Source organism: Heteronotia binoei, chromosome 5 (assembly GCF_032191835.1).
Source record: "Heteronotia binoei isolate CCM8104 ecotype False Entrance Well chromosome 5, APGP_CSIRO_Hbin_v1, whole genome shotgun sequence".
NCBI classification, from domain to species: Eukaryota; Metazoa; Chordata; class Lepidosauria; order Squamata; family Gekkonidae; genus Heteronotia; species Heteronotia binoei.
The window spans coordinates 146,635,986-146,780,164 of NC_083227.1; the positions used below are offsets into that span (position 1 = coordinate 146,635,986).

General features: G+C 44.4%; 1 protein-coding gene across 1 annotated transcript; it reads left to right on the forward strand.

Annotated features, from left to right (window-relative positions):
• Positions 1 to 626: 626 nt before the first annotated feature.
• DRD1 (dopamine receptor D1) lies at positions 627 to 3,584 on the forward strand. The gene is made up of 2 exons (XM_060240565.1): positions 627 to 1,134; positions 1,228 to 3,584. The coding sequence occupies exon 2, from the start codon at positions 1,868 to 1,870 to the stop codon at positions 3,224 to 3,226; it is 1,359 nt and encodes a 452-aa protein (XP_060096548.1). The 5' UTR covers positions 627 to 1,134; positions 1,228 to 1,867; the 3' UTR covers positions 3,227 to 3,584.
• Positions 3,585 to 144,179: the final 140,595 nt, after the last annotated feature.

The following is a 144,179-nucleotide window of genomic DNA, read 5'->3' on the forward strand; positions in this document are numbered from 1 at the left end:
CATCAAGGCCAATAAAATCGTAGGTAGTTCCAGTTAATAAGGCATGCTCAAAATCGGAATGCTTGAATAGTCTCCCAGCCTCTCCTTTGTATGTGCTTGGGATATATGGAATACATTTTGTGTTTGTGTACTAAAGAAGAGTAAGAGAAAGATTCCCTGCTTGCAGTGCTTCTTTGATTTTAAGGCTGTTTACTTGCGTGGCTTCTGTTATTCATGTCACAACCTCATGCCTAGATTTCTCTTCTCTTTGGTGATTTAGGAAAGAGACCCAAAGCAAACAGACCTTTCCTAGCAAGGTGATGTTATCTCCTACCTTAGGAAGGAAGACGCCTGTGCCGTCAAGATCCCCAGCTCAGCAAGATGAAGAGAGAGTGCGTAGGAGCAGAGAGATAAATCCTAGGGTCCAGAGCAGGAGGCCCTGAAGAGGCTACTTACTGTACGTGGGCATTTGTAAAGGAAGAGGGATTTGATGACCTAATCCCATGAGCTATAGCTGGAATGTGGATTCCTCTCAGAGAGCCATGGAAAAGTAGCTTGACAGCAAAAGGACCTAAGCTAACTTAGCTCTGCATTCATATTTCATAGCATAGCCACCGGCGGGAAACCTACAACAGGGGCCAAAAGGGATCTGTGCTCAGGTCCTTTTCCCTACTTCTTTCTTCCAATGAAGACTAAGAGACGACCGAAGCATCTCCATGATCTTTGCCAGAGAGTTGGAAATATTGTGCCTTTGCTATGGGATGATTTCATCCTGGTGGGCCACTTCAACAGGATGTACAAAGCGTGACTTGGGGTAATGAGCTTTCCTACAGGACTGACTTGATGCACAGAGTTTGCACATGAATCGCAAAGGGATGGCTGGAAACTGAAGGCACTTGCCCCTGCACTTGGAAGACTAATTTTGCAGAAGCAATCTTGAAAAGTCAAGTCTGGCGGCTTTTGCTGAAAAATTAACACCTGCTGGTCCACGTGTCTCTCTCTACCCTTCATGGCAACAGAAAATTATACCGGAGGCGATGTAGCCTGCCTGCTGTGATTGTATCTTTATGCTGTGCTATGCAATTCAAACTCTAAATAAAGTGGAAAGAAAAATGCTCTTCCCTGGATTGGAACACAGCATCGGACATAACAAAGGTAGGATTCCGATTCCCCCTTAAAAGCAAGTGAACCTGTGGTTTCTTAGGCTTGTAATGTCTTAAAATGTAAATTTATTTTCTTTGCCTCTAGGACTGTGAATCTTAAACAGTGTGGAACAATAGGAGGAGTTGATCCCTGAGGCTACCTTTAAAGAGAGAGCACTGACGTTTTAATTTCATAGCAGAAAGGTACGAAAGCTGGAAGGGTATTTAAAAAAAAAAAATGTCCTGCCAATTAGAGGGATGGAAAATTAAATTAGAAACAAAAGTACCTCATGTGTTACGCTTCGATAGATCTGAAGGGCTAGTTAAATGGACATTGGACAAGCTGAATCAATAGCCTATTTTAGTGGGAATACGTGAATGCGGCAAAGTGATTGTGCCCCTGGTCGGCTGGGTTTATTCATACAGGATTCTCTGAGGACTTTCCCGTTGGCCTGTCCCTGTTAGAATACTCTGTTTTAGCCTGAAATTCAGAAGGGCTTGCTGAGAAAACATGACTGCAACAGTCAGTTCTAGCTACTTGCCACAGAGTGGTTGATGTTTCTTAATGAGATTCCTAAGGATGATGGGATCCCTCCCAAGGGTGAAGAGACTATAGCACAAGCCTTAGGGGTCTGCCTGGTGGTGAGTAATGAATGGACACCTGATGACTATTTTGTGAGCTCTGCAAGGACAAGAGCTGATGTCATCACAAAAACCCATGGTATGATATTGCCTCAGGAGAAAATATGACTTGGAACAACACCACTATGGATGGGGCAGGCTTGCTTGGGAAAAGGGATTCCTGCTTCCGAATCCTCACCGGCTGCTTCCTCTCTTTGCTCATTCTCTCCACGCTCCTAGGGAACACCCTGGTTTGTGCAGCCGTAATTAGGTTTCGCCATCTGAGGTCTAAGGTGACCAACTTCTTTGTGATCTCTTTGGCAGTCTCAGATCTTTTAGTAGCAGTCCTGGTCATGCCCTGGAAAGCTGTTGCAGAGATAGCTGGCTTCTGGCCTTTTGGATCCTTCTGTAACATCTGGGTAGCATTTGACATCATGTGTTCTACAGCCTCTATCTTAAATCTCTGTGTCATTAGTGTGGACAGATACTGGGCCATCTCCAGTCCATTTAGGTATGAGAGAAAAATGACCCCCAAGGCAGCGTTCATCATGATCAGTGTGGCGTGGACCTTGTCTGTGTTGATCTCCTTCATTCCGGTGCAACTGAACTGGCACAAGGCTAAGACCACAAGCTTTTTAAACTTCAATGCTAGCTTTCAAGGTGTAGCCATGGACAACTGTGACTCCAGTTTAAACAGGATGTATGCTATCTCTTCCTCTCTCATTAGCTTTTACATCCCAGTGGCTATCATGATAGTCACCTACACAAGGATATACAGGATTGCTCAGAAACAGATAAGACGCATTTCAGCCTTGGAAAGAGCAGCAGTGCATGCTAAGAACTGCCAAACTACCACTGGCAATGGAAACAGCATGGATAGTCAGCAGCCGGAAAGTTCCTTCAAAATGTCCTTCAAGAGAGAAACGAAAGTCTTAAAGACGTTGTCAGTGATAATGGGGGTATTTGTATGCTGCTGGCTACCCTTTTTCATACTAAACTGCATGGTCCCTTTCTGTGAGCCTGGTATACCATCCAGGGGAGCAGAACGTTTTTGTATTAGTTCAACCACTTTCGATGTTTTTGTTTGGTTTGGATGGGCCAATTCTTCGCTGAACCCCATCATTTATGCCTTTAATGCAGATTTCCGCAAGGCATTTTCAACCCTCTTGGGATGCTACAGACTCTGTCCTGCTTCCAGTAATGCTATAGAGACGGTTAGTATCAACAACAATGGGGGCGTAGCCTTTTCCAGTCAGCTTGAGCCCAGAGGATCCAGCCCCAAAGATTGTAATTTGGTTTATCTGATCCCTCATGCTGTCATATGCCCAGAAGATGATGACATTATGAAAAAAGAAGAGGAGGGAGAACTGTCTAAAGCTCTGGGGAAAATGTCTCCAGCCTTATCAGGTATCTTGGATTTTGAGGCTGATGTTTCTTTGGAAAAGATCAATCCTATCACGCAAAATGGTCAACATAAAACCTGAGTGGTAAAGCTATCAAGTTGTAATAGTAAATGAAAGACAGTCAAGGCGTTTTACTTGATAAAGTATGTTATTGTAAGAGTTTAAAGCCATCGCATGAAAGTCCAGAGCTCAAATTAACTGCTGTTTGATAGAACCATAAAATTTAAAACAAAGATTTCCAATTTACATAACATTGTATTCCAAAGTTGTTGTGTGTTGTTCATCCTGAATGGAAATGGATCTAAGATGTAGATACAATACAGTTGCAAAGGAAACAACTTCAGCTGGGTCAATATATGCTGAGACTGAACTGGTGGAAGCAAATAAAGTTTACTATATGGATAAAATTTATTAAGTTAAATATAAGATTTCCATTTGACTGACATAGTTGTTCGCGAATGTTTCTAGGTTGCGAGTAACGTTGGGTGAATTGGCAGAGTAGGTGATGCCTTTATAAATGATTTCTGAACGTCAACCAAGCCTTATAACAAGAGTGGGATATTTTTAATAGCAGAAAAATAAGTGTCAATACTGGCTTTATTTATTTATTATTTAAAATGGGCTATTTTTTCACATCACAACAAATCTATTTATCTTATTTTAATGTATGTTGAAATAGTGGGATAATTCTGGGGTCTCACGACAACCGCATTTTGACCAGTTTACTAGTCAGCACTTTATAAAATGAGTATTTGGAAAGACAGCTTTGCTGGGATAACTAAAAACCTGTCATTGTACCAAAGGCATAGCAAAACCGAGCATCATTTTTTTTTTGTTTTAGAAAAAATAAAACCAGTGTAACAAGAGAGATGTACCTTAAAAAATACAGGGTCAGACCTGACAACTTGTCAGTGTTGTGCCCTTATCAAAGCAAAACTAATTACAGCTATTTGTTTGGAAGTTTGGGAGTTTCATGTTATGTGGACTTTGCTTGACTGTCAGCATGTGAAACTGTATATAGTTTACCTTTTATATGAATACAACTTTAAAGATGAATTGGTCTGAGAATGCCACCTTAGTTCACCAGAGAAAAGTTTTTCCCGTTTTGTACAATAAAACCACCCCCATCTATGACTTTTCTTTTTTCAAAGCTTGGAGTTTTTTCCCCCTGGATAAAACTCCCTCCTACATGCACTGATGATAGCTAAATACAACCTCCATTTTGCCAGATGCTAGAGACAAAACAATGGGGAGGGCTACTGTCCTAATGTGTTGCTTGGGTCATCTCTTCCCAGAATGAGGAATAAGATGCTGGACTGATCCAGTGGGGTTTTCCTTATGTTCTTATAAAAACAGTATTCAAAAAATGAAAACAAATCTTACACCACCTTTTTCAGTGAAGCTATATTTCTCTCAAAGCATTTGGTTGCCTGCTACAGTCTCCCATTCAGAAGGACACCCATGAGATACTGCAGTACTGAAATTCAGTTTAGTTTTCTGTTTGCTATCCATTGCAGAATAAATAGTGCCTCATTCCTACTTTGGATTCAGACACTGAATGATACAGCAAGATCCCATCCGCATTAGAGCTTCAATTTTTTTTTTTTTTGCTAAGATTTATTTCTAGTATTCAAAAACTGAAACCCAAATTCTTTCCACCTTCCATGGTAATCTAAAATAAAATGAATAAAGTTGCTGATTCTAGAAACAGTCACCAGCATTTAATAGAAAAAGAACATTCCAAGAGAGTTATTTTGGTCAAGTGTGTGTGTGTGTGTGGGGGGGTAATGTTAGCAAAACCCAAACCTTCACAGAAACCACTGATAGAATTAATCAAGATGTGTAGTCCGGAAAAAGATGAGAGAGGTAACTTAGAAGCCTAATAAAGATATTCATCCCAAATCAGGTCTGTGTTATTCAAGTCTTGTGAATGTTTTCATAATTTTATTGCCTGTAAGCTGCTTTCATACGTATAATAAACTTATTTTGTGAACATAAGGTCAAATAAAGCAATTTCCATTGCATTTATTAAATACATTTTTTTTTTTTGCTTTGCTATATTGTTTTAACAAGAGCCATAGTGTTTTTCCGTTTCTTTTTCTTTTTGTTTTGCTTTGGAGTGTCTTGCTGCAACAACTATTATGAATTTTTTCTTAGCTCTTTGCCACTCGAGAACATATCCCAGTAAAACATCAATTTGGCTCTTCTTTAAAACTGGTTGCAGAGTGTTCTGATTGATTTCTTCCCTTGTTGAAACACTCAGGCAGAAAAATAAATTCTTTGGGTATGACCTATAGTGAGGTTTCTGGCTCAAGGTCCCACAGTTGTTGATTTTTCATGATGAGCTGTACAAAGAATAAAGGATTGAGGAAACTTTATCTTTGGTAAGTAAAGATGCTTGCATAGGTTTATGCTGAATGGGGAATTGCCATCACCCCTTTCTTAACAAGAACACTGCTTTCTCTTTTGAATCTGAAGTTTTCCTTAGTTTGTACGAATTTTGATTTTCTGTATCGCAGGGATAAAAAATAAAATAGGAAACCATCATTGTCTATAATTATATTAGCACAATCAAACTTCAGTCCTTCACCGGATCATATTTTCAACTGATGATTTTGTTCCTCATTTCCAAAATTTACAACTGAATTCTGAATAAATTATCAGTGGTATATTTTAGCTTTTCCAAAGAAATCTTGCCTCCTGTTTATAGTCTTGAATCGGGATTAAAGCAACCTAGGCTTCTGATAATAAATTTTCCTCAGAATTATTAATATTAGAATATTAATATTTTGCCTATTGGAAACATATTAAACATTGTTTGATTCTTACAGAAAGTCAACAGGCTATAGGTTGAAACCTGTTTAAAAATCATGGTGTAAATGTTAATGAGTGTGTAAAAGAGGTGATGGAGGAATGGATTATAATCAGTCTGTAATCATATATGGTACTCATTAATATGGTACAGGAGCCCCTCATTTCCCATTTGGGAGTGGAAAAAGGGAAATGTGCCTCATGGCCTGCAAATATTTGACACAGGGGTATCAAACATATGGCCAATGGGATGGAAACAGCTCAGGCAGGGCTCTTATCCAGCCTGTGAGCAGCTTTTCTTAGAAGTCCAGAGTACATTATACTTCGTTCTTCTGGAGTTCACTGGGTATTTAAAATAGTTCAGACATACCACTGATGCTTGAGAAGTCAAAGATCAATAGTTTGTATGGACTTCCTCCTATCTGTGCTCCTCATGTCTTTTCAATTTACACTCTCTGTATTCTGACCATCTTGAGCTGCAGGCTATATGCCTAATACTCGGGACCATGGAGTAAAATTTTGTCCCTAGAGTTGTGTAGAAATTTTCTGTTGTTTCAGTCCCCCTGCCTTGGACTTTATTTCTTCTCAATGGATTTTATCTGCAAATCAGTTGCACTCTCTTATTCCAACAAATGATATTCCCAAATATATGATAATCACCTTCTGGAAACTTGAAACTCTGAACTCTGGAGAGCCAGTTTGGTGTAGTGGTGAAGTGTGCGGACTCTTATCTGGGAGAACCGGGTTTGATTCCCCACTCCTCCACTTGCACCTGCTAGCATGGCCTTGGGTCAGCCATAGCTCTGGCAGAGGTTGTCCTTGAAAGGGCAGCTGCTGTGAGAGCCCTCTCCAGCCCCACCCACCTCACAGGGTGTCTGTTGTGGGGGAGGAAGGTAAAGGAGATTGTGAGCCGCTCTGAGACTCTTCAGAGTGGAGGGTGGGATATAAATCCAATATCTTCATCTACCTCACAGGGTGTCTGCTGTGGGGGAGGAAGGGAAAGGAGATTGTGAGCCTCTCTGAGACTCTTCGGAGTGGAGGGCGGAATATAAATCCAATATCTTCTTCTTCAAGTTTTCTTTAAGTGGGCCTGAATTTGAGTTGAATGAAGTGTCACCAATGTAGTTATCATCCATAGTGGGGAAATTTTGGGATTCTCTGATCTGTGAGGGCACATTTCATTCAAGCATTTCTCTCTCCCCCCCCTCACCCGCTCCCACTTCTTAACCTAGCATGTGATTTCATTTTAGCCATTAACCCAGCCTCTTTAAGCCCTTTAGGTTTCTCAATATTGCATCTACTGGCAGTTTGAAATGTCAACAAAGGAAAATAATTTTCTTATGAGCCTTGGTTTCTTTCACATGAGAGGCCACTTGTGTATCTGAAATATTATTATTGTATTGTCAAATAGAAGTGGAATTATAACTGGAGTCCAGCACTGCACTCAATATAGCCACTCAACATAGCTTGCTGGAAAACAGAATCAGAACACCTGAAGAAGAGAAAGTAGATAATATGGCCAGAGAGGGGGTTCAGGGGTAGAGAGGCTAATGCTAAGCTATATGGAAGGTTTCAGCTGTTTTCTCTGTTCTATGTAGTGTTTTATTTTTTTACAGTTCCTTTTGACTATAACTAATTCTTTATTTTACAGAGAGAAAATACGTTGGGAGGGGATGAAAAGAGGCTATTATTCATTTTATTACCATATAAATCAAGGGTGCATTGCAATCCGTGTTGACAGGGTGTGGCAGCAATCACACTCAAATGTTGTGTGGGAAGGAGAAACAATGACCAGAGCTTTTAAGAAATGGACTAGGAAAACTTAAACACAATGATGCAGTCTGGATTCTTTGTAACAGAGTGAAGGAATGGTGGCTGTTCTGGGGAATAGCGCTTATGCAGAGGTCATCTTTAAAATGAGCAGGAGTATACTCAGGGCTTTTTTTTCTGGAAAAAGAGGTGCTAGAACTCACAAGACGGAAATGAAGGAGAAACACATGGGTGCCCCTCATGAACTTTTAAACTTTTTTTTTGAGAATTTTGTTTCCACAAAGAGATTCCATGTTCTACCATGTTCTCCTGGAACATCTCTGCATATGCTACTCTGAATGGTCCATAGTCCTTATTACAGAGGTTTTGGATTTCAGAGGAGGAAGGGGAAAATTTGAAACATTTTTGGGTGGGAGTAATAGGAAAGGATAATCTCATCACACAGATGTAAACTTAGGTTTCCCACAAGGCTCCTTGACAAGGAACACTGTAATGTGAAGTCTGGATTCTTTGTAGTGTCATATGTTTGACACTCCTTGGCTCTTCTGTAACTGCTGGTAACCATTGCATGACTTGGTTGCTTTCACATGTGGTATTGTTAGAACAGGAGTGTCAAACATACGGCCTATGGGATGGAAACGGCCCATCCAGGGCATTTATCCAGACTGTGAGCATTTGATCATTACCTGTATTGCCAGATCAGAGGTTGTGCATTATATCCCTGCATACTGTCCTCGTGCTAATGTGTACTGGGCAATGAAAGTGCGAGGGTGGACATCAGAGAGATACTGTAAGGAAATACTGTAAGAGTGTTGATTTTTAATCTTGCTTGTATTTTGAGTAAAAAGTACCATTAGTGGAGTTTACCCATGTCCTTTATAGAGTTTATATCCCTGGTACCTGACATTACATTTTATGGCAAACATGACAGATAACAAATAAATTCAATCAAAACCTCTGTGTTAGAAACTCCACAGAGGAAGGCAATGACAAACCACCTCTGCTTCTCACTTGCCTTGAGATCACCTTGCTGTGGCTGCCATGAGTTGGCCAGAACTTCATGGCACTTTATACATACACACTGTCAAAGGCAGAGAACTAATAGTCATGTGCATGAGACGCCATAAACAAAAACACTAATCTTATGGGTGAAGCCGAATTGTTCTCTTATTGCCACATGGCATTTTGATATTTAACACAGATCCATACTCAGCAAAGTGGACCTATATGCTAAATGTGCTTGTGAGTGCACATTTAATGCATTTACATGTTATATTTTTTAGGAAAATAGTTAAAAACGTACCGTGTGTACTTGTCCATAGTGTGACAATCATTGAAAAGCCTACGTTACAGTAGGAAGCTGAGAACAGGGTGGATAAAAATCAATGATTTTTTTTTAAATCCAAAAAATTGGATTTTTTAAAATTTAAATTGGATTTTTAAAATTTAAATTGGATGCTTTTGATTTAAATCAGATTTTTTAAATAAAATGCTCTTTTGAGGAAAATATATTATCATCCAAAGGTTATTCCATCATGAAATAAGGATTAGTTTTTAATTTTGAAGCATAAGGCTATATATTCATGCAGTGTTTAAATTTTTTGTAATAACTTCTGTTAATCCATTCACAATGTCACACTCTTCCAGAGGTTTCTGTAAGATTACTGGGCAGTTTCTCTGTCTACAAGATATTATCACAGAACACAGATGCTTGGTTTTGCAGTTCTCAAAACTGTAATTTATGTCTGCAGAGATTACATGCCTCTTCTACACAGCAAAAATGTTATAAAATGAACAGAGTTGAGAAAAAGACCTTAATCTCATTGTTCTACAAACCTATGTACACAGAATCAACCCCTTAAGTGTTAAGTTTCAAAAAGTTCAGTGAATAGAAAAAGATTGCTTGGAGTGGAATAGATCTGCACAAGAAGAAACTTAAGTATGAGGAGGGAGGGGCAAGCAGTAAAAATGAAAGTGACTCTTTTTGAGCAGAATACTCCACAAGACTTTGGCTCTTTTGTGTGTATAACCCGAGGTTTATTACATTATTCTTTCCCTGGAGGAGAAAACCAATAATGGCAGCAGGCCGTAAAAGAGTCTTTATGTAGAAAACTATGATTTAAATCAAATCCACCCTGGCTGAGAATATACAATTGAACCAGTATTTTCCTCCAGTGTTAACTGAGTACTGGGGGGACATGAAGATAAGTGAGTGGATTGGGTGCAGTGTTTGCCCCACCCCCCTCAGGGATTATTCTCTGTGTTGCACATATTTACTTTTCCCTTCTGCTTCATCTTTGTGGGATGGGCCAAGCACTGGACATAGTATACATGGAGGTGCAATTTGGACAGAAGCTGTTTTCTAAACCTGACCAAGACATTGCTTGCTTGTTGAGTGCACAGAAATTTGCATGACCTGGCTCGATTGCTGCAACCCCTCCATTATAAATATTTTTGGAGGCATGTTGGTTTTGTTTTGAATTTTGAATGCTTTATTTTGAATTTTCATGAAGGTGCTACCAAATAATCTGTCCTTCCTTCCTTCCTTCCTTCCTTCCTTCCTTCCTTCCTTCCTTCCTTCCTTCCTTCCTTCCTTCCTTCCTTCCTTCCTTCCTTCCTTTTTCTGGATTGGGATAGGGTAATGGATTACAGTGTGGCTCATGGCCCCAGGACTTCCACTGGAGTGAACAGAGTTAGCTTCCTTTTCCTTCTTCCTGGATCAGCCATTAAGCATAGCTGAGCTGGCCAGGCTTTCTTTCTCTCTTTCTTTCTCTCTCTCTCTCTCTTTCTCTCTCTCTCTTTCTTTCTCTCTCTCTCTCTCTCTCTCTCTCTCTCTCTCTCTCTCTTTCTTTCTTTCTTTCTTTCTTTCTTTCCTTCCTTCCTTCCTTCCTTCCTTCCTTCCTTCCTTCCTTCCTTCCTTCCTTCCTTCCTTCCTTCCTTCCTTCCTTCCTTCCTCCCTGTTTTGGCAAGGCTGTATGTTTCGTCAGGGCTAGTGGCTTTCGATTATATCCCCACTTAGAGAAGTGTACACATCCCTTGGCCATTTCAGTGGGGTTGCAGACTGCTGCTGCTGTCAAAACCAAACAAGCCATAGTGCATGTCCCCACCCTCCCTGTGCTTGTGTACCTATGAACATTTTGTAAGGGAGAAATAGACTCCTTTGATGTGGAATGAAGAAATTATCAAAAGAAGGAAAATACTGAATCACCCCTTCAGTTCTTTCTTGTGCATTGGTTAGCAGTCCTTTACAATCTTCTTGTGTATGTATTCCATTTTTGTGCAGAAAAATAGCTTCATATTAAATTGTTATTGGATATCCTTATTGGGCCTAATGAGAATATAGGAATGCACAAATCCCAGGCAGGAGCAGGTGTTAAGACCCATTTTGCAAGTTAGGTTTATATAGGCCATCCTGGAATATTTATCTGACTAATAGCAGGTGTTGCCAGGGTTTTAGTCTACTTAGTTAAGAAAACAATGAAATATATGATATTACAAGGGCTGTAATTATGAAAATAACATACGTATTTTGTTAATTTTATGACTGGTAACAATGAACCAAAAAAGCAGAACAAATGTTTCTAGGCTACGACATGTTGGCTTTACGGTCTGCAGTCATAACTGTTGTTTTTACAATCCATAATACAGCTGTATTCTGCAAAGCAGCTGTTGAGTGACTGCTATTTATGCCATTAGTGACAGATGATGCTGGCCTGTGTGAAGCTGACAACATTACAAGTAGAAGTGGAAGAGCGACAACAAACCTTGGCTTCAGCCTTCAAGTACAGATATATGAAGTCAAGTGCAAAGTGTTTGTTATAGTCCTTTTGAGAAGTAGCGCTAGCCACTACATTGGAAAGATAACATGCAAAGTCAATAATACACTCTGTTATATGTAATAGCAGTGCTCTGAGGAAAAAAAAGAGAGCAGTTTAGGTTTTCTGAATTACTCCCAGGGCTTTTTTTTTTTAGCAGGAATGCACAGGAACGCAGTTCTGGATGGCTTGGTGTCATGGGGAGTGGCCAAATATGCAAATTAGTTCCTGCTGGGCTTTTTCTACATAAAAGCCATGTGTGAAACAATTGTGCCATCAGGGGGTGTGGCCTAATATGCAAATAAGTCCCTACTGGACTTTTTCTACAAAAAAGCCCTGATTACTCCCAATTTAAATTAAGCAAGGAGCAAAAAAGAGAGGCATACACTTCCCTCACTTTTTTTTTTGTATGTGTGTTTGTGTGTGTGAAGTGCCTTCAAGTTGCAGCCAACTTAACGTGACCCCTTAGGGTTTTCAAGGCAAGGAGCTTTCAGAGGTGGTTTGCTATTGCCTTCTCTTGCACAGAGACCCTGGGCTTCCTTGGTGGTCTCCTATCCCAGTACAGACTAGTGCTGACCATATTTAGCTTCTGAGATCTGATGAAATCAGGGTAGACTGTCTCTAAAAGTAAGTGCCAAACTGGAGTCCTTGTGTTAATTCCAGTGGGTTTGGAGGTAAGGCCAGCATCAGCTTTCTGCCACCTGCTTGCATGCCCTTCCCAGTCTGATTCCTTGAAGTGCTCTGCCACCTATGCTCTCAACTGCTCCGTGTCTTTGGAGAAAGGCATGTGGCACACAGAGGCAATGCTGCTGAAGGCCATGGCGGTTGCGCTCCCAACTACATGCACCAGCCGTTGCTGTTGGGGACAAGGTGTGCAGGTAGGGCAGGCAACTGAATGTGGGCAGCAGATGGGCTTATGAGTGGGAGAAGGGCCCAAAGCCAGATGGGAAGCACACAGGTAGGGGCGTGGGAAAGTATAAATGGAAAAGCATAGTGTGCAGGCAGGGCCGTTGGGCAATGTCTGCCCAGGGTTTCTCAAGATCTGGAACCCACCCTGCATAGAGGGGTGTTTAAGGGCTTAGATGAATACAACTCTGTTAGGATGGCACTGTAATAGACCTATGTTTGATCATTCCTATACAATGTGAACAAATGCCATATTTACTCAAAAGGAATATTAGCTTTCTTCTCCAAGGTGTGCTGTCAAGAAAAAGAGATTTACAACCACACATAAAAGTTTGTACAGTAATTAAAAACAAATAAAAAACATATAACGTTTTGAGGAAGGTTGTTTTACATTCAGGATCCTCTTCCATTTGGGTAAATATGGCACTGGCCGTATATCAGTCTTCTGGATTGTAAAATCAGTGTTGAATGATAGTTCCGAATTAATTCTCCATGCTTGAGATGGGATTTCTCCCTCTCCCTTTATGGAGAGATACAGCCTCCAATGAAAAAGGTTTCTTGCTCCTGGGCAAAATGCACACACAAGTACCACTGGTTATTACAATTGTGTCTTATTTCATTTTTACAGTAGTGTTGTTTCTAGTGGCTTTACAGAACTTTTACAACACTATTGCTGGGTTCAGATGGGCGGTTTAAGGTGCCCCAGGGATGGCATGCAAGTGCCCCCCCCCCAAAACGCATCCAAACATGTACATCTGCCTGCTGTCCCGCTCCCGCCCTCAACCTGTCCCCGACTTACAGGGAGCCAGCTCTGAAATCACTGGGGTGCCTCTGAGGTGCCTCCCTGGCCATCTGGACAGCTGGGAAGTGCTTGGAAAGCACCCGGGGAGCTGCAGACAGGGTGCATGAACACTCTGGACACTCCCCCAGAGTGCCCACAGCCTGTCCCTGTTCTATGGGCCATCTGGACACTCTGGGGCACTCCAGTTTCCATTGGCTCACTTCTGGGGTGGCACACTGCTGCCCTGAGCAGGTGGTCTGAACTCAGCCTATGTGTTGAAGAGAAATAGGCTATTTTGAGTTGTCACCAGTTTTACTATTTTTGTAGCCAGAACAGAGTGGCCATAAAAGTATAAATCAGATATATTACTGTTTAATTTTATTTTTCATAGTTTAAGTTTCCCCATAGATCTTATTAACAGTTTTATAAATAAATAGTCTTTGGGAAGCACAGAAATGTCTTATTTTCATTTTTGCTCAAAGGAATAATTAGAAGTGCAAACAGGTTGAATTTTCTGCATTTGATAACATCCAAAGGTGCTCTGAAACCTGGATTCTATGAAAAGTAGATTGCTTCTCCTAGAGTGTGACTTCAGTCTGTCTGTGGGGGCACCACATGTTTGAATGCCCCCCCCCCAAAAAAAAATGAGTGAAAAAAATATGCAACCACTCTGAAGACTGTGAACTCCAATGGAGACTGTGAATCCAATGATATAATGGTAAGAAAGACTATGGTAAATTCTCACTATAACTGGGCTGAAGTAGGTACCCTTCAAAGTTCTCAAAATGTCCCCCACCCCACCCCGTGCATAGTGTGGTTCTGTGGAATTTGCTTGCACGAGGTTGATGGTCATTGCCTGTGTTGTCAGTATCTATTTATCATTTGCCACTCCATGCCACCCTCAACTGAGGTGTGGGGGGGAAGGGGGCAGAGCTTTCAGGCAGCCCCATGGATAGGGAGTCAAGCATTTGTCCTGACACCGGGGTGTGGATTCACACTGGTGTTGGAGAAGTGGTAAGCTAGGGCTTTGTCCTCAATGTTCCTCTGGCTACCCCCTCACCTGTTCTGCCAAAATCTATTTAGCATTTAAATACTTGGAAGCAGGAATGAATTGCTTGCGGTGGTATATGGGTCACTGTGGGCATCAGGTATATGCTGCACAATGCTTACCCTGAGCAATGTTAGATGTTACAGTCTTAATATTTTTACCAATATTCAGACAGAGAGGACTCCTTTTGCCATTTTCAGCTATTTAGAAAAGAGTATAAACCTATCTTGCTGCACTTCCAGGAGAGAAGGTCTAGTAGTGGGGTTGCCAGCTCTGGATTGGGAAATACCTGGAGATTTTGGGGGTGGAGCCTGAGGATGGTGGGGTTTGGGGAGGGACCTCAGCAAAGTATAATGCCATAGAGTCCAAAGCAGCTATTTTCTCCAGAGGAACTGATCTTAGTCATCTGGAGATGAATTGTAATAGCAAGAGATGTCCAGGTGTCACCTGAAGGCTGACAACCCTGTCTAGTAGGCTAGTGTTAGATCAAAGTGAGTCACCTAATGTGCAGAGGTGGTTTGACTCTGGCATGTGTGTTGTTTGATTCCCCTGTCCTTCCAAATCCTTTTCTTTCATCAGCAAAATTAAGCTGCTTTCTCACCCCCATAAGAACAGTGAGAGCAAAGCCTCATAAGACTTAAAGGGGCTGTTACTCATCTCATTCTGAGGAAGACAGATGATTGAACATGGGCCTCTGAGGATGTTTTCCCATCAAGAGAACAGCTAGGCTGGGATCTTCTGGGAAACAATTGGAAATGATTTCTGACCATTCTAAGGCATGGGGCTCCTGTGAGGAGATAACAGCAGTTGGTTTCTGACCATTCTAAGGCATGGGGCTCCTGTGAGGAGATAACAGCAGTTGGTTTCTGACCATTCTAAGGCATGGGGCTCCTGTGAGGAGATAACAGCGGTTGGTTTCTGACCATTCTAAGGCATGGGGCTCCTGTGAGGAGATAACAGCAGTTGGTTTCTGACCATTCTAAGGCATGGGGCTCCTGTGAGGAGATAACAGCAGTTGGTTTCTGACCATTCTAAGGCATGGGGCTCCTGTGAGGAGATAACAGCAGTTGGTTTCTGACCATTCTAAGGCATGGGGCTCCTGTGAGGAGATAACAGCGGTTGGTTTCTGACCATTCTAAGGCATGGGGCTCCTGTGAGGAGATAACAGCAGTTGGTTGCAAACAACCTGACATAAATTCACTTTGAGGAAGTTTGATAAGCCTTTGGAGTAGGTGTGGACACGAACCGGGGGAGATGGTGGTTCATTACATTTTGTGATTCATTCGATTTCTGACCCAGTTTGTGGTTTGTTGGTTTGTTTGGTTCAGGAGGTGTTAAACTTACTGGCAGTCTTCAGCAGGCTCTCCTCCACCTGCCCTCCAAGTTTGGCGAAGACTGGATTTGGAATGTTTGAGTTAAAGCTCCCCAAAGCAGGTGCCCCCAGGAAAATTCAGCTTCAGCTATCACTGAGAACTCGTCATGCTGCAGAATGGGAGCGCCATGATCAGCTCCCAGAGCTGCCAATCAAGCTATGGACAATTGCTATGGGTATTTCTATGGCTCCTGGAAGTCCACTCCCAATGCTGCCTAACAATTGATTGAATCAGGACCAGGCTGCCTGGGGAAATGAACTGCAAAGACGAAACAAATGAAGCACCATGGAGAGAAGCGGTTCAAAATGATCCACAAATTGGCCCAATTTGTGTATGAATTGCGATTCGTGGTTCAATTCATGCCCATGCCTACTTGGAGTAAACATAAGGGCAAACCTACTCTGCTCAACTGCCTTCCAATCTGCTATTAAGCATATCTAGTGGCTTCCCTTTTCACCGGCCTTTAAACATATAACCCAGCAGAATTTATTTTATCTTTAAGCTCCTTGTTTTAATACTGCTCAGTAGAATGTCATAAAATAGATTTATTGCTTCATATATTGTTCAGATAGACACAAATTGGGGTGGCCTATAACAGATTTATACTTAGCCCATTAAACACTCCCTGTACTTCTTAAGAAAAACTAAATGACCCTATTATCACCTGGCTCTTTTCCACAACAGAAAAATGAATTGTGGCTTATAGGTTGTAGAATGGTGCATACATTTAACAGTGTTAGAATATACATTGCAATTCACAACATCTTTTAAGATGAAAACGGATCCAAGGTGCTATAATAATCAGAGAAGATACAGGCATTTGTGCTGGAGGATATTTATAGTGTGCTAAAATGCAGATCAATGAAACTCAATGAATTTTTGCAATCCCTTTTATATGGTTGGAATGCATTTTACTTATTCCTTGACTCTAGATACCAGGTAAGGCAGTGTTTTGTTTGTGTGGTAAATTCTCCTGTGCCTTTAAGGGCTATAAAAAGCCTCACAGAAGTACCTGACAACAGAATGGAATGGAAGAGGACTGTGTTAACACCACGGCAAGCAGTAGATGAATTCTAAAAAGGTTACTCATTTTGAAATATTATAACTTGCTCTTATTTTAAAAGCAAAACATTAAGGCAAGAAGAATACCCTGTTTTTTCTACCACCAAACCCAAATGACCTAGAAATTTGTATGGCTCAGTACCGGTACTTCCCAAATTTAATAAACCCACATCAATAACAAGCTTTTATGTTGGCCAGACTCAACGTATTTCCTTTGTCCATGGTCTCTGGTAGGTATAAGGGTATCCCTTATGAACAGAGATGGTCCAGATGTGGCAGAGAACCTGATTCTATATGACACAGTCTATTAGACTGCCCATTACTTACCACCCACCAATGCCACCTGTTAAAACCACTCCTCCTAACCTCCAATCTGGTAACAAACAAATGGATAGAGTTTTTGTTGGCTGGCAAATGTCCCTCAATTACTGAGCAGGTTGCGGAGTTTTTGACCCTAGTAGTGAAAGAGAAAGAAATGTAGGGTGTTTTTACATTCAGTTTGATTCAGAGTTTTAGAGTCTTCAAATCGTCTGCCACTGTTCTGCTTTAATTATTTTCCTTTTACATTCAAGCGTTTCAATTTGGGGCGGTGGGGTGTCTCTGATCAGAGGGCAGCCGGAATACCGGTGCTTAGTTAAATGTATACGATTGCTTGGAAATCGTGTCAACACTGCAAAAACAATACAAATTTAAATCACTAGATGAGGCAAGCAATTATATGTAAAAATTTCAAGTGCTGTCAGTTTTCATGCAAATTACTGCACCTTGTGGTGGCTTTTGGAGGAGTCTTTTAAAACGCAGGAAAACTTTTACAATACAAGTTTGAAACGCCAGTAGAGAAAAGACCAGACCAAAACTAGTCTCGAGAAAAACGCTTTTGTGGCGGCGTCGAAACCCATCTCACTGAAACAAATGTAAATGCCTCGGAAAGCAACGTTGTGAAACAATTAAGAGAATGTTATGTAATGTAAAAGGTGAGTTTACAATGCGGAGATAGAGAGTTGCAAACTGCCAGTGTAAAAACACCCTTAAAAAGGAGCCAGTTAGGGAATACCCTGCTCCACTTTTCTTAGTTAGATTTTGTTTGTAACCATGTATCCCAAATTATTGTGGTTTGTCTGTCCTATTTTGAAGTTTCTTTGGATCTTGTATTTCTTTTCTGTTATGCCAATAAAGGTTATGTCTATCTGTCTGCCTAGAAATTCTGTTGAAAGAGGGTATTTAATTCTTTAAAAAAATATTTTGACATTCTCACCCTAGGGTTGCCAATCCCCAGGTGGGGGCAGGGGATCCCCCGGTTTGGAGGCCCTCCCCCCACTTCAGGGTCCTCAGAAAGCAGGGGGAGGGGAGGGAAATGTCTGCTGGGAACTCTTTTATTCCCTATGGAGATTTATTCCCATAGTAAATCATCGAGAATTGATCCGTGGGTATCTGGGGTTCTGGGGGGGCTCTTTTTTGGGGTAGAGGCACCAAATTTTCTGTATAGCATCTAGTGCCTCTCCCCAAAATACCCTCCAAGTTTCAAAAAGATTGGACCAGGGGGTCCAATTCTATGAGCCTCAAAAGAAGGTGCCCCTATCCTTCATTTTTTCCTATGGAAGGAAGGAATTGAAAAGGTGTGCCGTCCCTTTAAATGTGAGGGCCAGAACTCCTTTTGGAGTTCAATTATGCTTGTCAGAGCCTTGATCTTGGCTCCACCCCTAATGTCTCCTGGCTCCACCCCCAAAGTCCCCAGATATTTCTTGAATTGGACTTGGCAACCCTATCTCACCCTAAATATTTCACCTGGAAGATACAGGGGACAGAGTATTGGGACCCGGTCTCAAGGTAGTGGGAGTAGAATTCCGACTCATTCTCTGATGGATCGCCTTTGTTAAAACCACTATGAGCTCCTCCACACTTTACTTTTTGCATATGGGAGCCATTGCTGCCCTGCCCTGTCCTATGCTGTGAAAGGTAATGCCAGAAAAGCACATGAAAGAGTTACTATGTGGTGGCAACCACCATAAGCTATGTGGTGGCAACCACCATATGCTAATGGCAGAAACTCATTCAATACTGCTGTAGAAAGGGGCTAAGCAACCACATGGCCTCCTCCCATGTGAGTGTTTGACATCGCCTTGAGATGATGGGAAGGAGACACATCACCACACTTCTCCAGGTACATAGGAAATGGGACAAAGGGCTCTAACAGGGGGATATAAAGTAGCAATGAGATTTGAAAATTCTTCAACTGTCTGTGTAAACATCATGGTAAAATTAATGTTTAAATGGCCAAATTGTACTATTCCAGAAGAGTACACCATATTCACCCAACAACTTTTATGTGGTGCTGCAGTAGCACAACATAGGCTTTTTTGTCTTGTCTTGTATGTGGCTTTCATGCACTTTGGGAGCTGAAAGCAGGCCATTAGTATCGCCAAAATGTGTACTGTTCTCTGTTTAAAGATAGGGAAAATGCATTTTTAATGAAGTAAATGCTCTTCTCTGCCAGTGGGCTCCCCACGTGATGTGCAATTCTGGTCTCAGTTTACAGCAATACACTTCCCTTCGTGGTAGGCAAGGAGAACAAACTACAAGTTGTCATTAAGAAGAAAAACAGAGCCGTATACAGGAATCAGACATTGCTCTCTGCTTCAAAGGTTTCTTTCAGGGATACAGGTTTATTCTCTGTGCTAGCTGAAACCTTGTGATGGTCTAGCGATTGACCTAAAATATGGCATAATTACTAGAGATTGTGATCAGGTCCATTCTTCTGTCTTAAACTGAATCAAAACTTGCAGTGAGGAAGAGAATGGATAGATAAATAAATTGGTATGTGATAATTTAGTTTAAGCTATACTTCAGCTGCTAGATAGAAAGGAAGACGCATGGTTGCTCAAAACCAAAACTCTTCTTTGGCTCCTACCAGTGAATTACAAGCATGAATTCCAAATGTTGGGAAGTGGCGGCAGGTATCTCCCCACATCCATGATGTTCTTTGCTGTCCATTTTTAGAATTCCTAATGAACTCCTGTTCTTTTCAATACCTACAGATTTCATGTGCATTTTCAATGAACCTACCATTTCTGTATCCTTGGGATCGCAATGCATACCCTGCGGCCACTATCTTCTCTGTCCAATATTTGTCTACTTCACTAAATCCAAAGGCACTCTTATTACAGTTATTCCCAAAATTCATTCATGTCCCACTGCATCTGTTGTCTTTCTCTCAAAGTCTGAAAACATAGGCACGATGGCCTGGTTTATGCCAGTTCGCCACAAATGAAATAATGCGCAAGCAAGAAAGGAAAAAGAAGCCCAAACGTGCAAAAGCCTAAAACTAATTCAAACAGTGTCCAGAACCTTTCTCTGGAGAAACTGTAATGACTCATTGACTGGCTGCTACCTTGCTTCTCTATAAGAGTGCTTCTCATCTTGGATTTTGATAGGGGAGAACAGTGCAATCCTAAACAAAGTTTTACCCTTCTAAGCCTGTTGGGTTTACAACAGTACTGCCAGCTTCAAATCTCACCTCACTCATGCAGTCCATAGTTTGTCTTGTTGCAAATTAATTGAGATAGGAGTGAACTGCCCTACTGCCCTATGTATCTGCTTTCCTAAAGTAGATAGTATCCTGGCTTTGGGTGCAAGGGGGACAGAATCTAGGGAACATTTGCAAGTCATCAAATGCATTTTACACTGTGGCTGCTCATCTGATGTCTTTTTCTGTACATCAACCTGGAAAGCAAAACAAAAGTCACACTTTCCTTTCTTCTAAAGATCAGTGCTAATGGATTATATGTTTGGGAAGTTCTATCTGCTACTAGCAATGCCTTCCTGAACAGGCATGTAGGGTTTAACACAGACTTGTGAAGCAATTCCAGAGCTCCCTCTTAAACAGTCCTCATGAGAAGGAATATTGTGTTATACGGAGAACAGAAGAGGCAACAAGATGCACTTACCGTGAAGAAGCCTTTTAAGCACTTACAACTTGTTTTGACACAATTGTTTTAAAAAGGCTCTTGTCTCATGTGGCTTCCACTTTCCTTACCTGAAATCTTTTAGAAAAAAACCCCCCATCTTTGACTGTCTGTTACATGGCAGAGTTGAACTTCTGGGTCTGCTGCTCCCTAGATTTCACTAACAGGCACGTCTGATCACTACATGAACAAGATTTCCCCCAGCAGTGACTAGCCAGGCAAAAAAGGTAGGAAAATAGTTTCTTTTGTTTTTATTTAAAATAGTTATAACCCACCCTTCTGTAGAGTTCAAGGTGGCTATCAAGATAACTATGAAGCGAGAGCCAGTTTGGTGTAGTGGTTAAGTGTGTGGATTCTTATCTGGGAGAACCGGGTTTGATTCCCCACTCCTCCACTTGCACCTGCTGGAATGGCCTTGGGTCAGCCATAGCTCTGGCAGAGGTTGTCCTGGAAAGGGCAGCTGCTGTGAGAGCCCTCTCCAGCCCCACCCACTTCACAGGGTGTCTGTTGTAGGGGAGGAAGATAAAGGAGATTGTGAGCCGCTCTGAGAGTCTTCAGAGTGGAGGGCGGGATATAAATCCAATATCTTCATCTACCTCACAGGGTGTCTGTTGTGGGGGAGGAAGGTAAAGGAGATTGTGAGCCGCTCTGAGACTCTTCGGAGTGGAGGGCGGGATATAAATCCAATATCTTCTTCATCTTCTTCTTCATTATAAACAAGCCATCACAGTATGCCATTAGTTTTGTTATTAAGAATTCTAGTACAACCAGGAGTAAAAATGCCCAGTCTCATCAGAACTTGGAATAATCAGGGTCAGCCCTGGTTAGTACTTGAATGAGCGAGCACCAAGGAAGTCTGTAGTCACTATGCAGATGCAGGCAACCTCTGTTGGCTCTTACCTTGAAAACCCTACAGGGTTGCCATAAGTTAGCTATGAATTGAAGGCCCTTTCCACCACCACCAACGAGTAATAACAATCCCTAACCACCACAATGAGGACAAAACTGAACCATACCAACCTTTGTAACCAAGTCTGCAGTAAGTACGGCCTTGCACATCTTCAGACAGGTTGTTTGTGGGTTTGAGGAAATGGGGGGGGGGAGGTGCTAATGGAAAGATCACACACACCACATCTATTTCGGAGTAAACATGGCTACAGCTTGCTTACTTATTTATTTTCTACAGTATAAGAAGCAGCGGCTTAGCGTAGGGATGGGTCCAATATTGGGCAACCCGCCTGCTAGCTGATGCTCCCTGTTTCCCAGCAAGCTTGCAGAGGGGCTTATTCATGGAGTAGCATATGTGGGTGCTGGCCTCTGCATGGTTCCCCTGCTACCTGGGGCAGAAGCTAGCAACCAGCCCCCTGCCTGGCCTGCAGCTGTTCCACACTCCAGGGCCCCTTATGGGGACCCCCAAAATGGGAGGGCATGTGGGTCTGTCCCAATAGCCCAGACCATCAAGAAACCTGTCCCAGTGCCCCAAACAACCAAGTTATAACCTGCCCTGAGCCTGTTCTATGGGAAGGGGTGCCTGTAAATCGAATAAAATAAAATAAATAAAAATAAATAAAAAGGAACAAGGAACTACATAAAATGCTAACACTAACTACTGCAACTGATAGCAAAATACAAAGGGAAGGAGGGTGGGCAAGCCATCACCGAACACAAAGGAGTCTGAAGGGGGAAGGTCTAAAAATCCTCTCCTTGGGCTCTGGCCCCACCCTGGACCACATTGTGTGGTTCAATTGGTGAGCCTCTCTCAACCTCCAACCCTCACTCCTCCCATCTCCAGGGGCCATGTCCTCCCCTCCTTCCCCTACCTCCTGATAGGCAATTAATGGTGGAGGTAAGCCTCAGCTGCATTTACCAGGACTGGACAGCAACACAGATGTTTTAAGTAAGCTACAAATGTACTTGCTGGTGGAAAGGGTCCATGATCAACAGTTGCTGTGAGAAATGCAGATCGCACATGATTCTGACATAGTTCAGAAGAACAAATCAAACCAAGCCTAGTCTTTCCATAGTCAATATTCTCCCTTATCTCCATGACTTTGCAAATAAAATTTCAACAACCTGCTAATATTGGTTCTATCCCTCTTATCCCCATGTGCTTCATAGTTTGCAAGTGCCACACTCTCTGTGGGCAGCCCATCCATGGCTGTGGCTCTCTGCTACACAGACCCATGACCAATGTAAGAGAAGTAGAAAACATATGCAATTATAACAACAGCATTTTGTTTTATTTTACAAAATTTTGTCTCACCTTTCTGCCTACCAAAATGGCTAACAAATTTAAGCATATATAATAAAGTCACATCTTTAAAAACGTTAAAACCAACACAAGCACACCATCAAAACAATTAAAAACAAATCTAAAAAAACACACAAACCCCCCATAAAACAACCACTAAAACATTGGGCAACAAGGAGGGATCATTGAGGAAATGCCAAATGAAACAGAAAAGGCCTCGTTTTGAGCAGGAGCTCACAGGAGTTGAGCTTTGGAATGTTTAAAATTTATTGTGCTCTTTTTTTCCTCCTCCCCAAAAAGACACTTGCTTGGCTCCATTGTTCAAACCCTCTGTGAGAATTTTTCTGAACTCTAAAATTTGACAAACTTTCTTACAATTCCCCTCACAGAAAATGGGAAAATAACCAAAACGTAATAAGAACATAAGAGAAGCCATGTTGGATCAGGCCAACGGCCCATCCAGTCCAACACTCTGTGTCACACAGTGGCACATTTTTTTTATATATATACAAACACACTGTGGCTAATAGCCACTGATGGACCTCTGCTCCATATTTTTATCTAAACGCCTCTTGAAGGTGGCTATACTTGTGGCCGCCACCACCTCCTGTGGCAGTGAATTCCACATGTTAATCACCCTTTGGGTAATCTTCATCATGCCACTGTGGTTACATAGGAGAAAGCAATTTAAAAAGTATGATGGGAGTAAGGTTTTATTATGACAATTCTAATTCAAGAAGCATTTTATGGTAGATGCTATGCTGATATAATTTAGTACACCTTCCAGTGATATCAGGGGTGTGTAGCATATGCAAATGAGTTGTGATAATAAGCTCTGGCACCTCTTTTTCCACAAAATGACCCCTGACCCTTCCCATCATGCCATCCAGCTGAGCAGCAGGAACTTGGCATCCCTAACAGGGCTTCAGGTATGAAAAAAGGTTCTCACCCTATCATTTCTTTTTCTCTCCTTGTGAAGATAACTGGCATTACTCTCTCACTGGCCTACAGTCAGTCTGCCTCTTTATGAGGGATGGCACAGTGAACTGCACATGCCCAGCTGGATCTCCAGATTACTCATGAGAAGATAAAATCTACAGAATGCCAGAAGTGAACCCAGCCAATCGGCAGCTTTTCTCCACCCCATATCCTCTCCCCCAACTTTGAACGGGCAGCAGCAGGGTTGTATAGGGCCCAAACTGTGACATACTCATTGGGTAAGTGTGCCATATTTCTACACTGGTCAGTGATAAAGTGAGTCTGGAGCAGGGCCTGGCCCCAGGGAAGGCCCTGATAATAGGCATAAAAATTTATTTTTGTTTTAGGTGAGGCCTGACTGGACTGCCCAAGCAACCCAAGCAATCATATGAGGTAGCGATATTCTCAGTGGCACAGCTCACAACTCAAACAGTGCGTTCAATGCTCTCTGGATAATGTGGTACACTTTTAAAATTGCAAGGAAATTATATGACTTTTTATCTGAGTTTCATCAGCAACATTGGAGGGGGCCTGAGTCTGAGAAGCACTGCTACTTCTCTGTGTCAGCGTAGTGTTCATTGAGATTCCAGAACAAAAGAACTCTTCCTTCAGAAATAAGTTTCTTTATTGGATATACAATGTTTCTACTGGAGAAGACCTTTGAAAGTGATAACATACATTGAATGGGTGCTGGCATATATTGAGGTACATCAAAGGCAGGCCCCTTTAAATCATTCCTAAAACAAAAGTTACTTTCTCTCTCAGAGGTGTTTGATTCACACGCCTGTTATCTGTCTTTCCTGAGCCATCCACACTCCCCCTTTCGCCTGGCGGCCTTGCGGGGCCTGGGAAACGGCGCGGTGTCTCTCTCTGTTCTGCCAGCCGTTTATTGCCCCTGGTGCCCAAGGCTCCCCTCCCTTCCCCTGCCTCCCTCTGACATACCTTGCATTCTACTAAGGGGGAAGGAGGTTAGTCCTGAACAAATAAACAGTATAGGCAATATGGTTAGTATCGATAGGAAGCAATTGAACACAAGCTGACACTCTGATTGTCAGAAGTACTGCTTTTAATAGAATGTTTCTTTCGAGATGTTGATTCACTTGATAATAATCTGTGGCAGAACAGATAGACTCCAGATGGTTAGAATGATAGCTCATAAAATGATAATAAAATAATAACAGCCTCTTGGATGATTTAGGAAGCAATATTTCAATTACCACTATGGCACTATCGATCAGCTGAGGCATCGTTCTTGATTCAAGTATTTGCCACTTAATCTTAATGAGAGCAATTCCACGTACTGGACTGAAATATTTATATGCATTAGCTTGGGTTACAAAGCAGGATCTAATAATATCCTAATGTTAGTTAATCTTAGCTTTTCCCATCTAATAATAGCAAAGGAGCCGCTATGCTTTTTTTTTACCTTTGTCAGATACGTTGCTCCTTTAATGAGAAGAAATGGACTGACTTTCGAGTCACAGACTCAGGCAATGAAATAAATAATGAAGAAAAGTAAGAGTCTTCATGAAAGATTGCCAAAGGCACAGAGTCAATGGTGCATAAGGTTTAATTTTCATCACCAGCTCACTGGTGAACATCTCAGAGCTGGAGCATAAGCTAAGTTTACTGAAGTAGTGCCAGTTCACCCTATCTGAACACCTGTTTCCTGAAGGTACATCTGCACTAGTCTAGATCCACTGGTCAGTTTTACAGTGGGAGACCACTAATACTTCCTCAAGCAGTGGTTCAACTGTCCATTGGCTTTGTGCTGATTTAAAAACATGACTTTTTATCCACTTAGTGGCATTATTTCATGATTCTAGAAGGGCCCACAAAGCATATGATATATCACCAACCAGCGTCTTCATATATAGTGCCTTTACTGCTAGATTATTTTGTATCATAGTGTTCTTGATTCATATAATACTGCATTGGAGCTGCAGGATGGTGGTGAGCAATCCATAGTGTTCACATTTCCTGATGAGATCCTGAAGTCGTGGTTCCAAATGCGCCACAGTCTGTCAGCTCTAATTTCAAAGGCAGTGGCATATATTATATTTCAATATGCTGGCCTACCCTTGAATTTGACCCGGAAGCTCTAATGGGTGCAGAATGTGGCAGTGCAAGTCCTGACGGGAACGCCATGGACGGCACACATTCAATCTCTGCTGGCTTCCAGTTGAGTAATGAGTCAGATTCAAGGTTTTGGTTATAACCTTCAAGGCCTTGGGCGGTCTGGGACTGACATATCTATGGGAGTTCCTTCTCTGCTATGTCCTTGGAAGAACATTATGGTCTACTGGGCGAAACTTGCCAGTGATCTATGGCCCTAAAGAGGTCTGGCTGTACTTTTTCAGTCCTGGCCCCAACCTGGTGGAACTCTCTGACAGAGGACACCAGGGCCCTGCAAGATCTTCTACAGTTCTGCAGGGCCGGTAATGCAGAGATGTTCCACCAGGCTTTTGATTAAGAACAGTGGTGGCTGCCGAGCTGGTACCTCTTTCCTCCTCCTCTCTGGGGTCGCCGCTGATGCAGCATCTGGAAATCTGGATGAGAAGAATTTTAATAGGACACCATCGGTGTTTACAATTTGTTTTTCATTTAACTGGTTTTTATCGGTTTTAAATGTATGTATTTAATATCTATTGTTGTACATTGCCCAGAGCCTGGCACTAGCCGACATGGGGAGCTTCATTAAGTAAAATCAATCAATCAGAGAGATTTTTAATGGAAAGGGGGTGTTCTACTTTATCTTTTTTTTAAAAAATACCTTAATTTGCTTTTGTTAAAACTATGGGTGTTTTTACACTGACAGTTTGTTGCTCTCTATCTCCACATTGGAAACTCACCTTTTACACTACAGAACATGCTCACAAGTGTCTTGCATCATTACTTCTTGAAACATCTACATTTGTTTACACCAGAGGTTCTCAAACTTATTTGGCCTCATGCCCCCTTTTCAGAAAAAAAATTACTCAGCACCCCCTGGAAATCTACCTTCAAGAAGTGGGCTAAAAGATGCAGTGACATATTTGCACACAGAGTAAACAAAGATGTTGTAAAGAAGACACTTTGAAGCATGAAATTCTGAAATTATTTTATAAAATCAACTTTAGTGACATTCACATTCACAGAGAATTTTTGAAATTTCAATTCCAACTGACAGGAGGCCATCTAGTTTGACAGGAGAAGATCTAGATGCAAATTAAAGGCTCAAGCCCCCACCCACCCCTGACCCAACAGCCAGAGCAACAGCAGAGGGTGGGGCCAGCAAACAAGCTCTCCACACTCAGCAAAAGCAACACAAAAGACACACAAAAGCAATCAGAACCCTCTCCAGCAGGCATCAAGCACTCACACAATTCCCTCCCACAACAACCCTAGGTAATCCTCCCCAGCAGTTTTAGAAAAGCAAATCAAGTCTCACTCACCTTAGGGTGGCCAGACCGTCCCGGTCTCCCGGGAAAGTCCCGGTTCTGGCCCCCAATTCCCGGCTTCCGGGCTGGCTATACCGGGACCATTAGAGGTCCCGGTTTAGCCAGCCAGAGAGCCGGTGGGCCGCGTGCGCGGGCGGGGAAGGCGGCGAGTGAGGGAGAGAGCGTCTCTGCGTGTGCGCAGGGCGATTGTGGTGGGCTCTGCGCATGCGCGGGACGCTCCCTCCCTCACTCGCCGCCTTCCCTGCCCACGTGCGAGGCCCGGCGGCGGTGGCGGAGGCTGGGGAGGCGGCGGAGAGGCCGGCGCTGGTCGCTGGAGGCCCTCCAGAGACTCTGGAGGGCGACCAGCGCCGACCAGCGGAGGCCACGGAGAAGCCGGCGCTGGTCGCTGGAGGGCCTCCAGAGACTCCGGAGGGCCAACAGCGACCAGCGCCGACCAGTGGAGGCCGCGGAGAGGCCGGCGCTGGTTGCTGGAGGCCCTCCAGAGACTCGGGAGGGCCCCCAGTGACCAGCGCCGACCAGCGGAGGCCGCGGAGAGGCCGGCGCTGGTCGCTGGAGGCCCTCCAGAGACTCCGGAGGGTCTCCAGTGACCAGCGCCGACCAGCGGAGGCCAGCGCCGACCAGCCTGCCCACCCGGAGGGGAGGCCGCCACCTGCCCTGGAAGAAGGTAAGCAGGCAGGGAGGGAGGGGGCCGAAAGCGGGGGGGTGGGGGGCGGCTGGCGGGAGGGGCCTTCCTTCCTTCCTTCCTTCCTTCCTTCCTTCCTTCCTTCCTTCCTTCCTTCCTTCCTTCCTTCCTTCCTTCTTTCCTTCCTTCCTTCCTTCCTTCCTTACTTCCTTCCTTCCTTCCCTCCTTCCCTCCTCCCTTCCTTCTTTCCCTCCTTCCTTCCTTCCTCCCTCCTTCCTTCCTTTCTTCGTTCCTCCCTCCTTCCTTCCCTTCTTCCCTCCCTCCCTCCTTCCTCCCTCCCTCCCTCCTTCCTTCCTTCCTTCCCTCCTTCCCTCCCTCCCTTCCTTCCCTCCCTCCCTCCCTCCTCCCTTCCTCCCTTCCCTCCCTCCTTCCTTCCTCTCTCCCTCCTTCCTTCCTTTCTTCGTTCCTCCCTCCTTCCCTCCTTCCTTCCCTCCTTCCCTCCCTCCCTCCTTCCTCCCTCCCTCCCTCCTTCCTTCCTTCCTTCCTTCCTTCCTTCCTTCCTTCCTTCCTTCCTTCCTTCCTTCCTTCCTTCCTTCCTTCCTTCCTTCCCTCCCTCCCTCCCTCCCTCCTTCCTTCCTTCCTTCCCAATGGAGTGGGCTCCCGACTCCCTCCGCCGGCTGTTTCTGATAGCCCTGCGCCCCCTCTTTCATTTGATATGTGTCCCGTGCGGGTGCCACCCTCCTGCCGGGAGATGCCGCAAAATGAGCCCCCTTGAGGCTTATGGCGGCAGGGCTCGGGGGAAGCGAGCTAGACTGCTGTTCTTTTGAGGGGTTATAGAGTGTTTCGAGCCCGTGCCTGTGGCATCGGCCCCATCATTGTGGGACCCAGGGGGCCGGCGCAGCGGCCGGCTGAAGCAGCCTGTCGGTCACTTCTGGGTTCCTGTCCTGCATCTCGACCTGTGTTATTAGTGACAGGCTGCTTCGGCAGGCCGCTGCGCCGACCCCCTGGGTCCCACAACGATGGGACCAATACCACAGGGCCAGGCTCGAAACACTCTATAACCCCTCAAAAGAACAGCAGTCTAGCTCGCTTCCCCCGAGCCCTGCCGCCATAAGCCTCAAGGGGGCTCATTTTGTGGCATCTCCCGGCAGGAGGGTGGCACCCGCACGGGACACATATCAAATGAAAGAGGGGGCGCAGGGCTATCAGAAACAGCCGGCGGAGGGAAATGATGTCATTTGGGGGAAATGATGTCACAGGAAGTGATGTCACTTCCTGCTTCTGGCAGGTGGTGTGGGGGAAATGATGTCACAGGAAGTGATGTCACTTCCTGTTTCCGGCGGTGGCATGACGTCACTGGAAGTGACGTCACTGGAAGTGACGTCACTTCCTTTTACCGGCGGCGCGCGCGCACTCACATCATTCCCCCCTCAAGGTGTCCCTGGCTGGCCTCCAGCTATTATGGCCACCCTACCTTACCAGCAGCTCTGTTCTTAATCCAAGCACCTTCTTCTACTGCAGATCACACCCAAAGAGTGCTTGTGAATGGTTCTTCATCCTCTTAGAGAGGAGTGACAAGTGGATTGCCTCAAGGATCTGTCCTGGGACCTTTTTCGTTCAACACCTTTATAAACAATTTGGTTGAAGGAATTGAGGGAATGCTTATTAAATTTGCAGATGATACGAAATTGGGAGAGGTTGCAAACACAGAAGAAGACAGAAACAGGATACAGAATGACCTTGACAGGCTGGAAAATTGGGCTAAAATAAAAAAAAAAATGAATTTTAACAGGGATAAATGTAAAGTTCTGCATTTAGGCAGGAAAAATCCAATGCATGGTTATAGGATGGGGGAGACTTGTCTTAGCAGTAGTATGTGCAAAAAGGATCTAGGGGTCTTAGTGGATCATACGCTGAACATGTGTCAACAGTGTGATGCAGTGGCTAAAGAGGCAAATGCAATTTTGGGCTGTATCAACAGAAGTATAGTGTCCACATCACGTGATGTGATGGTATCGCTTTACTCTGCTCTGGTAAGACCTCACCTGGAGTATTGTGTTCAGTTTTGGACACCACATTTTAAGAAGGATATAGACAAGCTGGTACATGTTCAGAGGAGGGTGACAAAGATGGTGAGGGGTCAGGAGACGAAGTCCTATGAGGAAAGGTTGAAGGAGCTGGGAATGTTTAGCCTGGAGAGGAGGCGGTTGAGAGGTGATATGATCACCATCTTCAAATACTTGAAGGGCTGTCATATAGAGGATAGTGTGGAGTTGTTTTCTGTGGCCCCGGAAGGTAGGACCTGAACCAATGAGTTGAAATTAAATTAAAAGAGTTTCTGACTCAATATTAGGAAGAACTTCCTGACAGTTAGAGCAATTCCTCAGTAGAACAGGCTTCCTTGGGAGGTGGTGGGCTCTCCTTCCTTGGAGGTTTTTAAACAGAGGCTAGATGGCCATCCGACAGCAATGAAGATCCTGTGAATTTAGCGGGAGGTGTTTGTGAGTTTCGTGCATTGTGCAGGGGGTTGGACTAGATGACCCTAGAGGTCCCTTCCAACTCTATGATTCTATGATTTATTTATTTATTGATTTGATTTATATCCTGCCCTCCCTGCCAAAGCAGGCTCAGATTCTATGACTGGTTGCACAATTCTAGCACTTTGACAGCCAGTCAGGGATATGAGGATTAGTAAAATATCCAAACTCAAGAAGAGGAAAAGAAGACCAGCACCGGCGCTAGGATTCTACTACCCTAGGCAGAACCCCGTGTGCCACCCCACATGTGCTCCTAAGGGGGATATTCTTCGCATGCCGTTGATGATGTGATCACGCCAGCCAGCAGGTGAGCCCAGAGCCCTGGGTGGTGCACACAAGTGCTGCCGCAATGCTGCTTTTCTTCACAGGGCAAACACTGTCTGTGCTTGTCGGAGCCTTCAAAGAAAGCCTCTGAAGGGTGCCCAGTTTTACTGCTGTGTGCTGCTTTCAGATTGAAAGCAGCTGGGTGGGCGGCACCTTCCCATTGTGCTCGTCAGCTCCAACTAGCCTCGTCTGATGAAGTGTGCTTAAGAGCACACGAAAGCTTATATTCTGAAAAAAAATTGGTAGGTCTTAAAGGTGCAACTTAACTCCTGCTTTGTTCAGCTCCAACTAGTGCAATGGGAAGGTGTCACCACCCAGCCACTTTTCACCCGAAAGCAGCAGGTAGCAGTAAAATGGGGCGCTCTTCGGAGGCTTCCTTGGAAGCCTTCAACAAGCGCAGGTGACATTTGCTCTGCAAAGAAAAGGCAACGTTTGCCCTGCGAAGAAAATCGCCCAGGGCTCTCGGCTTGCCTGCTGGCTGGCATGATTGTGCCATATGGGAAGGGGGAGTAAGGGGGTGCCCAGCAGTGCCCCCTGGCAGGGTGGCACCCTAGATGGTTGCCTACCCTGTCTGCTCCCATACGCTGGCCCTGCAGAAGACAAAGTGTCTGGGGCACTGCAGTTGACTGAAATCAACAGAAGCAATCAACTGGTAACCAGAGGACTGTAAGAAGTTTGACACTTTGCAGAAAACTTTGTGAGGAGAAAGCCACAGGTTGGAACTCTTCAGAGAGGTTTATGCAATTGCCTCAGTGCTTCCACTGGCCTGATTTACACTGTATTGCTGAGAGAGAAACTGCAAGCAACCTTGAGAAGCTGCTAACTGTAACAAGTATTGGCTAGGATGGACTAGTAAGGTTTTTTGTTTCTTTGTTTCTTGTTTGCCTGTACACCTCTATTTTTTTTATTCTGTCTTGTAAATAAACTGCATCCTTCTTATATTTTTATTGGACAGAGTTCTGGTCCTCTTTACTAGTCTAATTGGGTGAATTTGCACAAAGTAGCAGACAAAAAGGAACCCTCTATTTTTGTCAATTGGAATTTTTCTCTAAATTAGAAATTCTGGACCCAGAAATGTGATGTTTTGACACCTCCCACCCTCTCCTCTCCTCTCCTCTCCTCTTCTTCCTTTATGCTTCCACTGCCCCCTTATTTTTATTCACCGCCCCCCAATTGCACCCAAGGCTATTACCACCCCCTGGATCCTTCCAGCACCCCCCAGGAGACAATATTGCCCACTTCGGGAAACACTGATTTAGGCGAAATGGGTGCCGACTCTGCTGTTGCCTTGTTTTTCTTGAAACTAGTTTTGATCTGGACATTTCTCAAGAGGCGTATCAAATGAATGGTTGTAGAAGTTTCCCTCTGTATTTTCAGACCCCCACTCCCTGTCCCTTTGAAAGCCACAAGGTGCCACCTGTTTGCATGAGAATTGTCAGCACTTGAAATTTTTACATCTCATTGCTTGCCTCATCTTGTTACTTACCTCAATTTACATTTGTATAGTGATGATTTCTAAGCAATTGTATGCATCCCTGTTCTTAGCAATGGTATTCTGGCTGCCTGATCACAGCTCATCTCACAAAGTTTAATTTTTGCTCACAATAATCCACATCACAGAGTAACAAGGAAACTGTGAACATTGGAAAGATCTGCAGAATGTAGCAATCAGGCTTCAGGATAAAATGTGATGTCTCAGAACCATATATCTGCAGTTCCTGAAACTGACATCAGCAGTCCGTGCATGAGCTGCAATACAGAAGCTTAGCTCTGCAAAATGAGAGCAGCAAATCCACAAATGTAAAAAGGAAATAATTACAGCGGAACAGTGTCAGGCGATTTGAATACTCAATAACCCTGGATCAAAACTGAATGTAAAAATACCCTTAGTTTTAGTTATTTAATTGTATTTTTTTGTTTCTCTGGAAAATGAATTTATGACTGTAACTCTCTTCCCCATCAGACTGAAATTCTCAGGAATTGTAGGAAAGATAGCAAAAAGCAGGCAGAGCAAAATGTTAGGAAATGCAATAGGAAAAAAAGCAGATAACCTGGCACAGTAACTTGCACTTGGAATTCAAAGAAAGCAAGTAGTATGAAATATAAAGCATAACAGAGTTGCGGGGGCAGGAGAAAATAGATATCACACATGCTGACGCCACACCCCAACATCACTTCCTGCAAGAACTCAGAAGTAATGTCATCACATTGGCATGACACTCTAGGATTCTCCAGAAGCCTATGGTATTATAAAAGAGTTACAGGGGAATTCTAGAGCATTGCAATGATGCAGCAGTATCACACCAGAAGCATCAGTGCATGGAGACACCCTCCTAAAACTTCTGCCGGCTGCCAGTATTCTGTTCCTTTGACTTCTAGGCCAGATAATAAGACTCATAAAAATGAACAGATTGGAAGGCTTCCCATTATTACTGATTGTCATTATTTCAGGTTAAATTAATTTTGATATTGGATTTATTGGATTTTAATGACTGTATTAATAAATACAGTCATTAATAATAATTTTAATGGCTATTAATAAATAGAAGGCGTTTGGCAATTGGGTTCAATTAGTCAATATGTCATTACATGTCCCGAATTTCTGATCATAGAGAAGATTTTATTTATGTTCATCTGTACCTGCCAGTTTTATGCATATGGCTATATGCTAGCACAAGAGTTTTCTTATCACATATAGAATTTATCCAAGACCATTTCCAGAGGCTCTGGGTATTTATGACTCCTACACGTGTGCAAAGTGCATCCAACTTATGGCAACCCCATAGAATTGTCTGCATAGCAACCCTGGAATTCCTTGGTGCTCTGACCCTGCTAAGCTTCTGAGATCTTAGGGTTTGTAGAATCTTTCGGGCTCAAGTGCCGTGTTCTACTGGAGAAAGATTTTCTTCCAGACGTTTCGTTCTCGGCTGCGGAGAACATCCTCAGTGGCATTGCAGCCGGAGCTTCTGAGATCTGACGTGAAGAGGCTAGCCTGAGCCATCCAGGTAAGGGCTTATGATAAAAAGGTAAAAGGACAAGCTAAATCCTAAAACAACGATAATCTTATTAATGATAAATAAATGGCACTTAAATCCATAGATCCAGGGACTGTATCAATGAAGGAGCACCCTTGGGAAAATAGATGACTGGCAGAAGGCGCTAGGCAAACCCCAGACGGCACCTTCTTTCCCAGTTTGGAGGAAGTGATGAGGAACAGGCTTCCATGAATAAAACATTCCACTGTTTGTATGTATCAGATTAAGGTTATTTATCCACTGATTCAAGTATGTGTGTGCCTGTGTGCCTTTGCAGCGACCTCATCTGTGCACACAAGTCTGACTGGACAATAGCATGCATTTTTGTAACACTGACTTTGGATGTTTCTCAAAAGACAACTCCTGTCTGCTAGTGTTTCAGGATGTTCCAGATTTCACCACAAAAGTGTTGGACAGGTGAAGTTACCGTGCTGAAGGTGACAAGAAGCAAAAAGCTATGAAGACCAGGTTTTTGCAAAACTGCACATGCAGAAGGACGCTGATGATTCAAATCAATGGACAGCCATTATCAGCGCTCCAGACTTCTTAGATGAACATCAACAAATAGGATTTTATTAAAACACAACTTTTATTTATGACTGAACTGGGTCTGTTCAAGCATCCTTGTTAGGGTTTCTAATTAGAATAACATAATATTTACAGAAAGTTCTGGATGCATTTTATAGTAATCATTTATTTGGGAAATAGATTGCTTATTATACAGTGCTACAACAATTTTAAAAAAAACAACACAGAATCATTTATATTATGATTTCATTCCAACCTGCCCCCCCCCAAGAGATTGTTCAGAAATGTGCATCAGTCTAATGATAGTGTCTAATGTTTGCAAGGGGGGGGGGAAACCCTTTATCTACAGTAAAGGCATACACAATCACCTTTAAGACCTTTTCCTCCTGTTTCCTTGCTATGATTCAAATGACCTTTGTTCTGTCTGTTCCTACTTTGCTGTTATAAATGCCAAGTGGGGTCCAAGGGTATGCTGAATGTTAACCCACTTCTTGACCGTACATCCTGATTCCATTTCATCCACATGCACTGTTCCCCTGGGTCTCCGTTTACAACTCTTTTATTTTAACACCTTCAGGCTATTATGTATTATTTAGTGCCCAAGGTGCATTCATCAGCTATTTCATTCAGGTTTATTGATTTTTTAAGGGGGAAGCTTATGCAGCTGTGCAAACTGTGGGTTTTTGATTTTCTCAAACAAAGGTGTCAAAAAATAAATACAAGTCTGTATATGTTTCTGTGTGTGCATAGCACCCTATGTTTGCAACAGTTTGGATCCTATTTATCTATTTTACTAATGGCAGAGAGTTTCTCGAGCATTAGGAGTCTTCTTCCAGTAGAACAGGTATGTTCTGCAGGAAGAAGACACTACGCATTGAATGAAGGAATGATGAACAGTATCCACCTGTTTGGAATCCAAGGCCTGTTTAATTCCAGGAGATAGTATGCAATGCAGTCATCTATTGCATGTGTGGAACAGGGACAGATGACATCAGAAATGTTCAAACAATCAGATATTCAGATAAAAGTGAGTGATACTATTGTTAACACAGGATTCCACTAACACAGAACTGCTAACATAGGGTAGTAATTAAGCATGGCAACTGGTGGCAAGTGAGACTCCCTGTCCTAGACATAACAAACAGAATTATTTACCAGATAGATTTGTTTAATGTTGTTTAACATCTATATGTACCCCCTTGCCCAGTTGGTACGGAGGTATGGGCTGGGATGTCACCAGTATGCGGATGACACCCAGCTCTATCTGTTGATGGACGACCACCTGGACTCTGCCCCAGTAAGATCTTGACCGGGCATTGGAGACTGTTGAGCTGGATGGCTCAAACAGAGTTGGTTGAAACTTAATCCATCTAAGATGGAGGTCCTGGGTTTGAGCAGGGGTAGAGTTGGTTTTGGAATTGGGCTCCCAACCCTCAATGAGGCACTATTAGTGCCAGCACCGAACGTTAGAAGCCTTGGGGGGTGATCTTGGATGCTTCGCTTTCTGTGGAGGTCCAGGTCACAACGGTTGCCAGATCTGCCTTTTATCATATTTGGCAGGTCAGGCAACTGATTCCTTTCCTCTCCACTCAGGATCTCACCACAGTGACCCATGCAATGGTCACCTCCAGATTACTGTAATTTGCTCTACGTGGGCTTGCCCTTGAAACTGATCCAGAAACTCCAGCTGGTGCAAAATGTGGTGGTGTGCCCACTGACTGTGATGTCTATACAGGCGTGTATTCAGCCGGTGCTTCACCAGTTGCACTGGCTACCAGTTGAGTACTGGGTCCATTTCAAAGTAATGGTAATGATCTTTAAGGCCCTTAATTGCCTAGGTCCAGCATATTTTAGGGACTGCCTCTTCCCATATATCCCACAGAGAGCTCTGCGCTCTGCTGAGCAACATCTTCTGGTTGTCCCTGGCCCAAAGAATGTTCACTTAGCCTCAATTAGGGCTAGGGCCTTCTCCATCCTGGCCCCTACCTGGTGGAACCAGCTCCCATTGGAGATCTGAGCTCTGTGAAGCTTGCTGCAATTCTGCAGTGCCTGTAAAACAGAGCTGTTCTGCCTGGCTTTTAGTTGAGGTGGTGGACATCATTAAATATCAGCATGGCCTCCCTGCAAGATGCAGGCCCTATTGTGAGTCTTAAGAACATAAGAGAAGCCATGTTGGATCAGGCCAATGGCCCATCCAGTCCAACACTCTGTGTCACACAGTGGCCAAAAAAAAAAAAAAAATTACACACACACACATATATATATACACACTGTGGCTAATAGCCACTGATGGACCTCTGCTCCATATTTTTATCCAGTCTTGAAGCTGGCTATGCTTGTAGCTGCCACCACCTCCTGTGGCAGTGAATTCCACATGTTAATCACCCTTTGGGTGAAGAAGTACTTCCTTTTATCTGTTTTAACCTGACTGTTCAGCAATTTCATCGAGTGCCCACGAGTTCTTGTATTGTGAGAAAGGGAGAAAAGTACTTCTTTCTCTACTTTCTCCATCCCATGCATTATCTTGTAAACCTCTATCATGTCACCCCGCAGTCGATGTTTCTCCAAGCTAAAGAGCCCCAAGCATTTTAACCTTTCTTCATAGGGAAAATGTTCCAAACTTTTAATCATTCTAGTTGCCCTTTTCTGCACTTTTTCCAATGCTATAAGATCCTTTTTGAGGTGCGGTGACCAGAATTGCACACAGTATTCCAAATGAGGCTGCACCATCGATCTGTACAGGGGCATTATGATACTGGCTGATTTGTTTTCAATTCCCTTCCTAATAATTCCCAGCATGGCGTTGGCCTTTTTTATTGCAATTGCACACTGTCTTGACATTTTCAGTGAGTTATCTACCACGACCCCAAGATCTTAGTTGAGCACTTATTGCCTTTGATCGCTGTGATTTGTCTGTGCCAGCCAAGATTTAGGTTTTTGACCATCATTGGAATTTTTGCTTCTGTAAATTTTAGATTTTAATTTTGGCTGTTTTAGTTGTTTTATCTCTATATAACTTTTGTTGACATGACCTGGCCTGAGCCTGTTTTTGGGAAGGGCATGATTAAACCCCCCTCCCACTAAAATAAATAAATAAATAAATAAATTTTCACCTTATTTTGACTTTTCATGCTCTTTCCTGCTATTATCAAGAACATGAAGCAATTAAATGGAGATTCCTAATGCAATGATGATGACTCCCAAGTTAATAATTCTGTGTTGTGTGGCTGGCATAGTAGTCTCTTTGTACTGTCAAATGATTGTTTTTACTTCCATTCATGCCAGTTTAGAATGCCAATGGTTAAGTGCACGGACTCTTATCTGGGAGAACTGGGTTTGATTCCCTACTCCTTCACATTCACCTGCTGATGTGGCCTTCAGTCAGTCAGAAGTTCTTGCAGAGCAATTCCTCTAAAGAGCAGTTTCTGTCAGAACTCTCTCAGCTCCACCTACCTCACAGGGTGCCTGTTGTGGGTAGGAGAAGGGAAAGGGGATTGTAAGCTACTCTGAGGCTCCTTCAGGTAGTGAAGAGTGGGGTATAAATCCAATCTCTTCTTCTTCATTCTTTTCACTCAGCACTACTGCTGACATGCATATATAGTGGGGGTTCTGTCGAAGATGCCTTCAGCCATGTTATTAATGTCATCATCAGTTCAGTCTTTCTGTTCTATCAAATGACTCCAAATAGGTTTTTTTTTTAAAAAAATCATATTTTATCCCATCTTTCTCCCTAAGTGGTATACCTAATATATCTCCTCCATTTTATATTCTCAGCAGTCCCATGAAGTAGGTTAGGACAAGAAAAACAACAGGCCCCAATCAAGGTCACTCAACATACTTCATGGTTAAACAGGTATTTGAACCCAGATCTCCTTGGTCCTAGTCTAGGTTCTACTGCTACTCCAGTACTGAACTTGAAGTATTTTCTTTTCACAAGACAGATAATTGGAGATCGAAAAGCTGCACTTCCTCTGGAGTCTGTTGCCCAACGCAATTTTAGGTTCAGTCTTCCTAAGATGTTATGATTTTTTTTGAATGAATGCTGAGGGATTGTGGAAGGAAAGCTGTCACACACTCATACTGCACCAAGCTTTAACATTCATTTCTTTAACTATAAATATGAGAGACAAAGAAGTCTACCAAGAGGAAAAGTTGTACATAAACACAAACTACACAGATATATTAGTTGTAAAGAGCATATTTGTGTATTTTTACAAATACATCAGATGAGTTTCTCCACTATTATAAAGTGAGTTCAACCAGTCATAAGGTAAGGAAACCATTTATTGAACACAGCAGAACTGAGAACTAAAGGGAACCAGTTGGCAATATACATACTGGGGGTTGTTAAACTTGCCCCCTGGAGTTGGTGGCAATCCACCTGATTGGACTCTCCAGGATCCTTCATTTGCATTTCCTTGAAGAAATGCCTCATGTCCCAATTGCCCGGTTTGAATGAACAGCCAATCGGAATGTAGGCATTAGGATCCTGGAGGGCAATGAAGCATGCTTTGGTATCCTACTAACTATTTACAGTGGAATAAGTCAGTAGTACTAAATAACATAACATCCACTGTGTTGGGGAATAGTTTAGGCAAGTGGCAGAAACTTCAGAAATGGAAGTAGTTCTTGCAGAATGCTTTCAAACTGTTTGGTGGCTATCTCTACCCCCACCCCCAATATGCAGTATGTCTATTACAAAAGTGGGGAGAGTTTTCCAATGGATGATGCAGTAATGACAGAGAAGGAAAGTGGTTAAACTGAGTAAAGTGTAATCCACATCAGAATTGATTTTACTCCAGGGTGTAAAGTCAGTGCTTGAAGAACATAAATTCAGTTTGAGAACAAGGAACACACTCAATAAGGCTAAAGGAATTCCATTGTGAACTAATATTCTGATCCCAACCACCAGAAGTAAGACCTATTTATTTCAGAGGACTTGGTTCTAAGTTACTCTGTTTAGGATTGAAACCTCAGTTAGAGGCATTCATATTATAATATACCGTATATTTCCAAATCATGTAATGGATCCTGACAAAAGGACTAGGTTATATGTCTTGTCTGGTCCTCCAGTTTAGTATATGTTCCCCACTTCTAAACATCTTTGTATGGCGTTTACATCTGCATTTGCATAGAAATATGTATGCAATCTGTATTCCAAATAAAATCTATGCTGGTGGTGGTGGCTTTTTGAGCAGGAGTGCACAGAGATGCAGTTTTGGCTGGTTTGACATCAGGGGGTGTGGCCTAATATGCAAATGAGTTCCTGCTGGGCCTTTTCTACAAAAGCCCTAAACACCACCATCACCCAATTCCTGCTACTTCAGGGTTCTGGGAGATGTACAAGATACAATAAAAACATCAAAATCATAAAAACAATGTATAGACAGAATTAATACAACAAGTCTAAAAAGTCAGACGGCGAATGTTATAATTATTTCTCATTCTGGACTGACTGCCGACTCCTTACAGGCAGGGGGAAAGAGGAACAAAGTAAGTTTGGAGGGTGAGGCCAGTTTGAAAGCTGTCACTGCCCTCAACCCAAAGTCTGGTGGAACATCTCTGCCTTACAGGCCCTCTGGAATTGTATAAGGACCTGCAGGGCCCTGATGGTATTCAGTAGAGAGTTTGACCAGATTGGGGCCAGGACAGCTGGATGTCTTTGGAGCCAGAGACCACCAGCAGATTGCTATCTTAATGAGGACAATGCTCTCCTGGGGACATACCAGAGGAGATGGTCCTGTAGATAAGTTGGTCCCTGACTGCTCAAGGCCTAAAAGATAACACCAGAATCTTGTACTTGACTCGGTACACTACTGGAAGCCAGTGTAGCCGGTGCAGCAGAAGCTAGATATGTGTCATTCATGACATCCTGGTCAGGACTCACACCACCGCCTTCTGGGTCAGCTGGAACTTCTGGGTCAGTCATTCGCTGTGTGAATTATATATGCATATGCATATGCCCAATTCACATGATAAACCCCCATGCTGGTTATGGAACCAGGACAAACATGAGGCATGGAGGGAAAGGTACCTATACCACCCTGTTCACAAGTAACAGCAAATGTATGTATAATACATAGACAATGATCACTCCATTTTCCTTTATACAGATGCTGAAAAATTCTCATTTTATAATCAATGCATTTACAATTTACCATGTGATTTAAACACTCTACTGGTCCTCAGTTTCATTTATAAAGTGAAGGCATACTGATTCTTTCTTACAAATAGATGTATGCTGAGAGGTTTGCAGATTATGCAAAAGGATATATGTTACTGGGTTGTTCTCGGATGTTTTTGCTCTTGTCTCGTGTCATTTTATAATCAGGTGTGCATGCACATGTCCCATTATTGGGAATCAAACTGCATGTACACTGAGTCAAGGCTGCAGTCCTTGCCAGTAATCAGATCAGGGGCTCCCTAGACCTTTCTATGATGGTTAAAAAAAACCCCAAACGGTGTAAAATACAGCTCTCAGCTAATTACTAAGTCTAAAAAAATCCCCTAAACTTCAAATTTATATTCTTCTAATCTGGAAGCGCTTGAGAACACACCGTAAGTAAATGTGTGTGTATATATGTGTTTACATTCCCAAGTCCAGGTAACTGGGAGTGTTAAAATTACAGCAGCCAAACACCATATGGAAGACAAGGTGGGTTGGATTAAAGAATAGTGTAGGTTAGGTGGATACTATTACTCACATCCAGGGGTATTTTTGTAGAAAAAGCCCAGCAGGCATTTATTTGCATATTAGGCCACACTCCCTGATGCCAAGCCAGCTGGAACTGTGTTTTTGTGCATTCCTGCTAAAAAAAAAAAAAAAAGCCCTGCTCATGTCTCTTTTAGTACATTTTATTATAGCCTATCTATTGTGGGAAGACTTTCTGAATCTGAACAGTGCACACTTCCTTATTACCGCATTTTTCGGTCCATAAGGCGCTCCAGACCATAGGACTCACCTTCCTCCTGGGGGGCGATCCGCTGCCTCCCCCTCCAATCCCGGCGCTTCCCCCGCGCCTGCCTGCCTGGCTCCAGCTTTGCTTCCAGCAAGTGCTGGGATCGCTCCACGCTGCCCCCAACGCAAACCCAGCACTTCGTGAGCTCCGGCTGCAGAGGGGGCAGCGTGCTTCCTCCGTGCCTGTCTGCCTGGCTCCAGCTCTGACGCTTACAGCAAGTGCCAGGATTGCTCCCTCCACCCTCCGATCCCGGCGCTTGCTGTAAGCATCAGAGCTGGAGCCAGACAGACAGGCACGGAGGAAGCACCCGCCCCCACCGCAAACCCAGCACTTCGTGAGCGCCGGCTGTGGAGGGGGTGGCGTGCTTCTTCCGTGCCTGTCTGCCTGGCTCCAGCTCTGATGCTTACAGCAAGCACCGGGATCGGAGGGAGCTCTTTCCTGCTCCCAGTCAGCTGGCCGGTGGGGGGAAGCCCTGCTCCCACAGCCACCATGTGCCTTTCCACCTCCGGAGGCTTCAGACTCCACTTGGAAAGGCTTCCTCTTCGGATGGTGTGTCTGTGTCTTTAAGGCTGAATAGGGGCAGGGGGGGCAGGCAGAACAACATGGCTGATCCCAGTGTCTGTGAAAGCAGCCCAGACCCTCCGTTGGTTGCACAATCTTTCCAGAGGTTGTTTGCATAAGAAAGGTAAACTTGACCCTTTGGTTGCTCTGTGTTACTCTGAAGAAGTTGGAAGTTCAGCAACTCGTGAGTAGAGATGCCAATCCCGAGGTGGGAGCAGGCCCTCCCCTGCTTCAGAGTCATCAGAAACGGGGGGCGGGGGAAGGGACATCTGCTGAGCACTTCATTATTCCCTATGGAGATCAATTCTCATAGGGTATAATGGAGAATTGATCTGGGGCTCTGGAGGAGCTGTTTTTTTGAGGTAGAGGCACCATGTTTTTAGCATAGCATTTGATGACCCTCCTCAAAATGCTCTCCAAGTTTCAAAAAGATTGGACAAGGTCTAATTCTAGGTGCCCCAAAAGAAGGTGCCCTTATCCTTCATTATTTCTAATGCAGGGAAGGCATTTAAAAGGTGTGCGGTTCCTTTAAATGTGATGGCCAGAACTCCCTTTGCAGTTCAATTGTGCTTGTCACAACTTTGCTTATGGCTCCACCCCCAATGTCTCCTGGCTGCACCCCCAAAGTCTCTTGGCTTCACCTCCAAAGTCCTCAGATATTTCTGGAATTGGACTTGGCAACCCTATGTTAACATCAGGTAGAAACAGAATATATGTATATGGGAAAACATCCTAAAAATTATGTATAGGTGGCACTTTGCACTTGAAAGGTCTGCAAAAATGCTGACAGGCACTTCCAAAGTATGCTGGAGATGTAACAAAGAAGTAGGTACTTTGTTTCATGTTTGTTGGGCTTGCCCACTAGCTCAAGATTTTTGGGCCAGCACATTTAGGGAGATTAATAACATCCTAAACTGTAAATTAACTTGCCCACCCAAGAAATGCCTGCTAATTATTTTTCCAGCAGACTTCTTAACGGGAAGAAAATACACTCTTAAAAACTTGCTGGTTGCAGCCAGACAACTGTTGGCACAGACTTGAAAATGACCATGTTTTCCCAGTGTAGAAGAATGGATTCACAAGATATGGTATGTGGCACTGGTGGATAAGATGACAATCAGTGTTCCCTCTAAGCTGAGCTAGTGTGAGCTAGCTCACAATTTTTTAGCCTCCAGCTCACACATTTTTGTCTAAGCTCAGGAAAAATGGCCCTAGAGTAAACTAATTTATCACAACCTTAATGCCAGTAACTCACAAAGAATTTTTGCTCACAAGACTCCACAGCTTAGAGGGAACACTGATGACAATATATCAAAATATATGTTTAAGGTAAAATTAACTCTCGGGAAAGGCTTGTTGAGATGTGGCTTCCATTTATAAAATGTAGATACAGAAATGCAGATCCTCTTTCATTTTTTCCCCTGCAGCATCAAGAAGGTTTTTTTGGGGGGTGGGGTGGGGTAAGGAAAGTGCAATATGTTTCAAAGAGAACACATTGTTATGTAAGTGGCCACTTTTCATGTATTAAAAGCCACAGGGAAAACAACAGTGGCCATGTGGGTGGAGGAAAGCATCAGATATGATCCACAACTCCAGTGCTCAAGGAAGAGCCATTAGGAAGAAGGGTATCTTCCTGTTCTGGAGTATTTGAAGCATTCAGTTCATTTCCCTGTTCCACTATATACAGATTCCCCATGCTATGTATGTTTTGGATCGTTACTCTTTGGCCATTTTCCCACTTACCTTACCCCGGAGCGACGTCCCTCTTCACCGCGCTGCGTCTGCGCGGATTTAGCACAAACTGCTGCGTAGCACCAGGAAGAGCCGCGTAGTCCCAGGGCTTTTGCATCACAAATGTAAACCGCCAAAAAGCAGGTTTACATTTGCGACGCAAAAGCCCCGGGACTACGCGGCTCTTCCTGGTGCTGCGCAGCAGTTTGTGCGAAATCCGCACAGACGCAGCGCGGTGAAGAGGGATGTCACTCCGGGGTAAGGTAAGTGGGAAAACGGCCTTTGTATTTGCTTTCAGATGTGTAATTCACTTCAATGCATAATGAATTACGGATTGCCAATTCTAAATTGGAAAATGACTGGAGATTTTGGAGATCGAGCACGGAGAGTGCGTGGTTCAGAGAGGGGAGGGATCTCAGCAAGATAGGATGCCATAGAGTTCACCCTCTAAAGCAGCCATTTTTTTCCAAGCGGAACTAATCTTTGTAGTCTGGAGATCAGTTGTAATTCTGGCAGCTCTCCAGGCCCCACCTGGAGTCTTGCAACCCTACTCGCCTCATGAAAGATTAGTGGTATTTTTCTAAACCTACAGTTCAGAATAGCTTTGGAAAAAATTCTACATTAGAAATAGCTTGTGTGTGTCCATGTCAATCTGCAAGACAAGGGAAGGGAGATTACATTATGGAGGACCATTATAAAATTTAAATTTGAAGACCATTCCCTCTTGAAGGCTTAAGACTGGTAATAACATTGCCATACAACATCCATTCCATTTTGTGACATACGCCAACATTATTCACTCTTTACAAGTCAAGAACCATGTTTGAAACCGGAAGATGGGATGGATGGCAAAACAAAGAGACACGTATATAGAAAATGATCCTATAGGCCTTAATGACAGCAAGCCGACCAGTGCCATCTTTTAACCTTTTCTGAAGGCCTGAGAACTTCTTCATCCGTATTTCCAGCTTGGCATGAGTGGTATAGAACTTCCCACTTCAAGCAGCACCTTTCTGAATTGGTCTTGATTGGTCTGATTCCAAAACACTGGTGAAGGCTATCTCTTCTTCCTACTGGTAAGCTCTAAACCCAGAAACAGACTGTCAGCTTGCACCATCTCCTGAATCCCACAACAGGCTCTTCACTGTAGGCTCTTCCAGGGCTTTTTTTTTTTAGAAGGAATTCCTTTGCATATTAGGCCACACCCCTGATATAGCCAATCATCCTGGAGCCTACAGTAGGCTTTGAACTAAGAGCCCTGTAAGCTTTTGGAGGATTGACTACATCAGGGGTGTGTGGCCTAATATGTAAAGGAGTTCCTGCTACCAAAAAAAGCCCTGGGTGCTTCCACAGTCTACTGAAACAGCCCCTCAGGCTGAATGGTGAGCTGCATCTGCTCAATATTGCTTCAAAGCACTGACAGGAATGTTGTGGAACTTAAAATATAGGCAACATCAAAAAGTAGGAATCTATATTGTAACCCTAAGCAGTGACACTCTTTTAAGTCCATTGATGTTAAAGCGGATATCATTTGTGCCAAAGAAGAAGAAGAAGAAGAAAAAGAAGAAGATATTGGATTTATATTACGCCCTCCACTCCAAAGAGTCTCAGAGTGGCTCACAATCTCCTTTCCCTTCCTCCCCCACAACAGACACCCTGTGAGGTAGATGAAGATATTGGATTTATATCCTGCCCTCCACTCCAAAGAGTCTCCGAGCGGCTCACAATCTCCTTTCCCTTCCTCCCCCACAACAGACACCCTGTGAGGTGGGTGGGGCTGGAGAGGGCTCTCACAGCAGCTGCCCTTTCAAGGATATCCTCTGCCAGAGCTATGGCTGACCCATGGCCATGCTAGCAGGTGCAAGTGGAGGAGTGGGGAATCAAACCCGGTTCTCCCAGATAAGAGTCTGCACACTTAACCACTACACCAAACTGGCTCTCCAAAGAATGCTGCAGTAGGAAATGTCAAACCTGGTCTACATTGGTGACCAGGGCTTTTTTTTTTTGAGCAGGAACACACTTCTGGCTGGCTTGGTGCCAGGGGGTGTGGCCTAATAGGCGAATGAGTTCCTGCTGGACTTTTTCTATTAAAAAAGCCCTGTTGGTGACGTTAGCAGCCACAGCCATTCCATTCTGAATGAAATGAGCTATCACATTGAGTATGCTCAGCTGCAGAAATGTCCAGGGATGATGACTCAGCTACACACTTTCTGCAGTGCCCTGTGGAACCAAAGCTGCTGGTGCTGGCTTTCTGGAGGCCAGCAGAGGTGCAGGAAATTTGGGAGGCCAGACAGGAGACAGATGTGATGGTGGCAGGGCAGAGTGTCAGGCATCACAGGGTCACAGGAGGCAGCAGTAGTGAAAGATAGAGGAGCTTGTTACTGTTGCATTGGTCAGTGAGACTCTGTGAGGGGCCACACGAGGCAGCTCTGGCACTGAAGGTGGAAGGGAGGTGGAGCTTAAGCTTGACAGACAAGTCCTGGGAGAGCCAGGCCAGGACTGCTGAGGACAGTGGCAGATATGGACACTGACTGGTACAATGGAGAAAGCAGGTGCTGAGGTGCGGAAGCTCCAAGCAGAAAGGTCATTGGAGGAGGTCTCCACACCCCCACAAAAGCCCACCTTAATTCAATGGGCATTAGGGTTGCCAAGTCCAATTCAAGAAATATCTGGGGACTTTGGGGGTAGAGCCAGGAGACTTTGGGGGTGGAGCCAGGAGCAAGGGTGTGACAAGCACAATTGCACTCCAAAGGGAGTTCTGGCCATCACATTTAAAGGGGCCACACACCTTTTAAAATGCCTTCCTTCCATAGGAAATAATGAAGGATAGGGGCACCTTCTTTTGAGGCTCATAGAATTGGACCCCCTTGTCCAATCTTTTTGAAACTTGGGGATTTTGAGGAGAGGCACTGGATCCTATACTGAAACCTTGGTGCCTCTACCTCAAAAGAAAGCCCCCTCCAGAGCCCCAGTTACCCGCAGATCAATTCGCCATTATTTCCTATGGGAATAAGTCTCCATAGGGAATAATAGAGTTCCCAGCAGACATTTCTCTCCCCTCTCCCTGCTTTCTGATGACCCTGAAGCGGGGGGAGGGCCTCCAAACTGGGGGATCCCCTGCCCCCACCTGGGGATTGGAAACCCTAATGGGCATCAGGGAATAGGGATGGCCTACCTCCAGAAAGACCTTTAGAGAAAACGAATACTGAATTGAAAAGAAACTTGTGTTGATCCAAATGTAAAAGTTTTCTCTGTTGCATTATGAAGCAGTTTCAGTGAGAGATCAGGCTGAAGAAGTATCAAAACTGTGAGAAGTCCTAGGAGAACAGTCCCACTTTCCCTCTTTGGATTTTTGGATTCCTTTACAGTAACTAGGAACATTAAGGTTTTAAACAGAGGCAACACAAGTCCTTTGAAATTTAGTTCATGGACTCTAAATTTTTGAACCCTTATTTGTATGAAGTTAAAGGATTCATCATTGTTTTCTGGGAATAGTTAAGTGTGAGCATGCAACACTAGGGTTGCCAATCCCCAGGTGGGGGCAGGGGATCCCCCGGTTTGGAGGCCCTTCCTCCGCTTCAGGGTCATCAGAAAGCGGGGGGAGGGGAGGGAAATGTCTGCTGGGAACTCTATTATTCCCCATGGAGATTTATTCTCATAGAAAATAATGGAGAATTGATCCGCGGGTATCTGGGGCTTTGGGGGGGGCTGTTTTTGGGGGTAGAGGCACCAAATTTTCAGTATAGCATCTAGTGCCTCTCCCCAAAATATCCCCCAAGTTTCAAAACGATTGGACCAGGGGGTCCAATTCTATGAGCCCCAAAAGAAGGTGCCCCTATCCATTATTTCCTATGGAAGGAAGGCATTGAAAAGGTGTGCCGTCCCTTTAAACGTGATGGCCAGAACTCCCTTTGGAGTTCAATTATGCTTGTCACAGCCTTGATCTTGGCCCCACCCCTAATGTCTCCTGGCTCCACCCTCAAAGTCTCCTGTCTCCACCCCCAAAGTTCCCAGATATTTCTTAAATTGGACTTGGCAACCCTACCCAACACTGTAACATTGTATAGCAATTTTATATGTTCTTTGTCTAATATATGGTTCTACACACTAGTGAGGTGTGAATATTGAAAATATTTCCGGTGCATTTTTTATTACTTCACTAATTTCAAGGAGGCAGTTGTGTGTGAGAGAACAGAAGTGTTACCAGAGATGTTATTTAATATAGAAGTGGAGATCTGTATTTTTTTTTTTTAATCCGGGCACAGAATTCTGATAGGAAGGTTTCCCGGTGACAGCCAGGTCTGTTCAACTAGAAATAACTGCATCCTCATGTGATTATGTCCTCTGAGCTCTAACAAATCATATCAGGGGTTGTGGTTTCATTATTGACATTTTCCTAATGAAAAATAGCTGACAAAAAAATAGAAAAGAGAGCTGCGGGACTTTGGTTGCTTTCATGTGAACCCAGTTGTTACATTTCAGTTCAAGAACCTCCAGGAAAATTAAACTGGAAGAATGAACACAGATGAATTTTATTTCATCTTTTCTGTTCCCCTTCTTTTTCAGTCTACCATAATTCCTTCCCCTCAGGCTTTCTCCAAGAATATATGGTGACAAAGCTCCTAAGTCTGGGTGGTGGGGGGAGCTATGGCAAGTTGAGCAAGATGCCAATTATCAGTGAATCAGAACACTCTCTGAAAGCCTCTCTATCAGCAGCATCTAAACACACAGTTGGTCCCCTGCTTCCTCAGGAACATGACAGATGACCTTCCTGAAGCTGCCTTTTGTGCTGCTCTAGCAGGCATAAACACAGGGAATAAGCCTGTGCCAAGGCTTGCTTTATTGCAAGGAAACTACAATTCCCAGGATCCCTAGAAGCACGGGAAGAGAAAGAAGGAAAAGTGATGGGTGGAGATTAACAGTGTAGTTCTAAGCAGGGTTGTTAGGATTGCATTGGAAAAGAATTATATGCAGAGCTCTGCTGGATCAGGATGAAGAAGATGTGCTGAGGTGCCCCAGGCATGGTCTGACTATGAGTGTCAGTTAGGGTTGCCAACTCTGGTTCGGAAAATACTTGGAAATGTTGTGGGCAGAGTCTGAAAAAGGTGGTGTTTGGGGAGGGGAGGAACATCAATGGGGTATAATGCTGAAGAGCACACCTTCCAAAGCAGCCATTTTCTCCATGTGAACTGATCTCTGTTGCCTGGAGGTCAGTTTTAATAGCAGATCTCCAACCACCACTTGGAGGTTGGCAACCTTAGAGTGCTGGAAAGGGATAAAAGGTGTGGGTGTAGGGTAGCGTTGCCAAGTCCAATTCAAGAAATATCTGGGGACTTTGGGGGTGGAGCCAGGAGACATCGGGGCGGAGCCAGGAACAAGGGTGTGACAAGCATCATTGAACTCCAAGGGAGTTCTGGCCATCACATTTAAAGGGACCACACACCTTTTTAAATGTCTCCCTTCCATAGGAAATAATGAAGGATAGGGGCACCTTCTTTTGGGGCTGATAGAATTCGACCCCATGGTCCAATCGTTTTGAAACTTGGGGGATACTTTGGGGAGAGTCACTAGATACTATACCGAAGATTTGGTGCCTCTACCTCAAAAAACAGCTCCCCCAGAGCCCCCAAAACCTCCAGATCAATTCCCCATTATACTTTATGAGAATCGATCTCCACACAGGGAATAATGAAGTGCTCAGCAGACTCCCCCCACCATTTCTGGCCACTCTGAAGCGAGGGATTGGCCTCTGTACTCACGAGTTGCTGCCAACTTTTTCAAAGTAACGCAGACACACCATCCCAAGAGGAAGCCTGTCAATCAGCAACTGAAGCCTCCCGAGGTAGAAACTCACATAGTCCTCTGGGGGCGGAGCTCCCCCCCCCCCCCCCCGCCGGCCAGACTCCCCAAGGAGACGCCACCTGGCAGCCAAAGAGGACGCAAGGACTACGAGTTCCAGCAAGCACCTCGTGAAGGGAGGCCGGACTGGAGCGAATAGCAGGCTGGTGGTGGGCGGGTCTTTGTGACCCGGAGGAAGGGAGAAGCCTGAAGCCTGCGAGGGAGGCAGGCAGGGAAAGAGACATGACACTGTCCCTCCCCCCCCGCTTCCAGATTTTTGGAGAGCGGGGGAGGAGGCTGCTTATTCGGGGGTCCCCCGGCAGGGCGGGGGGTTTGGAAAGCCTAGTGTAGGGTAGGACAAGCAAAGGGACAAAAGGGAGGAATCTTGCTTTGCTGGCTAGAAAGATGACCAGAAGAGACAGGAATGTGATTGGTTGGTTGACTCTAGCTTGGAAGAGGTTAGACCAGCACACCTTAATACAAAACACAATATATGTAAAAGAAGTTGTGACAGACTACTCCAGTTCCATCTCTCCATAAGAGCTAATGGACTGTTGAGAGGAGAGAGAACCATTGAGGGAGAGTTAGTCAATGGTGGTTGGAGAGCTGAGTGAGAGCTGGCAGTTCTGAGCTAGGGAGAGCCAGAAGAGTACCCTGTTAATGGTTGAGGATATATTTTCTTGTAATGAAGAGTTCTAGAAATATGAACTGAACTAGAGTTTAAGAATTGAGTTAAGAATCCATAAATATATATATTTATGGATCACTCCTCTGTTGTGTTAAACCTTCAATAAAAGTTAACGCGTTTTGTTTGTATTAACCCTGCTGACTAGATGCCTATTGTCTCAGGGAGAGAAATCCACATGCACATTTGTATGCAACTGTAAAGTCTCATTGGTCTCTCTGTGTGTGTGCGCACCCACCCACCTACCCACCCACCCACCTCAACAAGGCTTTACAGTTGTATGCAAATGTGCATGTGTGTGTGAATAAATGATGGCAGTGTAAAAAGAAAAACAGTGTTTAGCTTAGATGCTGGTATATGAAGAAGTGTGCATCCACATGAAAGCTTATACCCAGAATAAAACTTTGTTGATCTTAAAGGTGCCACTGGACTAAAATGTTATTCTAGTGTTTATTTGAATTTAGTCCCCAAGAACTCCTTTAATTGTCTGGGTGATTAATATATGGAACTGGGCTGCCCTGTCTGATAAAAGACTCTGGGAAAGAGGAGAGAGAGAGGCACTTTCTGTGTGTAAAAGGGTCAGGGCTCTCTACGTATTAAATAGAGATCACCTGATCTATCTGAAACCCTGAACTAACAGAGTTTGCAGAGTGTGGTAGGGTCTCTGAGTGCATGAGAAAGATGTCACATAAGCCAGTTTGGTGAAGTTGTTAAGTGCGCGGACTCTTATCTGGGAGAACCGGGTTTGATTCCCCACTCTTCCACTTGCATCTGCTGGAATGGCCTTGGGTCAGCCATAGCTCTCGTAGGAGTTGTCCTTGAAAGGGCAGCTGCTGTAATAGCTCTCTCAGCCCCACCTACCTCACAGGGTGTCTGTTGTGGGGTGGGGGAGGTAAAGGAGATTGTGACTGCTCTGAGACTCTGAGATTCAGAGTATAGAGTGGGATATAAATCCAATATCTTCTTTTATATTTTATTTTTAAATATAATTTTTACTGCTATTAGCAGGGGTGGGGCTGGGAGCAGTTGGCAGAGGAACAGTTGGGAAGGGCTGGGGGCAGCTGCCCCAAATGCCCTATGATTAATGAGAGGTACTTCTGAGTGAAAAAAGAGCTACAACTCTCTTCTACCTCATGTTACAAAGCGTGTCCTGTCCTAGAAACTGAACATGGGCGGCAAAAAACACCAGAAACAAAGCAATCATTTGCTAATCAGCCCAGAGAAAATCCTACCAAATAAACAGTTTGGGGAACAAAAGCCTAGATGTTTTCATGATCTTTTCCTGGATTATCCAGGGCAGAGGTGTCAAACATGTGTCCCAGGGGCCAAATCAAACCCCTGTGGGGCTTCTAGCAGGCCCCCAAGCAACTGGCTCTTGTCCACTTCCTTCTCCCTCTCTTTTGCTTCCTTCTGTATCTCAACTTGCTTTGCAAGGCTTGCTCAATTGCACAGGAGCTGCAGAACAAAACCTCAATTTTCTCCATTGGTTGAGGCTCTTCCCCCTCCTGGTCCACTGGGGAAGGAAGGAAAGAGCCAGAGCCTCCTTTGCGCAGTTCCCTGGATCCCATGGGAGAAATACAAAGAAAGCACCTTTGAGATCAACAAGTGCTAATGTTTTAAACATGTCTTATTTTAAGTTTGTTTTTTAAAAAAAGATCTTTAGTCATGTCTGTCTGTGTCCTTTAAAAAGTTTATCTCTCTGCTACCTAATCTTAAATAGGTACACACATGGCCTGGCCTGACACAGCTCAGTCTGGCCCAATAAGGTCTCATTTATATCAGATCTGGTCCTCATAGCAAATGAGTTCGACACCCCTTATCTAGGGGATGCATGAGTTACTCTGCTATAGCCAATGAGCTGCTGATAGCTCATAAACTACCTGTTGGAGACCCCTGAGCTAGACTATGGTCACCAATAAGCATTTTGGCAAAACTGAAATTGGGCGTCCCTCATCTAACCATTATACATACTGTGTCTTCTTATTTTTAAAAAAATATATTTTATTTTATTAAATCTAATCCAATACAAGGGGAACATAGGGAAAATAAATAACAAAAATATAAATCTAATATACAAGAATCCAATTTAGATCATTGGATGCATATAACAAACAATTTACAAAAACAATACATAATATGCTAGGCATTAAGAATTAAGAAAAAAGCCTACAATTCATTCTATTAGGCAAAAAGGAAATATTCCCAAAGAATTCCAAAACGGGGACCCAGAGCAAACCATAATCTATAGCTAAATCAGTATCATTTTCAAAGAAAGGATTATCCATTGTCTTACCCAGGCCTCAGATTCAGTGGGAGCTCACAGGAGCACAGCTCCTGAACCTTCTGAGAGTTCCACCTCTTTCTGAGAGTTCCACCTCCTTGTTCATTGAATAGTATGTGCAGCTGCATAACAATCCCTGGATGAGTTTCACCTCCTATTTTTTTTACAAAATTATCCCTGGTCTTACCCATTATATACTGGTCCCATAACTTATCATACCACATTTCAATCATGGGGTTATGTGGGGGTTTCCAATTTTTAGCAATTGTCATATGAGCTATCACCAACATTGTTGAGATTAAAGATTTCTGGTCTTTACTCACCAATTTATCAGGTTAGATATCAAATAAAAGCAATTTAAAATCTACTGGAATGGTTAGATCGAATATAAGTTTTATTTGCTCTACCACTTTCCCCCAAAAGTTTGACACTGTTGGACATTCCCACCATATATGTTATGGGGAGCCTTTAGTTTTACAATTCCTCCAGCAATCTGGACTTGAGACCCTAGAAATTTTACTCATCGTGACAGGGTTTAAATACCAAAGTGAATACATTTTTAAAATTGGAGATGAATACCAGTGCTTTTAGCCTTAATGGAAGGGGAGTCCCAGATCCTTTCCCAGTCTCTTTCCTCTAGCATTAAATTCCAACATTTAATATAAGAGGGTGGATATGAATGAAGAGAATCAATTAAATAATTATATATTTTAGAAAGCGAACCTTTCTTCTCAATGCCCTCCTCTTTAAGCAAGACCTCGAATGGTGTCAATTCATAACTAATGGTTTCTTTCCTCTGAAGAGAGTATACCATATTCTGAACTTTAAGGTATTGATACCAGTTGATATTGGCTTCTAATTTCTCTTCTGCTTGTTCATTAGTAATAATATCGTTCCCTTGAATCCACTCCCCAATTCTGTCCAACCCTTTAATCCCTCATGGATGGTTGGAGTTAGCCTTAGGATACAAATAAAATGTGGTGATGATGATGATGATGATGATGATGATGATGATTAATGAATTGTGGAAACCAATCTTCAAGCTTCTACCACATTTGTCCTAATCATTTTAACTGTTTGGGGAAGATTAGCTGCATAATAATAGATTCTAAATTTTAAATGTATTAATTATTTTAACTGTTTTATGCTTAAATTGTATTTATGTGAAATTTTGTGTTGTGAGCTGCCCTGAGCCACTTGTTGGGAAGGGCGGGATATAAATCATAAAATAAATAAATAAATAAATAAATAAATAAATAAATAAATAAATAAATAAATAAATAAGTGGGGTATTGAAACCCACCCCCCTTCTTGATGGGTCTACACATTGTTGACAATTTTATCCTAGGCCTAGCATTATTCCAAATAAAACGATTTAAGATTTGTTGCCATTTATTTAAATTTTTTTCTGATATTTCTATTGGAATAGCCCAGAAAAAAATATAAAAATTTAGGAAGAATAACACATTTGATACTCATGATTCTTTCATGCAAAGAAAGGTTGACTTTGTTCCATTTAACTAATAATGCTTGAACATCCTTTAGCAACTCATCATAGTTGAATTTCATTAAAGCCTTAATTTCCTTTGGGATATTTATCCCTAAATATGACCACTTCTTGGAGCCTTCCCTAAAGATGGAGGCTCAGATAGCAGCTGCTGCCAAGTCCGCATTTTTTCATCTTAGGCAGGCAAGGCAGCTGGCCCCCTTCCTGGAGTGCGACGACCTAGCAACAGTGATCCATGCTACGGTCACCTCGAGGTTGGACTACTGCAATGCCCTCTACATGGGGCTGCCCCTGTCCCGAACTCAGAAATTGCAACTGGTGCAGAATGCCGCGGCCCGGCTGTTATTGGGTCTCCCAAAGTGGGGACACATTCGGCCGGGTCTTTGGACTCTGCACTGGCTTCCAGTGATATACCGAGCCTGGTACAAGGTGCTGGTTATTACCTTTAAAGCTCTATATGGCCTGGGACCTGCCTACCTGAAGGACCGTCTCTCCCCACATGTTCCCCAGAGAGTACTGAGGTCAGAAACACAAAATCGCCTCACTATCCCTGGGCCAAAAGAAGCCCGCTTGAAATCCACCAGAGAAAGGGCTTTCTCCGTTATGGCCCCTACATGGTGGAATCAGCTGCCGGAGGAGGTGAGGGCCCTGCGGGACCTTGTTCAGTTCCGCAGGGCCTGTAAGATGACCCTCTTCCGGCTAGCCTACACCTAGCTAACACGAGAAGTCAATGTAGCTTGGCCAGACGTCTGTTCTATATGTAATTGGAATGTTTACTGGTTTTTAAGGTTTTAACTGTTTTAAATGTTTAATTGTTTATATATTTAAAATTGTTTAATTTTTATGTTTGACCAATTTCTGGAAGCCGCCCTGAGCCACTTGTGGGAAGGGCGGGATATAAATCATGAATAAATAAATAAATAAATAAATAAAATCCACCCATGAATAAGGGACTAGATTTCTTAGCTTTGCTTCGGTATCAACTGACAGATTAATTGGATGCAAAAAATGTTTTCCAGGTTGATTTTTAACCAAGACAGAAGACTAAATTGTTGTAAAATCTGATTGATAGCCTGTACCGACTTTATTGGGGAAGAGGTATATAATACAACATAATCAGCAAAGAGCACTATTTTATGGGTTTTAGAGTCTATTGAGACACCCTCATGTAAGCCAAAATGCCCTCAAAACGAGGTTGGGGAACTGACAGGTGGGCACCTGGCTTAAAAGGGATCTTTGAATCTATGTATACAGGATACACGTTCAGAAATTATTGCTTAAATTTGCCAATGACACTAATTAAGTAAAAACAATTAAATTTTATTATGGAAAAACATAGAACACACATACAAGGTAATGAATACATACAACACACAAACAGTCCTAATAAAAATAGAGAGAAATGTAGAGACAACACAAGGATGGACAAACAGGGTGATAATTACCAATCGTAGTCTTCAAGGAAGGCTCCAATGGCGATGAACGAGGACTAGGGGGAGGGGACCCTCAACTGATCAGGAATCGGGGATGTATCTAGACAGCGGAACTGGGGTACTGCTAGATGCACACCTGTGGGGAGCTGGACCACAGGTTATAAGGACTACCTTGAGCCCTCAGGGGATGGGAGGTACAGGGGCGAATGACAGGTGGTCAGCTGGTACATGACCAGAAAAGGGAAGGCTCTGCAATGACCATAAGGGCTGGACTTATGCAGTAGTCAATAGCCAGTTAACTGGCGGTCCCTGATTGGATGCTCATAGCTAGCCAATGAGCAGACTTGGCCTTAGTTACCTGATTGGACTTCCAGGTAACAATGGGCCAAGGGGGAGGCTCCAGGATTACCATTAAGGGAAAGAATGGGAAAAATTATTAAGGTGGGGGGGTACTTAAGTCTATCAAACTTATCTAAAAAGGTGACAATAGATGGCCAAATTGCTACCTAAGTAACACCCAGTCTATACAAAGAAACTTGGCTCTGGGTGAAGATGTTCTTCCTCCTCTTCGATCTTCTATTGGCACCAGTCTTTGTCTTGAGTTCTGTTGGACAAAGGCTTAGGCGGTCTGACATTATCCACGCCTAAGATAAGCTTGATGGCTTTATGCATAGGTGACATCTGTTGAGTACGTGAGCCTTCCGCTTCGCTGTTATGGAGTCTGGCACTGCAGGAAGATAGCTGTTGGTGGTGTTAGCCTCCCAAGATGGATTCTATGGTCGAGGCTGGAAACCCTTTGCCTGGACAGTTCCTGGTGGCACACCTTCTTCTGTTACAAGGCCAAGATGGGGATCGCACGGAGAGACTGGAAACCATCTGTTCTCCTGGTTAGCACTCCTCCAGAGACACGGAGTGCTGCTGCAACGTTGTGGCTGTTAGTACTCATAAGTCCCTTCCAGTTTGGTAGACAAAACTCATGTTCTCCTGGCAGATGTGTGTGAGTTGAGTCTCCAGGCACCTTGGCAACCAAGCGGGTGACTATGATGTTCTGGAATTAGGGGTATTTTTCTCACACTCAATATCTTGATTTCTTTGGGTACATTCTGCCAGGGGTTCCATAGAGATAGCAAAAATTAATGGCAAAAGGGGACATCCTTGGCGTGTACTTCTTTTAAGTTGACAGGACTGAGAGTAATAATCTTTAACTCTGATTTGAGTGGAGGGATTGTTGTACAAAGCACAGAGACCATTTAAAAAGTTCTTACCACAACCCATATTCTCAAAGACAGTCATAAAAAAATCTTTCTCCACAGAATCAAAAGCTTTAACCATATCAGTTGAGATTAAGACTGATTCCTATTTGGTTACCATACAATAATTCAAGATGCCCAAAGTTCTTCTAATATTCTCTGAAATATCCCTCCCAGGGATAGAACCAGTCTGGTCACGATGAATCAAATTATTGACAATCTGTTTCAATCTTTTAGCTAACACAGTGGTAAAAATCTTATAATCACAGTTAAGAAGGGCAATAGGTCTATAATTACTTTGAGTTGAAATATCTTTCATTTCTTTAGGAATTAGGACAATCACTGCTGATTCCCACAAGGGAGGCAATAAGCCTTTCATCAATATATTATTACACACTTGAGTTAAAGGTTTAACTAAAATAGATCTGTGTCGTCTTATGAGCAAAACCTTGCATTATTTTAGTACAGATTAAGGATGGAGAAAGCATCTTGTCTTACTGGGTTCCCTCATCATTTATTTTACCCATCAAATCCAGACTTTTGAAAATTCTGGTAGGTACTTGTGCATGGACAGGCAAGTCGTTCTCTTGGGACCCATTACAGCAATGGCCCCCAACCCTTTTGGCCCCCCAGTTGGAATGAAGAGACAGACACAGAGTGTTGGGTATAAAAAACCGGGCCGCTTTATTTAAGAACTCATCAACCTATAACTGGCAGGGATGGAACCTGAACGGGACAAGCCCTGGGGTCACCCCCTGACCCCACCTTGTCCTAAAGGGCGAGCCACCCTGCCCCCAGCACAAGCCCGCCATATTCGGGTTGTAGCTGAGCGGCCAGGCCCCCAGCCATTCTCCACCTGGGCTAGCATCAATCCTTCATGGAAAGATCCGCCCAGGTGAGGCTCTCCATGATCTGCATTCCCCGCACTGAGCCGTGTAGCCCATCTGAGGTTCATACAGACCACCCGCACCACTGGTGCTAGGCCATAGGTGCTCCCCTGAAAACACTGTGGCCAAAACATCCTCCAGCCTGCGATCAAAATAAAACTCCTACCAATGAAACCTAACGCTACAAGGCAGTACAAGGTAGGCAAAAAACAACTCCACTTGGGCCAATTATGTGAAGGTGAAAAAATTCCTACCTGGCCCCTAATAAGGCGACCGGTTGAAACCTGTACTGCCAAGGGGAGGGCAGGCGGGCAGAGAGCCCAAAAGAACTGCAAAGCTCTGGGCGGGGCCGGGGCTTATATAGCCCTGACGCCACGCCCAGAGAAAAGACCCGGATATACCGGGCAGAGCGCTCTGCTGCTCCCTCCTTCCAAGGGGGCAAAGACGGCCCCCAGCCTGAATGCCGGCGATGCCGGCTTGGCTGGGAAGGGGCCGGACCCTGGCACCAGGGACCAGTTTCATGGAAGACAATTTTTCCATGGACTGGTGTGTGTGGGGGGTGGGGCGCTGGGGTTTTTGCCACCCCAGGCTGCCCCCCTCTCATGCCCATCCCTGCTCTCATGGGGGTCTTTAAATGGGGGGGGGGGAAGAGACTGGGACTGTTTCTGCTGCCTCCCCACTAGGTGGCCAAGCAACAGAAGGCCAATCTTCCTTCCCCTCTCATTTAAAGACTCCCACTGATCACCTGATTGGTGGGGGTCTATAAATGAGAGGTAGGCTAAAGTCACAGCAGTGTTGTCCCTTCTGCCAGCCTGGGACCCTCCCCTGCAAGGGGATGAAGCTTCAGAGTGAGGCCACTCTGTCTCTTTCGCCTGCCTGGATCCCAGGGCAGGTGGTCGGACTGCTCTGCCTTGCTCCGCGGCCCAGTTGCTAGCAGTCCACAGACCGGTACCAGTCCATGGACCAGGGTTGGGGACCCATGCATTACAGGATTCCTTTTGAATCTCTCTCGGCTTGACTTCGCGAACAAAGATTTAAGAAAGGTGCAGTAGTCCACGTCTGCTGCAGGCTCGCTGGTGGCTGACAAGACCAATGCGGGACAGGCAGGTCCGGCCACAGGGGCTGCAGGGAAAAGTCTGATTTGGGGTTGGTGCTGTAGCAGTGCGATTCTTCCTCAATCTCCTTTTGTCCTCAAGACCAGCTATGCGTGCGTTCTCAAAGGAAGAGGCAGCCTGGTGGATGGTGTGCCTCCATGCTTTGCGATCTGAGGCTAGGTCAGACCACTGGTGATGGTTGATGCGACAGGTGCCAAGGGATTTCTTCAAGGAGTCCTTGTATCTCTTCTTTGAATACACATACACTTAAATTTACATGCTCATCTATTCTTTGGTTTTGTTCCTTGGCAGAAATATCATACTTTGAACAACATGTAAATGCATCCCACAAAGCAAGGCTATCTTCATTCTAATATCTATGATGAATTGTAGGAAATTGCTTTTATGATCTATTGGGATTTTTAAAACTTATTTGTTCAAAGGAGAGAGAGAAGAATGTGAAGAACTCAGGCCCAGTGCTAGGGATGCCTGAGTCTCTAGGCTGAGCCATGGTCCTCCACCCCCCCCCCCCACTGTTACTTTTGCACGTGCAAAGCGCGCATGCACTGATGATGTCACAATGATGTCACTGTTACCCGGCCCCCCACTTTGCCAAGGCCTCCTGAGCCTTGGGAGACCCTGGCAAAGTCTGGAAGGGCAGTGGGCTATACCCCCCACCCTCCAGTGTCGGAGGGCCCCAGCGCTGGACCAAATTGGCCCATTAGCCGGGAGGGCTCCTCTTGAGAAGTCCTCCATGAAAACGTCCCCTGCTCAACCTTCCCGCAGTACAGGAAGGCTGAGCGGGGCCAGATTGCTCCGTTTGCAGGGAGGACTTCTCTCGAGGAGCCCTCTATGCAAAAGCCCCCCCCCCCCCCCAAAAAAATTCCCACAGCGCAGGAAGGCTGAGCAGGGCCAGATCACCCCGCTTGCATCGAGGGCTCCTTGAGAGGACCCCTCCATGCAAATTGCCGAGCCACCTCTTTCTTCCGCCTGAGTCTCAGGCAGGGGAGGAAGCCAGCATGGGACCTCCTTTTTGTTCTCAGGCTGCCTTTCTTGCAGAGTGAAGCCGAGCTGCCTCTTTCCTCTACCTGAGTCTCGGGTGGGGGAAAGAGCTGGCACAGGGCCTTGTCCTTGCTCTCGAGCTGCCTTTCCTGCAGAGGAGGCAACCTGGGAATGAGGCTGAGCTGCCTCTTTCCTCCACCCAAATCTCAGGCGGGGGAAAGAGCCAGTGCAGGGACTTGTCTTTGTTCTCAGGCTGTCTTCCCTGCAGGGGAGGCAGCCCAGAAGTGAGGCCGAATTGCCTCTTTCCTTCATCTGAGTCTTGGGCGGGGGAAAGAGACAGAGCTGCACCTGCTGGCGTGTGGGGAGGGGGCGCCTTATGGTGACCTGTAGGCCATGCAGTGCCCTAGGTAGCCACCTATGGCCTACTCCCATGCACCGGGCCTGGAAGAACTAATAAAAAAGAGAGTCAGTGTGGTGTAATGGTTAGAGTGCTGGACCAGGGTCTGGGAGAACCAGGTTCAAATCCCTACTACGCCATAAAAGCTAGCTGCATGACTTTAACCAGTCACATTCTCAGTCTAACCTATTTCACAGGGTCCTCACTGGGGAGGAAGGTAGGTTCTAAAGTAAGTAAATTATTCCTCCAGCATTGATTTCTATTACCTAATATTATCATAAATACAGAGCAGAACTTTCTGGAGGTCATTTCCTCATTCTTTTCGCCACTGCCTCTTATAACTGCTTTGGACTTCTGCAGGGCTTGATCATTCCATTAAGGTGCTTCTACAGCCTATACCTAGCACATGGTTTTAAGGCACATGATACATACCAAAGTTTAGCAAGTTTGGGTAGGGTCAAGTGCCTTGGGGGAGCACTGACAGCAAACTCAATGCCTGCCACCTTTGGCTCTAACAAAGAAAAGTGGGAAGTAAATGTGATACATGAACACGGCATATATATAAATTATTGTGTATTTCTGCTGTGTATATTCTGAGAGTTCAGACTCAGAGTTCATAACCAAACCAAACCAGCTACTTTCAGATAGGTAGGGCTCGTGACAGAGAAGTCCATAGGAATGTGCGTCATTCGGGATCAGCTCCCTGCATGCCAGCTAAAATGAACTCAGTTCCAAGTAATTTCATAGACATTCATTGCACAGCAGGAAATGTGAGAGAACTGTTTTTTTCTTTGCTCTTTGACAGTCATAGTCCATCGTTATAAACATTGCTGAGGAAATGCACTTTCAGAAATATGTAGATTTGGTTAAAACTATTTCAAAGATCACATTGGATATTTTTCAGTGAAACATTTCATTCCCTAAGGAAATATTAAGCTCTATACAAAACTAGTACAGACTAAGAGAGAACAAACAACCAGAAACAGAACAAAATGTCTCTTTTTCAAATAAACACCCCAGTTCTCTCACAATATTCAGTCAGCTTTAATTTAATTTTAGACCCCAGGCTATGGTCAAGGGCTAACAGAATTTTGACTTTCAAACCCAGTCGAAAAAGTGTGGGAAACAGAAAGTATGGAATTTGTCTTCAGAAAACTACAACCCAAGATAGAAAAATAAATAAATACTGATGGTAAAAAGTAGGAATTCGGCACCACCCAGCCGAGCGGCCCATCGGCCGCCTTAGGCTGGGGGCCGCCCATTGCCTCCCCTGCAGGATAGGAGACTATGGTTTTTCCCCTGGGCTGCTGGGAGGCGGGCAGCCTTAAATAGGCTGGCCCGTCCTCCTGTGGCGCAGTTCTAGTTCCCAGGGGTTTTCGGTGCAGCTCAGCCACAAGCGTGCGTGGCTGGGAGCCGGCCTTGGGACCTAGGTGCCTCGCTCGGCAGCAGGAGCTGTCTGGGAGCGTTTACGAGCATTCAGGGCGGTGGCGAGGTTTGCCGAGGTGCTTCGGGAGGCAGCTTGGAAGCCGGGATCAGCGGCGACGGAGCAGGGAGTATCGGGCGGCCGCGGTTGCGGTCGCTCGTCTTCTCGCCCCCCCCCCTTTTTTCTTTCCTTGTTTAGAGCGCTGTCTGCGAGGCGTGCTACGCTCGGGGCTAGGCAGGCGGGCCGCCTGGGAAGTTCGTGGAGACTTACGTAGCTCCCACTTCATTCTACCTTGTCTCGGGGAACGCTCTGGTGGCCCGGTCGGGCTTCCAACGGGAGGCCTTGGCTTACCTTCCCCCCCCCTCCCCTTCGGCTCTCAGCGCGGTTAGCCCATTAGTCTTTGTTTTAACGGCGTGAGCGGCGTTAGCGGCAGCTGTGCAGATGAGTGCCGTCGGGTCTGTTGACGGACAGCCGAGGGAGCCGGGCGTCTGAAGCTTGTCGCAGGGAGGAGTGCAGGCTTCACAGGGAGCAATTCGGCCGGGTGCTTCGGCCTCATTCTTTTGTAGTGGGGCTTGGTCGGGTTGTAAGGAGCCTTAGCGACGGACCGGTGAAGGTCCTTGTTTGCGCTGCTACGTTGCGGCGACTTCGGCTTGCTCGCCCCCCCCCCACCCTCACCCCTATTTGTTCTGTTGCGGCCAGGAGGACTGCACGTGTTTTTTGGGGGTTGAGTTGAGGCTCCCAGTGTCCAGTGCTAGCAGGATCCGCGGCGGAGCGGCCGCGGCTGTGGCGGTTTTTTCCCCGCTCTTTTTATTCCCCCTTTCTTCTTCCCTGCTGCTCTGTCTGCTGGGCTGTGCCTATATGGGGAGGATAGGAGCCTGTTGCCAGGGCTTTGAATTCCTTCCTGAGGCTAGCGCCGTGCTAGCGCTTAGCTTTTTCCCGCTCTTTTGGGCCATTGTGAGCTGCCCCCCCCTTTTTTCCTGCTGCTTCGAATTTGCGCGGGCTGCGGGCAGAGGGGGGGCATTTAGTTAGGGTTTTTTGAACTTTCACCCCCCCTCCCTCCCCACTTCCCTGGTTGGGTAGCTGGCATGCTGTGTGCTCTGGCGTGGGTGTGGCTTGCCTATAGGTCCTGAATGGTCCAGGCCGCACCCCATGGAAATAGTTGTGGGCTGGGGGAGACAGTCCGGTTCACGGAGGCAGGTTTTGGGATAACGCCCTCCTCCCTCGTATAGTCAGTTGGCTGACGAAGTAGAACAAGAGGAAGATATTGGATCTATATCCCACCCTCCACCCCGAGGAGCCTCGGAGCAGCTCGCGGTCTCCTTCCTTCCCCCCCCCGCGGCTGTCGCCCTGTGCGGTGGGGGGGCTCTCGCAGCGGTTGCCCTTTGGGGGTCTGCCTCTGCCGGGGCTGTGGCTGGCCCGGGGCCATTTCGGCGGGGGCGGGAGCAGGAGTGGGGAGGCGGGCGCGGTCCTCCCAGGTGGGGGTCCGCACGCTTGACCACTACACCAACCCGGCTGGTGGCTCATTGCGCATAAGGGCCTTGCCCATAGGCACAGGGTTATAGGTAACAACTGGATCCTGTTGGGCATGGGGCTACGTGCTAACTTCTAAGGAGTGCATATTTCCCTTTAGGCCTCGAGGTCTGAGTTCCGGTCAGGTGGGGCTTGTTTACATTGCATATTATAGGTCCTAAAAAGGGTCAGGGCCCTTTCAACCGGTAAGCAGTCTGCCAAAAAGCCAACGAAGAGTCCCCGTCCAGTGGAGCCCCCGGCCGAGGAAAGGGATTATGCTGGCACTCGCCAAGCGATCCTTGATAGCTTGGCGGCTTTAGAGGGGAAGAGAGGCGCGAAGGGTCCTTCCCGGCGCATTGCAGGTCTTACGGGAAGCTCCTGGGGGCAACCATCGCGCTTCAGTAAGAGGTTCTTGTTATTTATCTGCTTTGCAGGGTGGCAATCATGGCGAGGCGCTGGACCGGGCCGCTCCGGACGATGAGCAAGGGCAGTAGCCGGGGGCCATGGCAGTGGTTTCGCTTGAGCAGGAAGGGTGGCAACGATGGCGACCCGCAGATCAAGTAGCTCCGGAGGAGGAGCACGGACGTGAGCCCTAGGAAGTGTAGTCTTTCCGGCGGAGAGTGATGTCCCTGGAGTCCTTGGGGTCCGGCCATTGGAACTCGGACAGGCACAGGAGTGCCTGTGCAGGGGCTGGTCTGCCCGTATTCGATTGGAGCACCCTCTTTGAGTCAGCAGGCAACGTTGGGGGGGTCGCCTTCCTTGCCTCCCTCATGGGGCAGGCCGGTGCTAGGCTCCTGGTCATCTCCGCCGCTTTCGGTGGGGCAGGGGGCGAGCTCCCATGGGAAGGACAGTTAGCTACCCCGCCTGCTCCACATTGGCCACGCAGCAGCGGGGCGTGCAGGGATTTCCTCACACCCCTCTGTTTCGTATGCTGGGGTTTCTTTTCATGCCATTCCCTTGGTGACATGGCCATGCTATTGGCCGACCACCTTACTGTGGCAGCTAGAGAGATTATCCTGAGGGGCGAATACGTTGCCGTATTCAGCTGGCCATATCGGGAACTTGAGAAGAAGCCGAAAGGGGAAAGGTATGATAAGGATAAAGAGAAGCTTAAGTAGAGAAAAATTGATCGGCCCTGGTCGAACTGGTTGCCGGGGTTTTTGATTTATGAGGGGGTAATTGCGAGGGCCCAGCCTTGGAGGGCCGCCCCGCTTTTTCAGTTTTGCGTTATCATTTATCGCTCCACTATGATGAGGCGCTCCGCACGAGGGCGGCGATTAATCCCGGATTGCCGGGGATCAAAGCAGCAACAGCTCCGATCGCAACTGACGGCTCCTGCAAAGCCTAATATGGGCGCAGATCGGACAGTTGTCATATCGTCCAAAAGCAACTCAGCCTGCCGTTACCCACGCGCCCGCGGGGCGGCCGGTTCAGCCTTGGCTGCTTGGCTGGGAGTTTACCTACCAAGGGGCGTGCTTCAGCATAGCCTGTAAATATAGGCATGAATGTCCGGTGTGTGGGGGTTCCCATGCTTTTACAGCATATGACAGGGAAGCTGAAACAGGGCTTCAAGATGATGGCATTCCAGACGAGTTGTGTTCGGTTAGGTTCACCTCGTTTTACCGGGCAGTGTGAATAGTTCGTCGCTGCGGGGTGGGCCCGGAGCTCGCTAAATGTGACATTAGGTTTGGCCCTTAGGTTGTGGCCCGTGCATCTGGTCGATTCTGAGTTGTTTGGTTTTATCGGAGGCCTAGCTGCAGATTGTCCCGGACGCGTCGGGCACCACCGTCTTTGGTGTGTATTTCCGGGTCAGTGGTGTGCTGAACCTTGGCAAGCCGAGTGGCGGAGATCAGATTTGATTAGTATCTTGGCAGTTTTGGAGTTCTTTCCTATTGTGGTTGCAGTTTTCCTGGGGGAGCTCTTTGGACAATTATTTGGGGCACTTTCGGTGCGACAACATGTTGTCCACGTTGGCAATAATCTTACTTCCAGATCCCCCCAGTTATGAGCTTGGTTGGGCGCTTTATGTTACGCTGCCCAGAACTGAATGTGCTGTTTGCCGCCCGGCATGTACCGAGCTCTAGTAACGGTTTGGCGGATGCTCTGTTTCGCCAACAGATGGAGTGGTTCCGGCAGCTCTCCATAGAGGCCGACAGTTGTCCAGTGCCCATGCCAGCAGAGGTGTGGCGAATGGGAATGAGAAAGGGGGTCGGGCCATCCAAATTGCAATTGCACCCAGTGCAAGGAGGTCGTATGATCGGGCGGCAAAGCAATTTTCTTTGTTTAGACAAGCTGGAAAAGGGGCTGGCGGTCATTCAAGTCCGTTGGTCAAAAACTGGCCAAAAACAGAAGGCTAGCGCGATTACGCTGGGTTCCGTTCAGAGGAGGAGTCGTGCCCGGTGCGGGCTTTTGCTCCATATTTGGTAATGCGGGGGTCGGCTCAGGGCTGGTTATTCTGCCATGAAGGCTCCTCCCCTCTCTCCAAGTTCCAGTTTTGGGCAGTCACCTACACCATCCCTGGAATGGCTGGGTTTCGGTAGCGTGAGGTTTGGCACCCACTCTTTTCAAATTGTAGCAGCGTCTACGGCTGCGATGAAGGGCTACCGGGTGATGCCATTTGCCGAGTGGGCCGTTGGAAGTCCCGGGCTTTTCCGGCATATAGACGGCTGCTGGTTTCCATGTTGCTGTGTGGTTTCTTATATTATGTTATGGTTTTTAACGGTTGTGAATTTACTGTTTCTTTTCATAGGTGCTGTGGCTGGCCCGAAAGGGAGGAGGATCCTTATTTGCGGCCACAGTATCGTTCCTGGGCGGCACATCGGCCCGTCGGATGCCGTGAGGATCTCAGTTGGGCCTGAGCGAGCAAGCCACTATTGATGTGGCAGGGCCGGCGGGACCTGAAATGGGCGGGACTCCTCTTCCTTGTTTGGGGAGAGGAGGGGCCCGCCGCCGCTCATCTGGGTGATTTACCTGGGGGAGAATGATTGGAGCCTACTGTAAGGTGGGGCCCTATCAATTCAGGCCCGGGATGATTTCACCCTGATAAAAACAGAGATGGCCAGGCGTCCTTGTCATGTGGTCGGCCATGTTGCCGCGCCGGGTGTGGCGGGCAGCTTGGGACCTAGAGGGCTTGGAGCGGGCCATAAGGTAGGCAACTAGAGCCTTGTGTATTGTTTTGTAAGCAAGGCTTGGAGTTTACGTGCCTCACCCAGCCATCAGGGCCAAACGTACGGGTTTGTACAGGCCTGATGGTGTGCACTTGCGATAAAGGGCCACGAGGTCTTTTGGCTGATTTGAGGCATGGGCTGGAACATGTTCTTTTTAGTGGGGGGTCAGCGGCCTAAGCAGAGGCTTGGCGCTGTCCTTGGCGGGTTTACCGTTGGGAACATGTTCTTTTGGGGGCATTTGGTGAGCTCACATGGCAACGCACCTTTGGGGGTGTAAGGCGTCCCTGGGGGACCTAAGCTGCACGGCTCAAGGTTGGCTCCACGGAGGCTGGTGATCCAGTCATTAGGGAGTGGTCCACAGCCCAGGCTGTACGGCGCGGGTGAGGGTGGAGCTCAGCGGACTGGATCTTCGTGCCTGGCCGGCCGGTTTTGAGCCGTTAGGTCGGCTCACTCCCGGGGCCCGTGGCTCGCCCAGTTTCAGGTTGTGGAGGTGGTCTGGGTTTTGACCCCTGGCTCAACCTGGCCCCATGTTTTTTCCCATTGCCGTTAATTTAAATAAAGTGGCCCTTTATCCCACCTTGTTGTCTGTCTCTTTATTCCGAATGGGGGGGCAATTCGGCACCACCCAGCCGAGCGGCCCATCGGCCGCCTTAGGCTGGGGGCCGCCCATTGCCTCCCCTGCAGGATAGGAGACTATGGTTTTTCCCCTGGGCTGCTGGGAGGCGGGCAGCCTTAAATAGGCTGGCCCGTCCTCCTGTGGCGCAGTTCTAGTTCCCAGGGGTTTTCGGCCCGCCCGCCCGCCCTTCATGCAGTGTAGGCACAGGCTGGTCGCCGGTTTTCAGGGCCAGGTAGGAATTTTTCGCTTCCACGCAATTGGCTGGCTTGGGGGTGTTTTCGCCTACCTTACACTGTTGAGGGTGCGCTGGCAATTGGCTACGGCGGTGCTGTTTATAGTTGGTCACTGGCGGGTTTACCGTTGGGAACATGTTCTTTTGGGGGCATTTGGTGAGCTCACATGGCAACGCACCTTTGGGGGTGTAAGGCGTCCCTGGGGGACCTAAGCTGCATGGCTCAAGGTTGGCTCCACGGAGGCTGGTGATCCAGTCATTAGGGAGTGGTCCACAGCCCAGGCTGTACGGCGCGGGTGAGGGTGGAGCTCAGCGGACTGGATCTTCGTGCCTGGCCGGCCGGTTTTGAGCCGTTAGGTCGGCTCACTCCCGGGGCCCGTGGCTCGCCCAGTTTCAGGTTGTGGAGGTGGTCTGGGTTTTGACCCCTGGCTCAACCTGGCCCCATGTTTTTTCCCATTGCCGTTAATTTAAATAAAGTGGCCCTTTATCCCACCTTGTTGTCTGTCTCTTTATTCCGAATGGGGGGGCAATGGGCACAAACTGGTTCAAGAACTGAAGTTTGTGACAAATTTTGGCCCGTTCATGGTTCACAAACTGAAGCTCATAGCATGTCAACTGGCACAAACTGCTTACAAATTTTCAAGTGGTTCATGGCACTTTGTGGCAGTTCATGAATGGCTATATTTCCAGACTGACTGTCTCCATCAATCAAAATGTTTACCAAACTCCAAAGCAAACTTCAAAGCAACAGAAGAGAGATTGTAGAGGAGCAGGCAGCAGGGTGAGGCTCCCTGTGTGTTTGGTGTGTGTAGCTTGCGGTTTTGAACCTGTGCTTGACATTTTCCCCAAAAGCACTTTCCTGGAGGCATCTTCTTCATGAGGCCATAACTCGGACCTCCTAAATCCAATCTGCACATAACTTGGAGGGCATATATGAACTGAACTATTCTTTACAGAGGCCTTTTCTGCATTTGTGTTTACCATGGCTCTCTCTTCGCATCTCCATCACTTCAAAATATTGTTCTATATTCACTCACACACTCACCTCACTCTCCCCTTGGATTTTTAAATTCCTTCCACATCCGTTTCCAAGCATTCTGTTGTCACTATGTAGTTTCCAAGAGTGGTTTTTCAAAGGAGTATTTCCCTCTCCTCTTTTTAGTTTGCTTCCAAGTCTTTAAAAGCAGACATATTTCCTTGGACTTTTCCTCCCCCCTTCCCCTCGCAAGCCAGTTGGTCTCTCCTTATTGGTCAGCTTTGTACTAGGCATGTCTTTTGAAATAGGAGATTAGGAAAATTGCCTTTGTCTGACTTGTTTACAGGAATAGCCAGTGCTATTAACAGCAAGTTTGAATCTCATTTTGGACAATTTTGTTTTTGGAAAAAAGTTTCCTTTTAAATTGACTTTGACCACAAAAATTTCAAACATGAGGATAATGCTGTGAAACCTCCTCTGGAGCAACAGCAGCCTGTTTTTTAAAAAATGTCTGGTCCATCTCAACATCTGGTCTTCCCATTTTGTCACCTCGATTCCAAATAATAATTGAGGGGGGAGGATCAGGCTGCAAAGCATTGATGTTTTCCTCTCTCCCCTCATGAACCTTTTCCAGCCAAGCACACAGCAGCCTCCCCACTGCCTCTCTGGCCAAGTGGTCAGCATCTTCTCTTACCAAACTTTTAAAGCAGTGTCTGCCAGTGATTTGTTTTTCTCCAGCCACCCCGGATTAGTGTTAAACTCCTTGACTACTGATTGGGGGGGGGGGGGAATACAAATGGCCATCTCCACAGTATATTTAGCCAGAAGAATCTCCTGTTTCAGAAGACACACCCAGTGTGAAACTAACCAATCAGGAGAGACCAATCCCAGAACACTACCTAGGTTTTCTCTTTGGTTTGCAAAATATATACACCACAATAGAAATTAGAGAGAGAGAGATACAAAATGCAGGCACAGCATTCAACGTACACCCCAACTGACTCACCATCAGAGAAAATCAGAAGTCAGCTGCGTATGCAGAAAGGGCCTAATTTAGTTCTGCCTTGAAAAGGGTTATGTTCTTTTATCTGACAACTCTTCTAGGGAGATTATTGCAGGATCTTCCTCCTCTGCTAGGTAAAGTACTTCTTTTCTTGCCTAACCAAAATAATTAATGGCTAAAATCTGGTCATTCATTATTTCATTCCAAGCTCTTTAACTTGAATTACTCCCCACTCTTTATTGTGTTACTCCATCTAATGTATTAGCAGAATACAACTACATCTCCCCATGAGACTCATTTTTGCTAAACTGGAATAACGCAAGCTTTTTCATCTTGGCTCACTAAAGAAGTTTCATTCCAATCAATTAATAATTTCAGATGCACTTCACACTTGTTCCAGTTTCATTTCAGTGTGATTCACATACGTGTTAGATAGGAGTGACACTTAAAAATATCCCACATAATTTATGCACTCTTAACCACTGCATGATGTGTGAAAATTAGTTTTTCACTTTCCCCCATCATTGCCATGGAATTGTGCAGGCAAACTGTGCTTCTTCAAGGGAGGTATGTGTGACAGGCCATTTCTATCAACTGAGTACCCACACAGCCTCCTATAGAATCATAGAGTTGGAAGGGGCTATATAGGCTATCTAGCCCAACCATCTAGCTCAATGCAGGATCAGCCTAGAGCATCCCTGACCAATGTTTGTCTAGCCTCTGTTTAAAGATTGCCATTGAGGGGGAGCTCACCACCTCCCCCGGTAGCTGATTCCACTGTCAAACAACTTTTGCTGTAAAAAACATTTTCCTAATATCAAGCTGATACTTTCCCATCCTTACTATCAAATTTCTTGGCCCGGCTGTTTCAGCTAAAAAAAAATTCATTTTGATTTTTTTTTCACTTGTTCCAAGTCTTTCATTTTGAGCCATTTTCTTTTTCTTCATGACAAAATTATCCTGCAAAATATACAGCATTCTCAGCATTATTTTTATCAAGATACTTTTGCATTAAAAATGCATAAGTGCCTTGAATGTTTATTTTAATAGGAATCTGATTTACATTAAATAGCTAGATAACAGTGCAATTATATGCAGAGTTACTTCACTCTAAGCCAACAGAAATTAGTTGGCTTAGAATGGAGTAGTTATGTATAGGACTGTAGTGTAAGTGTGGTATGAGATAAATCTAATAACATTATCTCCAGAACAAAACAGTTGGACTCAACCTTAAATTATGTTTATTGTCGTATAAGGAACATAATATTGTAGTAAAATATATAAAACCCAAAATGTTTGCTTCTAAATAATGCTTTCCCCAGATAAACTTCCATCATTACCATATCATCTTCCTTTGTTATATCCATCTCAACTAGAAATAGCTCTTTATTTAGAATTGCAGACCTCTGTTTGCTAGTCAGTTTGCACAGTGCACAAATCTCCAGCAGTCTTCCCCAAGATAGATGTGAAGGTGATTTAACCCTTCTACCCTTGCTTGATTTTGCTAATCAAAACGATATAATTATTCACATTTTAAAGCTGAACAATATTTTCCCCCAAAGATACACTTTTTTTTCCTTCAAAGGATTAGCAAAAAGTGAGGAGCCAGTTTTGATTAGCAAAACTGAATGGGAATCGAAGAAGTGCATATCTTCTCCCTTTCCAATGTTTCCCCAATGTGCAGGCTACATTTTGGCTGCTCTCACACACAATGGACCTTTTTGGGACTGACACCTATTTGTAGTCTTTATCGCACCAGCTTGTGCCTTTTGATAGAAATTTTTCACTGCTTTGGCTGAAAACTCTCACAATATTCTTGGGAAAACTTTGAAAAGTTAGCTGCAAAGTTGCTCTAGTAATCCAGAAGGTAAAACAGAAAACTATTTATTTTTTTAATTCGATTTTTAGCCCGCCCTTCCCATAGAACAGGCTCAGGGTGGGTTACATCATAAAAACAGTCAACAATAAAAACAATAAAAGACCTATTTAAAATATATAAAATCTAAAATTAGACAGATTAAGATGGCAGATTCTTACCAAACTTTTAAAGCAGTGCCTAGACCAAGTTGAAGACTGTCTTAGTTAGTGGTAACAGGGGAAGTTTCACCAATGGGGCAGCCAGAATTCCTGCACTGGGGGGGGGGGGATGATAGCTAGTGTATGGGGGGGGGGTCACCGAAAAAGGTGGTAGGAAATATCCAAACATAAACTATGGTGCATTTTAAAAGTGGAAGGCAGGGGGAAATGTGCACCTTATTCATGTTTAGAGTGGGTTGGATGAGAATAAAGGGGTGGGGGCATCCTTTACTTTTGTCCAAAGCCCCCAAATCACTAAGACTGCCTCTGAGTGGCAATACATTCCAGTTGTTAATTGTTGTCAGAAACAAAGGAGAGAAACAGACAATAGCTAGGTCCACAAGAAATGAAGAAAACTGTAGCCAATATAGGCACAAGCTTATAAGGACAACTTAATATAGAATGTTCCTAACTCTATGTGACATGCATGTATGTTGGCTTCTGGAGCAATCAGACCTCATTTCCATTCCCTGTGAACTCAAGTTTATTCCTTGAATATTGCATTACTCATGCAGTTAGGTCAGAAGTCTCTTTCTGTAAGGCTCTTATTTAATCTGTAAATTACTGATAACCCCTGCCCTGCTGATTTACAGGAATTCCAAGCACATTTCTGCAATTTTTAGTCACTCTCATTTCTACAGTTTGTTTTGCTAAATCTTCTCTATGAACATTGAATATCATAAAAACCACCTTTCTCTCAACTGGCTTAATTGACTAACAAGCATTCCTAACAAAGACTGAATGGAACAGTTCTATTGCTTCACAAAGTTTAATTGTTAGTTCATGCTTTACTCTTTCCCTTAACCAAGATGTTTTCTTTTTCTGTCATATCCGTTTAACTTATGAGACATCAGCAACTCTAAATAAAATATTTTCCACTGAACATTTGCAGCACATAACATAATCTTTGTCAGTTCTGGCCTCTGGTTAATAATAATAATAATAATAATAATAATAATAATAATAATAATAATAATAATAATAATAATAATAATAATAATAATAATAATAATAAACTTTTATTTATACCCCGCCCTCCCCGCCTAGGCAGGCTCAGGGCAGCTAACAGGACATGGTAGAAACCATGATACAAATAAACAATAGATAATACAGTTAATAATTTAAAGAATAAAACCAATAAAACAGTAAGACATTAAAATACAGTCGAATGGCATATAAGATGGCTCGGTATTATTGATTTTATCAAGAGTTCTGTCTTAAAAAGCTAGCTGGAAGAGGGCAGTTTTGCAGGCCCTACGGAACTGGTTAAGATTCCGTAGGGCCCGCACCTCTTCCGGCAATTGGTTCCACCATTGGGGGGCCTTTGTAGAGAACGCCTGTTCTCTGGTAGCTTTTAATTTAGTTTCTTTTGGCCCAGGGATTTCAAGAAGATTTTTTGAGCTTGATCGCAGTGCTCTCTGGGGAACGTATGGAGAGAGGCGGTCCCTAAGGTAGGCAGGTCCTCGACCATATAGGGCTTTAAAGGTAATGACCAGCACCTTGTAACGAACCCAGTAAACAATTGGCAGCCAGTGCAACTCCCGCAGCCCAGACTGCACATGTTCCCACCGAGGGAGTCCCAGTTGAGTCCCTTCTTTTGCCTATCTTTTTTCTTAGTAACAGTGAGCTTTGCCCAAATCCCCATCACATTAGTTAACTTGTTTTAAATTTATGTAGCATGGGGCCACACAGTGATGTATCACTACGCTGCAAGACCTAGTATGACTTGTGGGTTTTGTGTCAGATAGATTTTTGCTTTTGTTACTATCCGTATGGTAGACTCTCTCTCTCTCTCGGCTTGGCTTCGCGAACGAAGATTTAAGAAGGGTGCAATAGTCCACGTTTGCTGCAGGCTCGCTGGTGGCTGACAAGACCAATGTGGGACAGGCAGGTCCGGCCACAGCGGCTGCAGGGAAAAGTCTGATTTAGGGTTGGCCCTGTAGCAGTGCGATTCTTCCTCAATCTCCTTTTGTCCTCAAGACCAGCTATGCGTGCGTTCTCAAAGGAAGAGACAGCCTGGTGGATGGTGTGCCTCCATGCTTTGCGATCTGAGGCTAGGTCAGACCACTGGTGATGGTTGATGTGACAGGTGCTAAGGGATTTCTTCAAGGAGTCCTTGTACCTCTTCTTTGGTGCCCCTCTATTTCGATGGCCGGTGGAGAGTTCGCCATACAGGGCAATCTTGGGAAGGCGGTGGTTTTCCATCCTAGAAATATGCCCTGCCCAGCGCAGCTGCGTCTTCAACAGCAGTGCCTCGATGCTGGTAACCTCTGCCCGCTTGAGGACTTCAGTGTTGGTCACAAAGTCACTCCAGTGGATGTTGAGGATGGTGCGAAGGCTCTCTCTCTCGGCTTGGCTTCGCGAACGAAGATTTAAGAAGGGTGCAATAGTCCACGTTTGCTGCAGGCTCGCTGGTGGCTGACAAGACCAATGTGGGACAGGCAGGTCCGGCCACAGCGGCTGCAGGGAAGAGTCGGATTTAGGGTTGGTCCTGTAGCAGTGCGATTCTTCCTCAATCTCCTTTTGTCCTCAAGACCAGCTATGCGTGTGTTCTCAAAGGAAGAGACAGCCTGGTGGATGGTGTGCCTCCATGCTTTGCGATCTGAGGCTAGGTCAGACCACTGGTGATGGTTGATGTGACAGGTGCTAAGGGATTTCTTCAAGGAGTCCTTGTACCTCTTCTTTGGTGCCCCTCTATTTCGATGGCCGGTGGAGAGTTCGCCATACAGGGCAATCTTGGGAAGGCGATGGTTTTCCATCCTAGAAATATGCCCTGCCCAGCGCAGCTGCGCCTTCAACAGCAGTGCCTCGATGCTGGTAACCTCTGCCCGCTTGAGGACTTCAGTGTTGGTCACAAAGTCACTCCAGTGGATGTTGAGGATGGTGCGAAGGCAGCGCTGATGAAAGCGCTCAAGGAGTCGCAGGTGATGACGGTATAAAACCCACGATTCGGAGCCATAGATGAGGGTTGTCATCACAACCGCTTTGTAAACATTGATCTTTGTGCCTTTTTTCAGATGCTTGTTGCTCCACACTCTTTTGTGCAGTCGGCCAAAGGCACGGTTTGCCTTTGCCAGCCTGTTGTCAATCTCCTTGTCGATCTTGGCATCTGAGGAGATGATGCACCCCAGGTAGCTGAACTGCTGGACTGTCTTCAGAACTGATTCACCCACAGTGATGCAGGGAGGGTGATAATCTTCCTGGGGTGCAGGCTGGTGGAGAACTTCTGTCTTCTTCAGACTAACTTCTAGGCCGAATAGCTTGGCAGCCTCTGCAAAGCAGGACGTCATATGCTGCAGAGCTGATACCGAGTGGGAGACGAGTGCAGCATCATCAGCAAACAGTAGCTCTCGGATGAGTTTTGGTAGACATGGAACAGCAAAAGATCCGAACTAAGGTGGCCACCCCTTTGTTTCTCCTCCTATAAGCCCTTAGTATTTCCCACTTCTTCCCCTGTAATGGTGCTGTAGATGTAGATTTAAACTGAAGTCACTTTTGCGTTACAGGACTGTAAGTTGGCTGTTGTGCCACTGTAATTCAGAGTTTCAGTGTCAATATGGCCCTACGAAGCTGGAACTTAGAGTTACGGCATCGTAACTATCTTGCTTCTGACCCTATCATCTGCCAGGCATCTTAGATGACAGCACTACACTCAGCATCATGAGTACTAGCAAGAAGACTGAAAATGCTAGAATGCTTGGTGCTATGTGAGGGAGCATGCAGGGAGTAGATGAGAGGAAATATAAATATAAATATTTATTGCAGCTCTCCCCATTGCAAAAATTACCAAAAGCCCTTCCTAGAAAGTGAAAATGGGGAACAGTTTTCTTTCAAAATGTCCTTAAAAGTACCTTTCCCCATTTCAATCCATTCCTTCTCATGAATGCTAGTGCCTCTGCTTTGTATTTGTATTTCATTAAAGATGAAATAATGTCTAGTATAATTTTTTTGCTGCTTAACATTTTATGTTAGGAATTAATCCATCTGGGAAGTGGGATGAAATTTCTGCTGATGGGCATAGAAAATAAGGTCACAGTGCAAAGACTATTTTCCTTTACAGGAATAAAAGACTGGTAGTGGCTAGTTTCTGCAGCTTATAAAAGGAAAAAGGAAAACATACACTAGGAAGATTACCTTTGCACATTACTGCAAATTAGCATTTTAACAAAAAGTGCTATAATAAGCCACTATCTGGAAGATCTTTTTCTCCTTCCCTATCCCTTTCCTTCTTTCAATAAAATACTCTATTTTTTACTCATTCCTTATGATAGGGGAAGAAAGGTTTATAGAATTCCAACACTGTCCTGATTGATCTGATCTCTGCAAGATAGCCTCTAATTACCATTTTGATGCTCAATCCAGCAAGGATCCTGTGGTCTTGTAAGAAAACACAGAGCCAGCACACACAGAGCTGCTATTTAAGCTCTCTAGTATAGATCATATAGTATATGGTATAGAAAGTACGCATTTTTATATATATTACTATAGATATGGAGAATTTTTTTGGCCATTGCAGTAACATGGACAAAAGCTGTCTCATCATCATGATCAGTTCTTGCCAGTCAACAATACAGCAAATTCATTGATCTAAATTCAGTGGATTTAGTATAGTTTAGTTTATTATTGCAGTTATAGAACAGGTAAAAGATGCAAATATATCAGAAATAAAAAGCAAAGGATTTAGTATAGTGATTGTAAACAAGTGAGACAGCATTTAACCTCGAGGTTTAAATTCATTATAGATCGGACCTTCTTTAGCGTGAAGAACATTGATAGGAAAGATAGCATATTATTTATCTGTAGCCCCAACAATCAATCTCTATAATGTTGGTGGATGGAAATCAGTTTTGATCTTCTGAAGTGGGAGAAATATTATATTAATGAATGATTGCAGATTAAAGGAACATATCATGTCTTCAGCCATTCACAATAAGAATAATTTAACAGTATAGACTGTTGCTTTCCACGGATGTGGCCCATTTTCTCTGTAGTAAGTATATTAAATTCAGTAGAATGATAAGGAGGTTATGAATGGAAGTTTAAGGAATATTAAAAAGGATAGGTTGCTGTCTTTGCCTCCCAACTGACTGGCATTCTTTAGTGCACTGTGATCTGTATGAATTCCTTTGGATGAGATTGCTATTAAGAGATCCAACCCCTGTGTTGATTTGCTTTAAAACAGTTTTATATTTTAGTCAATCTGCTACGTGAAAAGTTCATTAAATGAAGCAGCGCAATGTGTGCTGCTATCTCTTCGGAATTATGAAAAAGTTACTGAGTGAAATCCTTGAATCTATTAAAACCATTTTGAAATTATAAACTTGATATGATGCCTATATTTGTATGCATATGAGCAGTGTGCATCACGAACGGACAAGAATATTGTCAAAATCACTTAATGCACATTAGCTACCCCTTAGCACATTTCAATTTGTGTTTTATTTATGCCGTCTGAGTGGTTAAGAAAAGGATAAAAGCTTTCCTTGCTGTTTCCTAATTCATGTGATTCAAATTTGCTTGCTAATTACTGCTGTTCTTTTTGGGCTCTGTGACTGGGAAAAGGGGGAAGAGACCAAAGGCTTGTTTTCTCTCCTCTCCATCTCATTAGCACATTTTCTTTTCCTTTGCAACCAGTGTTAGGCTAGCCCCTGCACAGAATCTCTGGCTGAGGAAACAGTCACAGTAGTCTCAGGTTGCTGTTTCACATGTACTTTCTACAAGGATATTTGTTTGTTTAAAAGATGGGCTGGGGCAGGGGTGTCAAACTCATTTGTTATGAGAGATGGATCTGATATAAATGAGACCTTGTCAGGCTGGGCCATGTTGGGCGGGAGCATATGAGTACCTGTTTAATATTAGGTAACACAATATAAACACAGACAGATACAATTAATTTAAAACAAACAAACAAACAAACAAAATAAAACATGCTTAAAACAATAGCACTCATTGGTCTTAAAGGTACTTTCTTTGTATCCCTCCCATGAAATCCAGGGAACTGGGCAAAGGAATCTCTGGTTCTTTCCTTCCTTCCCCAGGGGACCAGGAGGGGGTGGAGCTTCAGCCAATAGAAGGAAGAGAGGCTTGGCTCAGTAGCTCTGCTGTGCAATTGAGAGAACCTAGCAAAGCAAGCTCTGCCTCCTCCCTTCCTCCCCAAGGGAGGAGCCTCAGCCAATGGAGAAAATAACAACTTTGCTCTGTAGCTCCTGTGCAATTGAGCAAGCCTTACAAAACAAACTATTATGCAGAAGGAAACAAGAGAGAGGGAGAAGGAAGCAAACATACTCTTAAACCAGTTGCTTAGGGGCCTGATAGAAACCCTCTGGTGGCCTGATTTGTCCCCAGGGCCGCATGTTTGACACCCCTGGACTGGGATTTGTTTCCCTTCCGCTACTTTTTGCAAACTTTAAAAGGTTTTACCACTCATGTATGTACAGTACACACCATTACACGTGAAGTGCCCATATAGTTTGATTTGATGTACAGTCTGTGTCTGTGTGTGTGTCTGTGTGTGTGTGCACGTGCACGCCAATTATTAGAGATGTATATAGTTGGAAATGTACAAGGCAGGATCTGTCTTCAACAGTGCTTGGAAATGCATTTTCTGTTGAAACCAGTGGAAAAGACTGTCGGATTTCTAAACTATTTTACATTCTGGTATTACAAATTTCATCTCATATTTTAAAAATGACTCAGATTTCAACTTTTCTTTTTGCATACCCATTCCAATTATAGCAATGCGCAGCCACAACATATTTAGATGCATGCTTATGTATATGAGGTAACTGTGGCGGAATTTATTTTGGGTTGGCCCTCTTTATGATCCTAACCATATTCTTTATGGTCTTAAACATACTCTTTATGAAATTGGCTACAAGAACTCTTTCTGAAAGTAGCCATGCTCTTATGAAATGAGCACCAAACACCTACAAACACATTAAGTTCTGTATTTCTCTTTGAGTTGGCTTTCATAATTATTTTCAGTGCAGTTATAGAATTTGGCCACCAGAGGTCTCAGTTTTTCAGCATCATGGAGCCTCTATAGAGGGCTAGATGGGGTAATTAGATGAAGGTTCAATCTGCCTCTTCTATGGAAGGCAAGAAACAAGATGGAGGAGGCAGCCATTTGCAAAGACCCAGAAAATGGTTAGGGTGGCCATAATGTCTGAAGGCCAGCCAGGGACACCTTGGGGGGGGGGAGGAAGGGGAAAACAGGAAGTGATGTCACTTCCGGTGACGGCATGCCACCGCCGGAAACAGGAAGTGACATCACTTCCTGTGACATCATTCCCCCCACGCCACCTGCCGGAAACAGGAAGTGACATCACTTCCTGTGACATCATTTCCCCCGCGCCGCCTGCCGGAAGCAGGAAGTGACATCACTTCCTGTGACATCATTTCCCCCAAATGACATCATTTCCCCCAAATGCCACTGCCGGAAACAGGAAGTGACTTCACAGCACTTCCTGTGACGTCCCCAAAAATCCCCCAAATATCACCGCCGGAAATACCAAGATTATTTATAGAGAGGCAAAGGGGGAAATAAAGTTAAATAAAACTTTTTTTACTTTTTTCAAAGTGAGAAGACTAGAGAGAACGGGTTCCACGCTGAGAAGCCAGTGAGTGTTTCGAGCCCGTCCCTGTGGCATCGGTCCCATCGTTGTGGGACCCAGTGGGACATCATTTCCCCCAAATGCCACTGCCGGAAACAGGAAGTGACTTCACAGCACTTCCTGTGACGTCCCCAAAAATCCCCCAAATATCACCGCCGGAAATACCAAGATTATTTATAGAGAGGCAAAGGGGGAAATAAAGTTAAATAAAACTTTTTTTACTTTTTTCAAAGTGAGAAGACTAGAGAGAACGGGTTCCACGCTGAGAAGCCAGTGAGTGTTTCGAGCCCGTCCCTGTGGCATCGGTCCCATCGTTGTGGGACCCAGGGGGCCGGCGCAGCGGCACGCCGAAGCAGCCTGTCACTAATAACACAGGTCGAGATGCAGGACAGGAACCCGGAAGTGACCGACAGGCTGCTTCAGCGTGCCGCTGCGCCGGCCCCCTGGGCCCCACAATGATGGGACTGATGCCACAGGGACGGGCTTGAAACACTCTATAACCCCTCAAAAGAACAGCAGTCTAGCTCGCTTCCCCCGAGCCCTGCCGCCATAAGCCTCAAGGGGGCTCATTTTGCGGCATCTCCCGGCGGGAGGGTGGCACCCGCACAGGACACATATCAAATGAAAGAGGGGGCGCAGGGCTATCAGAAACAGCCGGCGGAGGGAGTCGGGAGACCACCCCACTGGGGGATCCACACCCCGAAAGTGATGAAGGTGGCGCAGATAGAGCCAACAGAGCAAACAGGACAAAATAAATAGGCTGCATTATGCAGCACAGTTGAGAAAGTGCCTTATCCCATATACTGATGAAGTAAATACAGGATCTGAGAACAAAATTGCACCAGAAGACACAAACACAAAGCTCCCTTACACTGAATCAGTGCTTGGGTCCACCAAAGTCAGTATTGTCTAGTCCAGTCACAAACACAAAGCTCCCTTACACTGAATCAGTGCTTGGGTCCACCAAAATCAGCATTGTCTAGTCCAGTCACAAACACAAAGCTCCCTTACACTGAATCAGTGCTTGGGTCCACCAAAGTCAGTATTGTCTACTCCAGTCACAAACACAAAGCTTCCTTACACTGAATCAGTGCTTGGGTCCACCAAAGTCAGTATTCTCTACTCCAGGGGTGGCCAGAGGGAGGGAGGGAAGGAAGGAAGGAGGGAGGGAGGAAGGAGGGAGGGAGGGAAGGAAGGAAGGGAGGAGGGAGGGAAGGAAGGAAGGAAGAAGGGAGGGAGGAAGGAGGGAGGGAAGGAAGGAAGGAGGGAGGGAGGGAAGGAAGGAGGGAAGGAAGGAAGGGAGGAAGGGAGGGAGGGAAGGAAGAAAGGAAGGAAGGGAGGAGGGAGGGAGGGAGGGAAGGAGGGAAGGAAGGCAGGAAGGAAGGAAGGAAGGAAGGAAGGAAGGAAGGAAGGAAGGAAGGAAGGGAGGGAGGAGGGAGGGAGGGAAGGAGGGAGGGAGGGAAGGAAGAAAGGAAGGGAGGAGGGAGGGAGGGAGGGAAGGAAGGAAGAAAGGAAGGAAGGAGGGAGGGAGGAAGGAGGGAGGGAAGGAAGGGAGGAGGGAGGGAGGGAAGGAAGGAAGGAAGGAAGAAAGGAAGGAAGGAGGGAGGGAGGAAGGAGGGAAGGAGGGAGGGAAGGAAGAAAGGAAGGAAGGGAGGAGAGAGGGAGGGAAGGAAGGAAGAAAGGAAGGAAAGAGGGAGGGAGGAAGGAGGGAAGGAGGGAGGGAAGGGAGGAGGGAGGGAGGGAAGGAGGGAAGGAAGGAGGGAGGGAGGGAGGGAAGGAAGGAGGGAAGGGAGGGAGGGAGGGAAGGAAGGGAGGAGGGAGGGAGGGAGGGAGGGAAGGAAGGAAGGAAGGAAGGAAGGAAGGAAGGAAGGAAGGAAGGAAGGAAGGAAGGAAAGAAGGAGGGAAGGAAAGAGGGAAGGAAGGAAGGGAGGAGGGAGGGAGGAGGGAGGGAGGAAGGAGGGAGGGAGGAAGGAGGGAAGGAGGGAGGGAAGGAAGGAAGGCCGGCCGCCCCCTCCTGCCAGCCGCCCCCCGCTTTCGGCCCCCCTGCTTACCTTGTTCCAGGGCGGGTGGCGGCCTCTCCTCCGGGCGGCTGGTGCTGCTGGCGGGGCTGGCGGCAGCTGCGGAGGCCGGGGAGGTGGCAGAGAGGCCGGCGCTGGTCTCTGGAGGGCCTCCAGGGACCCGCGGCGGCCTCTCCGCGACCTCCGTGGTCCTCTGGAGGCCCTCCAGGGACCCGTGGCAGCCTCTCCGCGGCCTCCACGGGCCTCTGGAGGCCCTCCAGGGACCCGTGGCAGCCTCTCCGCGGTCTCCGCGGGCCTCTGGAGGCCCTCCAGGGACCCGCGGCGGCCTCTCTGCGGACTCCGCGGGCCTCTGGAGGGCCTCCAGGGACCCACGGCGGCCTCTCCGCGGGCCTCTGGAGGCCCTCCAGGGACCCGCGGCGGCCTCTCCGCGGCCTCCGCGGGCCTCTGGAGGGCCTCCAGGGACCAGCGGCGGCCTCTCCGCGGCCTCCGCGGGCCTCTGGAGGCCCTCCAGGGACCCACGGCGGCCTCTCCGCGACCTCCGCGGGTCTCTGGAGGGCCTCCAGGGACCCGCGGCGGCCTCTCTGCGGCCTCCCCGGCCTCCGCCACCACCGCCGGGCCCCGCGCACGGGCGGGGAAGGCGGGGAGTGAGGGAGCCAGCGTCCTTGCACGTGCGCACACCGCTGTGCGCACGCGCAGGGACGCTGGCTCCCTCACTCCCCGCCTTCCCCGCCCGCCCGCGCGCGTGGCCCGCCGGCTCCCCGCTGGCTATACCGGGACTTCTAATGGTCCCGGTATAGCCCGCCCGGGAGCCGGGAATTGCGGGCCAGAACCAGGAAAGTCCCGGGAGACCGGGACGGTCTGGCCACCCTAAACTGGGTAAAAGGTTGAAGTGAACCTTATTAAAAACTAATAAGTCACCGGGTCCGGATGGCATACATCCGAGAGTTCTGAAAGAACTCAAAATTGAACTTGTGGATCTTCTAACAAAAATCTGTAATCTTTCATTGAAATCTGCCTCCGTTCCTGAGGACTGGAAGGTAGCAAATGTCACCCCCATCTTTAAAAAAGGTTCCAGAGGAGATCCGGGAAATTACAGGCCAGTCAGTCTGACTTCAATACCGGGAAAGTTGGTAGAAACCATTATCAAGGACAGAATGAGTAGGCACATTGATGAACACGGGTTATTGAGGAAGACTCAGCATGGGTTCTGCAAGGGAAGATCTTGCCTCACTAACCTGTTACATTTCTTTGAGGGGGTAAACAAACATGTGGACAAAGGAGACCCGATAGATGTTGTTTACCTTGACTTCCAGAAAGCTTTTGATAAAGTTCCTCATCAAAGGCTCCTTAGAAAGCTTGAGAGTCATGGAGTAAAAGGACAGGTCCTCTTGTGGATCAAAAATTGGCTGAGTAATAGGAAGCAGAGAGTGAGTATAAATGGGCATTCTTCGCAGTGGAGGACGGTAAGCAGTGGGGTGCCGCAGGGCTCGGTACTGGGTCCCATGCTCTTTAACTTGTTCATAAATGATTTAGAGTTGGGAGTGAGCAGTGAAGTGGCCAAGTTTGCGGATGACACTAAATTGTTCAGGGTGGTGAGAACCAGAGAGGATTGTGAGGAACTCCAAAGGGATCTGTTGAGGCTGGGTGAGTGGGCGTCAACGTGGCAGATGCGGTTCAATGTGGCCAAGTGCAAAGTAATGCACATTGGGGCCAAGAATCCCAGCTACAAATACAAGTTGATGGGGTGTGAACTGGCAGAGACTGACCAAGAGAGAGATCTTGGGGTCGTGGTAGATAACTCACTGAAAATGTCAAGACAGTGTGCGTTTGCAATAAAAAAGGCCAACGCCATGCTGGGAATTATTAGGAAGGGAATTGAAAACAAATCAGCCAGTATCATAATGCCCCTGTATAAATCGATGGTGCGGTCTCATTTGGAGTACTGTGTGCAGTTCTGGTCGCCGCACCTCAAAAAGGATATTATAGCATTGGAGAAAGTCCAGAGAAGGGCAACTAGAATGATTAAAGGGCTGGAGCACTTTCCCTATGAAGAAAGGTTGAAACGCTTGGGACTCTTTAGCTTGGAGAAACGTCGACTGCGGGGTGACATGATAGAGGTTTACAAGATAATGCATGGGATGGAGAAAGTAGAGAAAGAAGTACTTTTCTCCCTTTCTCACAATACAAGAACTCGTGGGCATTCGATGAAATTGCTGAGCAGACAGGTTAAAACGGATAAAAGGAAGTACTTCTTCACCCAAAGGGTGATTAACATGTGGAATTCACTGCCACAGGAGGTGGTGGCGGCCACAAGTATAGCCACCTTCAAGAGGGGTTTAGATAAAAATATGGAGCACAGGTCCATCAGTGGCTATTAGCCACAGTGTGTGTGTATATATAAAATTTTTTGCCACTGTGTGACACAGAGTGTTGGACTGGATGGGCCGTTGGCCTGATCCAACATGGCTTCTCTTATGTTCTTATGTTCTTATGAACTATGGACAACAGCAACCATGATTGTTTTGAGTTAGTTCTGATTATTTGGCTGCAAAATTGTTGACAACAGAAGCACAGCTGTGTGACTCAGTAGATCTGATATTGGGTCAACTGGAGCCTTTAAAAGCTGTGGATTTCTAGAGACGAGCTGCTGATTACACAAGAGGCTCTCTCTGTGTCAATCATGCCAAGCTAATTGGGACTTAGACCGTGGGCTGACTTCATGGTCAAGCCATGAGTCTAACAACTCTTATTTTGAAGATCTCCAATATAGAATGGGATTTGAGACTTACATTCTAAATGGGAAAATGTAGACTAATTGGGATAAGTTGGGACATATTTTTCATTATTGTTTTATTGTATGTTATGCTTGTGCTTGACTGAATTCTGTGTAACGGTTTCTGTTTCGTTTTCTATCCATATTTTTTAAACCTTCTAAAGGAGTCTTCTTAAGTCTAAAGGAACTGTAAGAGCAACTGTACTAATGTAATCTGTTCTGCCTTTCTATTCATATATCTGAAGCCTTCTGTTTAAAGAGAAACTTGGAGTCTAATAAACTGTTTTTGCTTTGAGAAACTTGGAGTCAGATAAAGTTTATCTACAAGGTCTTAAAACTTATTAGTGAGTATGTATTAGCCTTCTGATAACTGCAGGTTGTTTTGGTAACTGCAGGTTTTGATTTTGGTATAAATTGTTGGGGGTACAGTAGAAATCCCCCAACAGTAACCTTCAGTATTTGCCTAAATAAGAAAGTTATATTAACCGACCTGGAACCTTTAGATTTTTAAGCTTCAGTTAAAGTGGAATTCTGGAGCAATCACAAAGGTTTTTGTTAATTAAAACTTGGTAGAGGGACATTTTATTGCTCATTTTTGTTGAGCCCCTTATTGCCAAACCAGGCAGGGTTGAACATATATATGAACATATGAAGCTGCCTTATACTGAATCAGACCATTGGTCCATCAAAGTCAGTATTGTCTTCTCAGACTGGCAGCAGCTCTCCAGGGTCTCAAGCTGAGGTTTTTCACACCTATTTGCCTGGACCCTTTTTTGGAGATGCCAGGGATTGAACCTGGGACCTTCTGCTTCCCAAGCAGATGCTCTACCACTGAGCCACCATCCCTCCCTGGGTTCTTGGAGTTCTTCATAGACAGTGGAACCCTGATTCAGATCAGGACCATGTTATGGAAGGAAGGGGGTTAAGGTTTTTCACCCTGCACCATTTTCTTGATCTGAAGTGACCTAACAAGAACTGCAGTTTGCTTCAGTGGAGCAAAACAGACATGTCCTGTATCAAGGCGATTCCATGGTATTTGACAAAATGAGGTTTGACTCGCGAAAGCTTATGCCCTCAAAAATTGTGTTGGTCTTCAAAGTGCTACTGGATTCAAATTTTACTCTGCTACTACAGATTATCACAGCTACCCACCTAAAACTATATCCAAGGGACGGTTAAAGTCAAGAAAACAGCACAGTAAAAAAGCACCTCCCCCTGTACCATAGCCCAAATGTGAATCAAGATCCTGAGCTCCTGCTATTTTTTTTTAAATGTTTGGGAGCTTTATATATGGATATCTCTACTTCTTGACTGGTTTGACCTAAGGACGGAAGAGATACACAGGGCATAGAGTATTATCAACGGACATGCTATTGCTGCTGAAAAATTTCTCAGATGTTCCTGCTTGTAATAAAAGCTCAACTTTTAAAAGAGAGTGATATTTTATTAGCACTGATAAGGTAAGAAAAAGACAGCTTTAATCTACAATATGCAGTCACTGCAGTGCTCAGGAACAGCTTCATTAATTTCAGGACTACAAAAGGCTCTGTGGTTTAAAGATGTTTAACTTTATAAATCCTTACCTTCCATTTATATAGAGATACATCATTAAAATTTGCAAAGGTCACACCGTGTAAACCTCTTTTAATTTGTTGAAGATCTTTTAGTCATTAACAGTCAGTTCATGAAGCCAAGGTTTCTGTGGACCAAATCAGAAACATGAAGCTACATTTTGGGTGTTCTGTTCCCATCCCCCAGATCTGTAGTAATTGCATTGCCCATACCGCGCCCCCCACCACCCCAATGACTTGTGCAGATAGCCCTCATCTATCCCACTCTGAATATACATATCAGCAATCAATACTTTCTCATCCGGCTGCAGAAACTTGTCAAAACGCCTGAGGGCAATTTCCTGCTGAAATCCTCATGAAACAAATAATCAAGTGATGGTAATGCCCTCTGAAAGTTAGACTGCCATGACTGATTAAATGTCTGGGAATAACAAGCAGAAACATAAACATTTAGGTAAGAATAGTATCAGCAGCAGTGTATGTAATTAGCTCCCCCCCTCAGTGGAGAGATTGTTGGTTGGCAAAGGGATGGCTCTGTTTTAAGAGATCAACTTTTCAAATATCTTCTTATATTTTGTTCAGTGTAATGGCAAAAGTTGTCATTGGTGAAATGGAGTTGTAGGATCCAAGCCAAAGAGCATCTCCTTCATCTCTATTTTTTGCTGTCAAGTCACAGCTGATATATGGTGACCCTCTTGAGTTCTCAAGACAAGAGACTAACAGAGGTGGTTTGCCATTGCCTGCCTCCATGTGGGTGACCTGATGTTTCTTGGTGGTCTTCCATCCAAATACTAACCAGGGCCAACCCTTGACCCATGCATTGATCTCCCCGTCTATCCTCGGCCACCACTCGTAGCTGTAGGTGAGCGCCTTCATCTGCACGATCCCCAGGTGAGCCTTGTGCAGGATGGACAACACACGCTGGAGCGGAGGTGGTGGAACTACCACCTGGTCCCCCCACAACAGACAGCCCTTGTGAACTGAAAGCTCATCCTGGCAGGAAGCAAATACTGTAAAATCGGGGCCCACCCAGCTGATGGGCCATTCCCTCCACACCCAGTCCAAAATGTGGGAGAGGATGCAGACCTTGGCGGAGTGATGAGCAGTGTCCACAGCGTGGATGGGCAGGTCCAGAAGGTCTTCCACCAGCAAGATCTGGTGTGCTAGGCCTGGATCGGGGTCAATGGAATGTAGCAGAAGATAGCTGTGTGGAGGTGGCATGGAGCTCCTCCTGTTGCACAGATCCCTGTTGGGTGGCTTGTCTCCTCAAGGTGGCTCTGGCATGTGCTTCCCTTGGTGACCTCAAGTGGCAGACCCAAGTGAGGTGGCCCATCTTCCCACACATCCAACATGTGTGGTCCCTGAAGCGACAGGATTGGTGTTTGTGTGTGTGTGTGTGTGGGGGGTCCCTGCAGCTTGTGCAGGCTGGCATGGTGCCTGATTTCATTATGCGGACTCAGCAGGAACCCAACAGGGCAACTGGATGGTTGTATACCCGCAGGACGTTGTATACCTTGCTGTCTGATGTGTCCGAGTCAGAGTAGGTGGCAGTCTGGTGTATGGCGGTGGCGCAGTGGCTAGACCTGGGGCTGCAGGCCTCTCAAGCCTTTTCATAGGCTGCTGCCTCCCAGATCGCCTTCTGGAGGGTGGCGTCCCCCTGGCCCATGAGCTTCCGCTGAAGCTTCTTGTCCTGGAGACTGAAGACGAAGCGGTTGAATAGAGCATCTTCCAGGCTGGGGAACTCACACCAGAGGGCTAACTTACGCAGGGCAGTGATGTAGTCCGCTGCAGACTCATTGGGCCATTGGTTCTGCTTGAAGAAGTTGAAGTGGCGGGCCAGGCAGGTAGGCTGTGGCACAAAATGGCTTGTCAGTGCTGTGAAGATCTGGTTGTAGGTGGCACCATGGAGTGAGAGGTGTGCAATCAGGCTTTGGGCGAGCTCCAGTGTGGCAATTCCGTAGGAGCTGAGCAGCAGTGCCTTCTTTCTGGCAGCACCATTGATCTCCTAGAACTCCAGTAATATTTCAGATATTCCATCCATGACTCCCACAGCTTGGGATATGTGGGGTCAGACCCTGGGAGCAGACCTGGAGCTGCAGCCATGGTTTCTTGATGTAGAGCATGGTGTGATGCAGCAGCAGGTGGCAGCAGTGCGGTGCACTGGTAGTGCAGACAGGCTCAGCTCGCTCATCAGGATCCATCCTCGCTGTCAGTGTTAAATACTGGGTTCAGTAGAAAGAATGAGGACTCCCAGAGTATGGATCAGCATCTTTTACTCAAGTGCTATCAACCAAAATGGGAGCATATACAGCCGGGGCTGCGTGAACTGCACTGGCTGCCAGTTACATACTGGATTCATTACAAAGTGCTGGTTATCACCTTTAAAGCCCTATATGGCTGAGGACCTGCGTACCTTAGGGACCGTCTCTCCCCATACGAACCCCAGAGAGCACTGAGGTCAGCAGGGAAGAACCTGCTGACTATTCCCAGGCCGAAAGAGGTAAAACTACAGAGTACCCGCCCTCAGGCTTTCTCTGTTATGGCTCCACACCTATGGAACCAGCTTCTGGAAGAAATGCGGGCCCTGCGGGACTTTGAACAGTTCCGCAGGGCCTGCAAGACCATCCTTTTTCGAATGGCCTTCACCGACTAAAGAGAGAGACTGCTAAGTAAACTCACCATCTGTATAATAGCACCAACATATTAATATTAATCTTATCGTTTTAGAATTTTAATAGAATTTTAATTAAACTGTTAAATTGGTTTTGTTTAAATATACTGTACAATGTATGTATTGATTTGTGTTGTTAGCCGCCCTGAGCCTGCTTCGGCGGGGAGGGCGGGATATAAATAAAATGATGATGATGATGATGATGATGATGATGAACTATGTACAAGCATGCAAACCCCAGGCTGTGGCCTGGTTATAAAGAGTGAGACTCTACCACACTCCCGACCCATAGGTGCATTCAAACTAGCCCACTAGCTCCCTATAGGTAGTCCAGAGCAGCCCAACCAACCAGGCTGCTGCTGTTTCGATCCAGGTATTCTATTGTTTGCAGGGATGAAGCTCACAGAGTCTCTATGTATTATTCCACGGACATAACACCCTTCTTTCCCAAAGACTTTACAGAGCCACTGCTACTCAAGCTACTCAAGCTACTCAAGCTACTCAAGCTACTCAAGCTAGACAGTATTGAGCTAAATTAACCAATTGGTTGGCACAATATAAGATAGCCTTTTATAAGATCTTTATGTACACATGAAGGAACCAGAATTGACTAAAGTAATCATGCTGTACTAAACGTATTCCACCCGCCCATCCACCCACACCCCTGTACAAAATTCACCAGCTATCTTCAGGGGTGGATTTGAATGCAAAAAATGCCCCCTAAGTTTCAGAGTGGCTCCCTCACTTACACCCGGTCAGGTTTGAGGGCAGAGCCGAGTTGGTCAAAGGCAGAGGTCACTTTGTAGAAAAAATAGGTGGTGGAGCTCATCCAGGGATTGTTATGCAGCTGCACATATTATTCAATGGATAAGGTGGGGAGGAGGAGGGGGAACCCTCAGAAAGGTTCAGGAGCTGTGCTCCTGTGAGCTCCTGCTGAATCTGAGACCTGGTCAAAGGGCACAGAATGGAAAGGTTCCCAGTAAAAAGGGTGCCAAGTGGTGGTGGTGGTTGGGAAGGCTTCCTTCTTCCCCTGTGCAACATCTCTTGAGTTTTTATCTCACTCTGTCTCCAAGGAGCTCAGGGCAGTATATATAAATCTTACTTCCCTGATTGTATTTATTGTGAGCTAGGTTAGGTTGACAGAGAAAGAACAAGCGTCTGGTTAAAGGCCATGAAGCAAATTTCATGTCTGGAGGCAGATTTTCCCAACATCTCCCAGCTCCTAGCCCAGTAGTCTAACCATTACATCTAACTGTTTTTCAAATATTTTATATGAGAACTAAGAGGAGGTGGTTTGCCTAAAGCTGCCAAGTGTACATGTAGTAAGAACTGGCTACCTTGTAAAAGATGATGAGATGCAAGAACAGACTGTAAGACCAGTATTTGAAACTCAAACATAACCAAGACAAGCAAATAGTGACCAGTCACAACAGAAGTAATTGGTGACCATATATAAGTTTTACATATGGTTATAGACTGTATTACTTGCATTTCGTAGCCTTTTAATTCTACCTTTTACATTTTTCTCTGTGATTGTCTGTGCATGTGAGCCTCTGTTTTGGCCACAATCCATGCATTCTCTCTTTCCTCATGCTTGCTTTTGAAAACCAAATAGCATATCCGGAATTCTAGTTACAGAACTTCAGCATCATCTGAAGGTTACTCCTTCCCAATGTCCAAGTCTGAAGCTATCTGAATGTCTTTTGAAAACAGTAATTACTTTGTCCTGTGTAAGTACCCACAGATATTTTTTACACATTCCCCAATAATCTAGAGTAGATGTGTTTGTACATTCAAAATATAGCAGCCATGTTTTCCACATTTTTACCTTTGGACAGTGAAATAATAAAACCATTCAAAGAAATATATGTAAACGTTGATTAACAGCAACATGCATCAGTACTGTTCTGAGTTTCTGTAGGGAAAGAATCAGTACAGCTTTGATGTTGAAACATAAGAGCATTTTTAATGGGGAAAGTTTCTGTTGCATACACATGAATTATGGCCCTAGTAGGAAACCTTTAAAAGATTAATGAATGTACAAAACAGCCACACAATTAGAGAAATTGGTCCCTGATGTATTGGGTAACTCTCTGCAATAATCAGAATTATGACTTCACATGAATGTTCTTCTAATTATTCCCCAGTCAGATATCAGAAACTCAGTTTGGAGAAAGAGGTTTTGGTGAGAAAAAGGGCTCTATATAGTTTATAAAAGTTCACACTAGGATAAAAACTTGGTCACCTCTCAAATTCCATAAGCCTCCTGTTTATTTTACATAACTACTTCTGTAGTTATTTCTCTTACTGTTATGTATGTGCCTTAAAATATGTGTCTCGAACTGTCGACTGTCTTGAACAATGGGACAGCATTCACTTTGGCCTAGTTCCAAGACTTTTGTGGCCGAAATATAATAAAGCATATAAGGTCGGCCCCCTTCCATCCCGCCACAAATAGCCAAGCAGAATGGATGATGTGGGCTACCAAGGAATCGCTCTGCCGCATACACACACACATATATTGGCCACGGTGTGACACAGAGTGTTGGACTGGATGGGCCATTGGCCTGATCCAACATGGCTTCTCATGTTCTAGCTGAATGCCTACTCGCCCGGTCACCATACTAGGGGTACCTAAGATGGTCCGGGCACCCAGAGGGCTTGACACAGGGGACCTGGTGTTTGCTAAAAACTTTGGGGGAGGCAGCATGGATACCGGCCCGAGACTCCAGGGTAGTGAGGGCGGTGATGTATGAGGTCATTTCAGAAGGAGGATTCACAATGAGGCGACACATAGACCAGTTATGGTCCTGTGAGGCACAAGAGGGTGGAGTGGCAAGGCTAGACGACCCACTGGCTGACAGTCTGGAGGCGGAGGCAGAGGAAGTGGCTGCCCCGGCTGCTGCAGCTCAACAAACACCCACGCCTCAAGGGGAACCAAAACATCCGGCCAGAACTGAGCATCAGGAAGACCCCAAACCACTGGCCATGGTACCAATGTGACCGGCCCACTAGCTCGCAGCAGCCGCAGCTGCAATCTCCCCATCTGCAGCCTCAGAGCTCAGATGGTCAACACGCGAGTGCCACAAGCCAGCGTACCTACAGGATTATGTGCAGTAGGGCTTGCGAACTTTGGGGGAGGGATGTTATGTATGTGCCTTAAAATACGTGATTCCTGCTGGCTCATTGGAGCCAGGAGAGCAGAGCTTGGGGACTGGAGAACAATGGGGAGTGGGATCCAAATACTTGCTGCCCTACACCAATCACAGACCCCTGCCTGTTTGAATGAACCAATGACAAGCTTGCACGGGAGCTTAGAGTTGTATATAGGTTTGGGCTGCGGGCTCTTTGTCAGTCTTGTTGGGAGTAGCCCTTGCCATGCTGCCTCTAATAAAGAGCTGTTATCGCTGTTACCTTGTCTCCTCAATGCTTTAAACCCACTATATAATACTTACAGAACTACTTCTCTAGTTATTTTACATAACTACTTCTCTAGGATTATTACCAATTTTGCGATATATATATATATATATATATATATATATATATATATATATATATATATATATATATATATATATAGTATCGCAAAATTGGTAATTTTGGTGTGTGTGTATATATATAAAACCAGAAAGTCATGAAAGAGGACATAGCATTTGGAAAATGTACAATTTTGAGTCCTTTTTATATGAATTTGTTGAAAGACATTACCACTTTGAGAGCTGAGTCTGTGTGTGGCTGAGGTCCCCACCCCACCCCTCAACATCCTGACTTTCAGCAGGGCAGACAATTCATCCAACACAATAGAAATTATATCTCATAATTGCTGCAGAAGTGCCTGTTAGGCTCAAATCACCCATCTGGAACTAGGGGTAAAGCAAGCTTGGTCTGTTACTAGGTCTGTCCAGAAATGTAGTTTTGTTTGAAGTAGAAGGCAGAGGTATTCAGCTCCATGCTATGTACACGCTTTCCTACAGTACAGAAATTCAGTGGCAATTTAAACATTATTTATTCCAGCATGATCTTTCATCACTTCCACAAACATAATGAATGAAAAAAAAATGATTTCTTAATTTTTATGCAGAGAATTACAGAAGGTGAGGGGGAAAAGAAGAAATTCAGCTAAAAGGCGCCTGGCATCATAAATGAGGTATGGTTCTCTATATTAGATACTTGAACAGTTCACACATTAGCTTTGCCACCGGCCCACTGGAGAAGAGGTCCACCAGGAATTGAACCAGTGAGATTAATGTACAGTCTGACCAACCATGTTCACGAAAGAAGTCTGGGTTGCTCATTTCTAGCAAAGGTAGATCACTTTTTAGTTTTTTTTTTAAAAAGTTTTACCAGTAATCTCATCTCCCGTAGGTAGATATACTTGCACTAAGTAAAGTCCCATTTGATATTTAATGTACATATCAAACCTAAACTTCAGAAGGAGATTGCTGTACACTATTCAGGCAGCATCTGTGTGAAGGAAAGAGAATGAACACAACCAAAGAAATTTGGAGAGTAATCATATTTGTTAGAACTCAGTTTAGTTTAGTAGAAAGCCTTTATATGGGTTAGTGTCAACAGGTTCCCATTGTTGTCAGACAGATTTACTGATTCTTTTTCCCCCAGCATAATTCTACATAGTACTGCTTGACAGAGTCACTAGAAACCCACAGAGCTTTGCTATAAAGATATTCCCACGCAATTGCAGTTCTGACTCATACTTCACTCCCCTTGCCCCTTCGGCTTCAGTTTCTTGTTACCATACATTGCAGTCCTTACTCACCAATAGGTGAAAGTCATTGCTGCATTCAGCAGAACTTTCAAATACTGTTTTCCATATCTTTGGAGGCTGATGTAGTTTGACAGGCCAGCTTTTTTAGTTCCCACATAAGGTCTGGTGGGGAAATTGAGGTTTTCTTCACCACACCATCTCAAAGGATCAGAAAATATAGCACTGCTAACCAGATGCTCCAAATTTAGGCATCCTCTTTCATGAGGTGAATCTTCTGTCTCTCTATGTTATTTCCCAGACTGCAGCAACCTTTTAGGTTTTCATGGGTGTCATGGTGGTTTCTGTGAACACACTATGGGTGCAATCTGTTCAGAATTTCAGGGTCCCCCCATCACAGTTCTGTCTATTCACATTCAGGATTGATTTTCTGGTCCCCTCTCCTCATTTTTTTGCACATGTGCTAAAGTGTTGCAGTGTTTCAGCAGCCTCAATGGTGCTGCATAGTCCCTATTAAACTGTGGTTGTTTTCGCACTTACCTTATTCCGGAGCGACGTCCCTCTTCACCGCGCAGCGTCTGTGCGGATTTCGCACTACTTGCTCCGCAGAACCCGGAAGTCCCACGGCTTTTGCGTCGCAAATGTAAACCGCCAAAAACAAGTTTACATTTGCGACGCAAAAGCCGCGGGACTTCCGGGTTCTGCGGAGCAAGTAGTGCGAAATCCGCGCAGACGCTGCGCGGTGAAGAGGGACGTCGCTCCGGAATAAGGTAAGTGCGAAAATGACCTGTGTTTCCCACCCATCACATACAATCATGCTTCCAGGACAAGCCTGCCCTAGAACACATGGGCAAGGCATTATTGCCTTATGAAAGGAGCTCAACTGGCTTTAGTATGTCTACTCTGGTGTAAAGCATGGGGTGGGATCAAAGGTATTCAAAGCATCCAGAATATTGCTTTCTCCTCCCCCTTTACTTCTCCCACCAAGTCTAATGAGTAAAATGTGTATCTTCTTCATCTAAGCATTGTTTTGGTAAACATCTCAAGAGCCAGTTTTTGAAGAATTGGAATTGCAGAATTCTCCCCCCCCCCCTCAATTTCCTTAAAGACTGACTCAGAATAATCAAGTGCACCTTTTCACTGTATAGTCAATTTTTGTTGGTTAGATTGCCTAGGTGAACTTAGTGGAGATCAAAGCAGCACTCTTCTGGTTGGCTGGCAATCTCTCTTTTCATTATTATTATTTTTTTGGGGGGGGGGTGTGGCAGACAGTTGTCCTCCTCCATGATTTTCTTGAACCCGCACTGGGAGAAAAATCACCAGCCTGAAAAGAAGATGGAGTCAAGAACAAACCTTTAAGTAATACTTTATCCTTTCACTGGGTTATATGGTTCATAGGTTAGATTATTTCCTAGGAGAGTACAAATGTAGGGGACTACTCTGGAACTCTCAGTTTTTGGCCAACTGTATGCACATGGACTCTATTCTGACTTTCGAATCGATGCATGGAAGTTAGAACAGCAGATAAAATCTTCTTCCCCTTCAATAAATGAAAAAAGGCTAATCTTAAAGATGCAACATATACAAATGACATTCTCAGATAATGAACTGGACTTGGGAGGCAGTTTTTTTCCAGTTCCGGGATCCCAGTTTATTTCTAATCTTACTATCATCTGATCAGATGAAATGCTGAAAGATCTGGATTAGATATGTCCACTGTTTTAAAAAGGCAATAATAGCTTCATGGGCCATGGACAACACCAGATGAGTTGTGATATGATGGGTATAAGAGTTTTAACCCTCTCCCTGAGTAGTTTTACTGATTGCAAGTGTCCCCCACACTGTCATTTGCTCAGAAAGGTACTTTCCTCGCACCAGCATGGGTAACCCGCCCAACCCCCCCCCCCAACAGTACAGGATGTGTGTATCTGTTTTGGCTGACAAAAATGCATGAGGGGAGGGTAAATTCCTTTCACTCCCCATCACTGAGACCCAGATCTAAACTGGATCTGCATAGCTACTATTCTGATTTTTTAAAAAAATCATTGGTAAGATCAATCATAGACCATCCAGCATAATGTGTTTTTTGGCCTGAGAATCTGCACATGCTCGAGAAAAACTGGATTCTGGACTTCTCAGGAGATTGCTCACTGTTCTCATGACACTTGAAAAAACCAAATTGTGAATGACAATCACAATAAAAATGGATGGTTTTTTTTTTTTTTTTACAAGAAGAGCTGTATTTTCCCACTTCCAAACTATAGAGCATTAAGTAATGGGCAAATGCAATATCCCTTTGTGGAGATTAAATAAAAAGTTTCCAACAGTACTTCCAGGGTGCTCAGGAATGAGTGACATTGCTGCATAAATCACAGGTAGTTTGACATCTGTTTTATTTTTATATTGTCTTATACTGAGTCAGATCATTCATCTATCAAGGTCAGTATGGTCTACTCTGACAGGCAGTGGGTCTCCAAGGTGTCAGGTCGAGGTATTTAACATTACCAACAACTCTTTTAACCATACATTAGGTGATTGAACCTAGAACCTTCTATTTATGAAGCACATGTTCTATCGTTGTTCCACAGCCACTCCTCTGGTACTTGGTAGCATACAATAATATGGTACCAGGAACCATTGAAATAACAAATATTGAAACATTAGAAAGTTTATTGACCAGGTATTTACTAAAGTATATGAATAATACAGTTGCTTAACTGGATATTTGTTGTGCAAGTACATCTTGGTGATTTCCATAGATAGATATTTATTTATTTATTTATTTATTTAAGATTTATATCCCGCCCTTCCCACAAGTGGCTCAGGGCGGCTTCCAATAGTAGATCCATCAAAATTACACATAGACAAAATTACACATAGACAGATGAGAGAGAGAGAGATAAAATAAAATATTTAATAAAATTGGAATATATATATATATATATATTACAACTTTTAATTAAATAACAATAAGTTAAAAAGAACAAATAGTCCTCAAACAGCAGTTATCTATATCCAGAATATAATTAACAGTACCACCATAATTCCCCTATGGAGGGTGGCCAAATAAAGTGCCCCCATTGGCTGATGGGTGCAGTCAACAAACCATTGGTCCATCATGGGTCAGTTACCATCTCTGGGTTCCCATTGGCTGGCTCCCCTATCTCCTACCTACTGCAGGTCTGGAAACACTGACTAAACTGCCAAAACAATCTTGCCTCAGAGATAGACACATCTCTGATGCGTTTCTGTGTCCTCTCCATCAACCAGCATCAGAAGGGGCTGCTGCTCTACTGCAGCCTCACAGTTCGATTCCAGCGGAAGCTGGATTCAGGTAGCCGGCCCAAGGTTGACTCAGCCTTCCATCCTTCCGAGGTCGGTAAAATGAGTACCCAGCTTGCTGGGGGGAAAGTGTAAAAGACTGGGGAAGGCAATGGCAAACCACCCTGTAAAAAGTCTGCCGTGAAAACGTTGTGAAAGCAACATCACCCCAGAGTCGGAAACGACCGGTGCTTTCACAGGGGACCTTTCCTTTCCCCCTAATAATGCCCCTGGGCTGGGCCAAAACCAGGAAAAGGTGGGAGTTGGCCAGTGGTTATAGTGGTATCTCAGCAGGCTCCTGCTGTGTCCTGTTTTTGAAATTCACTTTTAGAATGAATAGTCACTTTAAGATCTGCAAACATGCATATCATGTGCATAGGATAAACTAATGGTCACAAATTTGACAGTAAAAGGCAACACAGAAAAGCCTTTAGGGAAACGTTTTAAAAAGTTTTCCTGAATGTTCATTTACAGGAGTTTTGGTTCTGCCTTATTCATAAAGGTAACGTACAGAAATTTACAAAATCATGGCATCATAGAAATGTTCATGTTGTAAATGCATAGCTGGAGTCTCTGAGCTACCACAGAACAGAAAGCAGTTGCTGTGCATTTAAAGCAACTGTGCAATAAAACAGCTGCCCTGAGGTCCCCATTAAGTGTTCAGGAATGTTCAAGTGTTCTCCTACAGGTTTTTCAGTCTTGTGATTATTGATGTCAGATTTGTGTCCATTGTGTCTGGGCACTCAAAAGAGTTTGTCACTATGCCTGGTACTGGTTGCCTCGAGGAGGCCTGAGCCCTTGAGCCCCCCAGTCCCATATTGGTATCCCAGAGGAAGCTCAGCCCCCCCCCCAAAAAAATCTGGAGGGGGCTCAAGCACCTGAGGCCCCCCCCCCCAATAGTTTACATGTATGATGGCGGGTGTCTGCTATAGACCACCAAGCCAGGCAAAGGATTTAGATAGTCCTATAACAGATTGCAAAGTTCTCAAAAAGAAGGGAAACAGTGACCATGGGAGATTTCAAGTACCCGGACATCTGTTGAAAGTCCAGCTCCGCTAAAAATGAAAAGTCAAATAAATTCTTGACTTGTCTTGCTTACAATTTCATTTTCCAGAAAGTAGAGAAGGAAACAAGGGAATCTGCTATCTTGGACTTGATTCTCACGAACAAGGAAGAGCTGGTTGATAAGGTGGAAGTAGGCACCCTGGGTAGTGGTGACCATGTGATTTTGGAATTTACAGTCTTGGGGAAGGGAAAAGCTGTACATAATCAAACATATAGGTTGGACTTCAAGAAAACAAATTTTGACAAACTTAGAATGATGCTGGGTAAAATCCCATAGTCAGAAATACTTAAGGGAGCTGAAGAGGGGTGGAAATTCCTTAAAAGCAAAATATTGAAGGCACAATCACAAACAATTCCTTTGAGAACGAAAAATGGGAGGAGCCTAAAGAAGCCAAGGTGGCTCCATAAAGGACATGGTAGGCCCCTTGCTGGGACAGGAAAGTGAAATTGTAACAGGTGATAGAGAAAGGGCAGAACTGCTCAGTTCCTACTTTTCTTGAGGGAAACAGTGATCAATATGGCAAAAACAGAATATATGATGAGGGAAGCGAGTTGCAACCTGGGATCAGCATAGGGGTAGTACATAATCATCTAGTTTATTTAAATGAAACTAAGTTCTTGGGGTCAGATGAGCTACATCCAAGGGTACTAAAAGAACTTGCAGACATAATTTCTGAGACTCTGGCCACTATTTTTGAGAATTCTTGGAGAACAGGTGAGGTGCCAGAAGACTGGAGGTGGGCAAATGTTGTCCCTATCTTCAAGAAGGGGAGGAAGGAGGATCTGGGTAACTACAAACCTGTTAGTTTGACATATATACCTGGAAAAGTTTTAGAACAAATCATCAAACTCAGTCCTTGAGCATTTAGAAAAGATGGCTGTGATTACTAAGAGCCAGCATGGGTTTCTCAAGAACATGTAGTTTCAGACTAACCTGATCTTTTTTTGAGAAAATTACTACCTTGCTCGATCAGGAGAATGCTGTAGACATAGTTTATCTTGATTTCAGTAAGGTTTTTGATAAGGTTTCACATAGTATTCTTCTTGACAAGTTGGTGAAATGTGATTTGGATCCTGTTATTGTTAGGTGGATCTGTAATTGGTTGACAGATAGCACCCAAAGAGTGCATGTGAATGGTTCTTCATCCTCTTGGAGAGGAGTGACAAGTGAAGTGCCTCAAAGATCTGTCCTGGGACCTGTTTTGTTCAACATCTTTATAAATTATTTGGATGAAGGAATAGAGGGAATGCTTCTTAAATTTGCAGATGATATTAGGGAGGGGTCACAAATACAGTAGAAGACAGAGACAGAATACAGGATGATCTTGACAGGCTGGAAAACTGGACTAAAACCAATAAAATGAATTTTAACAGGGATAAATGTAAAGTTCTGCATTTAGGTAGGAAAAATCCAATGCATAATTATAGGATGGAGGAGACTTGTCTTGGCAGTAGTATGTACAAAAAGGATCTAGGAGTCTTAGTGGACCGTACACTGAACATGTGTCAACAGTGTGATGTGGTGGCTAAAAAGACAAATGCAATTTTGGGTTGTATCAACAGAAGTAGTGTCCAGATCATGTGAAGTGATGGTATTGCTTTACTTTGCTCTGGTTAGACCTCACACCAAATATTGTGTTCAGCTCTGAGTACCGCAGTTTAAGAACGATATAGACAAGCTGGAACAAGTCCAGAGGAGGGCAACAAAGATTGTGTGCGTGTGTGTGTGTGGGGGGGGGGGGGGGCTGGAGACCAAGTCCTATCAGGAAAGGTTGAAAGAGCTGGGTATGTTTAGCCTGGATAGATGGTGCAGAGTTATTTTCTGTTACCCCAGAAGGTCGGGCCAGAACCAATGTGTTGAAATTAAATCAGAAGAGTTTCCAGCTAAATATTAGGAAGAACTTCCTGACAGAGCAGTTCCTCAGTGGGACAGGCTTCCTGGGAGGTGGTGGGCTCTCCTTCCTTGGAGGTTTTTAAACAGAAGCTAGATGGTCATCTGACAGCAATGCTGATTCTGTGAATTAGAAGAGCTAAAGAGAGGTCACCAAAGACCAAAATACACACAACCTGAAGGTTATAGTGACCAAAAATTATTAAATAATAATGTAATTTACAAATATTTTACAAGTGAGGACACAAATTTGTGACAGTATAATTGATATATAAAGAAAAGCAGTTCTCATATGGTGCTAATCTCATCAAAAGTAGAGTGCCAAAGTACAGGAAGTTGACTTGTACTCCTGTTTCAAAAAAGTCTTCCAGCAATGGTGTACTCTACTTTGCCTCAATAAAGGAAGCTTCAGTCAATGTAAGTTCCAATATCTTCTTCCGTTTACACACTAATATAAAATCATTGAAGTACATGATTCTATAACTGTCTATAGAAATACTGTGAGTAACAGTGTGCATTTATTCTGCTTAAAAACTGTAGAAAGGAAATGCAATGAAGAGACAAAGGGCGAGAAGTGTGCTTTCATGCATTTTCTGACATTTTTTCTCCATGCATATAAATCGACACCAATTCTGCATTACCCTTTGTCCTGGTCTCGGTTTTGGGTCTTGAGTTTGTTTGGGGCAGGAAGCAAGTAGGGAACATGGAACCCCACTTCAATGCAGAATCCAGGAAAAAGAGCTGCTGTGAGGAGCAGCTATAGAAATCAGTTATAGAAATCAGCGAGAGAGAGAGAGAGAGAGAATGGGTTAGCAGTTATAGAAATCTTTTATTTTGCTTTAATGTCTAACTAATCGAGGGGAGAAATTTTGAATTAAGCAACAAGCCACAAACCTACAGGCTTTTGATAAATACTAAAAACCCTGAACATGCTGCAACTCTCATCTTGAAGCTATAGTGGTGCACTATATAGGGAGAATCTGGGCAAAGGACAAACATTGTCAAAGAGTCCAATGAACTCACAGAGTGATTTATTTTCATTTATTGATTTTAGTTAGTTAATTTATTTCTAAACCATCTTTAACTAAAATGTGCCCAAGGCAGTTTAAAATGCGCTCGACAAAACACAATTTAATCAATAAAACTACAAAAACCACTTAAAGGTATCAGTGGTGTCATTAAAACCCCCAACCCTGGCACATGTCCTGCGTTGCCATTTAACTCAATGGTCAGAATCAGAGGCCCCTTGGACAAGACATTTAAGTCCAGAAGGCCTTTAGAGAAACAGGTGTTCCCAGGAGGAAGTTCTACACCCTGGGGCAAAATTGCTGCAAAAACCCTTCAACCAGGTTTTGGTCTTTAGATCCTCATTATCCTTCTTGGCAACTATGTAGGGTTACCAACTCTGGGTTGGAAAATACCTGGAGAATTTTGGAGATGGAGCCTGGGGAGGGAGCTCAGTATGTATGTGTGTGTGTGTGTGTATACACACACACACACACACACACACACTATATATATAATACTATAAAGTCCACCTGCCAAAACTGCCATTTTCTCCAGGGGAACTGATATCTGTAGACTAAGTAGCAGGACATCTTCAGCTACTACCTGGAGGTTAACAACCCTACCCATTCTCTCTCTCTCTCTCTTGCTTTGCAGTACTAATTGATAATGAAAAGGGAAAGTCCCTAGATTATCGGGACACAAACAAACAAAAATGGATAAATGAAGACCCAAAACATACTACCTTATTTGCCAATGTCATTATTCAAAAACCAAAAAATCCATATATACATTAAATTTGGGCAGCTTTTTCAAGATATTTACCTTCATTTCTGATGTCATTTCCAGTTTCATTCATGTGTTTATACAGCTGACATCTAATGTTAATCAAAATGAGTGCTAATACTATTAGTATTAGTTAATTTTTGCCACTCTAAGATTTATGAATGATTGTGCTGTTTATCAATTACATTAATCATGACTCTTAAGCCTGCCACTGCAAAAAAAAAGAAGTAGTGAAAAAACAAGTCTTGATTATATTAATTTTTAAACACATGCCCTGTGGGATTTCTTGTTTTTCTGTAGGGCTTGCAAGACAAGAGATGTTCCACCAGGCATTTGGTTGAGGACAGCAATGGTGTGGCACTCTCATACTCCCACCTCCCCCCATTCTTTTCTTCATATTCTCTCCACCTAAGGAGCTTGTGGATACTGATATGACTGCCATCTTGAATATAGGATTTAATACTGTTTATTTGGAGAAGTTATTTTAATGTATTTTAATATTATCTCAATCTTATTTGTATGCATTTGGTTTTGATATAAGCTGCCTTGAGCCCTGCTTGCAGGGAAGGGCAGACTAGCAGATTGAAATACATACATTCATACATACATACTTTCTTACACCAGTGAGCTTAGCTGCCATTGAAAGTTTGCTCTCCCTTGTTGTTATTTATGGTGCTATCCTAAGAATGCTTTCCGGGAAGTAAACCCCACTGAATAAACATGAGTATTATTTTTAGTAGACCTGCTTGGGATTGTTCTCTAAAACGTTTCCTTGCTGGTCCACTTTGTTTACTTAATTTAGCATTCCACTGTCTTTGTGTAAGTCCTGCCTTTGTGGTAAGGAAAAAGTCCTGTCATAAGTTGCTACCTGCTGGACCTCTATGTGTAGTGATGCATGAAGCAGAATTACAGAAGATGACCTCAGTGCCTCAGTAGGCATATAATGGAGAAAGCAGTATTTGAGATAGTCTGGTCCTAAATGGCTTGATGCAGTCTCCTTCTTCTGTAGAAAGGAAGTCTATTAATTTGTGTGATTCATAAAAGAGCCATGCTGATAAAAAGTAATACTCACATTAACCTTAATGGCACTTATAGAAGAAGAGATTGGATTTATATCCCACCCTTCACTAACCAAAGGAGTCTCAGAGTAGTTTACAATCTCCTTTCCCTTCCCCTCCTCACAACAGACACCTTGTGAGATAGGTGGGGCTGAGAGAGCTCAATGAGCACCGTTGTCTTATTCCTTTTTTGTATTTCACGTGATTTGGTCAATTCTGTATTAACATCTTTGCTTAACTGAGTGGTATAGATCAATCTTTGCTGACTGAGTGCTATAGCTCGATTTAACCTGTTTTATAACGTTATCTACAAAATCCATTTCTTCCAGAACCTTAAACATAAAAGGCCAATTCAAATTATCAAATGCCTTCCCTGCATCTAAAAAAAAATTTATCAAAGACTATTGGTTTTCATCAGGGATCATTTTGTAGAAAAAGAACCAGAGGTTCTCATAAACGACATTCAATGTGCATTTGAAGTACAGCTTTTTATATGCAACTTTTCCATTTTTTAACAAGAAGACTCCACTGTCAGATCTTTATCTGTATTTTGTGATATTTCTGGCCATTACAGAGGCAGCCTTTTTTGTCTATTGAAACAGACATAAATGAACAAGTTAAAAAGGGACCTCTTCAGCTTGTGGAAATTAAAACAGCTCTCCATTGATATTGATAGTCTTTTGTATGTCCCAAAGGATCACAGAAGTGTTGAGTTAAGTTAGAATACACATGAATGTAATGTTGATTTTTTAAAAAAATCCAATAAGAAATATGTGTAAAAAGAAAGATTACCATTAAGAAATGAAATTTAGTTCAACATATGTGACATGAGTAAATCTCTCATCAGGTACAGAATACTTCTTTAGGTAACCACAGTTTGGAGAAAGCAGTGGTGAAAGGTATTTTAATGTATCATGAATCCTTATCAGACCAGCATTGAAAATGAGGTCCAGGGGCTAATGGCAACAAAAGGTTCTGAACCTGGACCCTAGGAGCTGACATGATTAGAAATTGATATTTTTCATGATCCACCAATGAACCAGGCTCAGACTCCAGGAGGGCCAGGCTGAGCTCCGGGAAGTGGCAGAGTCTTTATCTGAGGCAGATCTGGAGGCTTAGAGATTTCACAACACCCCAGGGTTTCCCTCAGGCCTCAAGAGCCTGCAGCAGGCAAGATTTTATGACTGGGTATCCTGGTACCCCAGCTTTCAAGGCCTTGTATGAAGAACCAGCAGTTGGGACCCCCCTGGGAGACCCAGCAAAACATCCCAGCAGCCGTTGCTGAGGTGGACTTGGTTCAAGACTTCCAGAAGTCCCATGCTCTGGCACCACACAGCAGAAACAGCAGAGAAGGTAGGCCCACCCAGAAGCAGTCCACTGGAGAGACAGTGCCTGGCTTGCAGCTCGTTGCCAAACCACAGTGCCAGTGGATGTAATCTTTCGCATAATTCTAGCACCAGTGATAAATGTTAATTCTCTGTCAGATCAAGGTTCACACTCATGTTATACATGTAACCTATTATGGTCCTAAGATCCACCAGCTTTTGGCAAGTATTAAGAGCCTGACAGATGTAATCAGGCTGAGGAGGATAAAACGCTCAGTTGCCTCTCAGTTCTTTTTTTGAACATATTGTTTGCTCCCAGGACAATCTGTCTGACATGCTGAACTGCTGTTGCTGATGGTCCTTGTTTCAGTGTACCCAATAACTGCATTCTTTGTATGGTCTTGCTTTATCTGAACTGTCTCCTACTGACAACTCAGCTCAAAGTGTTATCTGATCTGTCAGCTCCACAATGACAGAACTGAACAGAATGTGGGGGAAGAAGTCCAACTTTCATCTTGTGCAGTCTCCTCCCCTTTTTCCCTGCTAAAATCCATCTTGTCCACTGTAAAATTTACTAAACAAATGTATATATGCAGGATCTTTTAATGGGAATCTCTGGTGATAAAATATTGATTAGTTGAACTCCTGCCTGCTAACTGATTTGTTTATAATAACCAATTACTATTATTTCACTCCCTTCCTTGCCTTTTGTAAATCAATAAATATACTTTTTGGTTTTGAATTTGAAAACATCTGGTGCTTAGATAGATAGATAGATAGATAGATAGATAGATAGATAGATAGATAAATTTATTGTCATTGTTCTCAACAAAAAGAGAGCAACGAAATGAGGTGCTCTTTCACAAAACATACCAACACATCAAACACACATATTCATATTCATACCATTTAAATACATCTAAAACCATTTAAACCATTCAAACCATTCAAACCATTTAAATACATCTAAAACAGATAAACATTCATAAAACCATTAAAACCATTTAAACCATTTAAATATATCTAAAACAGATAATCCTTCATAACCCTGCATTTAGCCTAACCACAGCACTTGGATAGAAACTGTCCTTAAATCTGTTTGTCTTAGCCTTCAACACTCTATATCGTCTACCTGACGGTAAGATCTCAAATAGCAAATGGCCCAGATGTGAAGGATCCCTTAGGATCATTTGTATCTTTCTTTTACATCCCATATTATACAGATCCACCAATGAGGGGAGAGAACATCCACAAATCTTTTGTGCTCTTCTCGTCACTCTTTGGAGCACCCTTCTCTCTGCTTCCGTGCAGCTCCCAAACCACGCACAGAGGCAATAATATAAAATGCTCTCAATGGAACTACGATAAAAGGCAACCAGCAGACTCCCTGACAGTTGTAGTGATCTTAAGAGTCTTAAGTAGTATAGTCGTTGCTGGGCCTTTTTCTCTAGAGCTAAAGTATTTGCCCCCCATGTTAGATCCTGTTTCATGGTAATTCCCAGAAACTTCCATTCTGTCACCTGTTCTACCATAACACCATCAATAAACAATGGCTGGATGTCCAGACTATTCTTCCTGTAATCCACTATAATTTCCTTCGTTTTATTTATATTAAAAATAAGATTATTTACTTTACACCAAAGGGACAACTGTTGAACTTCCCTCCTATACGCAGACTCATCATCCTCAGAGATGAGCCCTACCAACGTTGTATCATCTGCATACTTAACGATTTTGTTACTCAGACTGCTAGAAACACAATCAGACGTGTAAATAGTGAAAAGAAGTGGACTCAAGACACATCCCTGAGGGGTGCCAGTATTTAAGATCTTCACGGAGGAAATATATCCATCCATTTTAACCCTTTGTGAACGACCTGACAAAAAATTCAAAATCCACTCACATATAGAGTCCGACAGCTTCAAATCTTTAAGCTTAAACAACAGTCTATGGGGTGATATCGTATTAAAAGCAGAACTAAAATCTACAAACAACATTCTAACATACGTCCCCTTTTTATCCAAATGCGATAAAGCAGTATAAAGAACAGTATTAACAGCATCCTCAGTAGATCTATTTTCTGACAGGATTTTATTTGGCGTGCCTGAGGTACTGGGTGAAGGTGACAGAAAAATTCATAGTGATCACTTTCCCCATTTTGACCCTGACGGTCCCTCACAGAACCAAACCAGACCTTATGGATGGATCTGAGTCATGGATGCCACCACTATTTTAAAGTGATTTAAATATGTGTTGCTGACACAACAGGCTGAGGCGCCCTTCTTTCCCCTCCCCTTCCTGTGCCTTTTAAATGATCAAAATGGCTGCATCCCAACAGTTCTTTTTTTAAAAAAGCAACCCCCTTGAAATGCTTCAGGCTAGTGTTGTGGTTTCAAGACATAAGAATACAAACAGTCCTTGTAGGAAACCAAGCATATCTCAACTATTTATATTTGTTCTCAAGTGCCAGCTGATGATGCTTTTGTGTTTGGGACAATTGTGATCCAAATAATTATGCCAGATAGAGCTTGCTGTGAATCAAAGGCTGCAGTCAGATGACAGGCTTAGCAAGTTTTGGCTGTGCCTCTAATTTGATCCTTATTTTTTTTGTGCTGGAGAATTTGTCTAAAAATCCACCCTTAACCCACTGCCCCATGTGCTCGCCCCATGGTTGACTGTTCGTTTTATTGCTGTGTGATAACCATGGAGTGGGTGGTGGGCATCCTTTTTTTCGTTTGTCTTTCACACATGAGTTTATTTATACAGCACCAAGCCAACAAAAAGCCTAATAATTAGACAAATTTAAACATCGAATTGCAAAATTATCAGTGGTTAGAACAAGATAGTAAAATTAATAAAAGTATCAATAAAATCAAGAGATATATGCCTTTCTAATACAGAGACAAGCATTGCAAAACTTAGCTACCTGTTTTGTGATATTCTGATTGGCATCTGAGAGGAGACAGATTACCTGAGCAGGTTCTGTTAGCCCTGGCTTAGCCTTAACAAAAGGGAGAATATGTTTAGCACGGGCTAAACTATACCAGGGACATCTTAGAAACACATGTTCGATTGTTTCTATTTCTTACAACTCACACTGGCAAAGTCTCTGAGCAAATGGAATTTTCTTATGCTTTCCTTTCCTTTTGCCACTTTTATAGACCTAAAGGCTGCTTTTGATTCTATATCAAGTTCTCGGCTCTGGGCTAAGCTAAAATTGTCATCTATAGATAGAAGACTCCTATTGCTCATTAGAACATTCCATGAAAATACTCAATTAAAAGTTAGATATAATATCAATGAATGTTTCTCAGACTCTATAAATGTCAACAAGGGAGTTAGACAGGGATGTTTACTTGCCCCCTTTTTATTTAATTATTATATAAATGATGTTGTCAGTTCCCTTAGCTCCCCTGATCTGCATTCTCCTAAACTACACCAGCACCATATATCTATTCTGCTATATGCTGATGATGCTGTGATTTTGGCTAGGACCCCGATAGGTTTAGAACATAAGAACATAAGAGAAGCCATGTTGGATCAGGCCAACAGCCCATCCAGTCCAACACTCTGTGTCACACAGTGGCAAAAATTTTTATATATACACATACACTGTGGCTAATAGCCACTGATGGACCTGTGCTCCATATTTTTATCTAAACCCCTCTTGAAGGTGGCTATACTTGTGGCCTTTGAGATGTCCACACTCTAAATTTGCGGACTTTTGTAAGGAAAATGTTTTGGAAGTAAATTATTCTAAGACTAAAATAATGGCTTTTTGGAAAAGATAAAAGAAAAGGCACTGGGCCGTTAATGGACAACCTATTGAGCAAGTGCACACCTTTAAATACCTAGGTATGGAGATCCAAGCTTCAGGAGCAAGGATTGCCCATAGTAACTATGCAGCAACACAAGGTGAAAGATCAGCAAATAATCTGTATCATTTGTAGTTTAGAATGTGTTTTCTTTGGCTGTAGATGCAAATTATAACTTAGGTAGTCTGCTTTGCACATTGATTCAAAAGGTGGCCTTTCTTATACTGAAATCTGTGTGGTCAGAGGAGAAGGCCTTTGGTTTTGAATTATGTTGTGAATATTAGTGTATATGTGAAGTGCCATTGCCCTGACCTGGATAGCTCAGGCTAGCCCAATCTCATCAGATCTCAGAAGCTAACTGGCCCTGACTAGTATTCGGATGGGAGACCTCCAAGGAATACCTGGGTTGTGAAATGAAGGCAGGCAATGGCAAACCACCTTTGAACATCTCTTGCCTTGTAAACCCCTGCCCATGGGGTCACTGTAAATCAGCTGCAACTTGATGGCACTTTCCAACAACAAAGTGCCATTGCCTTCCTCTGCAGTCTTCCTTAGTGGTTTCCCTTCCAAGTACTGACTTTGCTTAGTTTCTGAGATCTGGTTATGCTATGCCACCATCCCTCCTATGCACATTAGTATGGAAGAAGGTTTTTATATTGCATGACCAAAAGATGAGAACAAATGAAGAATGGCAACATCCGCCCCCCCCCCCCAGGGTGAGGCAGAATCTCTACTTAAGCTCTGAGACAATCAAATTATGACCATTTCAAAGTTTGATTGGAGTTGGGCTGAGATAGTGCTTGCCACTCTCCCAGTGGAGGGTTAACTGATATATTGCCCAGCCTGCCACTGAAAGCTTTTTCACGGTGGCAAAGGTGAGGTTGCCTGATTGCTTCTAAAAGTACACACAGCAGGCATCCATATGATGAATGTATGTGCATGATAACTGTGTTTGCAATCATATGCCTGCCTCTACTTCTAGTTCACACCCTGTGTTTTGAAGCACACACTTGGCATCCTTGCTAGGAAAATGTAAGGTATGATTTAAGGCTGAGCAAAAAGGTACCACATAATTAATCCATGCATTCAGCAGCATGCAATACAGTACTAAGCATGTATATTCAGAAGTCAATCCCAATGAAGTAGTGGGACTTACTCCCTTGTGAGGGTTTAGGAGACCAGCTATATTGGGGAGGGATGGTGGCTCAGTGGTAGAGCATCTGCTTGGTAAGCAGAAGGTCCCAGGTTCAGTCCCCGGCATCTCCAACTAAAAGGGTCCAGGCAAATAGGTGTGAAAAACTTCAGCTTGAGACCCTGGAGAGCCACTGCCAGTCTGAGTAGACAATACTGACTTTGAGGGGAGGGACGGTGGCTCAGTGGTAGAGCATCTGCTTGGGAAGCAGAAGGTCCCAGGATCAATCCCTGGCATCTCCAAAAAAGGGTCCCGGCAAATAGGTGTGAAAAACCTCAGCTTGAGACCCTGGAGAGCCGCTGCCAGTCTGAGAAGACAATACTGATTTTGATGGACCAAGGGTCTGATTCAGTATAAGGCAGCTTCATATGTTCATGTTCATATATTCTTTCTTATCCTCAGAAGCACCTAGAAGCTTTTTTTTAAACTACCATTCCTGCTAGAACCACATTCCAAGAGAAGACATTGTGACTTCTGCAAATAAAACAAAGAAAATTGTCCAAATCTACATGATTTACAAAAGTCAGATCACATTTTTCTTATTACAAGATGTTAAATTGTCTACTGTGGATGCTCTTTTAATGCATAGGGGCTGAGCTTTTTTCTAACTCCAGTTCTTCCAGAATTCTCCTCTCTGGCTTAACATGCCTTTTCACCTTCCCAGGTCTCTCACTTATGAGCTGCTAACAACCATTTAACGACTGACCGGTTTTGATGTTCTGCTAACCTCTAATAATGTGTCTACCTTTGCTTCAGAACGGTAGGCCTTTTCCAGTCCCCTAGGCTTTGTTCACTGACTGAGTGAGCGAACAACATTGCCATTTTGATAAGAATGAAATTGCTCACTAACCTCACTCTGAACATAAAATATATATTTGCCTTGTGCATGTAGTAAGCTTCAAGGAAGCCCCTTAATGAGCCTTTTCTCAATGAATAGATCTTGAATTATTATCTCTGTATAGATTCAGTAGGCCATGAAACCAAGGGGAACTATTTTCAGGCTAAGACTGTGGATAGCTGTCCTTAGAAAAACTCCACACACAGCAGCAGTGAAATACTTTATTAGGACCATTCAAATTAGTGGGCAAGTTTTGAATCCCCTAGAACTCTTTATCTGTCTGGACATTCAATAAAAACAAACAAGAAAAGGGAGGACAGAAAAAAAAGCTGTTTCAGAGCATGATGGAGAAGCTCCTAGTCCACAGTTTGTAGAGTCCTAACATGGGGTACAGGATATGAACATATGAAGCTGCCTTATACTGAATCAGACCCTCAGTCCATCAAAGTCAGTATTGTCTACTCAGACCGGCAGTGGCTCTCCAGGGTCTCAAGCTGAAGTTTTTCACACCTATTTGCCTGGATCCTTTTTTGGAGATGCCGGGGATTGAACCTGGGACCTTCTGCTTACCAAGCAGATGCTCTACCACTGAGCCACCATCCCTCCCCGAAATGTTGCTGTCTTAACAGGATTAAGTGATACTGAGGCACAGAATGTCCTGACTTGCATGCCCAGCCTAGCCAAATTTCCTCACTTCTCAGAAGCTAAGTAGGATCAGCCCTGGTTAGTATTTGGATAGGAGATCACCACGGAAGTTCAGGGTTGCTATGCAGAGGACTTAATAAGTCTTTTCTCATTGCAATGGCAAACCACCTCTATTCATCTTTTTCTTATGGGGTCAGCATAAAACTGTCTGATGGCATTTTCCATCATTAGGTGCAAAAGAATTTCAACATGCATCAAAGGCAAAAGGTTAAAGAGGCAAAAATGGTCCCTTTCCCTTTGAGAATATTAATAAATAAGGAATAGAGCACTTAAAGTAGGGCAGTGAGGATCATTCTCTGAAGTAATAGGAACCATGTCAGAGAAAAGGTTTAGGTGTGGGCTGCTGTCACAGGCAAAGGTTTCAACCAGACCAAATTACTATAATAATATTATTTAGCTTTGTATAGTGCAGGGGTGGCCAACAGTAGCTCTCCAGATGTTTTTTGGCAACAACTCCCATCAGCCCCAGCCAGCATGGCCAATGGCTGGGGCTGATGGGAGTTGTAGGCAAAAACATCTGGACAGCTACCGTTGGCCACCCCTGGTATAGTGCTTTTGAACTGTCAAAGTGTCACATTGTCAATTGTCAAATTGAATGCATGGCCACAGTAATCCTTACAGCAATCCTATAGGATAAATGAAGATGGTGGTGGTGAAGAGGAGGATCATCACCACCACTGTCATCATCATCGTCGTCATCATCTCCTATTGTTGGCTGGTGCTGGGGCTGAGCGAGAGTAGATTACCTGTGGCCACCAAGTAAGTTTGTGTTTGATGCGAGATTTCAACTGGGGACTTCTTAGAGCACAATTCATTATCTTAACTAGGACTGTGTATAGGTGAGTTTCAGTAGGGAGCTCTTTATAGCTTTTCAAGTGTTATCTTCTAGAACTGTACTTCTAGAATGCATGCTTGGTATTGTTTCCAAGCACATCAGCTACCCATCTATTGCATGTTCATTCTGCATTTTACAATTTATTCCCTTAACCTGGAATGTACTTTGCTTATCTTATACAAACAAAGCATTGTGTTAAAATAGTCTCAGTATCATTCTGTGTGAACTCTCAGCTCATTTCTGTCCACTTTCATTACATTATCTTGCCAGCCGCTTTTCATCTCATGGACACTGAGATTTTCATCATATTAGTCCTTAGAGACAGAACTGTACAAATCTGTGCCATCTGGGCTAAGTGCAGGCTAATATACTATCTCTGTTAGCATCATCAGGTTTCATATTCTTCAGCGCAAACATAAGTACATGATTTAGAAAGAGTGGGAGGAATAAGTTGATTCATCATCAGCTTCTGATAAAGGTGCTCTGAAAAGGTACCATATTCAGTACAGGAAATGCCAATAAAAAGTTCACTTTTAAAGCATAAAAAAATGACACCAGAGTTGTATTAATCAGTGTCTTTGTTCTGATTTCAGTAACACTGGAACTATGTCCACAAGTTTCCCATTATCTGACCTTTTTATCCTCAAGAGCAACCCTGTAGGTAGTTGTGCTCCACTTCTGGCATTCTGTGTGGTACAGCCAGGAGATCTGAAGCTTGTCTGGTAGTAACTTCTAACTCTTTTAAGGTTATGTACCACCAGGTGGCAAGAGCTGTGATAAGAACATAAGAGAAGCCATGTTGGATCAGGCCAATGGCCCATCCAGTCCAACACTCTGTGTCACACAGTGGCCAAAAAAATTATATATATATATATATATATATATATATATATATATATATATATATATATATATATATATATATATATATATATATATATATATATATATATATATATATATATATATATATATATATATATTCTTTCTCTACCTTCTCCATCCCATGCATAATCTTGTAAACCTCTATCATGTCACCCCGCAGTCGACGTTTCTCCAAGCTAAAGAGCCCCAAGCGTTTTAACCTTTCTCCATAGGAAAAGTGTTCCAAACCTTTAATCACCTAAGGTCACTCAACTGGCTTCATATGGAGGAGTGTGGAATTGAACCCAGTTCTCCAGATTAGAGTCTGTCACTCTTAACCACTACACCAAGCTTGATCTCAGGTGCTGAGAGAATGACTGACTCAAGGTCACACATTAAGCTTCTATGGCAGCATTGAGATTCAGACCTGTGCCTAGTCCAGCACTCTTCACTAATATGCCATGCTGTCTCTTATTTGCTTTTTTAAAATTTCTGTCCAGCTAAGTATTCATTTACTTATTTTGAAGCATTTTCAAGCTGCCTTATAGCATCATTCTTGAGGTGGCTTTTGCCTTGAGGAAGGGCTGCACTCGTATCCCTTGGATGAAAAAAAGATCATCTGTTTTGGAGCTGGATTCAACCCTCCATGATCTTCTTCCTTGCAAAACAGCTATTTGACAGGAAAAGAGCTGCAAGCACACAGTCTTGGCTACGGTATACACCGTGTCAGATTAGTGCCTGAAGCTAGGTTATCTGTGAGCACATCTGAACATAGGAAGATGGTTTAGAAAATGGGAACATTCTAGAACAGTCCTCCAGGGGCAATGATAAAACAAAGAAGCTGGTTAAGCTGGTGGGATGGATATTATCTCTATTAAAGTTTGGTGCTGAAAAACTGCATAGGCTTAACATAAATAAGGTCAGAGGGTCAAGCCCTACATAGGCCTCAAAACAGCTCTAAAAGAAGTCTCAGGAGCAGCAACAGTTTACTGGGGAGAAACTATGGCCCAGCAGTAAAGCACTTTACATACATTTCTCCATATGAAAGATTTCTGAGACTCTGGAGAGCCACAGTCAGACAGAGGTGACAAGCCTGGGCTAGACGGATCGATGGTATGACTCAGTATAGGGCAGAGCACCTGGATCATCCCAGTCTAGACCCAACCCTAGTATACCACAGTAGTTCTCACTGCACCAGTGTTGTGGAACAACCTACCCAGAAGATGTAATACTGCTCTCCTCTATCTGCATTTTGAAAGGCATGCTTCAGTTTGATCAAGTGCACAAAATCTTCTCATGATCCCTGGGCCAAAAGAAGCTCAGCTGACCACCATTAGAGCTAGAGCCTTTTTGGTGGCAGCCCTTGCCCTGTGGAACGCCCTCCCCCAAAACATCAGGGCCCTGAGGGACTTGCCACAATTCTGCAGGGCTTGCAAGACAGAATTGTTTAGGCTGGCATTTAATGTCTAATACGGAGGTGACCATTATTCCACCATCCCACAGCACTGATATTTTAACTCATCCCATTATAAATGTAGAGCACCAAACAACATCTAATAACATTATTATATGTAGTGCTCAATAAAAACTAACCATGCCATCTTGGATTCTAGGGAACGAAACTGAAATTGAATGGAATATTCTGAACTGTACAAAATTGTATGGATTGTTTTTAATGATTTTATTGCAATTTTATTTTAGCACTATGTTGTTTTAACTGTTGTTAGCTGTCAGGGGAGGATGGGATACAAATAAAATAAAATAAAATAAAATACAATAAATGCTGCACCTTGTTGCTTCAGAAGGCGTTTTAGTAACTAATATGCTGTTGAGCTGGAGTTTATATTTTTAGGACTTTTTTTTTCCTGATCAGTGTTTTTAACTACATTATTATTTCTTTATTGCTAATTGTGTGTGTCTTTTGAGCAAAACACACGAATAAGTTTAATAACACATAATCAGCAGGGTAAAATATTTCAGATTGGATATTTTTCTGCACACATATTAGGTTGACTGCCTAAGACGTATCTGCCTCAATCAAGGAGAGTGTTTGAAGAATATTTGATATTATGATATTCTGTGCCCCCTGGTTCCTATAATGGGAGTCGAACCTGGGCCGCCTGGGTGAAAACCAGGAATCCTAACCACTAGATGTCTGATATGACGTAAGCCATCTTGTATTCTTACAGAAAAATAGACATATGTCAAGAGAGAGGCCGTCCCAGAGGAAAATTTCAGCTCAGCTTTTATTTCACTGTACACTGACTCTGTCTGTCAATGTCAGGTACCTCCCCCCTCATTGATAATTACTAGCCAAGGTAATTTCTCAGGCCTGTGAATTAACTCACACAGTTCATCAGTGAATCTGGTAAAGGAAGGAGGAGTTGTTTCTCAGAGTTAAATCGCTCACGTTTGGGTTCAGGAAGAAAACCTTCAAAGAAAACTCTGACTGGCTGGCTGAATTTATTCCTTCTGGGCAAAAATGGGAATGTAGGCATGATCTGTTGCTGTTCCCATCAGCTCAGTGGTTCAATTTTTGAGACTGGCACTGATGGATTTATGCCTCCATTGAGATCGTAATGTATACTTTAAATTATAAGCTGCCACTTGCTTTTGATGACCCCTTTGCTCACTGAGCCTGAAAGTCAGAGCCCTGGATGTCTGCCTCAAAGTCAGGCATACAAACAGACTTTCCAAATAGAATCTGAGACTATCCCGGAATTCCAGTGGACCTCCAGACATCAGAGATAAGTTCCTCTGGAGAAAGTGGCCATTTTGATGGACATTATAGCCCGCAGAGATCCTCCCTCCCAAAATCTACTCTTCCCAGGCTCCACCCTCAAAATTTTCACAAATTTCCCAACCCAGAGGTGCAACCTTACCTGCCCACCACCACTGCATCACTTAGATAGCCAGGAAAATAGGGGATGGGGCATTATCTAACTGATTCACCAAAGGGAATTTTGGCAGGGTTAGTTTGCCATGCAAAGGTGGTAAAAATGGCACTTCCCCTTCTGTACTATTTATAGGTACAGCAGTTCTGTCCTCCTTTGCCTCTAGACAGTAGCCCCCCTATCAATTGCATGTGTGTATGTGTGCATGTGTAAAGTGCTGTCAAGTCATAGCCAATTTATAGCAATCCTGTAGGGTTTTTAAGCCAAGAGATATTGCCATTGCCTTCCTCTGCACAGTGACCCTGACATTCCTTGGGAATCTTCCATTTAAATACTAACCAGGGCTGATGCTGTTTAGCTTTTGTGATCTGACAAGATCAGGCTAGCCTGGGCCATCATTTGCGTACAGGCCCCTCCCCCCCCAGGATAGATATTAACAAATCAAGCACTCTTTGGTTTGTTAAGTGTATAAATTATCCATTGAAGTAAGTAGTCACACTGTGTTCAAAGCTTTAGGACATAAACCTGCTTATTGACTCAGTAGAGGTGGGTGGGGAGATGGTATTGACCCATATGAAGCTGCCTTATACTGAATCAGACAGCTGGTCCATCAAGGTCAGTATTTTCTACTCAGACAGGCAGCAGCTCTTCAGGGTCTCAGGCTGAGGTCTTTCACATCACCTACTGCCTGGCCCTTTCAACTGGAGATGCCAGGGATTGAACCTGGGTGCTTCTGCATGCCAAAGGAGCTTCTGCATGCCAAGCAGATGCTCTGCCACTGAGCCATAGCCTCTCCCCCAGTTTTAGTTTGAGGTCCTGGAGGAGAAATTTAGGCTGCTAGGTGGGAGACTTAAGGCCAGGACCTCCAAGGTGGCCTTCTCGGAAGTGCTACCTGTTCCACGTGCAGGGCAGGAGAGACAGGCGCAAATTAGAAGTCTCAATGTGTGGATGAGACGATGGTGTAAGGAGGAAGGGTTTAAGTTTGTTAGGCACTGGGATGCTTTCTGGAACAAGCCGGAGCTGTACAAAAGAGACGGTCTCCACTTGTCTCCGGATGGAACCAGGCTGCTGGCGCTTAAAATCAAAAAGGTGGCAGAGCAGTTTTTAAACTAAATCTTGGGGGAAAGCCGACAGGAGATGGAATGTCTCTGGTTTGGGAGGACTCGTCTCAAAGAGATGAAGGGTTGGCTTCTATTTTTCTACCGAGTAACGGATCAGAGTTGTCCACTGTGATGGTGACAAACAGTATGGACTGTCTGCTAGAGTCTCGAGGCGGCAGGAGAGAGGTGGCGGGCCTAGCTTGCTTGGGAAATTATAAATGTTTGTATGCAAATGCTAGAAGTGTCCGAAGTAAAATTGGTGAATTGGAATGTTTAGTGTTGGGAGAAAACATAGACATTGTGGGAATTTCAGAAACTTGGTGGAATGAGGAGAATCAGTGGGACACGGTGATTCCTGGATATAAGTTATATCGGAAGGATAGGGAGGGAAGGGTTGGAGGTGGGGTGGCTCTGTATGTCAGAGAGGATATACGGTCCAGTAAGACTGAGGTCAGAGAATTAGATTCCCTTTTAGAAATGCTTTGGGTTGAAATAGAGGGCCCAAAAGGAAATTTAACTATGGGAGTTTGTTATCGCCCACCAAATCAAAAGAGAGAGGACGATTATAATATGATGGAGGGATTAAAGATAGCGGCTAAACGTAAAAACTGTGTCGTAATAGGTGATTTTAACTACCCGCAGATTGATTGGGTCAATATGTGTTCTGGTCGAGAGAAAGAGATTGAGTTTCTTGATGCTCTCAATGACTGTGCTATGGAGCAGATGGTCTCAGAACCTACCAGGGGTGGGGCGATCCTGGATCTGGTCCTAAGTAATGCCCAAGACTTGGTGAGAGACGTAAAAGTGATTGCGCCGCTTGGGAACAGTGACCATAATGTTATTGATTTCACCATTTGTATAAATAGGGAGTTGCCCAAAAAGACCGCCACAACCACATTTAACTTTAAAAGGGGTAAATTCTCTGAGATGAGGAGGCATGTGAGGAGGAAACTGAAAGGAAAGGTAAATACGGTCAAAACCCTTGGGGAAGCTTGGAGACTATTTAAAACTATAATCCTAGAAGCTCAGATAAAATACATACCACAAGTTAGGAAAGGCACAAACAGGTATAAGAAGAGGCCAGCATGGTTAACAAACAAAGTAATGGAAGCTGTAAAAGGTAAGAAGGACTCCTTTAAGCGGTGGAAAACCAGTCCAAGTGAGATTAATAAAAGGGAACACAGGCAGTGGCAAATCAAATGCAAGACTGTGATCAGGCAGGCAAAAAGGGACTATGAGGAGCATATTGCAAAAAACATAAAGACCAACAATAAAAATTTCTTCAAATATATTAGAAGTAGGAAACCAGCCAGGGAAGCAGTGGGGCCCTTGGATGACCATGGGGTAAAAGGATTACTGAAGGAGGATGGGGAAATGGCTGAGAAGCTGAACGCATTTTTTGCCTCCGTCTTCACCTGAGTCAGATTGAGGTGACAAAAGAGGAGGTCCTACAACTGATAGACAAATTAAAAACTAATAAGTCACCGGGTCCGGATGGCATACATCCGAGAGTTCTGAAAGAACTCAAAGTTGAACTTGTGGATCTTCTAACAAAAATCTGTAATCTTTCATTGAAATCTGCCTCTGTTCCTGAGGACTGGAAGGTAGCAAATGTCACCCCCATCTTTAAAAAGGGTTCCAGAGGAGATCCGGGAAATTACAGGCCAGTCAGTCTGACTTCAATACCGGGAAAGTTGGTAGAAACCATTATCAAGGACAGAATGAGTAGGCACATTGATGAACACGGGTTATTGAGGAAGACTCAGCATGGGTTCTGCAAGGGAAGATCTTGCCTCACTAACCTGTTACATTTCTTTGAGGGGGTGAACAAACATGTGGACAAAGGAGACCCGATAGATGTTGTTTACCTTGACTTCCAGAAAGCTTTTGATAAAGTTCCTCATCAAAGGCTCCTTAGAAAGCTTGAGAGTCATGGAGTAAAAGGACAGGTCCTCTTGTGGATCAAAAACTGGCTGAGTAATAGGAAGCAGAGAGTGAGTATAAATGGGCAGTCTTCGCAGTGGAGGACGGTAAGCAGTGGGGTGCCGCAGGGCTCGGTACTGGGTCCCATCCTCTTTAACTTGTTCATAAATGATTTAGAGTTGGGAGTGAGCAGTGAAGTGGCCAAATTTGCGGATGACACTAAATTGTTCAGGGTGGTGAGAACCAGAGAGGATTGTGAGGAACTCCAAAGGGATCTGTTGAGGCTGGGTGAGTGGGCGTCAACGTGGCAGATGCGGTTCAATGTGGCCAAGTGCAAAGTAATGCACATTGGGGCCAAGAATCCCAGCTACAAATACAAGTTGATGGGGTGTGAACTGGCAGAGACAGACCAAGAGAGAGATCTTGGGGTCATGGTAGATAATTCACTGAAAATGTCAAGACAGTGTGCGTTTGCAATAAAAAAGGCCAACGCCATGCTGGGAATTATTAGGAAGGGAATTGAAAACAAATCAGCCAGTATCATAATGCCTCTGTATAAATCGATGGTGTGGTCTCATTTGGAGTACTGTGTGCAGTTCTGGTCGCCGCACCTCAAAAAGGATATTATAGCATTGGAGAATGTTCAGAAAAGGGCAACTAAAATGATTAAAGGGCTGGAACACCTTCCCTATGAAGAAAGGTTGAAACGCTTAGGGCTCTTTAGCTTGGAGAAACGTCGACTGAGGGGTGACATGATAGAAGTTTACAAGATAATGCATGGGATGGAGAAAGTAGAGAAAGAAGTACTTTTCTCCCTTTCTCACAATACAAGAACTCGTGGGCATTCGATGAAATTGCTGAGCAGACAGGTTAAAACGGATAAAAGGAAGTACTTCTTCACCCAAAGGGTGATTAACATGTGGAATTCACTGCCACAGGAGGTGGTGGCGTCCACAAGCATAGCCACCTTCAAGAAGGGGTTAGATAAAAATATGGAGCAGAGGTCCATCAGTGGCTATTAGCCACAGTGTGTGTGTGTGTATATATATATATATATATATTTGGCCGCTGTGTGACACAGAATGTTGGACTGGATGGGCCATTGGCCTGATCTAACATGGCTTCTCTTATGTTCTTATGTTCTTAGTTTTCAAATGCACACTTGAAAACACTTGAAGCTACCCTTGGTCCATCAAGATCAGTATTGTCTACTCAGACTAGCAGTGCCTCTCGGGGTCCCAGCTAAAGATTTTTCACATCACCTCCTGCCAGATCCTGTCATTTGATTTGCTTTTCTTTCTACCACCTTTCCAGATATAGTTTTTTTAAAAATAAAATGTGTTCAGAGTTCAGTAGCAGGGGTAATTAATCCTGAAGCACCAAAGAAAGAAAGAAAAATCGCTTCACAGAAGATGTGTCATCATGTGAGAGGATGGTATGGAAAAAAAACCCTAAAAATAAAAGAAGTGTTAAGAAATAAGATTATCTTTATATCTGTAGCAAAGGTTGCACTAGGAATATCACACCCAAAATAGAAGCAGCCAAGTCAAGAGATTCTGTAGATGAATCAATTCAAAAGGTTGGCCAGTGCAGCTGTAACCCATGTTTTGAGATTCACTGTGGACCAAGAGGCAGGGAATAATAATGATTGTAATGATACACACTGGAAGTTGGTAGAGACAATATGAAGGATGCTTTTCATTCAGGGGAGCTTAAGAATTTATCAGTTAGGGTTGTCATCCTTTTTTGCTTGCTGTGCTCTTGTATTCCAAACAGTTACTTGGCATGCAGAGAGACATTTTCCTTATGCGTAGCAGCTGAAGCTTTTGTCTTCTTATGTGGCCTATGAGAAAATACAGTTGACATTAGAATGGATCTTTCCAGGGATGCACACTCACGTGCACGCACACACACACACACATTCTAGGTCATAGCAGTATGTACCTCTACTTGTCTTTCCCATGTACTCCACTGGAATCTACTGTACCCTTGAAATGCTGTCACCGGGGTTCTGGGTACTCCCCAGGAACTACAGTGGGTGTGATGCAGAGGTCTGTATGGGGAGAAATAATTGGGGGAAGCCTCCCCTTCAGCCTATGGGAATGCCTTTCTTCCCATGGAATATGAGCAGGGGATCCAGCCTTCTGAGTTTTAGAAAAATACAAACCAATCCTATTTTAGATTAGCTGCTTCCTTCAAGATTCAAAATTACAGCAGTGGAGGGGTTCATGGCTTTATACAAAAACATATGCTAGAACTGGAGACAGTTGTCTGGAAAAAGTAAATATTTTCAAAATGTCATTTAAACACTCAGGGGAAAAATTAAATGATTTTTTGGGGGCAGAATGTGGCCCACATGCTACCACTCCTATACAGGGACACAATAAAATCAATGCCACTGGGTGGTAGATTTAAGGCTTAATTAGTCAAGTTTTATGCTTGCATAGAACACAGCCAGAATGTTTCAGCAGATGCTGTGCCCACACATTAGAACAGATTGAAATGTTTTCTCTATGTGTACCTCCATTAGAGCAAGATAAATACTTTGTTTTGGGCCAAAGAGACTTCACAAAGCAAACTGAATGAAGATTCCTCCATTGGCAGATAATTTGACAGGCAAATAGTTGCATCATTCAAAAAGCTGATTCCAGAGATTGATTCCCTAGACTTGATAGCCAGTTCTTACCCATGACTCCAACGAGATGCATTTAAGTAAGAATGGAATGGCAATTGTTTTAACAGTTACAATTATTCTAAACCTCTTTATCAGTAGATTGCATATTGGAATGTGACAGATGAGGAAATCTGAAAGTGTAATGGGGAAAATTCACTTGTTGCCATACTAGAACTGAATCAAATGAGTCAAGAAAATAAAGGAGCCTGAGGACTTTAGAATAATGGAAGAGAAGAGTAGAAGAGAAAGTCTTGTGGCTGTGTGCAGGAAGCAATGGGGAGAGGAAATAGAATAATGATAATGTGTTAGGCAGTCACTGGGCATAGTAACAGTGTTAGTGTGTATATCACAGACTATGTTGATAACTAAACAAAAGAAGCTGATGTTCCAACTGTAAAACTATCTGAACATGAAGAAAATAAATAACTTAATCATGATGGGTTGAATGAAATGCCCTTGTGGAATAAAAAGATAGGCAAGATATTTAGAGCCATCATAGAAAATGAGAAAATACATTAGCAAGTAGAATTTTGTAGGCAAGTCAATTTATATGAAGGCACAAAAAAGTCAGAAGACACACAAAAAAAAAAATAGAAAAAATGAATCTGTCCAGGAAACATAGGACAGCAGCAGAGTCATATTTTAGTTATATTTTTAGAAACAAACTAAAACCAAGCATAGGCTACACAGGAACAGATGCAGACAGTGATCATAAGTTGTTCAAGATGAAATGTAGAATAACACTGCACTAAACTGTTAAGAGTTCTTTGAGGGGGTGAACAAACATGTGGACAAAGGGGGCACAAATAGATGTTGTTTACCTTGACTTCCAGAAAGCTTTTGATAAAGTTCCTCATCAAAGGCTCCTTAGTAAGCTCGAGAGTCATGGGGTAAAAGGACAAGTCCTCTTGTGGATCAAAAACTGGCTAATTAATAGGAAGAGAGTGAGTATAAATGGGCAATTTTTGCAGAAGAGGGTGGTAAGCAGTGGGGTGCCACAGGGCTCAGTACAGAGTCCAATGTTTTTAACTTGCTGATTAATTATTTGGAGTTGGGAGTAAGCAGTGAAGTGGCTAAGTTTGTGGATGACACTAAATTGTTCAGGGTGGTGAGAACCAGAGAGGATTGTGAGGCACTCCTCACTCTGTTGAGGCTGGGTGAGTGGGTGTCAACGTGATAAATGAGGTTCAACATGGCCAAGTGCAAAGTAATGCACATTGGGGCCAAAAATCCTAACTATAAATACGTTGATGGGGTGTGAACTGGCAGAAACTGACCAAGAGAGAGATCTTGGGGCTGTGGTAGATAACTCACTGAAAATGTCAACACAGTGTGCAACTGCAATAAAAAAGGCCAATGCCAAGCTGGGAATTATTAGGAAGGGAACTGAAAACAAATCAGTCAGTATCATAATGCCCCTGTATAAATCGATGGTGTGGCCTCATTTGGAATACTGTGTCTTCCTCATTTGGAATACTGTTTATTCCTCATTTGGAATACTGTGTTCTAGTCACCGCATCTGAAAAGAGATATTATAGCATTAGAAAAAGGGCAGAAAAAGACAACTAGAATTATTAAAGGGTTGGAACACTTTCCCTATGAAGAAAGGTTAAAACGCTTGGGGCTCTTTAGCTTGAAGAAGAAGAAGAATTGCAGATTTATACCCTGCCCTTCTCCCTGAATTAGAGACTCAGAGCGGCTTACAATCTCCTATGTCTTCTTCCCCCACAACAGACACCCTGTGAGGTGAGTGGGACTGAAAGGGCTCTCACAGCAGCTGCCCTTTCAAGGACAACTCCTGCAAGAGCTATGGCTGATCTAAGGCCATTCCAGCAGGTGCAAGTAGAGGAGTGGGGAATCAAACCTGGTTCTCCCAGTTAAGAGAACCACTACACCAAACTGGCTCTCTGAAATGGAGAAACATTTGGAGAAATGTTGGAGAAACGTTGACTGAGGGGTGACATGATAGAGGTTCACAAGTTTATGCATGGGATAGAGAATGCAGAGAAAGAATGTACTTATCTCCCTTTCTCACAATATGAGAACTCATGGACATTCAATGAAATTGCTGAGCAGTTGGGTTAGAACTGATAACAGGAAGTACTTCTTCACCCAAAGGGTGATTAACACATGGAATTCACTGCCACAGGAGGTGGTGGCGGCTACAAGCATAGCAGATAGTTAAAATCACCTATTATGACATAGTTTTTACATCTAGCCGCTATCATTAATTCTTTCCTCATTTTATAATCATCCTTTATCTTTTGATCCAGTAGGCGATAACAAAGTCCCAGAGTTAAGCTTCCTTATGGGCTCCCAATTTCAACCCAAAGCATTTATAGAAGCGAATCTAATTCTCTGACCATCTCAGTCTTACTGGACTGTATACCCTCTCTGACATACAGAGCCACCCCACCTCCAACTCTTCCTTCCCTATCCTTCCGATATAATTTATATCCAGGAATCACCGTGTCCCACTGATTTTCCGCATTCCACCAAGTTTCTAAAATGCCCGCAATGTCTATATCCCCCCCCCCAACATTAAGCATTCCAACTCCTCAATTTTACCTCAGACACTTCTAGCATTTGTATATAAACATCTGTAATGGCAAGTATCACACATTGCTATGGCGATGCCAGCCTATCGCCTCCTGCCTCAGCGAGGGCAGCTAAATATACGTTAGTCTCTTCGAGGGTCTGATACGGTAGATGAGCAGGGGACCACTGCAGATTTGAAGTCTTTCCCAATCACACAGGCACCCGAGAACATAACAGCAAACTATAGTTCTTTATTTACAAAATAGGGTTTAACTGGGGGATGGGATGTATATACAGAGGCTAGTTTGTATCTTATCGGAATAACATTTCCTATACAGTATGTCGGCTAGACCCTCCAGCAAGGCTCTGAGGTATTTCAGGATACACAGTTCTTCTTTTAATCCACTCTCCTAGACTTTAATCAGGCTGGCCTCTTGGGCTTTGAGTGCCTGGTCCCTCGAGTCGTCTGGTTTGACAAGCCCCAGCTCTCCTGACTCCCTCAGACTCACGGCTTTCCCTCAGCCACCTTATAAACTCCTAGGAGCAGTGTATCATAGGTCTGTGATCACTAAGGTCTTTCACTTAGACACTCTCTGTCACCTTCCTCTTCCTTAGAGGGCACTCGTGACCTAGAGATATGCCTCACGCTCTGCCACCTGGCTGATTTCACAGAGTGTATATAGAGCTTCACTTCACATCAAGCCTCTCTCCTCACACTCTGAGTCCAACTCTCCCTTTCTGACCGTTTTTTTCTTCCTGACAGTTAACCTCTGAGCCGTTAGCTGTCACTCTCTCTATGTATATTTTTATTGTTATTATACATTATCCGTTTCTTTTCATGGTTTCTGATATCCATAATACATTTTCCCCCAACCCACCCCCCTTAGTCTATACATCCTTTTCTTCTTCCAGCCAGGGGCAAAGGGCTTTAAGCTTCCACTGAATGTCCACTCTCCTTTCTTCCTTCGCCCATTTCAGATAGGTCTGCCACTTTTCTTTAATTCTTGATCTCCTTTCTTCCCATGATTTTTCTTGCGACATTGTAGCAGCTATATCTGACTGGACAAAATCAAAGAGGTAGTTATGCCAAGTTCTTTCCTTCCATTTACTTTTATCCTTCCATCCTGCCGCTATTACTGCTTTACCCGCTGATATCATTACTTTTAGTAAATCTTGATTGTTCTTCCCTATTTTTTCATTCCCTTCATCAGCCGTTAGCTGTCACTCAGGACTTGAGAGTTCTGAGCAGCCCTGGCCCCCACCTTCGGGTCACATGACCCAGGGCTCTCTGAGTCCTCAGCTTCTCTATTAACCCATTGATTCCATCACAAGTTAGGCCTGCAGCATTCCTCCTGCTGCCTTGAGACTTTGCCAGGCAGTCTATACTGTTTGTCACCATCTCAGTGGACAACTCTATTCCATTTCCTGGTAGAAAAGTAACAGCTAACCCTTCATCTTTTTGAGATGAGTCATCCCAAGCCAGAGATATTTAATCTCATGTCAGTTTCCCCCCAAATTTTCAAGTGCTCTTCCCATGTAAAAAAAAAAAAAAAACAGAAAGAAAGAAGAAGCTATGTGTAGATAGAAAACCAGTACATTGGGGAGGCCATTCAGAAATTACATCCTCTATTGACAGGCCATTTCAATGTCTGTACTTTGCCTCTCTTTGGCTGGGTACAGACTGGCAGCTTGGGGTGCAGCTTCCTGTCCCAGAAGAAATCCAGCAGAGGAGAAAGTGCCGCCAGGGTGGTCAGACAGCATGTGGCCCACTCTCAGGATAGGACGGGCTGTGTGCATGCTGGAGGAGTGTTCATACCATTCAGTGGCGCTTCCCAGGTGCTTCCTGGCCATTTAGATGGCCGGGAAATGTGGCAGGGAAGGGCTGTGGAGATTTTCAAGTCACTTCAACGATGCCAGAGGATGAGGTGAGTACAGGGGCAGGACAGTTGCAAGATGTGCACATCTGAACATTCTTTTTAATCCATCTGGGGACCATCGTGTCGCCTCAAATTGGCCATCTGGGCACAGCCTTTCAGTGCTGTTTTCCTTCACATTGCAAAATCCCTTCCACATCTCATTCAGTTTTTGCCCCTGTTCCCTGTCACATTTTCCTCCTTTTTCTACACCTGTTTTGGTTCAATCAGTTGTCAGTTCCTGATTGCCTTGATCTACTCAAAGTGCTGTTGCATTGCTCCTTTCATTTGCCTTGGGCCAAATTTCAAACTTTCCTGAACTAGAACTGTTTCTTTGCAGCGTTTGCCCATTTTTCACCCTACAGGATGCATCTCCTCCTCTCAGCCAATGCCTGCTAGGATATGTAATACATCGTGAGAAAAAAAGGCTGGGTTTTTTTTGTGCCACTGTGAAAAGAGAATGGTGCACCTTCAACAGCAGAGAGATTTTCCAAAGAAAGCTTCTCATGTGCTCTTTGCTTCATTTAAAGAAGTGTACTGAAAAGCGTGTCTGGTGTAAATTCAAGCCAAGGAAGATTACAACTTGCTTGCTGGACACTCACCCCGGCAAGAAAGATCCCCATCCCCTTTTCTGCTTGAGGTTTGAAAGAAAAAGGAGAGCAGAGACACATGTGAGTGTGCCTGCCTTGTCTGCCTGGCTGTGTTTGAGTGAGAGATGGAGAGCCAGCAAGTGAACTAGAGACAAGGCAGGACATTCTTCTCCCCTCCTGATTGCATAAACAGATGAAAGAGAGGAGCAAGCTGAGAATGTAGAAAGACTGGGAAGGAAAATCTGGACTATTCAAGAGTTGAAGCGAAATTAGGAGCAGGTCAAATGAGTACTAACCAGCAGAAGCAAGTTCTTTATTAGTTGATCATGATCAAGGAAAGTATCTATTCCAGCAGGAATTCCAGACATTAACCTGTTAATATTGTTCGCATTTGGTACTTACAGCAATTTTACATTGCAAAACACGGTAATATTTGCCAATCAATGCATGCCTACTCAATACAGCACCAAATCTAAGCAAATAGGCAGGTGATCTATACTTCCTTCTTAACAAACTTATAAGGATATTACTATGTCATTTATCACACACTTCAGCTGTAACAAACTTATAAGAATATTACTATGTCATTTATCACACACTTCAGCTGTAACAAGAATTGTTGACGACTATGTTTAAGAAAACAGGATATAAGGTAAGGGTTAGTTTGCCCATATAAGGCAAGAAATTCATCATTCTGAAGAAGGAACAAATAATAGTGCAGGATCAGCACTTCCAGTGCTTCTTCACTTGGCCTTCACAAACATGGCTATACAATTGCATTCTCACGTTTCACCTTTATTCTTCGCTACTCACAATAAGAAGTAGTGCAATCCATTCTGCCACTTCCATCTACTACCAGCTCATGCTGCTGCATATCTGGATGTGAGCCAGAAGTGAAACACAGCAGTGTTGTTAGCTAAATGGCACAAAGTGGAACTTTCTGAAATATGCACAGCATGTGCAAGAGTATAAAAGTTTACACTGGAACACAAAAGCAGGAATTGGAGAAGTTTATAGCAATGTTACATTAAAAGGGAACAAACAGAAACAAATATTGATCAAAGCAGCAGATAAATCTGAAGGACAGATAAGAATAGAGGAGGGTATGGGTAGCAGAAGAAATAACTGATATGATAAAACAGGAAAAGGTTTAAAAACTTGGGAGATGAGAGAGACAGCAGATTTATAGGCTGTCAAAGAATCCAATGAGTAGAAAAGCCAGGGAAGACAAATGAGGACAGCTTGCAGTAGAGAGCAATGTAAGGCATGGAAGAATGAAAGGACACAGGAGAGGTAGATAAAGACCTGTCGTATTGTGCGCAGAGTGAATATTGAGTGGATGGCAAGAAGCACGACTGTTAGAAATCAACAAGGAACATGGTTGACGTATGAAAAGACTGAAGAGATATGAAAAAGACTGATTAGCGAAGTTGTGGTGATATGATAGAAAAGGAAGAAGAGAAGGAAAAACTCAGAAGGGGAACATGTATTAGGAGTTAGCAGAAATACATAACATTAGGCATGGGCATGATCCAGCTCATGAACAAAAATTGGTGATGAAGTTTGGCCTGTTTGTGGACCATGAAGCAATGTTTGGGGAGGCTCTACCATTACAAATTTTTACAAGGTTTTAATGTGGTTTGTCATGTTTCATGAGTGGAAACAGAGTGCACTAATCAATTAAACTGTTTACAAAACTTCAAGGCAACAGTGGGGGTGGAATTCTCCAGCCATGGAAACACCAATAGAAGTCTTCCAAAACTTAACAGGCACTATAATAACAGGCACCAATAACATAGTTCCCATTGTGGTCTATGGACTTAGAAGGTTGTATTTTGAGTGAGCTCTCCTCCCTCTCCCTCCTTTGTTGTCTGGTGAAGTGAAAGAGGGGCAGGGAGCAAGCAGAGCTGATTCATTTATTTGCTTTCTGTTTGCTTGATTTGTTGTCTGTTGCTGGGGTTTGGAAGTAGGGTGCAGTGGACTCTGGTCTCTGACTTTCAGCAAAGGGGCTTAGCTATTGTGACTTCTCTCCCCCCACCTCTACTGCTAGTGACCTGCTCTGTTTTCTGCTTGTGGGGAATAACACACCCCATTCACTTCCTTCCCTCAGAGACTAGATTTCCCCTCTGTTTTTCTGTTCTTTCACTGACTGAGCAGCCCTGGTAATGTGTTTTCTTCTCCCCTGAAGAACCTTTGGCTGTCCCACCCTGTCAGTAAGATATGTTTGGCTATTTGCTCAGTTCAGGAAGAAGGGACAGCATCACCATTTAACTAAACCTTAAAAATGGCACTTGAAATGCTTTTAAAATTAAAAAATAACATAAGGTCTTATTTAACATGAAGGAGATAGGTCAAGTGAAATCAGTGGTTGAAATTACTGAGGTAAAACTAGAACAAGCACAGATTTCTGTTCTTATATATCAGGCTAATGAGAGATTCTTAATTTAGTCAAAGTTATTTAGATCTTTATATTGGGAGGCTTTTGTTCCAGTGTTTTCCCAAACACTCTAATTCACTTCAGTCAGTCAGCCAGTTTATTAATACAGTCATTGACCAGAACATGTAAGTCATTTAGAACAACCTTAAAAATACCTTATAAAAAGTTCCACAGAGTCTACATATTAAGATTTGATGACTTGAGGGTTATAACAGTAAAAAAGAATATAACAGATTATTATTTAACCCTTTAAACCTTTTAAAAAGTCACTTTAAAATTTGTTAAAAGATTTACAGTTCACTTTATTTATATAATCACCAGGGCTGGCCCACGCACTAGGCAAACTAGGCATTTGCCTACGGTGCCAGCAGGGAGGGGGCCCTAGGCAAATCCCTATTTGCCTCCCCCCTCCCTTCCTCACAATTTTAATATCTGGGAACAGGCAGTGAAGCGCCGTGCTCCCAGGCTCTTTAAGGCCACCCGCTGCCAATCCGCTGCTCAGCAGGTAAAACCACGCCAGAGGCCAGCGGCTCCTATGCCGGTCCTCAAGTATGCTCACGATCAGTGTGGGGGCAGCAGAAAGGACAAGCAAGTTGTGGGAAGGACAAGCAAAATGCTGAAAGAGTGGCCACTGCCTCCTCCCCAGGAAGGAAGTGGGGAGGTGGCAGTGGCTTGCTCATCCAGTGGCTCTCTTGTCCTTCCCGCTGCCTCCACGCTGATCGTGAGCACGCCTGAGGGCCGGCATAGGAGCTGCTGGCCTCTGGTGCAGTTTTACCTGCCAATCAGCTGATTGGCGGGGGGCAGCCTTTAAAGAGCCTGGGAGCACAGCACTTCACCACCCATTCCCAGGCATTAAAACTGTGAGGAAGAGAGGGAGGAGGAGGCGCCATGGGGGTGGTGGCGGGGTGCAGCATGGTGCAAGGGGTGGTGGGCACCAAGGCTGCCTGGGGTGCCATGTGCCCTAGGGCTGGCCCTGATAATCACTGACTCTTTTGGTGCCCAGAAGGCTAGTATCCTGTTCCCAGTACCCAAACCTCTTCTCATGGAACACCAGTACTCTTGAGTTTTTGACTGACTTTTTGGTCTTTACAGGGAGTTTCTAATCACACCAGACCAAGGAATTCTTTACTCCTCAGAGATTACTCTTCCTGTATGACTGGGTTTGGCAGGGGTGTCAAACAAGTGGCCTGGGGGCTGAATCAGCCCCCTGGAAGGCTCCTATCAGGTCCCCGAGAAACTGGCTGTCATCTTCTTCCTTCTCCCTCTCTCTTGCTTCCTTCGGCATGACAGCTTGCTTTGCCAGGCTTGCTCAATCACACAGCAGAGCTACTGAGCCAAGCCTCTCTTCCTTCTACTGTTTGAGGATCCTCCCCCCTCCTGGTCTCCTGGGGAAAGAAGGAAAGATCCTTAGCTTCCTTTGTCCAGTCCCCTGCATCACATAGGAGAGATACAAAGAAAGCACCATTAAGACCAACAAGTACTAACGTTTTAAGCATATTTTATTTTAAGTTTTAAAAAAATCTTTAATTGTGCTTGTGACCTATATAAAGTTTATATCCCTGCTACCTGGCATTACATTTTATGACACATGGCCCAGGTCTCATTTATGTCAGATCCAGGCCTCATAACAAATGAGTTTGACATCCCTAGAGTAGGGCATCTTCTCTCTAGAAGATCTATCCCCTTTCCTTTGGCCTAAACGGAAGTCTTCTCTGCTACCCAATCTTCCTTGCCAAACTTTCCTCCAGTTCTCTGTCTGTGTTCAAACTGCTCTCAGCTAATGCCGAATACAGACTGTGTTCAGTCAGGGAAGAAATTTGACTGTGTCAGCACTAAACACTTTTTCTGTCAGGGCTATTCTCAGTCAGTCTCAGCACACATCTCTTCTCAGCACACATCTCTTCTCAGGCAGGAATCTGACCGAATGTCCTCAGCATTCACACTTCTGTAAGTTGTTTCTGAATTAATAATGCATAGAAAGAGCTGAACCACTCCAGAAGTGTGAGTGTATGTGTATAAAGTTTCAACAAGTTGCAGCTGAATTATAGTGATCCTTTAGGTTTTTCAAGGCAAGAGACATTCAAAGGTAGTTGGCCATTGCCTGCTGCTGTATAGCAACCGTAGACTTCCATGGCACTCTCCCATCCAAGTACTAACCAGGGTCAACCCTGCTTAGTTTCCAAGATATGACAAGATAAGACTAGCTTGCGCTATCCAGGTTAGGGCAATGGAAAAGCTGGAAATAAATGGAAATTTACGGTTTTAAACAGTATGGAGGTAGGAGAGTTTTTCCAGTTTTAAAAAGTTCAAAAGATTGTCCTCTCAGTTTTACACAGATCTGAATTCTGGCCACTGTGAATCTCTGACATGAAAATTTCTCCGAATATAATTCTCTACCAAGTCTTAGGAGCTTCTAAATGTACATGATGTTTTTCCAGATGAGAAGTTATGTTAAGCCTTTTTTAGTCATTGTCGTTTTGGTTCTCCTATCTTGTGTACCAAAAAAGCTTCTGTAAGATGTTTCTGAATTAATAATGCATAGAAAGAGCCGAACCACTCCATTTTCTGTCCATCATTTCTCCATAGATTTGTTTTGTTTCTTGCCTAAAATAAGAACTTCATAATTTAGGATTAATGGTATTAAAATCTTAACCATAGTTTTGCACTGTAATCTCAAGCCCATTTGTGTTGTGCAGGAAAATATCTACATAGAATAAATAATACCTTCTTTGAACCAATTGAAAATGAAGACTTGTTTCATCCCTTAATTCAGAAATAGCACCATCTGTATTCAAAAGGAAAAGGTAGAGAGCCAAGATACAGCCATGTTTGACCTATCTAAAGTCCATGGCTGCTTTTATAGTCTGCCCTCTAGAAGCTGTTCTTATTTTAACATCATTCCAGTATAAATGGCTTTGACTAAATTTAATCCTGAGCACATGAAGCTACCAGTTTGGTATAGTGATTAAGTGCATGGACTCTTACCTGGAAGAACCAGGTTTGATTCCCCACTCCTCCACTTGCACCTGCTGGAACGGCCTTGGGTTAGCCATTAGCTCTGGCAGAGGCTGTCCTTGAAAGGGCAGCTGCTGTGAGAGCCCTCTCAGCCCAACCCACCTCACAGGGTGTCTGTTGTGGGGGGAGAAGATATAGGAGATTGTAAACCACTCTGAGTCTCTGATTCAGAGAGAAGGGCGGGGTAAAAATCTGCAATTCTTCTTCTACCCTACACTGAGATAAATCACTAGCCCATCGTGCTCAGGGTTGTCTGTTCTGACCAGCAGCTCTCTGGGTTCTAAGACAGAGGAGTCCTTTAACTGGCAAAGTTAGGATTTGACCCTGGGATTTTCTGTGTTCATGGCCCTCTCTGAACCTGAAAGGAATCCAGCCTACATAGACCTTTTCTGTTTATGGAGTCAAAAAACAGCTTTCAAATCCCTATAGGCTTCGTGCATATAAATAGCCCTTTTGAATGCAAATGTGATGTGAATGTTTGTTTTCCCAAAACTGTTTCCCCTATTCTCTTACAAGTTTTCATTAAAACTATACATTGAGTGGAACATAATTCATCATGCCTGAAACATGTTTGAAACCATTTAAAACCACAATCCTTTAGACTAATTGCGTCCCTTCCTGGGATAGCAGTTATAGCTGTCTAAACTGTAAATTATTGCTTTACATCAATAGAGACCAGCCTGGCAAATGAAAGCCTACCTGTATCTCTGAGAAAGAACTCAATTCATTGTGACATCCATATCCAGGTTGGTTTTTTTTTTTAACCCTTGCCTTTCTATTTTGTCTCTTTCAGTATATAGGAATTAGGTGAACTGAACCAGTGATTTCTTAACAATGATTAACCTGAAATGAACTATAGTAGTGGCTTTGGCTTGAAACAGGCCCACAAAATCCCAGTGTGTTAGAAAGCAAATAAAGCATGCCCATGATAAAGCAATGCCCACCTCAACTAAGACAGTGAGACCGCCTTATGCTCCTGACTGATAAATGGAGCAAAATGCCCTCCCCACTAGGCCTTGCTTTCCCTTTAAGGTCTGGAGGCAGATGCTCCCGATGCCTCCAGATGGAAGTGAGAGTGAAGCTGGCAAGGTGCCATCTGGAAGGAATGAGGCCTCATCTTGCAGATGTGCTGTGTGCAAACTGTGGGCTTTGAATAATGCATGCAAAAAATGTAAAAGTGCATTGTGGTATAAGAGGCTGCTCTTTAAATTCCTCATCATATCATTAAGAAGCCCACCATTCCAGAGATGTTGCGATTTACTCTAATACATGGAAGAATTCACTTGACCTGTCTGACATCTATACAATGTTTTGTCATATACCTACTAGTGTTTTTAAATTTATTTTGTTTGTTTTTTAAAAAAATACCTTTCCACCCTCATAAGGGCTACCAAGGTATTTTTTTTAGTGCTGTGTATCTGAATGACTTGAATTCTCATGAACTGTTGACAATGACAAGGTCTTAACACATGCAGGATATTCTTTGAGAACTTTATTTCATCAAGAGCATTGCTAAAAGATAGACCAATATACACACTCCTCCTCTTGTGAGAAACCTACATGAAAATGCATGACAGATGGAAATGGCAATCATGGCTATAACCAGGCTTTGAATTCAGCAGGAGCTCACAGGAGCACAGCTTCTGAACCTTTTTGACGGCCTCCCTCCTTCTCCCCACTTTGTCCATTGAATAGTAGGTGCAGCTGCATAACAATTCCTGGATGAGCACCACGTGTTTTTCTACAAAATGACCCCTGGCTATAACATGTTTAACTGCTGGGTCTCTGGACATAAGAGCATCAGCTTTCTACCTCATATAATAAGTACATATATAAAGTCATGGAATTCTTCTCATTCTTATGCAGGGATTTTCATTAGCAGGAAAACTGAGATCAAGTCTATGAAAAATATACTTTAAAAGACCAAACAAAGGGGGCGGAGAACTGTATGCTCCTTTCAATTAAGTTTAGGGTTGTTGTTTTTTTTAACTCTGCCCCAATACGGAAAGAGTGGGTGCCAAATTTGACCCCACCTAATCTCAGCCTTACGAGTGCCCTAGTAGTGACAACCCAAAATTGATATTTGGTCAGGGGGGAGCTGTTGTTATGACAAAATAATGCCACAGGTGCATCCCCCCTTGTGGCTACATAATGCCTAAGAGCCCAAACAGGGCATAACTCACCCTGATCACAGGGGCCCAATGTGACTGCGGTGCCAGTACACCTCTGGTTGGTCTTGGATCGTCGGATCCTCAGTGTGACCTGCTTCCCTGAGAACTTAATGTCATTGGACATCAAGGCCCTAGAGGACTGGTCATTCCTAGAATGAACGACCAGCTCGCTGACTCCTAGGGCACCAAAAAACGGCAGTCAGGGCAGCCGTGTGAAATAAGAGGGCCTCGAAATTAGACCGACACACATCGTGCCACACATGGACTGCTCTTTAGGACTGCTGGAGAGATAGGTTGCCTAGCATCAGCCTGAGAGCCTTTTTCATGCCTCCAACATCTTCTGCAGCTGAAAAACACTTGAATTATCGGGGAAACCTCGGGCCTTGCTAACAAATGCCAATGCAGCCAGCTGAGCCTGAATTGACTTCACTTATAGGCCTTTAGCTTTCAACTGCATGGAATATTGCATCAGCTACAGAACAGGAATGGGCCAGGTCTCAGGTAATTGTTCCCGCTGCAAAAAACTGTGAAACTGCACGGTAGCCCGGCCATATGCCCGCCTAGTGCTAGGAGCCAGGGCTAACTGAATTGCCCTATTGGGCTCAGCGTGCCAAGCTGCCATAATTCTGGGAGCATCCTTACTGGCAGGTTGTCGGCTTCCGGGGCAAGTTTCCGGAACCTCTCCATCTGTCAATGAGATAGAGCATCCGCCACCCCATTACTTACCCCTGGAATGCATTTTGCCAGGAATAACATATTTAAACGCAAATATTGTATCATAAACATCCTGACCAGGCTCATCACCAGCTTGGATTTGGAGGAGAGGGTATTGATCACATGCACAACAGCCATGTTGTCACACCAGAAATGTACAACGTGGTTGGCCATCTCATCGCCTCATAGTTGAATAGCCACTACGATGGGAAAGAACTCTAAAAAGGCCAAGTTCTGGCAAATGCCACTGTCCAACCACTTCCGGGACCATTGCTCCACGCACCAATGTCCACAAAAGTAGACCCCTAAGCTGATCTATTTAGCCGCATCAGAGGTGACCTGAAGGTCAGCCTTAATCCTCATATTCTCCCTCCAAAAAGATATGCCATTGAATGATGCCAAAAACTTTCCCCATACCTCCAAATCATTACGCATGCCCCTGGATATCCGAATTCTGTGGTGGGAAAGCCTCAGCGTGCCCATGGCATCACACAGACGCCAAAGGAATTCCCTGCCTGGAGCTGCCACTTTGCATGCAAAGTTAAGGTGACTCACAATTTGTTGCAGCTCGAGCAAGGAAACCTTCCATTTGGCCATTAAAAGAGATAACCTAGCATTAAGGTCCTGAACCTTCTGAATTGGCAGCCGTGAAGCCTGCTGCATGGTATCCAACTCGATACCAAGACAGGTTAGGACAGAGAAGGGGCCCTCAGTCTTTTCGTGGGCTAATGGGACTCCGAGTTCCCCAGCCACTTGTACAAATGCCTCCAAAATGTTGGCGCACTGTCCTGTCCCTGCTGGGTCAGCGGACAAAAAGTCATCCAGATATTGAACCGTGTCCGCTGACCCCACCCTGGTCCTAAGGGCCCACTCCAAGAAGGTGCTGAAACGCTCAAAGGCAGAACATGATACGGAGCATCCCATCGGGAGGGACCTGTCCATGTAAAACTTGCCTTCAGACATAAACCCCAACAGTACAAAATCATCAGGGTGAACCAGAAGAAGGCGAAATGCTGACTTAATGTTGCTTTTCGCCATCTCCGTGCCAAATCCGCAATGCTGCACTACCTTAACTGCCTGGTAAAACGAAGTGTACCGAACAGTACACAGGTAGTTCAGAATAGCATCATTCACTGAGCCCCCTCGAGGATAGGAAAGGTGGTGAATCAGGCTGAATTTGCCCACCGCCTTCTTTGGCACCACACCCAAAGGGGATACTCGGAAGTTTAAAACTGGCGGAGTTGCAAAGGGCCCGAGGATATGGCCCTCTGTGCACTCCTTGGTGATCTTGTCCCATACTATATGTTCCATACCTAGTACGGAACGCAAATTGGACGCCATAACAGGGTCCCTTGGGCCCTGAAAAGGAATCCGAAAACCAGCCGTGAATCCCTCTAATAAATATGTCTTGTCAGCCAACCTTGGGTACCCCGAGAGGAGCTCCTTAAGTACCCTCAGTCTGATGGGACTGGGCCTCTTTTGAAGTATGCTGGGTAGTACTGCCTGGCCGCTTAGCCCCACCCCTTGGTTTCGATTTGTTATATGCAGAGAAGGCATGGGCACTGCCATACAGTGGACACTTGTGCTTATACTTGCATGCCTTCCTTGCACATATATCTTGGGAGGTATACTCCCAGCATAACAGTCAGGGTTGAACCGACTGCCCCGCTGATGTGTGGGGTGCCGTGGCATTTGTCTGTTTGTTGACAAGGTGGCCACTATCTGATGTGTCCCCAGCATTGGGCTGTGCTGGGGACATCAATTGTAGCCACAGCTGCTGATTAATCTGGTCCCAAGGAATACTAGGGTTGAGGGCCACCCTCATGTGGAACTCCTCATCATACTGCAACCATTCAGTGCCCGGGAAATCCATATAAGCCTTATAAATTATAAGTACTGGAATACCAGGGCAGCCCGTAAAGGCTGGGCCCACGCTATTACGCCTGCATATATGAGAAAACCCGGCAGCCAGTTGGCCCATGTCCTCTCCACCTTCCTGTGTTTTAATTTTTCTTTATCCTTGTCATCCAGCTCCTCCTTCTCTTTCTTTTCCAATTCCCTATAAAGAAGGCTGAACACATCCACATATTCACCCCTGAGGATTTTCTCCCTGGTAGTGGCAGTAAGGTGATCACCTAGCGGCATGGCCGTGTCACCAAAGGGGCAATGTGGAAAAGGTATGGTTCCATAAGAACACGGGGGGAAACTCCATGCCCCTCACTGGTGGTAGGGCCAGCCCTGTGCCCATTGCATGTGCGAATGCTGGCCCCGCTCTTCCCACAGATTGCTGTGTTGAGGACCCTTGGTGCGGTCCTTGGGAACCCACCGGCACCGAACACTGCCAGGGGCCCCATGCATAGAAATTATTGGGAGCTGGTGGAATGGCTGCCCCAGACACAGCTGGCTTAACAGGCAATGCTTTCATCCCACTCTGTCCATGAGTCACCATAGACAACCCAGTGGGGGCCGTTGGGCTCAGCTGAGAGGGTACCCAAAAACCCCAGGGCCACATCCCACTGTGCTGTGTTGTGTCATACCTACCCGCTGCCTCTGTGGTTGACACCGCCACTGGAGTACATCCTCCAGCTCCACTAGGCCCCGGCACTGTGGCCTGAGTGTTGTTCTCCTCGCCCATCACAGGGGTCTCTTCCTCCACCAGATCCAGGGCATCTTTCTCATTCATCTCACCATGCACTGACTGCCCCTGTCATGCAGAAAGCTGAGCCAGCACCTCCTTCTCAAACGTCCTGGTGGAAGTCCTGGAAGCCTTCCTAACCTTAGCTAAACTGGAAGGCCCCCGCCCCTCTGTCCTTCTCCAGGGCCACCAGTTTATTAATAATGGTTCATCTGGTGAGAGCCTCCTCCTCATCCTCCCCAGGGGCATTACCCCCTGAAGGCCTCGTAACAGGCAACCACAGAGGCTGCTTCCCCTTAGGGCCCCTTTTTTGGGCCCATTTCCCTGGCTGTCTATTGGTCTGTTCTCCCACCAAAAGTTAAGGTCCCACCAAATGGTCTACAAATGGCAAATAAAACTGGGGGGGGGGGAGGCTCCACCCCACAAAGCCACGAAGGGAGCTCGTCCCAAGAAGAAGAGGAGGGAGGGTAAGGGGGCTGGGAGGCACAGCCATGGGCGCTGCAACTAGAAGCCCAGGGGCGAGCTGCTGCTCGAGCCCCAGCCACCTGCGAGGCTGCTAAGCCCGCCCGCCACCCAGTGAAACCAGGCAGCATTGCTGCTCCCACCTCAGCTGCCTGGGTTGCCACTGGCAGAAACCACCTTCTCCTGGAGTCCGCTGCTGGATCCCTTCCATGCTGCTCGAAAGGCTGCCAGCACAGACCCACTTGCTTCTGCGATGCAGCCGGGGCTACTAGGCCCAATGACACAGCTCTCGACCCAATGGGAGGATCGCACCGTGCATCCTCCTTCCGTTGAGAACTTTGAGCAACTGCGAGATTGCTGGGTGGGGCCCCAGTGCTTTATAAGCCCCAGTGCTCCGCCTCCCTGCAATCTCCAGATGGCCAGGAAGGCTCATTAGCCTCCCTTCCTTCCCGGGGGCTGAATAATAGCAAGGCTTCCATGAACTTTGTAGCAAATGCAGACTGAGCAGAAGTATATTCTGAGTACAATCATGGTCACTTATGAGTTAAGCTTTGGAACCATTTGCCTACCTGCCTGGAACAGCTTCCAAAGAACTTTGGACCTGCACAGTAGTTATGGTGATTAAATTTTATTTCCTTCTACTTTTCAAGCTGCTTTGGAATTTGCTCAGTTGGCATTTGCTCAGTTGGCAAAACTGATTTTCCTCCATGATCATGAAGGACTGGATCAAGCAGTTCAATAACATGGGCATTGTGACTTCTATAAGGCTTTGTGAAAACACTCATATATAATAGATATAATAACATGGACTTAAGTGGACACCGAATGGTGGGTCTTCTCACTGGATGAATGATGGATTTAATTTCTGTTTATTCCTACAATTTGCTGCCAAGTGGGAAGTAGTGAAGATATGTTTGTGGAGGTGGGGGGAAACTAGGACTCCTGCTGTAGAGTACAAGAACATTTATGGATGAAATGCTGCTAATTGCACTGCACTGTACTGGTTAAAGCTACAAGAAGTAACCTGATGAATAGGCTTGAATTGTTCCAAAACATTTTTTGCCTCTGTCGCCACTGTGGAAGATGAGAAGTGTTTACCCACTCCAGAACCACTGATTTGAAAGAGCTGAGTCAGATTGAAGTGACAAGAGAGGAGGTCCTATGACTGATAGACAATTTAAAACTGATAAGTCACCAGGCTCAGAAGGCATAAATCCAAGAGTTTTGAAAGAACTCAAAGGTGAACTTGTGATCTCCTGACAAAAATATGTAATTTTTCATTGAAATTTGCCTCCATTCCTGAGGACTAGAAGGTAGCAAATGTTGCCACCATTTTTAAAAAGTGTTCCAGAGGAGATCCAGGAAATTACAGGCTAGTCAGTCTGACCAATACCAGGAAAGTTGGTGGAAACCGTTATTAAAGAGAGAATTAGTAGGCACATTGATAAACAAAAGTTATTGAGGAAGACTCAGCATGGGTTCTGTAAGAGAAGATCTTGTCTCACTAACCTGTTAGAGTTCTTTGAGTCAACATGTAAACAAACATGTAGACAAAGGGGACACAATAGATGTTGTTTTCCTTGACTTCCAGAAAACTTTTGATGAAGTTCCTCATGAAAGGCTCCTTAGTAAGTTCAAGAGTCATGGGGTAAAAGGACAAGTTCTCTTGTGGATCAAAAACTGGCTAATTAATAGGAAGAGAGTGAGTATAAATGGGCAATTTTCGCAGAAGAGGGTGGCAAGCAGTGGGGTGCCGCAGGGCTCAGTATGGGGTCCAGTGCTTTTTAACTTGCTGATTAATTATTTGGAGTTGGGAGTAAGCAGGGAAGTGTCTAAGTTTGTGGATGACACTAAATTGTTCAGGGTGGTGAGAACCAGAGAGGATTGTGAGCACTCCAAAGGGATCTGTTGAGGCTGGGTGAGTGGGTGTCAATGTGGTAAATGAGGTTCAACATGGCCAAGTGCAAAGCAATGCACATTGGGGCCAAAAATCCTAACTATAAATACAAGTTGATGGGGTGTGAACTGGTCGAGACTGACTGATAGAGATCTTGGGGTTGTGGTAGATAACTTACTGAAAATGTCAAGACAGTGTGCGATTGCAATAAAAGAGGCCAAAGCTATGCTGGGAATTTTTAGGAAGGGAACTGAAAATAAATCAGTCAGTATCATAATGCCTCTGTATAAATTGATGATGTGGCCTCATTTGGAATACTGTGTATAATTCTGAACACCGCATCTCAAAAGAGATAATATAGCATTGGAAAAAGGGCAGAAAAGGACAACTAGAATGATTAAAGGGTTGGAACACTTTCCCTATGAAGAAAGGTTAAAATGCTTGGGGCTCTTTAGCTTGGAGAAACATCGACTGAGGGGTGACATGATAGTGGTTTACAAGATTATGCATAGGATAGAGAAGGTAGAGAAAGAAGTACTTATCTCCCTTTCTCACAATAGGAGAACTCGTGGACATTTAATGAAATTGCTGAGCAATCGGGTTAGAACAGATAAAAGGAAGTACTTCTTCACCCAAAGGGTGATTAACATGTGGAATTCACTCTCACAAGAGGTGGTGGCGGTTGCAACCATAAACAGCTTCAATAGGGGATTGGATAAACATATGAAGCAGAGGTTCATCAGTTGCTATTAGCCACAGTGTATTGTTGGAACTCTGTCTGGGGCAGTGATGCTCTGTATTCTTGATGCTTGGAGGAGGGCAACAGTTGGAGGGCTTCTAGTGTCCTGGCCCCACTGATGGACCTCCTGATGTCACCTGGTTTTTTGGCCCCTGTGTGACACAGGTTGTTGGATTGGATGGGCCACAGGCCTGACCCAGCATGGCTTCTCTTATGTTCTTATGTTCTTAAAACAGCTAGCGTTGCCAGGTTCAGCTCAGGAAATATCTGGGGACTTTGGGGGTGGAGCCAGGAAACTTTCCCATTCCCTAAAAATAAATAGATAAAAATACAGAGCAGTCCCCCTGAATACAATTTTTATTTCCTCCTCTCCTTTTTGCATTCAAATGGTTCCACTGCAGCTGCCCTTCCACTGAAATGAAAGTGAGCTCAAGCACACACTCACTCACATAGCAGCCAAGATAAAAAGTTTTCATGGCCACACTTTTGTGATCTTCCTGGGGCAATGATATAGATAGCTTTACTCACCAGAGTTGCTGAATGTAACAATCTGCTGTATTTCAATCAATTTACTGAGAGAGAGGTCTAGGGGGTAAACCCATACTCAGGTTCTTGTTCAGTGTTTACTATCCCTTTTAATAATAACAACAACAACAACAACAACAACAACAATAATAATAATAACAACATTTAATTTATACCCCGCCCTCGCCAAAGCAGGCACAGGGCAGCTCACAACATAGTATAAAGTACAAAGGTTACATAATAAAACAATAATCTGCAACATTATATAATTTCCTTAAAATTCCTTTAAAACCATCTAAATAAAACCAACAATTTCATACGATCGTACTCGGTGCTACATTTTCAAAACTTCCAATCTTACTCATATAGAGATTTTATCATTACGACGGTACAGCTGGATCTGCATTAAGAAAAGGCCAGCTGAAAGAGAGTAGTCTTGCAGGCCCTGAGGAACTGGGCAAGACTCCGCAGGGCCCACACCTCCTCTGGTAATTTATTCCACCAGTGGGGAGCCATGATTGAGAAGGCCCTTTCCCTTGTGTTTTTTAGTTTGGCCTCCTTCAGTTCGGGGATTATCAGTAGATTTTGTGAACCTGATCTCAGCACCTTCTGAGGTACATATGGGGAGAGACGGTCCCTAAGGTAGACAGGTCCTCGGTCATATAGGGCTTTAAAGGTAATGACCAGAATCTTGTAAAGGATCTGGTACACAATTGGCAGCCAGTGGAGCTCCCGTAGCCTCGGCTGTATGTGCTCCCACTTAGGGAGCCCTAATAGCAGCCTAGCTGCCGCGTTCTGCACCAGCTATAGTTTCCAGGTTCGGCACAAGGGCATCCCCATGTAGAGGGCATTACAGTAGTCCAACCTCGAGGTGACCGTTGCATGGATCACTGTTGCCAGATCGTCACGCTCCAGGAAGGGAGCCAACTGCCTCGCCCGCCTAAGATGAAAGAAGGTGGATTTGGCAGTGGCTGCTATCTGGGCCTCCATTGACAGAGAAGGCTCTAGTAGCACCCCCAAGCTCTTGACCTTGTGCACCATTACCAATGGCGCCCTGTCAAAAACTGGTAGGGGGATTTCTCCTCCCAGACCGCCACGACTCAGGCAAAGGACCTCTGTCTTCGCTGGATTCAACTTCAGCCTGAGCCATCCTGCCACAGCCTGTAATGCCCGGTCCAAATTTTCTAGGACACAGCCAGGCCGGTCGTCCATCAGTAGATAGAGCTGGGTGTCATCGGCATATGGATGACAACCCAGCCCATACCGTCGGACAATCTGGGCAAGGAGACGCATGTAGATGCTAAACAACATCGGGGAGAGGACTGTCCCCTGTAGCACCCCACAATTAAGTGGATGCCACTGGGACAGTTCTCCCCCAATCGCCACCCTTTGTCCCCGACTATCAAGGAAAGAGGAATCCCCACGTCGGCAAGGTGGCAGGTCAGTAACTGATGGTCGATTGTATTGAACACAGCCGATAGGTCTAACAACATCAGCACTGCCAAAGTGCCTCAATCCAGAAGCCGCTGGAGGTCATCCACCAGGGTGACCAGCACTGTCTCCGTCCCAAAGTAACTCTTCTTTGCGGCTTTGACTGCCATCTCATAGGATCTCATAAACTCTCTATAAGATGTTCTAGTCGCTTCATCTCGAGCCCGCCGCCATTGCCTCTCTAGCTGTCTGAGCCTCCGTTTCAGCTTCCGTAATTCTGGGGTGTACCACGGTGCCAGCCTAATGCGAGGGCACAGAGGGCACTCCACCAGGCCATTGAGAGAGTCGCCAGGGATCCTGTAGATCCATTTGGAACCGCCCAGGGTCCATCAGGTTCCGTGGGCGAGCCAAATAGGCTCACCGCCTAAATGGGCTTGGGGTTGAACATCCACTCGAGCCTTAAGGGCGAGGTGGTCTGACCATGGCATCGCCTCAGCAGTAATATTGTCCACTGAAATCCCGACCGCAAAGACCAGATCTAACATGTGCCCCACCTGGTGAATGGGTGTTGTAACAAATTGGGAGAGCCCCAGTGTTGCCATGGATGACACTAGGTCCATCACCTGACTGGAGGTTGCATCATCAGTATGGACATTGAAGTCACCCAGGATCATAAGCCTTGGGTACTCCAATGCCCAGCCTGCTACGGCCTCCATCAAGGATGGTAAGGCGCTGGCCGGTGCGTTAGGCAAACGGTACACCAGCCATATCGCCAACCCCTCCCCAACGTCCCATGCCAAACCGGCACATTCAATACCATTGATCTCTGGGGCCGGGAGGGCCCGAAAGGAGTAAACCTCTTGAATGAATAGTGCCACCCCTCCTCCCCACCCGCTAGTCCATGATTGGTGAAAGACTGAGTATCCTGGGGGGACCATTTGGGAGAAAGCCACCGTCTCTCCCTCTCGAACCCAGGTCTCAGTCACGCAAGCCAGGTCCACGTCCTGTTCAAGTAAAAACTTGCGAAGGACTGAGGTCTTATTATTTATGGACCAATGATGGAGGCGAGAATTTTTGCCTGGCCCCACTGCCTGCCACTGTTGGGATGGGACACAGACTGGAAGGGGGCCGAGTGCCACCATGTCTCAGTCTCCTTCCCTTATAACAGTGTCTGCTCCCACCGTCATATCTTCCGCTCCCCAGGAGCACTGGAATCCCCAGGCCGGTCATCCCCCTCTGGTCTCCACCACAGCCTCAGACCAGTTGTGAAACCACAGCTTGACACCCTGCAGTTTACTAATTCTCCAACCCTCAGAATCCTTTCCACCCCAATCTTCTACTTAATTTATCTATATCTGCTAATTAAACTGATCTAATAATTAATAGATTAAAACCCTAGCCCTCCCAAACTCCCCTTTAATTAATAGCTAATAATAATTCAATCAAATTCTGTTGGCTCATTAACTAGATTTTACTACTCAATCAGCTTCTGAAAGGAATGCAAAATGAACAGAGGGATTTCTCTCTCTCTCTCTCTGTCACACACACGTGGCTCTTTCTGCTTGCCCTCCCACAGCTTCACTCTTACTGAGATTTAAAGGCACACACACACACCCCTTCCAAAACAGAAGCTATTGCAAGCTTCTGAACCTGCCTGAGATCTAAAGGCACATGGTGCCTATTCCCCACCGGCCGGTTGGCTGGTATTGGGGAGGAGCCTGCAAAACTGGGGAATCCCGTGCCCAGACCTGGGGACTGACAAGTCTAAAAACATCCACAAAAAATTGGGTCCCTATTCATGACCAGCAAATAGCATGTGAGCTGAACTAATAGTTGTCAGAGAATCCCAATTAATACAAAGCACATGAGGAAGAGGCCTCTGTGGCTGTAGTTTTTGTCTGCTATCTCTGTGTAAACAATTGTATCATCCTAAGCTCTTGGGAGGCTCTGACTTATACACATTTTTATTTCCCTCCTACCACTTCAATAGAAGCATGTAGCAATAGCAAATTTTTACCAAAACTTCCTGGGAAGCAATGAAGAATTCTCCCACACTCATAATCTTGTACACTGTTTTGTGGCATTTTTGTTGGTCATGGCTTTTGGGTTTGGTTTTTTTTAGAATCAGGACAGGTACCTGGAACTTCTACCCCTTAAAAGGGTACCCAATCCTAAGAAGTTGCTTTGACTGCAACAGTGCAGTTTGGGCCACTGGAGATAAAGCAACATCCTGTGTATGTCAGATGTGGCAAAACCATGTTGACCAGTCCTGTGGATGATGGAATGCAGCTTGAACCACCTTCACCTCACCATTTTGCTTCTTTGCTGAAGGTATCTTATGATAGTGCTGGAAATCCAGTGAAACATGTATCTTAGATAAAGATGCACTGGCAGTCCAGAATGTTCGTTCTTCCATGATCCATTCTAACAGTGCCTTTAGCTAGACTGTTGGTACATTATTGTTTACTATTGCATAAGGCTGGCATTTGTTTCCCAATGTTGCTATGAATTAATGGGTTGCTCCTTCAGCTGGCATTGGGACCCTGCTGCACCTCAGCATAGCTACTCATATGGATGGGATATTAGGTACTTGGGAAAGTGTTTCCTATTAACTCATTGTAAGAGTGGTTATATAATATGTATGGTTAATTTTTGAATCTGCAGCATGTTTTTTATTTTATGCTGTTAAAGACTTTTATTGTTAATCACTGCACTAACTTGCTAACTGATGTGAAGCCAACATGGATGATAGGAAACTGCTGAAGGAAGAAAACACAAAATTTTATGTGTCCTTGAGATGGGGGTAATTATTTCTTTCAAAGACTGCAAATATTGCCAAGTCTTGCACTTCATTAGGATAACAAGGTGTATAATTTTCACAAGCTGAAGGCCAGACGATTTACTTTTATAGATGATGATGAACCTGAAACATAGCTGAATATCAATCTATTGAAGGGCAGCAAATAGAGCACACCTTGGCATCCAATGAATCCAGTTTGAACATGTGAATGATGCATATTTAAAATGATAATCAATATGACTATTTTTTGAAATCAACAGAATTAACTGTTTGTTGAGGTGAAGGGAGTGTTTTTTATTTGCATGCTCATTACCTGTTTGATGGCAAACAGGAAAAAAAATTGGAAGCATCACTCATGAGAACATAAGAGAAGCCATGTTGGATCGGGCCAATGGCCCATCCAGTCCAACACTCTGTGTCACACAGTGGCAAAAACCCCCCAGTTGCCATCAGGAAGTCCATCAGTAGGGCCAGGACACTAGAAGCCCTCTCACTGTTGCACCCCCCCCAGCACCAAGAATACAGAACATCACTACCCCAGACAGAAAGCTCCATTAATACACTGTGACCGATTCCCCACTAGGCTTGTTCCAGTGTCAGAGCTCTTTTTCCCTTGATGCTTCCATTGGATTTC

What these genes read in the sequence shown, in the direction of transcription:
- DRD1 (XM_060240565.1), top strand. Translation starts at nt 1,868, where the DNA reads ATGACTTGGAACAACACCACTATGGATGGGGCAGGCTTGCTTGGGAAA.